This window comes from Bos javanicus, chromosome 11, assembly GCF_032452875.1.
Source record: "Bos javanicus breed banteng chromosome 11, ARS-OSU_banteng_1.0, whole genome shotgun sequence".
NCBI classification, from domain to species: Eukaryota; Metazoa; Chordata; class Mammalia; order Artiodactyla; family Bovidae; genus Bos; species Bos javanicus.
Genome location: NC_083878.1, coordinates 83,640,660 through 83,784,838, shown reverse-complemented (window position 1 = coordinate 83,784,838; position 144,179 = coordinate 83,640,660).

Below are 144,179 nucleotides of genomic sequence, written 5' to 3'. Positions count from 1 at the left end.
ATTGAGTGCAGCACTTTCACAGCACCATCCTTCAGGATTGAAATACCTCAACTGGAATTCCATCACCACCACTAGCTTTGTTCATAGTGATACTTTCTTAGGCCCACTTGACTTCACCTTCCAGGATATCTGGCTCTAGATGAGTGATCACACCATCGTGATTATCTGGGTCATGAAGATCTTTTTGTACAGTTTTTCTGTGTATTCTTGCCACCTCTTCTTAATATCTTCTGCTTCTGTTAGGTCCATACCATTTCTGTCCTTTATCGAGCCCATCTTTGCATGAAATGTTCCCTTGGTATATCTAATTTTCTTGAAGAGATCTCCAGTCTTTCTCATTCTGTTGTTTTCGTCTGTTTCTTTGCATTGATCACTGAGGAAGGCTTTCTTATCTCTCCTTGCTTTTCTTTGGAACTCTGCATTCAGATGCTTATATCTTTCCTTTTCTCCTTTGCTTTTCACTTCTCTTCTCTTCACAGCTATTTGTAAGTTCCCCTCAGACATCCATTTTGCTTTTTTGCATTTCTTTTCCATGGGGTTGATCTTGATCCCTGTCTCCTCTACAATGTCACGAACCTCCATCCGTAGTTCATCAGGCACTCTATCAGATCTAGTCCCTTAAATCTATTTCTCACTTACACTGTATAATCATAAGGGATTTGATTTAAGTCATACCTGAATGGTCTAGTGGTTTTCCCTACTTTCTTCCATTTTAGTTGAATTTGGAAACAAGGAGTTCATGATCCGAGCCACAGTCAGCTCCCAGTCTTGTTTTTGCTGACCGTATAGCGCTTCTCCATCTTTGGCTGCAAAGAATATAATCAGTCAGATTCTGGTGTTGACCATCTGGTGATGTCCATGTGTAGAGTCTTCTCTTGTGTTGCTGGAAGAGGGTGTAGCTATGACCAGTGTGTTCTCTTGGCAAAACTCTATTAGCCTTTGCCATGCTTCATTCCATACTCCAAGGCCAAATTTGCCTGTTACCCCAGGTGTTTCTTGACTTCCTACTTTTGCATTCCAATCCCCTATAATAAAAAGAACATCTTTTTTGGGTGTTAGTTCTAAAAGGTCTTGTAGGTCTTCATAGAACCATTCAACTTCAGCTTCTTCAGCGTTACTGGTTGGGGCATAGGGTTGGATCACAGTGATAATGAATGGTTTGCCTTGGAAACGAACAGAGATCATTCTGTCGTTTTTGAGATTGCATCCAAGTACTGCATTTCGGACTCTTTTGTTGACCGTAATGGCTACTCCATTTCTTCTAAGGGATTCCTGTCCACAGTAGTAGATATAATGGTCATCTGAGTTAAATTCACCCATTCCAGTCCATTTCAGTTCACTGATTCCTAGAATGTCGACGTTCACTCTTGCCGTCTCCCGTTTGACCACTTAATTTGCCTTGATTCATGGACCTAACATTCCAGGTTCCTATGCAATATTGCTCTTTACAGCATCGGACCTTGCTTCTATCACCAGTCACATCCACAGCTGGGTATTGTTTTTGCTTTGGCTCCGTCCCTTCATTCTTTCTGCAGTTATTTCTCCACTGATCTCCTGTAGTATATTGGGCACCTACTCTCATGGAGAGTTCCTCTTTCAGTATCCTATCATTTTGCTTTTTTATACTGTTCATGGGGTCCTCAAGTCAAGAATACTGAAGTGGTTTGCCATTCCCTTCATTACCGAATTTTTAAAAATTTTTTGGCAAACAAACTTTTGAGATTTACTGTGTTTCAGATAACTAGTTTTGAACACCTTTGCTATTTACTAACAGTACTAATAAGCCCCTCTTAAATGAGCCAATTCCATTAATAGTAAAATGTAGATTACCTATGCACATTGTACTGGAAGGAAAAACTGAAAAGACAAAGTCAAGTGAGCATTGTGTGGATGCTAATAAACCAAATTATATCAAGAATTAGTAATAACTGATCTTTTTTTTTTTTTTTAATGCTCCAGTAACAAAAAAGATACAGGACTGCTGAACAGTGGCTGTGTTTGTAGCCATAAAAGAATTCAGTGGAAAAATGGATAAAGAATCCTGAAGTATAATTCACAAGAGGGAAAAAAAAAGAGGTAAACAGACAAATGGAAAAATATTCAACCACACTGTAAGTAGTTAAATATATTTTGTTGTTGTTTTCAAAAAATGAAGATACATTTTCACCTGCTTAATTAGCAAAAGTTTTGAAAAACTAATACTATTTTTTTCTGGCCTTCCATGAAATGGATCCTTTTATATGTTGCTTCTTTGTTGGAAGATTAATTGGAAAACATCAAGAACTTCAAAAATGTGCACTTTTCTAATCCAAAAATTAGATTAAACATGTATATTCTAAGTACATAATCTATAATCGTACAAAAGACTTTTGCACACAGGTGCTTTTCCCATAATTTTTGTCAGTACAGGAAATTATAGAATTTGATAGTGTATCCACTATTTAGGATGTTATACTTTGCCCACAAAGGTCCGTCTAGTCAAGGCTATGGTTTTTCCTGTGGTCATGTATGGATGTGAGAGTTGAACTGTGAAGAAAGCTGAGCGCCGAAGAATTGATGCTTTTGAACTGTGGTGTTGGAGAAGACTCTTGAGAGTCCCTTGGACTGCAAGGAGATCCAACCAGTCCATTCTGAAGGAGATCAGCCCTGGGATATCTTTGGAAAGAATGATGCTAAAGCTGAAACTCCAGTACTTTGGCCACCTCATGCGAAGAGTTGACTCATTGGAAAAGACTCTGATGCTGGGAGGGATTGGGGGCAGGAGGAAAAGGGGACGACAGAGGATGAGATGGCATCACCAACTCGATGGACATGAGTTTGAGTGAACTCCGGGAGATGGTGATGAACAGGGAGGCCTGGCGTGCTGCAATTCATGGGGTCACAAAGAGTCAGACATGACTGAGTGACTGAACTGAACTGAACTATGATTTAAAATAGTGGGTAGAAACAACAGAAGAATGGTCAAAAGATCTGAACAGAAATTTACCCCCAAAATGAATAATACATATATGAAAAGATGCTCAAGCTATGTATTGTTCAATGAAAGAAAATGAAAGCATAGAGTACTATTTTTTAAATACCATATTTCAAAGACCAAGAAGCAGTGTAATATATATTGTTCTTAGGGCTACAGGGAATGTGGTATTCTCATATATTATAGATTGCAGTATAAATTGGTACAACATTTTCAGAGAGCAACTTGTCAGTACCAGTCAAATAAAAAATATATAAAACTGCTGATCAGCAAATTCTACTTTTAAGTTAACTCTCATACTGAAAAACTCAGAGTTGACAAGGATGTTTACTACAGCCTTGGAATATCAGAATTCTGGTGAGAACTTTAGTGTCCATCAATATGTCAATTATGTTACAACCATATTGAGGAATATTGTACAGTCATTGAATGGAATGAGCTCAGTTTTACCTACTAACATGTAAGAATATCCTTGATGAGCTATTGAGTTAAAAAGCAAATTGTAAGTTCATGCATAGAGCAAGATCCAATATTTGTGCTTTTTTTTGTCTCTGTCTCTTGGTCTTTCTTATCTATCACTCTACTCTATATATCTCTAAATATTATCTATCTATTATCTGTTTCTATCCATCCATTACTATCTGGAAACTTACACTAGAACCAGGAAGGTGAAAAGTTAAGGGATTTCACATTGCATTCTTATCTATATAATTTTATTAAAAATAATTTGAAATGATATTCTAAGGAGAAATGTATAATGCAATGCTTAAAGATTATATTATTAAATGTAAATTAAGATGTCAAACTGTTAAGTACATACAGAAGGACACACTATTTCACACTGTATTAAGGCTGCAACTACATAAAAGTAACAAAATTATAAACATAAAAAGCTGCACATATACCTGAGTACTAAACATGCTTATTTCTGCATCATGGATATAGAAAATTATGGGTATTTTTTCTTTCTGTATTTTCCAAATATCAAATAATGAGCCAGCAAATACAACATTTTATGGTGATTAAAAAAAAACCACTTACAACAGTGTTCACAAAGGATTTATTTAATTTGTAGAATGCCTTGGTTTATTCGGGCTGCTATAACAAAAGCTACAGATTAGGTGACTGATAAGTACTGGAAATGTTTTGCTTAGAGTTCTGACCTCTGGAAAGGTCAGAAAGCTAGAAATCTGACCTCTGGATGCCAGCAGTATCAAATGAGAGCTCTCTTCTGGGTCCTGGACTTCTTGTATCCTCACACATCAGAAGAGGCCAGGGACCTCTCCGGAGCCTCTTTTTAAAGAGATAATCCTATTCAAGATGACTCTACCCTCCTGATTTAAGTACTCCTCAAAGAAGCTCCACCTCTGAAGTATCTTTCTTTCACAGGCCTCAAGAGTAAATAAGATAATGGTTGGGAAGAGAATTTTGTAAAACTTGGTCCACAAATATTAACTATACTGTTTGTTCCCATATTATTAGTAAGTATATGGAGACTCTATCATTCCCAGAAATAACGAGATAGAGTAAAAAAAAAAAAATACCAGTTATCCTTAAAAATATGGTGAGACTGAAGATCCATTCATTGTGAAAATTCAGGCTGGGAAATATAAGAAGAAACTACCACTGTTTGGAAGACCAACTTTAGACTCTTCACTGAGACAATAGACCCAGTCAGATGGCAGGTTGGGGTGAATAGTAAAATTTTATCCTAAATTAACCTGCAGGCTAGTCCAACAGAATTCTGCATGATGATAAAATCATTTATTTCTTCAATGCTTTCCTTGTTTGTTCTTTTTCTATATTTTCTTCCATGTCTTACACTTAAGGATTTTGATCTAAATGTATTCCCTCTTCTTAACAAATTCTCCAGATTTTCTTTCAACTATTTTCTTTGGCAACTCTCATCCAAGACCTCATAGCTCAGGAGGTAAAGGGCTTCCCTCGTAGCTCAGTCGGTATAGAATTTGCCTGCAATGCAGGAGACCCCTGGAGAAGGAAATGGCAACCCACTCCAGTATTCTTGCCTGGAGAATCCCATGGTCAGAGAACCCTGACAGGCTACAGTTCATGGGGTCACAAGAGTCAGACACGACTTAGGGACTACTCAACCACCATCAAAGACCTAAATGATTCACCCTGACAACTTCAGAACCAAATGACTTTCTTGTCTCAGTGGGGTGGCACTACCAACTTAAGATTCTCAGAAAATCTTCCAAAAATTATTAGAAACAACATTGTGGGTTACATACACCACTGGCTTGACTGAATAAAGCATTTATTTACCTTTGTGGATCTGAGAAGAGCAATCTCTTTCATTGCAAACTGTGGCTTGAACTTATTAAGAAGATGTTCTCTGATTCTCTTTCTGTAGCAATTAACTTTTCAACTTACCTAGAAGTGGTTCGTGAAACTCAAGGTGTAATGAAGGGCGAAGGGCAATCATTAATTTACTCTGAAGCGTCCCAAGAACCCACGTCAATATTCCTACTTTGGAGACAGGAGTTTTATGTGTTCCATTTCATCTTTTTGGCAGTGAATAATGGGAAAAGGAATCTTCTGACCTGTTAGGCTTAGACGATGGCATTTACTCTTTCTGTGATAGGAAGGAAATTGATGTTTGTGTATTGGTCAGAGGTCAAAGTCCCATTGAATTAACTCCATGAAGCCATTTTCCCAAAGACTAGGCAGAAGAATAGCTATGGTCCACAGAAAATAAACAGAGCTTTGAGTGACTTGAACTTAATGTCTCTTGGATTAAACGTTTAACCCAGACAAGTCGGTAGCCTCATAAGGCTATAAAAAAAGAGAGGGTGGGTTTTAATTCTTCACTGGGTTCCAGGTACTATGAGCAGAAGGACAAAGGAATGAAGTGTAGTGTAGATCTTGTACTCTACATTGGTGATAAACTGTTATTGGTTCTTGCAAGTTTTAATTTATCTTCATAAAAAGTTATAAAAGCTGTATTATCATCCATTTTCTGAAATTATAAAGTAGTCATAAAGTAGTGATCAATGGTGGTAAGGAAGAGGTAGTAACTAATATAATTTGAAACAATAAGCATCATATTTTTGTGATTATATATTTATAATATTTAGATAATACATTAACTTAATTCTGCTTATATTGGTCAAGCACTTTGCAGTCTGAAAACATTTTCAGATATATCCTGTCATTCAGTCCTCACAACAGTCCATGACGAAAGCAGTAGTGCAATAAATATCACCGCCGTTCAACAGATGAGCAAATTGAGAAAAAGGGATCAGTTGATCTTTCCATGTTCCTTTCACAACTTGGGTTTTAGGATCAACCCAACAACCTCCTCTTGCAGAAATGGTTGCCACAAGAAATATAACAAGTCATGGCTGATTCTCATTTCTACAGTGCTGTCTTGGCTTCTTACGCTCATCACTAACTTTTCTCTGAACAGCAGACAGTGTCATGGGAGGGAAAAAGTCATGATGCCAAATAAGATTTCTAATGTGTGTAAGTTTCATAAAGCAAAGGGAAGTCTGGGCATGTAGAACATAGCCGAAGATGAAATGGGACACTTACTGAGATGGATGTCTTTTTAAATACAACAGAGGCACTCTGTGTGTTTCTATTCTTATATGTGGGTGTATATAGCAGTGTAAAAAATACGATCCTGAGGATGACGAACTCCCAAGTCTCATTAAATGCAAGTTTCTGAAATATACTGATGTGCCATGAAACACAAAATATTCATGTATCTCTTATGGAAAGTATCATTCTTTTGAGTGTGTTGGGTAAACATGATGCTACAAATCCAGGGTTCCCCAAGTAAGATTTTTCCAGTGGGTTAGTAGACAGGAGGGGAATCTGGTCCATTGTGATTTTATTTGCCCTTGGAAATGGGAAAAAAAAAAAAGTTTATATTGCTCAAAGCTCTTGGGCACATAAATGAACAAAAAAAAAAAAATGAATTACACCATTAGCAGCCCATGTAGCAAACTCACAGGTTAATAAAAGAGAAATACTAGCAGTGACCAAAGAATAGACATTTGATTAGGAAGGTGGGAGGTAGGTTGTTAAGGGCTAGGAGGGGAATAAAGTTGCCTTGGTGGGCTTACGAGCTTGAGATGTGTGGGTTAGGAGACTGTGGTTGTATTTTCCTCCAGTGTACCGCCAGCTGCAATTCTTAATGAGTTATTACCTCTTGGGCCGAGTAGGCAACATGGCACATTAGGAAACATGTTAAAGAAAAATTCACTGTCTTGTAGAGTTTACATTCTGAAGAGGCTAGAAAAAGCCCGAAAGACCTTTCTTGAGAGGTTAAAATAGAGAGACTTCCTAGGAAAAACCAAAGTGATTTTTATCAATGATCTAAAAGCTGAATTGGTTTGCCAGTATGGAAGGAACAGTTACAAGTTCTTCCCTCCCTCAGAAGGTTATTGTAGCAATGGATGCAATGAATAAGTAAGCACTGTTGAAAGGAGGAACTCCATGTCCAAAAACAAGCTGTGTGTCATTCTGATTGTTAATTAATTTTTTTAATCAGTAGTTTTTTTTTTTAGTGAAGTATCATTAATTTATAATGTATTAATTTCTGTTGTATAGCAAAGTGACTCAGTTATACATATATGCATTTTTTTAAAATACTCTTTTCTATTATGGTTTATCATAGCATACTGAATACAGTTCTCTGGGCTATGACAGTAGGGCCATTTTTATCTGTTCTTACATCTGCTAACCCCAACCTCCCATTCATCCCACCCTTCCACCCTCCCCCTTGGCAACCTTCAGTCTGTTCTCTATGACCCTGATTCTGTTTCATAGATAGGTTCATTTGCATTATCTTTTAGATTCCACATGTAAGGGATGTCTCTTGGTATTTGTCTCTTTTTCGGACAACTTCACTTAGTATGATCATCCCTAATTGTATCCATGTTACTGCAAATGGCATTATTTAATTCATTTTTATGGTTGAGCAGTATTCCACTATATTTATGTACCACATCTTCTGTATCCATTCATCGGTTGTGGGACATTTGGATTGTTTCCATGTCTCAACTACTGTAAATAATGTTGCTATGAACATACAACACTATGTATCTTTTTGAATCATTGTTTTGTTTGGATAGATGCCCAAGAGTGGGATTGCTGGATCATATGATAATTCTATTATTAATTTTATGAGATACCTCTATACTGTTTTCCCACAATGGCTGTACCAATTTATATTCCCACCAGACTATTCATCAATTTTAATATTTTTAGCATTGATGGCAGAAGATGCTCCCAACAGGTGTGCATTAATAAAAAATATTGAAAAGGTGAAATAAAGTCTGGCTTTTGAAGTATCTCAACTTCCTGGATTAATGTTGTACCTCTGATTTAGCAGGAAGCTAGAGAAAGAAAGTAGCACTTTGAAACAACTATTAAGTGGGAAGTAGTATCATTGCTTTTTTAGATCTTAGCCATTTCCTCTTCTCAAGACTCCTCAAATATGCAATTTTAAAGTCTATTCTAAAGCAAGAATTTGAAGCAGAGATCATTGAAGCAATCCAGATCTCTGTGACTAAAAATTGCTATGTTCCTTCTGTCTCACCATCATTCTAATGTTTATATACTTTCTACAAAGCTTTTTTTCTTCTTTTTGTTTTTCTTCTGCTAAATATCTATTTGATTTCAACAGTCATATGTTTAGATTATAGTGAAGTCAAATCTTTGAGTGTTAGGAAACACTCCGGGAAGACATCCAGGAAGTCACTCATGCTTACATGTATCCTGAGCATCAGAGCTCCATCCATGCTCTCCAATTGCGCCTCTCGTCCTCCTCCCCTTTTTCCTCCTCCTTTTCTCTCTCAATGGGGAAAGTGAAATCGTGTCGCTTAGTCGTGTTCAACTCTTTGTGACCCCATGGACAATAGCCTTCCAGGCTCCTCTGTCCGTGGGATTCTCCAGGCAAGAATACTGAAGTGAGTTGCCATTTCTTTTTCTAGGGGATCTTTCCAACCCAGAGAGCAAACCCACATCTTTGTCATCTCCTGCATTAGCAGGTGAATTCTTTACATGCTGAGCCATCAGAGAAGCTCAAAAATGAAAGTGTTTAGTTGCTCAGTTCTGTCCAACTCTTTGCAACCCCATGGACTGTAGCCTGTTAGGCTCCTCTGTCCATAGAACTCTCTGGGCCAGTATACTGGAGTGGGTTGCCATTCCCTTCTCCAGAGGATCTTCCCAACCCAAGGATAAAACGTAGGTCTCCTGCATTGCAGGCAGATTCTCTACCAACTGAACACCTACTTAATGAAATTGTTTGCAAAGTGTAATGCCTTAGTATATGAAAAGTACCTGTAAGTATACCTAATCTATATTTTGAGAGTAAAAAGCTAACTGGGGCACTTCATCAGTGTGGCCCCTGTGCTCAAATGCACTGTCCTCCTCTGAGTTTAAATGCCCAGAAGAGTTTGCTGTGGGAAAGGACTGACAACCCAACTGGTTCACAAGCTGCTCCTTAATTAATCAATTTGGGAAACACTCAGGAAGCCAGCTCAGCCCACTGTGTCTTGGCTTCAGGTTTCCTGCAGCTGCGGGACCTTCCTCTGTGCGTGCACGGAGCTGGGTTTTCCTCCAGGTTTTGTTTTAGCAGTCTATACTTGATGCTATTTACTTCATCAGCATATATTCCAGGATGTGTTTACACTTGTCTTTCTCTGATGATACTTTATTTATTTATGTATTTATTTATTTTTTGGCCATCCCTGTTTCTCTCTCTCTCTCTCTTTTTTTTTTTTTTCCTTTTTTCATTTTGGGATAATTTTACTCTTACAGCATGGTTGAAAGTAAATATGAAGAAAACATTCATCTCACTTAATTTTTCCATATTCACTTACAATTTTCTCTATTCTGTCATATTTTCTGAACCATTGGAATATAGGTTGCATCCATCTTTATAGCTATTCTCATTGTGTTACCTCAGGGAATTACTTCTCAGTACGTTCTAACATTCAGAAAATACAACATTTACAGAATTTTTAATCTGAAGTACACCTTTCAGTGTGTTGAATTTTTCCACTAATGCCTTTTATAGCATTTCCCCCACTCCAAATCATATAGGGCACTTAGTATTCATATTTTTGAGCTTTCTTTAATCTGTAACAGTTATCGGCCTTTCTTTGTCTTTTATGACTTTGACATTTTTGAAAAAACACAGCAGTGATCATGTCAGCTGTTTCACAATTTGAGCTGTCTGATGCTTCTTGATTGGATTGAATATCCAGCTTATTTGGCAAAACTGCTCTATAGTGATGATGTGTCCTCAGAACATCACATCAGGAGGTACCTGATCATGTTTTGCATCTTGATGGTGAGACATGTCATCCATTTTCTTCAGTGTACAGTTGCTATTCTTTCTTTGGTTACATAATTTGCAGAAATCTATAATGAGACTATATGTAAACCTAAAAATCATCCATAGGTTTGTCATCTATTGGTTATTAATTCATAATTCAGTTCTACTATGATGATTGAAAAATAGTAATTTTCTAATTTCATCATCCTTGTGTGTTTGTTAATTGGCATTCTGACTATAAAAAAGGATTTTTCTTGTCCTGTGTTATCTCACATTTTTATTTATTTGATTTTTCTTTAAATCAATGAACTGTGTTTCTCTGCTGTTTTATTTTCCCAGAATCAGCCAGAATGAGATGCTTCAAGGTGACTTCACTATCTTCTTGATAAATACTCATCTTTTTTAAATTTTCTTTTTTTACTGTTCTGGGTCTTAGTTGCTGACTGTGGCTTTCTCTAATTGTGGTGCGCAGGGCCTACTCTCTGGTTGCAGTGCTCAGGCTTCTCATTGTGGTGGCTTCTCTTGTTGCAGAGCATGGGATCTAGGGCACTCGGGCTTCAGTAGTTTCAGATCCAGGACTCCGGAGCACAGGCTCAATAGTTGTGGTGCATGGGCTTAGTTGCTTGTGGGGTTTTCCTGGACCAGGGATTCAAACCAGTGTCTCTTGCGTTGCAAGGTGGACTCTTAACCATTGGACCACCAGGAAAGTCCCATCCTCATTTTTCCCCCGCTTGGAGCACTCTTACTTTCTAGTGAAACAAGATGTTTCATGTTCATCCTGTACTTTCTGTTCCCCAAACCTGGAGAAGGCCACTTCTTCAAAGACGCCTGACTTGTCTTAATGGCCAAAGCATTTAGAAACTGAACTCTGAGCAGCAGTTGCTCTCATTAATCGTGGAATGTTGTGCATCTAGTTCTGCTCAGTAAACAGACCTGAGAGAACTTCCTCCCATTCTATTTCAACCCAAAAGAGTTCTGTACTTTGCGTCATTTCATATTTGTGCCTGTCTCCTTTCATAGAGAAAAACTTGATTGTCTGCAACACCAGTATATCCCTTCTTCAGTCACCTAATACACTGAAAATCATTTCAGAATTGCTTTCCTCACACCAGTGCGAAAAGCAAAACTGCTAACAAGAATTCAGGGTTTGTTTGCTTTTCCTGAACTTTTACTTCTGAGTGTGAATAATCGAAGGATTGAATTCTGAAGCTTTTGAGCTATGTCCCCCCCACCAACCTCAGAGTGTGATACTGTATATACACAGTATACATATTTAGTACTATCACTCATGAGGGAATCAACTCTTTAATTAATTAAATGTATTCCAAGGGGAGGTCTCAGAGTCACTGGTGTAGATTCCAGCATGGAACACACCTTTCTTCCTCTTGATACGTCCCAGAGAGCTTCCTGGTTTTATACTTTAAGGATGTGATTCTCCCACATGAATTTGTTCTCATCTCTGTATCCTCGAATCATTCTTGGACTTCTCTCCTAGTACAATCATCTGGCTTAGTATTCTCTGCGGATGTTGTGAGCAATTCTCACGCTAGGATTGCCAGGTCTGAAATGACTTTGCTTCTCCAGATGTGTAAAGGAGAGATAAGGTAGTTCTCAGGGCAGCTCAGACAAGTGGGGTGTTCAACACTCCAAGAGACTCCTGAAATAGCCTTTGTGGGTTAGGCTCTTCTTTGTACTGCATGTCTTACTCTTATAAACTGTTTATAGATATGATGAGAGAGAGGGAGGGAAAGAGAATGTTTCTTTCTATGCAATCTCATGCTGTATATTAACTTGCTTTCAATGTTTGTAAAATTCCCAAATCCTTAAACAAACCTTGCCTGTCACTACAGAACTTGAAAATGTTCTAGTTCTAGAACATTTTCTAGATGTCATCTAGTCATCTCCGCAGCCTTTCTTTCAGCTTTGCTTGCAACCCTGATTTATGACCCAGATTGTGCCAAACAGATTTGACTGATCCAGATTTTGAATCACCAGCTTTAGATGAAAAGAACTAGAAATTAGAAAGAATTTGTTTCAGTGAGGATGAGGGTGGTTGCCACGCATCAGATTTCTAGGGATGGTAAGGGCTGTGGTTCTAGAAGGACCTGTCCACAGTCCAGCAGGCAGAATTGCCAATACAAACTAGGTCACAGTGGCCCAGCAGAGGAGACAGCAGTATTTCCAGTGGACCAGTTCTATGACACAATTTTGGATATTGCCCCTGATTATTTATCTCAAATATGGCTTTTGACTTGTCCAGAGAGCTTCTCAATACCCCTTTGCACAAATTAATTAATTTGAACAAGTTTTTCTTATTGGCTTCTGTTGCTTTCAACTAAGAATGTTGATTCATATATGGGATGAGTCCCTTTATATCTTTAAGACTCAGTTTCCCCTTCTGTGAACTGGGGTGGTTTGTGTGTATATTTCAGTAAGTCAGTCCAGCAAAATAAGACAATTTATCAAAGACTTATTATGCTTGAAGTTAAATAAATAATAAGAGTTTCTGAAGTAGAGATAATGAACCAAAGAATGACTTATTTAGACTTTTCAGAAACTAAATAACACTCATTAGTTGTTTTCTAGTCCCCAAATGATTAATGACCTGGCAGTGAAATTTTCATTTCATAGCGTGAATTCCTGCTTGTGGAAGAAATGTGTTGATCACAGAAGGAAAACACTTATGTTCTTAAAAAGTATTGAACTACAGTTATTTAAAGGGGATTTTGTTTTTTTTAAGGGATGTGCAATTTGCATTGTGAACAGAATACCGTCTTCCATGGGAACTGCAATATACAGACAGAAGAGATAATAAAAAGAACCTAGATGTTTTCTGGGAATGAAAAGAGCTCCAGGGGAAAAGGGACTGCTAGTCAGAATATATAAACTGAACATTCAGTTATTTTCCAGGGGAGGGAGAATTAACTTTTTTTTTTTTTTTTTAAGAACAAAATACTTTTATAAGACCATTGGTTTTGGGGGAGGGAAGATATTTCAAAGTATTTGACATGAATAAACCTTTATGGGCAGTGTGAAGTATTTTTTAGGTTGCCAGAACATAAACATATTTCAAACAGTGAAAGCAGTTGAGCTATCTTAAACTTCGACATAGATTTTATAATGTATAAAACATGTCATTGTTTTGAAAACATTCAGATTTAGAAGAAGCAAATGAGTTTGTGCAGAGAGCACCAATAAAAGCTCTTTAGAGGCTGGGAGAAACTGAATGTTCTTTTTAGAACAACATGAAATTTAAAAGGTTAATTCCCCTTGGGTGATTTCAGGATGCTTCGTGACAAGACAGAACAAAAAAAGGCAAAAGCAAGCTCTTCCAGTCACCGGAAAAATTGCTCTGACATTTTTATGATGAACTGGTTTGATGTTACCATGTCCATGTTCTTTCTTAGTAACCTGAAAATGTTGATAGGAAATGAGAACATTTTCCATCCACTCACCTTAAACATTCATTGGAATGGTGAATGCACATGAATTTTCTGGTGTTTGTGACTGATGGGTCCTTCTTTGGATTTGCTGTTGGTCTGGATAGTGTTTTATCTCTGATTAAAAGCCCCTCAAAGCCAAGGACTATGCTTTTTGCCTCTTTTCAATAGTGATGTTGAGAACCCTGGGTCTACATTAGCTATTTGATGATGTCTTTCATGTACTTTAAAATGTATTTGCATTTCAAAATCTATGAACACAAGCACTGGTAGCAAAATTGTATGGAATTGGAGATCTAATTATTGAACTTTTGGTAGGCAGAACAATTTTTCAGAAATACACCCATTTACTTAACATTAAATTTACTGGGTACCTACTGGTATCAGGCAAGGAGATGAGATACAGTGGCGAGCAAACAGATCTTGACTCTAGTTTCATGTCTAGTGAGAAACATATATTAATCGCAAATTATGCCAAGACCAGTAAAATGGGAACTGTGGGAAAATAAAATTGGAGATGTTCAAGACATGTTTTATGTCCTAGTCACCTTTATATACTCAAGGACAATCAATTGACTGGCAAATATTCCTTCATGAATGGTCAGTTTAATTATTTCCACCATCCATCAAGACCTACTGTATGAATTTATAACAGTGTGGATAACCTGGTTAAAGAGACTGGAGACGATTTCCCTAAGAAGCAACTTTTGAACTGAGAGCTGAAGAATGAGTCTGCAAGAACTAAGTAAATAGCAGAAGGACAAATGCCTCAGCACTTATATGACTTCTGTAAACATGCAGGCTCGCTGACTCCTGGTGTTGTGATGCTGATTGCAAGTGGCTGTAACGTACTACTCACACATAGTATCCCACCCCTCCCAAGATCCAATGACTACACATTCATTTCACAGTATCAACATCCAGCCCTTCAACATAAAATTTAAGAGAATCAAATGGAAACAGTGCCTAGGTAAATGAAGAGTAAATTTTAAAAATTCCTTTTGCAGTGTTCTTGGGGAAAGAGATGGCTCAGAAAAAGCAGTCTGTTTCATAATGAATAACAGACAAAGATGATTCATCTATTAATAAAAGAGTATACCAAACAGGCCACTGCCTACAGTAAAGAAAGTGAAAGTGAAGTTGCTCAGTCATGTCCCATTCTTTGTGACTCCATGGACTGTACCCCACCAGGCTCCTCCATCCATGGGATTTTCCAGGCAAGAGTACTGGAAAGGGCTGCCATTTCCTTCTACAGGGGATCTTCCCAACCCAGGGACCGAACCCGGGTCTCCTTCATTGCAGACAGATGCTTTACTGTCTGAGCGACCAGGGAAGCCTACCTTAAAGGAAGACAAAATTCATAATGAAGATGAAAACTAAAGTTGTTAATGGAAATAATCAAAGAGACAAAGAACATATTCAATAGATATGACTGAGCCAAACTGTCAAACAAAATAAATCTTAATTTACAATAATAATTGGAGAATGAATAAGAGTGGACTCAGAGGTCTGCCCCACCCCCAGTTTTTCCCCAGAAAGGACTTGCTGCTGGAGCTGGTCAGGAGGGTTGACAGCAAAGTGCTGACAGCGTGGGATTGCCTCAGCTACAGGGAGACCACCTGACTCTAATTTAAATCCTCCCCAACATCCAGTGACTAACCAAGGTAAGGTTATGAAGGCCTGGCCATTTTGGCCTCACCACCAACATCGCTAATGAGTCATTTAAGCTTCAGAACTCCCACTGAGATTGGCTGAAATGCTATCAATTGGAACTGCCCCAGAGTTTGATCTCTCCTTCTGCCCAATCCCAGTTTATTCCTCTACTCTTCCCACATGTTGGTCCCAAGACCACTTCCTAATAAACATCCTTCACACTAAACTCCATATAAGACTCTTTTTGCCAAGGAATCCAACCTGAGACAAAAGGCAAGCTATCCCATCAGTTCAGTTGAGTTCAGTTCAGTTGCTCAGTCATGTCTGACTCTTTGCGACCCCATAAATCGCAGCATGCCAGGCCTCCCTGTCCATCACCAACTCCTGAAGTTCACTCAAACTCATGTCCGTTGAGTCGGTGATGCCATCTCATCCTCTATAATCCGCTTTTCCTCCTGCCCCCAATCCCTCCCAGCATCAGAGTCTTTTCCAATGAGTCAACTCTTTGCATGAGGTGGACAAAGTACTGGAGTTTCAGCTTTAGCATCATTCCTTCCAAAGAAAGCCCAGGGCTGATCTCCTTCAGAGTGGACTGGTTGGATCTCCTTGCAGTCCAAGTCACTCTCAAGAGTCTTCTCCAAAACCATAGTTCAAAAGCATCAGTTTTTTGGTGCTCAGCCTTCTTCACAGTCCAACTCTCACATCCATACATGACCACAGGAAAAACCATAGCTTTGACTAGATGGACTTTGTTGGCAAAGTAATGTCTCTGCTTTTGAATATGCTATCTAGGTTGGTCATAACATTCCTTCCAAGGAGTAAGCGTCTTTTAATTTCATGGCTGCAGTCACCATCTGTAGTGATTTTGGAGCCCCCAAAAATAAAGTCTGACACTGTTTCCACTGTTTCCCCATGAAGTGGGATGATGCCATGATCTTAGTTTTCTGAATGTTGAGCTTTAAGCCAACTTTTTCACTCTCCTCTTTCACTTTCATCAAGAGGCTTTTTAGTTCCTCTTCACTTTCTGCCTTAAGGGTGGTGTCATCTGCATATCTGAGGTTATTGATATTTCTCCTGGCAATCTTGATTCCAGCTTGTGCTTCTTCCAGCCCAGCGTTTCTCATGATGTACTCTGCATATAAGTTAAATAAGTAGGGTGACAGCATACAGCCTTGAAATACTCCTTTTCCTATTTGGAACCAGCTATCCCATCAGTTCAGTTCAGTTCAGTCGCCTAGTCATGTCAGACTCTTTGCGACCCTATGAATTGCAGCATGCCAGGCCTCCCTGTCCATCACCAACTCCCGGAGTTCACTGAGACTCACATCCATCAAGTCAGTGATGCCATCCAGCCATCTCATCCTCTGTCATCCCCTTCTCCTCCTGCCCCCAATCCCTCCCAGCATCAGAGTCTTTTCCAATAAGTCAGCTCTTCGCATGAGGTGGCCAAAGTATTGGAGTTTCAGCTTTAGCATCAGTCCTTCCAAAGAAATCCCAGGGCTGATTTCCGTCAGGATGGACTGGTTGGATCTCCTTGCAATCCAAGGGACTCTCAGGAGTCTTCTCCAACACCACAGTTCAAGAGCATCAATTCTTCAGCGCTCAGCTTTCTTCACAGTCCAACTCTCACATCCATACATGACCACAGGAAAAACCATAGCCTTGACTAGATGGACTTTGTTGGCAAAGTAATGTCTCTGCTTTTGAATATGCTATCTAGGTTGGTCATAACATTCCTTCCAAGGAGTAAGCGTCTTTTAATTTCATGGCTGCAGTCACTATCTGCAGTGAATTTGGAGCCCCCCAAAAATAAAGTCTGACACTGTTTCCAGTGTTTCCCCATCTATTTCCTATGAAGTGATGGGACCAGATGACATGATCTTCGTTTTCTGAATGTTGAGTTTTAAGGCAACTTTTTCTCTCTCCACTTTCACTTTCATCAAGAGGCTTTTCAGTTCCTCTTCACTTTCTGCCATAAGGGTGGTGTAATCCTCATGTCTGAGGTTATTGATATTTTTCCCAGCAATCTTAATTCCAGCTTGTGCTTCTTCCAGTCCACCGTTTCTCATGATGTACTCTGCATATAAGTTAAATAAACAGGGTGACAATATACAGCCTTGACGTACTCCTTTTTCTATTTGGAACCAATCTGTTGTTCCATGTTCAGTTCTAACTGTTGCTTCCTGACCTGCATACAAATTTCTCATTCTATGAAGACCTACAAGACCTTTTAGTACTAACACCCAAAAAAGATGTCCTTTTCATTATAGGGGACTGGAATGCAAAAGTAGGAAGTCAAGAAACACCTGGAGTAACAGGTAAATTTGGCCTTGGAATATGGAATGAAGCAGGGCAAAGACTAATAGAGTTTTGCCAAGAAAATGCACTGGTCTTAGCAAACACCCTCTTTCAACAACACAAGAGAAGACTCTACACATGGACATCACCAGATGGTCAACACCAAAATCAGATTGATTTTATTCTTTGCAGCCAAAGATGGAGAAGCTCTATACAGTCAGCAAAAACAAGACCAGGAGCTGACTGTGGCTCAGATCATGAACTCCTTATTACCAAATTCAGACTTAAATTGAAGAAAGTAGGGAAAACCACTAGACCATTCAGGTATGACCTAAATTAAATCCTTTATGATTATACAGTGGAAGTGAGAAATAGATTTCAGGGACTAGATCTGATAGATAGAGTGCCTGATGAACTATGGACTGAGGTTCGTGACATTGTACAGGAGACAGGGATCAAGACCATCCCCATGGAAAAGAAATGAAAAAAGCAAAATGTCTGTCTGGGGAGGCCTTATAAATAGCTGTGAAAAGAAGAGAAGCGAAAAGCAAAGGATAAAAGGAAAGATATAAGCATCTGAATGCAGAGTTCCAAAGAATAGCAAGAAGAGATAACAAAGCTATCCCATAGGAGGTACTAAATTAAGAGCATGTGATGAAGTGGAAAATGGCTTCACTAAAGAAAGAAATGAAAATATATTATGCTAGAGCATATAAAAGCACATCAAATGCCACGTGCATAGAATAGAATTGTATTCTAGAATTATAAAATTCTAATAGAATTATAAATTTATAATAGAATTATAAAATAGAGTCATCTATAAGAATAGATTTGAAAACAACAACATAAAATGCACTGGAAATGGGCCAAGGGAAAAAACAACTAAAGAGAAATGAACTGTATGGAAGTTAGATGCTTACAAGAAGATTGGGGTTATTAAATAAAATAGCCCAGATCATTATGAAATAGGAAAATCTAAAATAGAATTTTTTTCTTAAATAGAAGAATATATAAATCTTTAAGTGTGTAGCATGTTGACTTAATTTAAGACAAATTTTGGTGTACATACTTTATTGGAGAGTTGATCTCAGGGGATGAGAGAGGAAGAGGAGAAAGTGGGACACAAAAGGGGATAATCTAGTATGTTTATGAGTTTTATTTTTTATTATGAATCCCTGGATCAAAGACACAAGGTACAATACAGCTTAGAATGACCCTACCAGTAAACAAGGGGCTGAGGCACTTAGCTACTGCTCCCATCCTTCATTGTTGAGATCGTCTGATGTGGACTCTTCTCTGCCAGGCAACAATGGTGGGCAACCAAGAAAAATCTTAAATGGAAGAAAATCTTGAGAAAAAGCAAATTCAGGTTTTTGTAGTGGGGAATGACAAACATTCTGGGAACTGTCTGCATCTATGGATAAACTCAGGTGGATCAAAAGGATACTGGGCAATGTATCATTGACTTTTTTGAAAAAACAATGAAAAGTGGTGAAGATTGAGACAATTTAGTGAGATGATTGAAATTCAAGAATGAAGACAATTTCATGACCACACTGAGGAAAAATGTCACCATAGAGAGGATAAACAGATCTCTACGTACACATTAAATGACAAAAAACAGAGGAATAAGGTATGCAGTGTGTTCATTGCAGGACAATGGAACTGTCCAGTCAATAGCACGGTGAACAAAATCAACCTACTCAAACCAAGTGACTCTCACTGATGTGGAATCTGTGGCATGAAAGGACTCCCAGTGGCCAATGGGTCCAGTTCGCTCATTGCACTTATCTTGTGCACCTTGCACATTGAAGGCACCCAGTTAGTACTGGCTGAAGGAATTCACATGCGAGTGAAGACTTTTCCTGTGAAATAATGATGGTAATTGTATAGGCAAAGAAAAGGTAATTCCAGTAATTCTTTTCAGAAAAATATTTTAGATATTATGCAAAATAGTATATCCTCTAATTAAAGAAGTAATAGCTCTGCATAAGGGCATGTGGTTAAAAGAAAGCAAAACCATCCTCTGTTTGACTCCCTGAACATAATCTTTACATTTTGTTTCACTTGCCTATTTGCATACACACATACATAGTCACTTTCACAAGCATGTGTATGTGTGTGTGAGTACATATGAGGAGGATGTTAATATATATTTAATCCTTAAAAATCCCAGTTAGATAAAAAAAATGAACAAAACTATAGAACAAAACATAAAATTTCAAAGTTAGGTTTAAAAGATATACTAAATTAAAATAAACACAAGTATATATATATGTATATATACATACATACTACCAACTTAAAATCTTATGATAAGCTCTAATGTCAAAGAGGAAATTAAAACTGCCATAGATCAGTATCTAGATAATAGCAATAATAAAAACACTCTAAATCCTATAAGGTGGAGCTGAAGCTATATTCAGAGGAAAACTATATTGCAAAACATGTTAATTTCAAACTAAATAATAAAAATAAATTAATTGAACATCCAATAAAAATTTTATAGGAGAAAAAAGGACTATGTATGGAAAACAAAATGGAGAAACCAATAAATATCAAAGCATAAATTAATGTGTAATGAAATTATAAAATAATAGATGTGATAAATGAATCTCATAAATACTAAAACTAGCAAACAATAAGCAATAAAAGGGAAAAGCAAAAAAATCCATAAAAGTAAAAATTAATTAAGAAAATAACCACAGATATATAGAATCTCATGAAAATGTAAAACTTATGTGTAATACAAAATTTTCTTTAAAAATACAACAATCAAAATTATTGATTGCTCCCCAAAAATGAAGAAACAGACATAACACATAAACAGTGCCAGACATTTTCAGAGGTAAATTATTTCAAGAAGCAGGTGATTTTAATGGCACTTAAGCTACTGTACTCTCTACAAATATGCAAATACATGAGTTATAATCAGGTTCATTGCAGATTTATTTTAATAGGAAAAGCATAAACACTATGTAGAGGTCCTTTGAAAAAGCACAGGTAAGTAAAATAAGATTTATCTACATAGAGGGGGCAAGGGGGACCAGGAAGTTGACTCATTATTCCAAAACAGTACATCAAGGAAAAGTTTTCAGGGAAAATGATATTGTAATAAATGAGCTCTATTACACAGGATGAATGGGAGTTAGTCACACGAAGAATAAGTTAGTGTAGGCATTTTAGGGAGGAAATAACATGTACAAAGCTGTGTGGGCATAATCCAAGTAAGACTGATTTAAAAACCTACCTGTAGACTGGTGAGCTTGAGGCAACTGATGCAGGCAAAAGAATGGAAGAGAACATTTTAGTTGGTTTGGAACTCTATAATCATAATTAAAGAATGATTTATGCATTATCATGAAAGAAGCTGCATTGTGGAATGTGTTACACTTAGTTTAAATGCAAAATAGATAAAATACGTATGCATAAACATGTTGATTGCAACCTTTAATTCCCCAACCCTAGAAACTAGCTAAATCATTTGTCAAGGGAAGCTATTGGAAAACTAGCTTTCTTTTCATGACCTTGTTTGATGTTGCTGTTTCAAATCTAAATCCAGTTCTGGTCCCCATGCCACACGTCACTGTGTCCTGAAATTGTTTCTTTGTATAGGCCTGGAAAATTACTGCAAAAATCCATATTCCTTCTGTTTATACTTGTTTAGCTCCCCATTTCTGTTCTAGCCTTTATTATTTATTTTTCTATGTACACCTTTACACGGAATTTGGTGAAAGTTAATATTTAAGGAGGCTCAATCTTTTCTAAATGTGTATTTTTCAGAACCATGTGCTGTCACATTGTATTAGCACTGGAAGTGGTTACAGAAACTTCCCTGAAGTATGGACAAAAGAGAAAAAAGTCCTAGGTTAAATTCTCCCTGAAAAGTCTCCCTTACCATTCAAGTGCCATTGACCCCTTCACTTCCCACATGCACCATCAAAGAAAGATTTCTGTATGAACCTCTTCTACTCTTATTCGCCTTTTCTGTCCCTCCAGGAGGCTCAGCAGTAAAGAATCCACCTGCCAATGGAGATGAGGGTTTGATCCCTGGGTCAGAATGACCCCCTGGAGAAGGAAATGGCCACCCACTCCAGTATTTTTGCCTGGAGAATCACATGGACAGAGGAGACTGGCAGGCTGCAGTCCATGGGGTCGCAAGAGTCAGACATGCCTGAGCCACCGAGCACATACGCACTCTGTTTTAAGCATCAGTATTTTGCTGCTTTAGTTTCTAGCTCAGTCTGGATAGTATAATATTAATTGTAAGGACTAGAAATTGGAATCATACCAGGATCTATCCCATGGAATACATTCTATTCAGACTCATTGGCCGTCTACCATTCTCCAAGAAAGGAACTAAGTTCAGTCTTTTCCTTCATTAAATTAATCAACAAGTATTTATTAAAATTTATTTATTTATCAAGCACTGGATAGATGTTGGTGATAATAGATACAAACAAGACATAGCTGTTGCTATAAGTGATCCCACATAAGAAAGATAATTAAACAGATAAAGGTAATAGATCTTAATGAATGCAATAAAAAGTATTTTATAGGATAAAGATGAAAGGAACTTAGTAAAGTGAGGAGGGGTCTGCGAGAGGAAGGCTTTCTTGGGTAGGTCACGTATCAGTTATGTCTTGAATTGGAGAAAGATTTAGCCAGAGGGAGATGGGTGTGTGTGTGTGTGTGTGTGTGTATACACATACGTGCGAACATGGTGTATGCTGAGCTGATGGTTAGCAATGTACAAGTTGTGGGGAAAGCGGTGAAAAGATAGCCCAAGACTTTCTGTACCAAAAGATAATGGAAGGAATAGGTGCTTTCACTATCTGTATTACAAGGCATTCATTGAACTTGCTGAATTCTTAAGCCTTTGAATTTCTAAAACTCAGTTTTGCACTTTCAGTAACTCAGAAGCAGTTCATACATAATAATACAGCAGAAAAACAAAGACCGTGCCTTGGAAATGATTTTTTCCCACTTGTTTTTTCACAATTCAAATGATCAACTTAATTTCCACTTTTAAAACAGTTTAGACAGAAGAAGCTTGTCAGCATACGGAAAAGAGACGAAAGTAAATATTTATTGGTACAATTCATTTTCTGTTAAGCTTTTAGCCATGCTTTGGATCAAATAGAGCTAAAAGACTTCGGGGATCAAAGGGCTAAATATCATGAAGTGGCTATGTAAACTCCAAAGCTATCTTTCATTTGGGGAATATATTAAGAGTGTCTTTGGTGACCTATAGAAAATGATTTTATGCTCTTGCTCTCAATTTGAAATAAACTCTTTCAGCACACAAGAGACATTCATAATTTGTTTAATGCCTTCCTTGTGTTGAAGGAAAAAATAAAACCTAACAAATTTCAGAGGAAAAAGAATTCTTTAAAATGCCTACACTTTGGAGGTATTCATTTATTTATTCATTAATTCAGCAATTTGTTTTGTGCCTGTATTGTCACTGTGCAAAGCACTGCAGACACAGGTAGACAAGACAGGCTTGATTCCTGTGCCTGGAGCCTACATTTTTATAGGGAGACATACAACAGTCAGTAAACCTCTGAACAAATGCAGATTCTAACAAATGCTGCGAGGCAAGTAAACAGTGATTTGATATGGGATAACTTAGCGGCACCACGTCAGATATAATGTCTGGGAAAGCCTGTTTTAGCATGGCATTAAACTTAATGCTTGAATCCTGGCTTTAAGTCAGTTTGCTGCTTCTGCATCGCTTCAGTCGTGTCCAACTCTGTGCAACCCCATAGACGGCAGCCCACCAGGCTCCCCCGTCCCTGGGATTCTCCAGGCAAGAACACTGGAGTGGGTTGCCATTTCCTTCTCCAATGCAGGAAAGTGAAAAGTGAAAGTGAAGTCGCTCAGTTGTGTCCGACTCTTAGCAACCCCATGGACTGCAGCCTACCAGGCTCCTCTGTCCATGGGATTTTCCAGGCAAGAGTACTGGAGGGGTGCCATTGCCTTCTTACAGATATGTAAAATGGGATAATAATAGACGTCCTCTGATAGGACTCTTGAAAGCATCAAATGAGATAATGTAAAGAACCAAGCGTAGTGCCTGACAGTTCTCAATAAATGTTATGATTATGAAAATAGGTATTTCTGTTTATAGAACGTAGCCATATACATTTTATGTAATAAAATCGCTAAAGGTCACAAAAGTATACCCATACCGTGAAGTGAAGCTGTGCATTTAAAATATCTGTTTCTTCTGGGAACTTTAAGACACTAAAATCAAATTAAGAAATAACTCACTGCTTCTTTAAAAATTGCAAATTAATTTGTATCAGCTCATTCCAAACCAAGATCTACATGAGAGAAAGTGAGACACAGAGTGTGAGACAGACAGCAAGAAAGCTGAAGTCAGGGGCAGGGTTTGTGTGGCCATTCTGAATGTCATCCACCCAGCGGCATCTTCTATGACCAAAGCTCCATCTGCAAAATATTCCTTGCTGTCAAAAAACTGACTTAGCAGAGGCCCTGCGTCTCTTCACAGAACAGGAAGCTGAAGGCTTAGGTGAAATATTCAAATTGAGATTTGCTAGAGTCCAGACTTCTGAAGTGTGTTGAGAACACATTAAAATTAGGAGTGCTTGAGAAAACTTGGCTCAGACGACCAGGGATATTGGTGTTGCATGTCTCGGTTTCCCTTCTGATCTTCCCCACACACACATTTCAGTAAACACAGCTGTCACAATAATGGCAAGCGGTATCTGTATAAAACGTTCCCACGCATAGTGTACTACTTGGTACATTGTCATAATGGGTCTGATAATGATCCATTGAATTATTATTATTATTCAATATTTTTGAAATGAAGGGTGATTTTTCCTAAGAACTCCCTGGTAGTAAAGACAGAAGAAGGGACCTGATTCGTATCAAATTGCTATCACTTTGGGAACACACATGCCCGTTTTTGGCATTTATTTTTACTTAGAGAATGCATTTACTTATCACTGTCATCTTCTAAACAGAACACTAGAGACAAGATTGACAACCCAAATTTCCTTTCGTGCAGTACATGATGGACAGCCTGTTAGAGCAGATTATGATTAATACTCTACAGAATGAGTTTCATACAGCTAGTTACTATAGAATCAATTCTCTTTCCCTTTTTATCTTGGCTTCTGGGGAGTCCTGAATAAATTTCAGATTGGTTCCTAACACAGCTAACATCTCTTTTCTCCATAAATTTTCTTCTTCTCCTGTATTTTTAATTTTAACTTTTCTGTGGAGATATATATATATACATAGATATATATGTATATATCTATGTATATATATATGCATTGATATCTACAGATCTGTTTCTACAACTATATTTACACTTATATCTTTGTGGCAAGCTGCCTCTAGTCTAGTCTGGAAGCAGTGAAGGCATAAATTACAAATATATAATAGAACTCAGAGCAATTGAGCAACTTGTGAATATAGAGAGAGTATTCTGGCATGACAAAGTAAAGGCAATTTTTAAAGTGTCTTGCCTGGAGAATCCCATGGATGGAGGAGCCTGGTAGGCTGTGGTCCATGGAGTCACACAGAGTCGGACACGACTGAAGTGACTTAGCAGCAGCAGCAGCCTAATAAAGATACAGAGTTAAATCTGTTTGGATTTATATTAATATTATTAGGATTTCCTTTATTTTAGTCTATTTCCTCATTCCCAGACTTAAAAAAAAATGCTACTCCTCTGTGAGAGCTCCTGTAATGTTACTACAGAGAAACAAGGGGATGTAAGAGGATAAAGTCTCTAGTTGTTAGTAAAAAAACAAGAAAGCTCCTTTTATAAAAAACTTGGATGATTCATTATTAATTTATTTGTTCAAATATAATTTCAGTGTACACAAATTACTCTTACTTTTGACTGACACACTTCGATGACAAAGTGGGAAATACATTGTTTTCTTTTCCAGTCAATTATAAATATGCAAATCAAGGATTTTAATAAAGCTTTTCCTTTTGATATATAAACAGTAAAACATTTGAGCACTCAGTTTTGAAGTGATGATGTAGAAAGGATTCTTCTATTTTAGCATTGAGGTTTGTGTGTGTGTGTGAGAGCGAGAGAGAAACGGAGAGAGAGTTTTAGAAACTGTGCTTGTAGCATGGCATGTCAATTGCATTATTAGAGGAAACTTGCTGAGTTAGAAGAAATATCACATTTATAGAAATTATAGCTCACTGAAAAAAAAAAAAAAACACTTTCCCCAGGTGACAAGCTCTTTGTTGATTTTGTCTCTACTTCACCCCAACTTTTTCTTTCCCAAATGATTAATTTAAATGTCATAGTATGCTCATCTAATTTTTAAATTCATTTAACAAAAATCTGTTTACCACTTATCCTTAAAAATCATCAAGACTAGCATAGTTTATTGTCTAAACTGGAACACCTTTGAGAGAAATGCAAATATTATTAATAATCAAGCTAAAACAGATAGAATTTGGAGATTCAGTTACTTTTCTCAAGATCACACAGATAGTAAATTGCTAGACAGATACTCTGGGTTCACGTTGAATGTCCTTCCCAGGACTTTACTTTAAAGGCAGTGTTCTGCACAGAATAAATGTTCAAAAAAATTTCTAATGACTTAATGAAGAAATAAATCATTATGCTAAATGAAATCAGTCAGGCATAGAAAAAATAAATACCACATCATCTCATTTATATGTGGAATTAAAAAAAACTCAAACTCATAGTAACAGAGAGTAGAATGGTTGTTACCAGGAAGTGGAGGAAAAGGGAGCTATTGATCAAGCGTATAAGCTTTCATTTATAGGATGAGTACGTTCTGGAGACCTGATGCAAAGGATAGTGACTATAGTTAATAATAAAGTATTGTATACCAGACATTAGCTGAGTAGACCTCAAGTGTTCTCTACACACACACACACAATGGTCACTGTGTGAAGCAATAGATGTGTTAATCAACTTGATTGTGGTAATCCTGTCACCATATATGCATGTATCAAAACATCACATTGCACACCTTAAATATATATTTAACTTTAGTCAATCATATCTCAATACAGCTGGAAAAAATTAATTAATGTGAAGAAAAAGAAAAGAAAAATAATGTGCTTTTGCAAAAAGAAATGTTAAAAACTAGACTTGGGGAAAATGTAACAACAAAATAAAGAGACACAAAAAGAAATTAAGCAGCATCTTAGGATCACCATGGTACTTAAACTTCTGGGAAGTGGGATGGAGTGTAAACCAGGATAATCAGGGGTGGTCTGGGATGTATGTTCCTCCACCTAGAGAGAGAGTATATAGATATTAATTTCCTCCATATTTTACAAGTTTAGTTTCTCCATAGGTTATTTTGTTAGTCATGCCATGAAACTGACATGCTTTATAATGTAAGAAAGCATGGTGTCATGGCAACAAAAATGGATTTGCCCTGGTCCTGAGTTACATGTTAATAATTGCCTAAGTTAGTATCTTGGATATCTTTTCACATTTTGAAATTGAGCCTCTTCTTCCGTAAAATAGAGCTGGAGGAATCAGAGTTCTTATTTTCAAACAACATTTGCAATTTGAAGCAGGAAATACATCTCTTAAGAAAAGATATTGAATAGTTTGTAGAATCACTGGGAAACTGCCTAGTTGGAATAAACAGAGCTTCCACAATCAAAATTCAGTTTCCCAACCCGGTCTGGTGAGGGAACCACTAGTTACACTGAGAATTCAGGTTCATACTTTGCGCTACTCCCAGGAACCTCTCCAAAACCATTTTTCTATACCAGAAGCACCTCTTTCATCTACTGCATGAAAATGCAGTCCTGACTGGGTCCTCCTACTTATGGGCATCTTGGTCCCATGTTTAAATTCAAGCTTCATGGGTGAGTGGTGGGGTGCATACAGGGAGAACTCTCCAAATAATGGAAGAATATTCCAAGTTGTGAAGCAACTAGAAAATAAAGCCAATGCTCACTATAGAGAATGAGAAGATACATATGGGGTTGATGTGTTGGTCAAGTTAACAGATGAGAAAGTCCTTTGTAAAATGTAAATTTACGTGTTAATATTTATCATCCCCTGCTCTAATCTCATTTCCATTGAATTTAGTCACTTACAAATCATTTATCTTTATTGCATTATTCACTGAAGACAAAAAACTCACAGCTTTTATATTCCCAGTGCCTGTTTAACAGCCTGATATATATACAGAGGTTCAGAGAATGGTTATTAAATAGATATAGCTAACTAAATAGGAAGCATATTTCCCCTAGCTTTCCACTAGGAAAAGATTGTTTACTGTGAGATACACACATTCTAAAAATTAAACATGGTAGTGAGTTCAGAAGAATCTGCTTGCTCAGGATATCCACACCTGTGAGTTTTTCTTGATCCACACCTTTCCATTTTCACTAATGTGATCTGTGTATCCATTCCAAACTAATAACTTTGACCTCTCCCCCAAATGTGGAGACGAAAATGATCTGAACTGTTATGTCACTCAGTGATGAGGAATTGCTCCTGCTTGTTGCCAGCTCCACTTTTTTCTTGCACCTCTTCCCCTGATAACTGTACATTCGTATTCACTGTAATAAACCCTCTCCATGGGGAAAACGATTAGGCAGTGACCTCATCATCAAAAGACCGTATGGCAGACACTTCCAGCAACTCATCCCACTGTCCTCTTTGAAGGGGAGGTCACAAAATTAAATAGGCCCAATTAATACTGGTTCAGCCCTCGAATCATGTATGTGACCCCAATTTATATTCATAATAATCCTTTGTGTGAAGCATAATTAAAACTCTTGACTTTTTTTCCTGAGGAAATGGTCCAAGTTCACATAGGTTTCAAGAGGTAAACCAAGGTATAGATTGTGTCCCTCTAAATACCGTTAGAAAAATTGAACTCTAGTGTCTCCTTCTACTTATATCATTAGAGATGCCCACATCTGCAAGTGTGTGGACACACACACACACACATACACACACACATACATTAGGTTAGAAATTTGGCAGTCTGATCTTGGTTCAAGGGAAAAACAAAACAAAACAGTTCTCTAATGGCCCATGAAATAATTTGTGGCCTGTGGTATATTTGAATGAATGTTCCCAAAGACATTTTAGTTCTATTTGAGAATAAGACACACGCCATAAATGTTAGTTGCTCAGCTGTGTCTGACTCTTTGTGACCCCATGGACTGTAGCCCACAAGGCTCCTCTGTCCATGGGATTTTCCAGGCAGAAATATTGGAGTGGGTTGCCATTTCCTTCTCCATTTAAGAATACTAGGTGTCAAAAAAAAAAAAAAAAAAGAATGCTAGGTGTCATTTTTGTGTGACAGGACTCTGAAAGAGACAAATGGGAGAATATGTCCCCCCTATAGATATTATATTGCCAAGGTTCCAAGGACTGGAATTTTAGAGGTTTTTAGGGACAGTGATAAGTAACTCTTGGTTGAGAAAATTACACTTAGGCAAAGAAAAAAAAATATTAGAAATAGGTAACTAAAGATCTTGTGTTTTTAACTATTTTAACATGGCTGTGGGTAGGACTTATATGTGTCAATAGTTAGGCTTATTTGTGTCAGTTCACTAAGACTCACACATAATATGTGTGGAAACACTTATTAAATGAAAGGAAGGTATCAATCAGACCTATGGGGAGGAAGAGGTCCTCTAATGAGCGTCAGTGATGAAACATTTCCAACTCCTCAGAAACATACCCACACTAATCCCTAACCTCCTCTTGCGCATGTGTGCTCAGTCCCTTAATCGTGTCTGATCTGTGACCCCATGGACTGTAGCCCACCAGGCTCCTCTGCCCATGAGATTTTCCAGGCAAGGAAACTGGAGTTGGTTGCCATTTCTTTCTCCAGGGGATCTTCCCAACCCAGGGATTGACACTTATTTCTCAAGAAGGGGGTTTTGAGGAGTAAACATACTGATAATTTGGATATCCTTTTAAATTTTAATTATGTAGGTGTCAACCTGAAAAAGGAGATGCAACATATCCTATTTTTAACTGCCCCCCCCAACACACACACACAATATTTTGGCCACCTGATGCGAAGAGCTGACTCATGTGAAAAGACCCTGATGTTGGGAAAAATTGAAGGCAGGAGGAGAAGGGGATGACAGAGGATGAGATGGTTAGATGGCATCACCGACTCAATGGACATGAGTTTGGGTAAACTCCAGGAGTTGGTGATGGACAGGGAGGCCTGGCGTGCTGCAGTTCATGGGGTCGCAGAGTCGGACATGACTGAGTGACTGAACTGAACTGACACATGCACACTGCATATGAAATGAAAATGTAAAACAAAACCATGTCAAAAAATAAAATACCACAGGGACCAAAAAAAAAAAAAAGCAATTAGAGATTCAGGATGTAGCTGGAAAACAACTATTAATACTTAGCTATTATTTAAACTTTTTATCTCTGTACTATAAGCTACACAGGAATTAAACTACTCTGATAATATGCTTTTATTTTTCCTATTTAGGGATTAAATTTCCATATGAAACATTTTTGTTTCCCCAGACTGAATATTCTGTTTCCCCAGGCTGAATGCTCTCCAATCTTAGAGGTTTCCCTGAGGTTCCAGAAATGTGCCTGGGTTTGTATGGACATGAAGGAGGTAAAAGGGAGGTAGAAGAAGGGGTCAACCAAGTCCCACTAGGGAAGCTTTGGGTCCCTCAACCCCACTGTCATGGAAACCACTGTATTTTGAACCAGTGTCATCATTGAGCTTTCTCTTAAGATTAGGGAATGACGACTAGGGTGAGATGACTGAGGCGTTCACCTTGGACAGGAAGTTGAAGATGCTGGAAATCTCAGTATTTGAGATGATTAATATTTAATGCAGTCCAAAAAAAAACAAACTGTGGCCCACAAGCTGGCCACCTATTTTGTGAACAAAGTTTCTCTGGAGCTGTGGTTGGCATTAAGGTAAGGCTAGGGAGCTAAGATCCTGCAAATGCAAGGTTTTTGTTTAAAATTTTAATAATTTATTCATCATGGATTGTGGAGTTTTTCATTATGTTTTATAGTTTAAAATATTGCATTAAATATTATGTACTGAATTTTTGTCATCGCCTCACTTGCCTTACCTTAATTTTGGGTTTCCAATATTTGGATCCCAGAGTAAATTTTGAACAAAATATATGCTCAAAAAATTGTAAATCATTGCCCTAGAATATGAACTGTGAAATTGTGTTAGGAAGGAAGGAATGGAGAGAGGGAGACAGGGACAAAGACATTCAGGGAGGGAGGGAAACATTTTATTCAAAGACTGGAGCAGAATCCCACCTTTTCCAACAGCCAATTATGTTACCCTGTTCTTTCTATTTCCAAAAACCGTTGGTAGAATGGTTAAGGGTATGAAGCGGGGTTTAATTTCAGATATGACTTATGATAGCCATAGGTTTTTGTCATTGTTGTTTAGTCACTCACTCATGTCCAACACTTTGCCATCCCATGGTCTGTAGCCCACCAGGCACCCCTGTCCATGGGATTTCCCAGGCAAAAATACTGGGGTGGGTTGCCAGTCCCTTCTCCAATAGGTTTTAGAGTTGCATTTTTAATTCCCTGATCTTCAATATATTCATCTGTAAAATGGGGAGAATGTTTATTTCATAGCTTTTTGGTGATAACAAATGAAGATAGTATATACTATTCTCAAGCTCAATTTCTGGTATACACTAAGGTCTTAAAAAATGTTAGCAATTGATTTTCTTGTTTTTATGTTATTGACATTATTGTTGATTTTTTAACTAATATTTCACTCAAATGACAGCATTCAATGATATAAGATGAAACATATTTTGTATACTACATATATTAGTAATATGTTAATATATGTTATAGTATTCAGTGTATATCTATGTGTATATATATGTATATATGTGTATATATATATATATCAGATCAGATCAGTCACTCAGTCGTGTCCAACTCTTTGCAACACCATGAATTGCAGCACGCCAGGCCTCCCTATCCATCATCAATTCCCGGAGTTCACTGAGATCAACGTCCATCGAGTCAATGATGCCATCCAGCCATCTCATTCTCTGTCGTCCCCTTCTCCTCCTGCCCCCAATCCCTCCCAGCATCAGAGTCTTTTCCAATGAGTCAACTCTTCACATGAGGTGACCAAAGTACTGGAGTTTCGGCCTTAGCATCATTCCTTCAAAGAAGTCCCAGGGCTGATCTCCTTCAGAATGGACTGGTTGGATCTCCTTGCAGTCCAAGGGACTCTCAAGAGTCTTCTCCAACACCACAGTTCAAAAGCATCAATTCTTCGGTGCTCAGCTTTCTTCACAGTCCAACTCTCACATCCATACATGACCACAGGAAAAACCATAGCCTTGACTAGATGGACCTTTGTTGGCAAAGTAATGTCTCTGCTTTTGAATATGCTATCTAGGTTGATCATAACCTTCCTTCCAAGGAGTAAGCGTCTTTTAATTTCATGGCTGCAGTCACCATCTGCAGTGATTTTGGAGCCCAGAAAAATAAAGTCTGACACTGTTTCCACTGTTTCCCCATCTATTTCCCATGAAGTGGTGGGACCGGATGCCATGATCTTCATTTTCTGAATGTTGAGCTTTAAGCCAACTTTTTCACTCTCCACTTTCACTTTCATCAAGAGGCTTTTTAGTTCCTCTTCACTTTCTGCCATAAGGGTGGTGTCATCTGCATATCTGAGGTTATTGATATTTCTCCCGGCAATCTTGATTCCAGTTTGTGTATCTTCCAGTCCAGCGTGTCTCATGATGTACTCTGCATATAAGTTAAATAAACAGGGTGACAATATACAGCCTTGATGTACTCCTTTTCCTATTTGGAACCAGTCTGTTGTTCCATGTCCAGTTCTAACTGTTGCTTCCTGACCTGCATACAGATTTCTCAAGAGGCAGATCAGCTGGTCTGGGATTCCCATCTCTTTCAGAATTTTCCACAGTTGATTGTGATCCACACAGTCAAAGGCTTTGGCATTGTCAATAAAGCAGAAATAGATGTTTTTCTGGAACTCTCTTGCTTTTTCCATGATCCAGTGGATGTTGGCAATTTGATTTCTGGTTCCTCTGCCTTTTCTAAAACGAGCTTGAATGTCAGGAAGTTCACGGTTCACATATTGCTGAAGCCTGGCTTGGAGAATTTTGAGCATTACTTTACTAGAGTGTGAGATGAGTGCAATTGTGAGGTCCTTTGAGCATACTTTGGCATTGCCTTTCTTTGGGATTGGAATGAAAACTGACCTTTTCCAGTCCCGTGGCCACTGCTGAGTTTTCCAACTTTGCTGGCATATTATGTGCAGGGCTTTCACTGCATCATCTTTCAGGATTTGAAAGAGCTCAACTGGAATTCCATCACCTCCACTAGCTTTGTTCGTAGTGATGCTTTCTAAGGCCCACTTGACTTCACATTCCAGGATGTCTGGCTCTAGGTCAGTTATCACACCATTGTGATTATCTGGGTCATGAAGATCTTTTTTTGTAGTTCTTCTGTGTATTCTTGCCATCTCGTCCTTTATCGAGCTCATCTTTGCATGAAATGTTCCTTTGGTAGCTCTGATTTTCTTGAAGAGATCCCTAGTCTTTCCCATTCTGTTGTTTTCCTCTGTTTCTTTGCACTGATTGCTGAAGAAGGCTTTCTTATCTCTTCTTGCTATTCTTTGGAACTCTGCATTCAGATGTTTATATCTTTCCTTTTCTCCTTTGCTTTTTGCTTCTCTTCTTTTCACAGCTATTTGTAAGGCCTCCCCAGACAGCCATTTTGCTTTTTTGCATTTCTTTTTTATGGGAATGGTCTTGACCCCTGTCTCCTGTACAATGTCACGAACCTCATTCCATAGTTCATCAGGCACTCTATCTATCAGATCTAGGCCCTTAAATCTATTTCTCACTTGTACTGTATAATCATAAGGGATTGATTTAGGTCATACCTGAATGGTCTAGTGGTTTCCCCTACTTTTTCAATTTCAGTCTGAATTTGGCAATAAGGAGTTCATGGTCTAAGCCACAGTCATCTCCTGGTCTTGTTTTTGCTGACTGTATAGAGCTTCTCCATCTTTGGCTGCAAAGAATATAATCAAGCTGATTTTGGTGTTGACCATCTGGTGATGTCCATGTATAGAGTCTTCTCTTGTGTTGTTGGAAGAGGGTGTTTGTTATGACCAGTGAATTTTCTTGGTAAAACTCTGTTAGTCTTTGCCCTGCTTCATTCCGTATTCCAAGGCCAAATTTGCCTGTTACTCCAGGTGTTTCTTGACTTCCTACTTTTGCATTCCAGTCCCCTATAATGAAAAGGACATCTTTTTTGGGTGTTAGTTCTAAAAGGTCTTGTAGGTCTTCATAGAACCATTCAACTTCAGCTTCTTCAGTATTACTGGTTGGGGCATAGGCTTGGATTACTGTAATATTGAATGGTTTGCCTTGGAAATGAACAGAGATCATTCTGTCGTTTTTGAGATTGCATCCAAGTACTGCATTTCAGACTCTTTTGTTGACCATGATGGTCACTCCATTTCTTCTGAGGGATTCCTGCCCGCAGTAGTAGATATAATGGTCATCTGAATTAAATTCACCCATTCCAGTCCTTTTCAGTTCACTGATTCCTAGAATGTCGACATTCACTCTTGCCCTCTCTTGTTTGATCACTTCCAATTTGCCTTGGTTCATGGACCTGACATTCCAGGTTCCCATGCAATATTGCTCTTTACAGCATCGAACCTTGCTTCTATCACCAGTCACATCCACAGCTGGGTATTGTTTTTGTTTTGGCTCCATCCCTTCATTCTTTCTGGAGTTATTTCTCCACTGATCTCCAGTAGCATATTGGGCACCTACTGACCTGGGGAGTTTCTCTTTCAGTATCCTATCATTTTGCCTTTTCATACTGTTGATGGGGTTCTCAAGGCAAGAATACTGAAGTGGTTTGCCATTCCCTTCTCCAGTGGACCACATTCTGTTAAATCTCTCCACCATGACCCACCCATCTTGGGTTGCCCCACGGGCATGGCTTAGTTTCATTGAGTTAGACAAGGCTGTGGTCCTAGTGTGATTATATTGACTAGTTTTCTGTGAGTATGGTTTCAGTGTGTTTGCCCTCTGATGCCCTCTTGCAACACCTACCGTCTTACTTGGGTTTCTCTTACCTTGGGCGTGGGGTATCTCTTCACGGCTGCTCCAGCAAAGCACAGCCATTGCTCCTTACCTTGGACGAGGGTTATCTATCTATCTATCTATCTATATGTATATATGTATATATATTGTTAGATAGGCTTCCCTGGCTGCCCAGTGGTAAAGAATCTGCCTGCCAATGCAGGAGACCTGGGTTCAATTCTTGGGTCTGAAAGATGCCCTGAGAAGGAAATGGCAACCTACTCCAGTATTCTTGCCTGGGAAATCCCATGGACAGCAAAACCCAGCAGACTATAGTCCACAGGGTCACAAAAGAGTCAGACATGACTGAGTAACTAAAAAACAATATTTTAGATATACTATATTCCCAAATATATATTATACTATTTTATGTCATATTATATATTATAGCTGAAGCCTAGTATCAAGTTGTATTACACATATTATATATCAAATATACTTACATTGCATTTATGCATTACATGATATATTTTATATATTTTTATTATATTGGTATATATGGGTATATGTATCTTTTGAACTATCCTATGTACGTAGAGAAAGAACTCATGTCTTATCCATCTCTCATGTCTTGCATTTTGCTTACATGATTCAGATTAAAAAGATCTTATTCACTTGGTGCCATATTTCAAGAGAAGTAATTTTGCTAGCCATCTTTACTTTTGCAATTTTTTTCAAGCATCCAACAACCTCATGAGAAATATACTATTATCTACATTTACCTGTTAAAGAAACAAGGGCTCAGAGAGTTTGTATGACTTGCTCAAGCACATGGCAGTTACTAGTGTTCTGTCTGAATACAGTTTAATAGCTTTTGGTCCAGTTGTGATTTTTTTAAATTGTATTTTGTTTTGTTTTAATTCTACAACTGAATCACACTGTCTCTGGGTATGAGTATATTATGTGGACCTACTTATGGCTCAATTATCGTCACTTTCTTTCCCTCAAGACTTAGCTAGTCATCAACTCTTCTTAGAAGACTACTAATATACTCAAGCTGGATTAGATGCTGCTGTTATAGCAACTACTTTTTGCTATTTCAGCACTTACCAGGTACTATGTGAACACCTTTTGATATGCTTGTCTGAAGAAGTGAAAGTCACTCAGTAGTGTCTGACTCTTTGCAACCCCATGGATTGTACAGTCCATGGAATTCTCCAGGCCAGAATATTGGAGTGGGTAGCCTTTCCCTTCTCCAGGGGATATTCCCAACCCAGGGATTGAACCCAGGTCTTCCACATTGCAGGCGGATTCTTTACCAGCTGAGCCACAAGGGAAGCCCTATAATATGCTTATCTGCTGCCAAAATACCCTGGCCTTCTCAAGGATTATTAAGTGTGCTTGATTCATTTCCATGTCTCCAGCACCACATGCAATCTTTGGTACCTAGTAAGGGCTTTGCTGCTGCTGCTGCTGCTGCTAAGTCGCTTCAGTTGTGTCCGACTCTGTGCGACCCCATAGATGGCAGCCCACCAGGCTCCCCCATCCCTGGGATTCTCCAGGCAAGAACACTGGAGTGGGCTTCCATTTCCTTCTCCAATGCATGAAAGTGAAAAGTGAAAGTGAAGTCGCTCAGTTGTGTCCGACTCTTCGCGACCCCATGGACTGCAGCCCACCAGGCCCTTCTGTCCATGGGATTTTCCAGGCAAGAGTACTGGAGTGGGTGCCATTGCCTTCTCTGAGTAAGGGCTCAGTTAACATTAATTGAATAAATGAGAGTGTCCATGTATTAATATGACTATTAATTTAATAAGGAATTACATTGAGATTCTCCAGACAAGATGAGAATAGCTAGGCTTTTTGCCCACTTGGACTCAATCTATTGATTTATCTGTAACATTTTTCTGGAATTGTTCTGCATTTTATCTTGCAAGCCAATTGTTTATATGAAAAGCATGAAATATTTTTATATTAATTAAAAAAAACTATTCCTCTCCAATTTTTAAACATTGAAACTTCACCTATTTTTAATATATGAAGAAATTTCAATGAGTTTTTGGTGAAAAGAGTCAAACTAAGCTATGAATTTCTGCTTTAATTACTTTTTTTCCTTACGAAGGAAGACAATGCAGCCATTAAGATGGCACCAAAGGGAACTGTTTTGTGTAAGATTATACACACCAGTATTTCAAAGTGACTTTAGTAGTGTTCTATGAGCAGCCAGCTTGTAATATTTTTCTGTTACATTCACATACAGTATCTTGTAACTTTTTCTTAGAATAAAAAGCAATTGCTTTTGTAAAAGTAATACAATATATGCTATTATACTACTTTACATTTGCTGTAACCCAGGAAGTTATATTCAACTTTGAGAAAGTCTCATATCTAAGTAGAGACTTAATAACTCCTTCTAGGTAGGGGCCAAGTGGGATGTTCAGCCTTAGGGACATACGGATGAATGTGGCAAAGTCCTTTCTGAGATGCTCCTGTATCTATTGTGGAAGACAAGCATGTCACCAAGTCACATCTCAGTACAATTCATTTAGTGTTTCTTTCCATGCACACACACTGAGGTGATGAGACAAGCTCAGCTGTGGAATTACTTTCCGTCCTGGAATTCTTTATGACTGTGATTATGATTAATGTTACTGAACATAACTATAAAAGTATGTAACATGTACTTTATAACAAAAACATGATGAAGAAATGAGATCATTTATTAGAGGAAAATAAAACTTTCTGATGATCTAGACAGGACACAATTGATAAATGTGGAGGAGAGATTTAAAGGAGAATTTAGAGCTTTTGAAGTTCCACCTTGGTGTCTTCATTCTCTACTGAAGAAATGCATTTTTGGAAAAAATGACTTCTGTCACTAACAAGGTTGTCTCTGGCCTATCACTGGGAGAAATGTAATTTAACCAAATTAAATTTCTTCCACTTTTAAATTGAACAAGCCAGGATCCTGAACTCTCTCTCTCTCTCTTATTCCCACACTGGAGTAAAATGAAGACCAAACTATAATTGTCAATTAATAACCTCAGATTCTATTAAAGAAGCCTTGTGAAATTTATCTGCAGAGGAATTTCTCAAGAAAAGCACAGGGCTAGGTCACTGTGAGCAGAAACTGCTCTCACCCACAGAACTGGAAATGTCCAAAGGACATGGAGACTGTAGGCTTTGCAGTGTGTATTGTCTGTCCCTAGATGGTAAATGCTGGGCTGCTTCACTGTGTCTCACGCTCAAACCAACCCCAAGATGAGCGAGGTGGTTAGTCCATGAGCTCTCAGCTATACATGGCATAGGCTGGTAGGTCAGCGACCCAAACAGATAAATTAGATTTCCGCTATACAGACTTCTTCACTGAGTGTTTTTTTTTTAAGCTACAGAGTCCTTTATTTCCACATATAATTAGAAAATTTGAAAACAAGAAAGGTAAATGGAAAATAGATCTGATGAACATATAATTAACCTGATTAATCAGAAAATTTCAAATTACTATAATTATCAGTTTTCTCCATGCATTGCCAATATTTTTTTTTAAAGATGGTAATACCCTATTTGGGCAAGGACCTAGGAATGTGCATGCTCTCATACACCTCTGTAGTTAATAGTCTGGAAGTATGTATCAAGAGTTATAAAAATGTGTATATCCTTAGAGATAGTAATCCCATACTTTGGGAATTAAAGGTAAGAAAGTTCATATTTAAGGATATGAACATAGATTTAAATAGACGCTTCATTTTCAACATTTTCATTTCTAATAGTTAAAAGTAAGAAACCACATAAATAAAATTGGAAACATGCTTTTCTGAATGAATACAAAATGAAAGACAATGCACCATTAAAATGACACCACAAGTGAATTTTTACCAGCACTACCAGATAATAGAAACAAACATTTCAAGATGATTTCAGTGTTTTTCTTTGAGATGATACTCTTTTATGAACATATTGTGGGCATTTTGTAATGTTTCATGATGAAAATTAGTCACTATAGTAAAATGAATAATTTGGATGCTAAAGGCAAATACATACTAAATATCCCCCACTGTCAGCAACAATGAAAATTATAAAGATATCTAATCTTGAAAGATCTGAACAGACACTTTCTGAGGAAAACTACAAAAATTTAGACTGAGTCATATCAAAATGTTGGATGGCAGTTGCAAAGGTATCAATTTTCCCAAATTCATGTCCAAATGATTAAACATCCGAAACCCACGTCCATCAAGTTGGTGATGCATCCAGCCATCTCATCCTCTGTCATCCCCTTTTCCTCCTGCCCCCAGCCCCTCCAAGCATCAGAGTCTCTTAGCATGAGGTGGTCAAAGTACTGGAGTTTCAGCTTTAGCATCAGTCCTTCCAAAGAATGCCCAGGGCTGATCTCCTTTAGAATGGACTGGTTGGATCTCCTTGCAGTCCATGGGACTCTCAAGAGTCTTCTCCAACACCACAGTTCAAAAGCATCAATTCTTCAGCACTCAGCTTTCTTCACAGTCCAACTCTCACATCCATACATGACTACTGGAAAAACATAGCCTTGACTTGACGGACCTTTGTTGGCAAAGCAATGTCTCTGCTTTGTAATATGCTATCTAGGTTGGTCATAACTTTCCAGGAGTTGGTGATGGACAGGGAGGCCTGGCATGCTGCAATTCATGGGGTTGCAAAGAGTCGGACATGACTGAGCGACTGAACTGAACTGAAAAACAGTCATCATTGCTGAAGGTGAATGTAGGGAGGGCTATAACCTTGAAAACAGAAATCTCTCATAGGTTTATTTTTTTTTCCCTTGTGAAAAAACAATGCCTATACCTTTTAAAATACAGAAGTATTGGGGAAGGATCATTTACTTAGTATCGATGACACCATAAACAGCAGCTCATGCAGGATGATAATAATAAAAGAATCGTCAGACCAGTGGATGGCACAAAATAGGATAGACATGTAAGATACAGACCTTTAGCAGGAGAAGGACTCAGAGTATTCTCTCTTTGGAATCCAGTTCCTCCTCTTTTCACTGCAGCCACAGTCTTAATTCAGGTCCTAATGGTCTATCTCCCACACGATGACAGTTCATGCCATGTAGTAATTTGCAATTATTCTGAGATATGAATTTGAATAAAGCTTTGTGGGGCTGCTGATCATTTACAAATTGAGTCTCATTTGAAAAGTGCTTTGTTGCTGTCTATTCATTGACTAGGAAATGTTCTAAATGTTGGCGCTTTGTGGGAAAATGCCCATCTTGTGAGAAAACAAAACATTAATGTAATTTTATAAGGTTCATAACTTCAGTTTGTTGTAAAACGTGTACAGAAACAATGTAAATTGTTACAACTCTGATTTCTGAGAAGGCCAGCTTCTAAATCAGTGATTCCATACTGTTGAATTCGCTTAATGTTAAATCAGTAAGGAAAGGAAATTACCTATGGAACAAAAATATGAATATTTAGGTCTATCACACAGTTTATACCAAATAAAATTTACAGTCTCCAGTTAAATTCTGAAAAAATACATATGATAAGGAAATAGCTCAGAAAAATTAAGGGAATATTGAATTGATTTTAGTTTGAATATGAATTGACTTTGTCTTTTCAATACAAATGAAGCTTTAAGGGGAAAATGGATAAGTAAGTAAAATTTCTACAAAGCATTAAAATCCTAATTTTGTAAGAGGCTAAATATATGAAAGAACTTAAAAAAAGAAAAGTTCAATCTTGTTATTCAAAATTATCTTCAAAAATCTTAGTTTGACCTTGTCTATGGTGGGGCTTATTTCATTGCTCCTGATCACCCCTTGGCCTTCTAGGTCCCAATGGGCAATTTAATCCTTACCCAGCACAGACTACTACTGATTCCTCTGTACAGGTTCAATATTTTGTTTGCTCAATATTTGTTTTTGAGATTGATTCATGATGGCAAATGTAGCTCACAGTTCGTTGTATAAATATACCCTTAAAACCATGGTACCATGAACAGTTTTCTATGTTTTCCTCACATATATATGGCTATTTTCTAAGATTCAAAATCTCCATGTAGCATAAGCAGATCTTTACTTTTAATTGATATTGCCAGATAAGTCTCCCAAAGGCTTGTAACCCATTATTCATCCCCAGAAGTATATATATGCTAAGTCACTTCAGTCGTTTCTGACTTTGTGCGACCACATAGACGGCAGCCCACCAGGCTCCGCCGTCCCGGGGATTCTCCAGGCAAGAACACTGGAGTGGGCTGCCATTTCCTTCTCCAATGCATGAAAGTGAAAAGTGAAAGTGAAGTCGCTCAGTCGTGTCTGACTCTTAGCGACCCCATGGATTGCAGCCTAACAGGCTCCTCCGTCCATGGGATTTTCCAAGCAAGAGTACTGGAGTGGGGTGCCATTGCCTTCTCCGAGAAGTGTATGTATGTATATATATATGTGTATACATAACCTCACTACTCTGAATCCGTGATAATATTTAGCATCATCAGATACTATGTTTGTCGCTCCGTCGTGTCCAGCTCTTTGTGACTCCAGGACTGTAACCCACCAGGCTCCTCTGTTCATGGAATTCTCCCACTGGAGTGGGGAGCCATTCCCTTCTTCAGGCGATCTTCCCAACCCAGGGATCGGACCTGCGTCTCTTGCATTGGCCAATGGGTTCTTTAGCACTGAGCCGCCTGAGAAGCCTGGTGGTGTTAGTATTGTGCATTGCAAGTATTTTGCCCCAGTCTGTGACTTATCTTCTCAACTCTGGTGATTTTTTGAGGCAACGACAGTTTTTATTTTAATTAGATTAAATATATTAGTCTTTTCTTTTTTTGACTTATGCTCTTACTGTCTTGTTTAAGAAATCATAAACTTATTTGTGTGTGTAATTTTCAAAAGTTTTACACATTTAATTTTTCTTTTGAACCTCAGTCCACCTAGCACTGAGTTTTTGGATAAGGTATGAGTTAGGGTTGAAATTTTATTCTCTTTCATGACATTTTATTCATCTTTCATTTAGATAACCAATCGTTCCAACATTGTGCTAATCCTTTCCCAATGATCTGCAACACTTCCTATTTTTAAATCTCCTTCTATAGATAAGCTTGTTTGGGGCTCTTTATTCTGCCTCATCAGTTAATTTGTCTGTCTCTTTCCTACTACTGTGCTGGCTTAGTAGTTTTGTTATAAATATTTACATCTGACTTGAAAAACTCAACATTATTTGCTGCAAAATTGTCTCATTTACTCTCACCCAGTGCTATTTATATATGAGAATGCTTGAATTAACTTTTCTAGCTTCATAAGAATTCCTATTTGAATTTTGAGTGTAATTGCATTGAAATTATAGATAAATTTTGGGAAAAACTTTATAAATTTAGGCAGAATTCTGTATGCAATAGTGTGATGCTTACTATTTCATACATTTATATTTATATTATCATTTTATAGATCCTTTGTATCAAGTTGAAGAAATTCCCTTCTATTCCTAGTTTATTTGGAGTGTTTTATTTTTTTTATATCAGTAATGTGTGTTGGTTTTTTCAATCCTTTATCTTAACTACTGATATGACCATGTGCTTTTCTAGCCTGTTGGTTGAGGATTACACTCATAATTTTCAGATTTTGAACAAACCTTGCATAAGTTTTGTTTATAAGTTTTGAGATGTCTCACTGGGTTGTATAATTCTTTTAATTGTGGTTATGATTTAGTTGCTATGTCGTGTCTGACTCTTGCAGCCCCATGAACTGTAGCATGCCAGGCTCCTCTGTCCATGGGATCCTCCAGGGAATTTCATATGTTGTTTAATTCTATTTTATTTTGTTGAGGATGTCTGCATCTATATTCATGAGAGATATGGATCTATAGTTTTCTTTCAATGTGTTTCGTTTTGATGTTAGGGTAATGCTGGCATTAAAGGATGAGTTAGGGAATATTCCTTCTACTCCTATTCTCTGAAAGAGATGACAGAGTACTGATATAATTTCTTCATTAAATATTTGGTAGAATTCATCTGTGAATGCATATGAACATGGTGCTGTGTACAGTTGGAGTTAAGTAATTATTGATTCAATTTCTTTAATAGACATAGGTCTATTCAGATTGTCTATTTTTGTGGGTGAGTTTTGGCAAGTTATGTCTTTCAAGAAATTGGTCAATTTCATCTTAGTCAACAAATTTCTTGTTACTATTTTTGTTCAGTCTCTAAGTCATATCCAACCTTTTGCAACCCCGTGAGCTATAGCAAGCCAGGCCTCTCTGTCCTTCACTTTCTCAAACAGTTTGCTCAAATTCATGTCCACCGAGTCAGTGATGTCATCCATCTTGTTCTCTGTCACCCCCTTCTCCTTTGCTTTCAATCTTTCCCAGCATCAGGGTCTTTTCAAATGAGTCAGCTCTTCGCATCAGGTGGTCAAAATATTGGAGCTTCTGCTTCAGCATCAGTCCTTCCAATGAATGTTCAGGGTTGATTTCCTTTAGGATTGACTGTTTTGATCTTGCAGCCCAAGGGACTCTCAAGAGTCTTCTTCAGCACCACAGTTTGAAAGCATCAATTCTGTTGATCTAGACTTGTTCATGGAATTCCCTTATTATTCTTTTAATTTCCACAAGATCTCTAGTGATGCCCCCTCTTTTATTCCTGACATTAGCAATTAGTTAGCCTGGCTGTAGGCTTATCAATTTTACTTATCTTTTTAAAAAGAAACAACTTTTATTTTCATTGATTTTCTGTATTGATTTTCTGTTTTCAGTTTTATTGATTTCTGCTCTAATGCTTCTAATTTATTTTATTCTGCTTATTTGGATTTAATTTTCCCTTCTTGTTCTAGCTTCCTAAGTTGGAAACTTAGATTATTCATTTTAGGTCATTGTCCTTCTCTTCTACATGCATTCGATATCTTTCTCTCTTAGCACTATTTTGGTTGGATCCCCCAAATTTGGGGAAATCATGCTTTAATTTTTATTTAGTTCAAAATCTTATAAACATTTTCTTGAGATTTCTTCTTTGACCCATGCATTCTATGTCATTTCAGTCATTACTTTCACTTATGTATAATATTGCATTCATATGTTTTTATTTTGATTATATTTATTTGTATATTTACCCTAATATAGTTACCTATTTGTTTATATATATATATATATATACATATATATACACACATACATATACACATATTTATTAATACACATGATATCTTCACAGGCATATATAATCAAATATATACTCATTATTATTATTATCTTGGAGCAATCTGTAATCTGGCAGATCAATTAAGAACAAGAAAAAAAATGTTTTCATTTTGCCTGCACATACTCTTTCTTCATTGCATATTCTTTCTTTTTAAATTTAGATCCCAGATTATCAAGCATATTGTTCCCATTTCCCTTTCCCTTTGATTTTCTATATTTTGAAAATATAAAATAATATACGTAGGTTTAATATTTGGCATTTTTCTTGCTTGGCATTCTCTATGATTTGGTATCTGACATTTGGAGAAATTATCAGTCCTTATTGTTTCAAATATTGTTTCAAAGTCCTTGGAAGGAAAGTTATGACCAACCTAGATAGCATATTAAAAAGCAGAGACATTACTTTGCCAACAAAGGTTCGTCTAGTGAAGGCTATGGTTTTTCCTGTGGTCATGTATGGATGTGAGAGCTGGACTGTGAAGAAGGCTGAGCGCCGAAGAATTGATGCTTTTGAACTGTGGTGTTGGAGAAGACTCTTGAGAGTGACTTGGACTGCAAGGAGATCCAACCAGTCCATTCTGAAGGAGATCAGCCCTGGGATTTCTTTGGAAGGAATGATGCTAAAGCTGAAACCCCAGTACTTTGGCCACCTCATGCGAAGAGTTGACTCATTGGAAAAGACTCATGCTGGGAGGGATTGGGGGCAAGAGGAGAAGGGGACGACAGAGGATGAGATGGCTGGATGGCATCACTGACTCGATGGATGTGAGTCTGAGTGAACTCCGGGAGTTGGTGATAGACAGGGGGGCCTGGCGTGCTGCGATTCATGGGGTCGCAAAGAGTCGGACACGACTGAGCGACTGATCTGATCTCATCTGATTGTTTCAAATGTCTGTCTGGTTCCTTTCTTCTTTCAACTCCTGGTATTCCTGTTATGCATACATTTCAACTTTCATAGCTGTCCCATAGTGCTTGGAGATCCCTTTTGTTTTTCTTTTTATCAATCTTTATTCGCTTTGCTCTTCAGCTTTGGAGGTTTCTGTTGATATATTCTCAGGCTCAGAGTTTCTTTATTTAGCTATCTAATCTCCTAACAAATGCTTGGAAGTTATCCTTCATTTCTGTGACAGTGTTTTTAAGCTCTAGCATTTTTTTCTCCTGAGACAGTTATCCACATATCTGATGACATTGCCTGTCTATTTTTACATGCTGACTGACTGCCCTGAAGCTTCCTGCTTCAACTCCCACTTGTCTTTGGGGCTATGAAGAGGGTATTTCACGCCCACATGTTAGGGCATCACCACAATCCCTGAGAGGCCTCCCAGACAACGCACTGCACTTGAACTACCATTTGCTCTCTGGTATCCTCTGCCTCTAAAAACACACTCTCCAGTCTGACTTTGCCCGCTTTCTGGTCCTCACCAGTTCAGTTCAGTCACTCACTTGTGCCTGACTCTTTTCAACACCATGGACTGCAGCACTTCAGGCCTCTCTGTCCATCACCAACTCCCAGAGTTTACTCAAACTCATGTTCATTGAGTTGGTGATGCCATCCAACCATCTCATCCTCTGTCATCCCCTTCTCCTCCCACCTTCAATCTTTTCCAGCATCAGAGTTTTTTCTAATGAGTCAGTTCTTCACATCAGGTTGCCAAAGTATTGAAGTTTCAGTTTCAGCATCAGTCCTTCCAGTGAATATTCAGGACTGATCTCCTTTAGGATGGACTGCTTGGATCTCCTTGCTGTCCAAGGGATTCTCAAGAGTCTGCTTCAACAACACAGTTCAAAAGCATCAGTTCTTTGGCACTCAGCTTTCTTTATAGTCCAACTCTCACATCCATATATGACTACTGGAAAAACCATAGCTTTGACTAGACGGACCTTTGTTGGCAAAGTGATGTCTCTGCTTTATAATATATTGTCTAGGTTTGTCATAACTTTTCTTCCAAGGAGCAAGCGTCATTTAATTTCATGGTTGCAGTCACCATAGGCAGTGATTTTGGAGCACAAAAAAATAGAGTCTATTACTGTTTCCACTGTTTCCCCGTCTATTTGCCAGGAAGTGATGGGACCAGATGCCATGATCTTAGTTTTCTGAATGTGGTCCTCACCAGGGCAGAGGTAAATCCAGATTCAGTTGTGTGCTGGTAAATAGACTTTCAGGAAAAGTCTGAAATGCTCAGTTTGAAGCATTTGCAGGGTTTATAGTATAGAGACTCCCATTATGGCCTATTTCAAGTGACCACAACAGAACTGGGAAGAGAGAAATACATTCAGGGTGTTCAGTCCTGAGCAGCAAACCCTTGCCCTCCAGAAATCTGTCCTGCACACATATAGTCATTAGTCTTGTTTGGCCTTTACCTACCAAGTCAGATGGCACACAGAGTTATACCCTGAAGAAAATATCTTCATTGAATTTTTTTTTTTTTTTGAGAGTATGAAACTATATAGCTTATTTCTGCTTAAGGAGAAGATGATGGGACTCAGTTGTACCTGAGCAGAGGTTTTATGGTCCAGGCAGTATGTAAACCAAATGTTTCTTTAAGCCTTTACCATTTTTCTTGTTAAACTGGTGGTACAGTTGTGCTGATGTTCATAGCAGCGACATGGGTTTGGAAACCCTGAAGAAGACCTTAAACCTCGGGTTCCCTGTTACTCAAAACTCCAGGTGCTGTGAGAGAGAGACTCAGTCCTGATGAGAGGCAGGAAGTAAGGACACAATATTCACTGGACATTCCCTTTGAAAAGTCCTCCAGGGGAAATTAAGGATAGTTTCATCATTGGGTCAAGTGTGTCCTTGATGCTATAAATAGCTGATTTGTTACTCAGATGTGATCAGTTTGAGTTTATGTTAAAATGAAGGCACTTCTCAGACAGGCATTAAAGCAAATGCATAAAGACAGAACACTGGAGGAAACATTGCTGGGGGAACCTGTTCATTATAGTTTCAAAGTATCGCCCACAGACTACTTCATGTTCCCAAAGGAAGTTTGTGCCTTTGCAATGGAAAAGTCACACAGATCCCATTTACTGCGTAATGAAACATCACTAAGAGTGAAACCTCTGACTCAGCTGCCTCTCTCTCTCCATATACACACAGCCGTAATCAAGCTCAGTGGGTCTCTGAGTTCCCGACAGATCTGATGGCCCTTTTAGTGGGGCCTTGCTCTGATTGGACTTCAGATAGAACCTAAAATGTAACATTGCAATTACTAGTTCTTCTCTTACCTGTTGTCTTTGGAAGGAATTAAATTCTGGATGTATACTGTCTACATTGATTTTGCACCTGATGTAGACAAATTCAAGGCTCTAGATGTCAAATCTGAGCTTGTTTACAACAAGCAATTCTCATTATGAACTCTTGACACTGTCAGGATACTTTTCTGAGAGTTTCACAAATCCTTTGTTACACCACCTCACACAAGCTGGTAAAACTGGGTTTAGGTGTGTGCTACGTGATAGGTTAGATGAGGCAGTAAAGTCACAGTATATATTTCTGAGTTTCAAAAGCATTTTATTCATTTATTAAGAGCTGGTTATTGTATATAACAAGATTTGTTAAGTTTTAGAAGATAATGTTTTTTTAATCCAACTTTTAAGATATTCCTGCATTTTTAGTCATCATGACATAATTTTCTAGTGAAAAATGTTTTAAACAGATAAATAATTTAAAAATTTTTCAGTAAATCAAACTTAAACATCAGTGTATAAGCTTCATTTACCAAAATACACAAAAATGTTTGATTTCTAACTCTTGCTTGCATATCTTCCAGGAGCAGAGTTTAGGATTGAGTTTATCTACCTTGGAGAATGTGGTTTATGTACACAGCTAAGGAGAACATTATTAAGCTGAATACCACCAGCTTCTGCTTTATAGACTATGCCAAAGCCTTTGACTGTGTGGATCACAAAAACCTGTGGAAAATTCTGAAAGAGACAGGAATACCAGACCACCTGACCTGTGTCCTGAGAAATCTGTGTGCAGGTCAGGAAGCAACAGTTAGAACTGGACACGGAAAAACAGACTGGCTCCGAATAGGGAAAGTAGTATGTCAAGGCTGTATATTGTCACCCTGCTTATTTAACTTATGCAGAACACATCATGAGAAATGCTGGACTGGATGAAGCACAAGCTGGAATCAAGATTGCCGGGAGAAATATCAATAACCTCAGATATGAGGATGATACCACCCTTATGGCAGAAAGTGAAGAAGAACTAAAGAGCCTCTTGATGAAAGTGAAAGAAGAGAGTGAAAAAGTTGGCTTAAAGCTCAACATTCAGAAAACGAAGATCATGGCATCCTGTACCATCACTTCACAGCAAATAGATGGGGAAACAGTGGAAACAGTGGCTGACTTTATTTTTCTGGGCTCCAAAATCACTGCAGATGGTGACTGCAGCCATAAAATTAAAAGACGCTTACTCCTTGGAAGGAAAGATATGATCGACCTAGATAGCGTATTTAAAAGCAGAGACATTACTTTGCCAACAAATGTCCATCTAGTCAAGGCTATGGCTTTTCCAGTAGTCATGTATGGATGTGAGAATTGGACGGTGAAGAAAGCTGAGCACCGAAGAATTGATGCTTTTGAACTGTGGTGTTGGAGAAGACCCTTGAGAGTCCCTTGGACTGCAAGAAGATCCAACTAGTCCATCCTAAAGGAGATCAGTCCTGGGTGTTCATTGGAAGGACTGATGTTGAAGCTGAAACTCTAATACTTCGGCCACCTCATGTCAAGAGTTGACTCATTGGAAAAGACCCTAATACTGGGAAGGATTGGGGGCAGGAGGAGAAGGGGATGACAGAGGATGAGATGGCTGGATGGCATCACCGACTCGATGGACATGGGTTTGGGTAGACTCCAGGAGTTGGTGATGGACAGGGAGGCCTGGCGTGCTGCAATTCATGGGGTCACAAAGGGTCGGACACAACTGAGCGACTGAACTGAACTGAACTGAGGCTCCTTTCTTCCTGATACTTAAGCCATCAGTGTTCCTTCAGGAACATGGAGGTTTCTGAAATAAAGCAGGAGAGAAGGAGTTTTAATGATCTACATGATACCCAGTCCTTGGACTACTTTCAAATACCCACTTCCAGGGTTATCTGTTCCCCTGTGAAAGCCCACTCCCCAAACCATGTCTCTCCAGGTTCAGGGAAACCTCCTACTCTTAATAAAGGACAGTTTCAGAGATTTGGATGTAACAGTGAGGATAACTGCAACTAGCAGATTTGCTGTCTTCTCTGGCCTGCCTTCCAGTAACTGGCCACCCACCTCTCCTCTGTGCCCTTCTTCCCCGTGTCTGCCTTTTCTTTGGGGCTTGGGCCCCTGCCTTGAAAGTCTCTCTTCATCTCTCCCTTGGCAGGAACTTCTGTCTTTTCAGCCCGTCCGTCTCCTAGCCCAGAAACTGAGATGCTGCTAAATGTGGCTGCTCACTATTCTCTGTGCCTGCTTGACTTCAACTTTCCTCTATGTTCCTCTGAGTTCCAGCTGTCTTCTACAACCCTATCTGTCACTTCTACCTGACTTTCTCAAATCCTGTATTTTCCTTTCAACAAAAAACTCAAGGACTTTCCTACTCCATTGTCTACTGCATCCCACCAGCCCCAGGATTCCAGGTTCAGGGTATCAGGTGGTCAGCACCCAGCACGTACAACGAAGGCTCAGGGCAAGAGAAGACAGAAAGCAGATGGTCATGAGACCAGCTAAGCAGAACAGGGCAACCACTTTTGTCTCTGCCATGAATACATTTATACACACCGTTTCTCTTTGTGAAAGAGATACCTTAAGGAGAAGACATGAACCAGCAGATGTTTGGGGTGAGAAGTTCTGATATGATTGATGTAGGCACATACTTTGCATTTGGCTTTTATCCCCAGAATTAACATGCCCTGGTAAAAATAGATTTTCTTTTGAGAACTTTACCTTGATGACATATGTTCATCTTTAGAGCTTAGAAACATGAGATTTTATTTCTCTGCTCTAATAGCAGAAAACAGACCAAAGTTCAAACTCAGTGAAATAAATGTATTTTAGATTTATCTTAAAAAAAATCATCTACTTTTCAAATTAATTATCAAAACTGGACTCTGGACTCCAGACATCTGGACTCCTTGTTCATTTGTCTCAGCAAAGAGAACAACAGGCAGTAGAGAACTTCAGCCTGAAGTCTTGGTGTTGGCAAATTCCGTAGCAAAATTGGCTCTAGCCTATTTTCAGACAACTCAAACCCACCAGCAGAGCTAGTCTGGAATTAGTACTGCTACTTGAGGTTTGATGACATGGCTGGGTGAGCCTTTGGGCACCTCTGTGCAACTTCACTCACCATGGTTCTGCCCTTACCTCCTCCAGGTTTCTTCTGTAATGAGCCCCCACCCTGAATCCCACTTCCTTTCTCTGTGTCCTGGATACAAATCCTGTTTTTTGCTAGGTCCTTCTCCTGGAGCTGGAATCTTCCCCTTGCTTGTCCTTCACCAGCTCTCATAGGACGCTTTCTTCAACCCTTCTAGGTTCTTCTGGCTGCTCTAAAATTTAAATTGGCATGAGACAGATTAATAGGAGAAAGTCAAAAGCTTAATAACATGTATATGTGAGTGAGATCCAGGGAAACTGAATAACTCACCACAATGGCTGGAACCCTCACTTTAAGCACATCATCAGCTAAAGACAAAAGAGGATGCTGGGGGCAGGAGTTTGGGACTTCCAAGGGGAAGAAGGTTAAGTCACATGGAGGAGGAAAAGCAAATGTTAAGTAAGTAAATACTGGCCAGGCAAAGACAATGAGTCACAGAGAGGAATTTAATAGACTTTGTTAGGTCCCTCCCTACCTGTCAATACACCAAGTTCATATTATGTTATCAGTGGTCACAGCTTTCTTCCTGGAACCCATCCTCTAGCTGCATTCTTCAGGCAGTTAGTTAGCAGGTCAATTTCTTCCTGAGTCTTTGGGCCCTGATTGTTTTCAGCTTGAAGCAACCCACATGCCAAAGAGACATTTTGGGGTGGCAAATTTTACTCCCCTACACCCCACCAAATCCCTTTCATCATTCCTCTCCCTCTCTCTCATACACATTGGTTTATGTACTCTCTCTCTCACCCTTTCTCTCACTCTTTCTCTCCCCACCACACACATCTAGATGCTGTCTAGGGTGCTAATAAAAAGGTAGCAAATGAAAAAACAGTGCAGGTGAAACCCAGCAGGACCCTGTGGGGATCCTGGGCACCTGGAGGCCCTTTCAACCAGTTGCTAATCAGAGAAGGGAGGGGCAGCCAGGAAACTATAGTGCTGCCTTGGGATAGGACCCGGGTTCTGCCTCAAGAGACACACATACTATCTGTCTTCTGCAGAATTAAAACCCCCCACTGAACAGAAAATGTTCCAGAGGGAAGGTCACAGTTTAATAACCATGAGAAGCTCATCAGGAGATCGCCTGAGATCAGATTAAAGGAGTGTAGGCTCTGCATACACCCTAATCTTTGTCAGCAACCCTTCCCTGAACCATTGCTATAAAACTCCTCACCAATCCCCCTCAGGTTGGGACTCAGAGTTTTTTAGAGCAGGAACTTGCTGTGTTCCCACTTTATCTGGCAATGCCACAATGCTATTCTTTTCTGCTTCGCCCCAGGTAGAAAGCTCTGTGTCTGAGAGTCAGTTCGGCACTGGTGCACAGAGTCCGAAATTTCAGCATCACAGGCATCCAGCCATGCAAAGTCCATGAGTATCTTCACTTCCTGGAGGTCCTCGGCTCTGGGCACAATTCTTGACTCATGTCTCTGGAACCTAAGCTCAAAGCACACTCAACCTCTGTGCTTCTTTGCTGCTGCTGCTGCTAAGTCGCTTCAGTCGTGTCTGACTCTGTGCGACCCCAGAGACAGCAGCCCACTAGGCCCGTCTGTCCCTGGGATTCTCCAGGCAAGAACAAGCCATTTCCTTCTCCAATGCCGGAAAAGGAAAAGTGAAAGTGAAGTCGCTCAGTCGTGTCCAACTCTTCGCGACCCCTTTGGATACTGTAATTGTGACTGTAGGTACCACTCATCAGCCAGTCCTAGAACCAGACCAGTTCCTTTAGCTCACTTCTGACTCCAGCCTCTTCCCATCAGTTGCTAATGAGATTCCAGAATGCCTTATGGATGAACCCACGTGCATTAGAGCTGCAGCTTTCCTATCATTCAATTCCTCCCAAGAGCTCAATAGGACATAAGAGAAACGTTCTTACCTGTTTTACAGACAGTAAAACCAAGGTACAAGGGAACAGTTCATGATGCCCAAGGCCATCCATTGGGAATACGTGACCACAAACTGGTGCTGGAAAAATAAATCACTTACAGCCATCTCTTTTTTTCTTTTTCCCAGAGCCACCTGGGAAAGTCAGTAAGAATAAAAAGTATTCCCTCCAGCAAAACTCAGAGACCACCAATTTCTATTAAGTATTTATGGATGAAATAAAGTCTGCCCAGAAGCAGGCAGCCACTTCATATGCAGAACCAATTTAATTTAAGTTGGTTTATATCTTCTTGCCCATCCACTTTGCTATTTCTAGGAAATATAAATCCATGTATCGGCAATGACTTGTGTTCATTTCTAATGGCAAGTTGGAGAAAAATAGCTGAAAAGGGCTCTATTTCACTTTTTAATTATGAAGCAAAAGTGACAGTTCATCTGGAATGTTGTCAAGCCAAGATTAAAAGATGATCAAGATTTGGTTTCTAAAAATCATTTCTGGGAAAAAAAAAAAAATTACTCTGAAACACACAAAGTCCACATTAAAGGCAAGAGTTGTGTAGCAATTTCCCTCAGGTGGATCAGAAAACAAATTTTTTTTTTTTGGTATATCGTTTTGTTTTTTGGCTTTCTTGTATCTTTGCATGATGCAAAAATGTGATGAAAACCTCAGTTGCTTCCTGATCCAAGAATTTAGAGCCTAATAACCTAGCACTATATGAAGGGGTAATGGTTATGAAATACAGAAGCTGAGTGGAGACACATCTTATACCTAACTTTGCTCCTTATACTCAGATAAAATCTCTTTGTCACAGTGCAGAACACAATCTCTGTTACTGCTGATAGATAAAAACTGTCTAAAAAGGATGCTTGCCTGTGGTAGGTACAGTGCTCTAGTCTTTGTTAACAGATGGGGGAAAAAATACTTGCCTTCAAGAAATTCAGAGCTTAGGAAAAGAGAAAATAAGCAGCCTCATGGATCACTGGGCAATGTTAGGAGCTCTGTAATGGGTGTGAGCCCAGAGCATTGAGGGCTTCAAAGAAAATGCACACCCAGCCACAGGGGCCAGGCCCCATGATTTTCTACTTTGCTTTACTGTCTTTGTCTATAAATGCAGGTTGCAAGAAATACTTTTGCTTCCAGCTATGAGCTGGCATTGACACCAAGATTTGACCATGGCATCACAACAGCTCAATCTGAAAAGACTAGGCTCAATAAAAATATGAATGTACCACGTTTAGATTTTAATTCTTACAAATTCAAGCAAATACTCCTTAGTCAGAAGGAAGGAGGCAGAGAAAAATGACACACAAATGAAGGATGAGTGATATGTAGATAGATTTTTCTATGATATCTGTTGAAGGAGAGGCTGTGAGTTTTCATTTACCCGACTCCTAGGGGAAAAAAGTCCCTGTAAATTTTGAAATTAAGTTTATAATTTAGAGTTAAGAATATAGAAAGGGGTTAAGGAGGAAGGTGAAAGAGTTACATTGCTAAGGAGGATTTGTCTCCCCTATAAGAATACAAGTGTGCCCCTTTAAAAAGTCCTTCTATTACTTTATGTATAAATATCAGTAAGCCCCAATGAGAGGACTTATTGTGTTTCCTAAACACATACCACACTGTAAAGTTCCAGAAATGGTACAAGACTTGCTGGCTCTAAGAAATAAAGTCTATTAATTAAAAAAAATACATCATCAAACAAGTCTTTAAAGAAACCAACTTATCAAGTCCTTTGTTTTCACTCACATTTCTTTTTCCATTAACACTGGTGATTACATTTGTTTCTTGGTGCTCAACATTGCTTTGGATCTTTGGTCTAATTTATTTCCACATGTGGTTTAGCAAACCAGGAATGGCATAAAGTCCAGTATAGTCTTAGACTATTTGTATAATCTAATACAACCTTCTCTTGCTTCAATAAAGCATTGTGGCCCACAGTTATCAAGTAATTTTCACAAGATAGCCAGAATTGCTACAAAAATTCAGAGCTTCTACTTCCTAGACCAAGTCTTTGGATGAATTTCTTTTTTTTTAATTTTGTTAAAGTATGGTTGATTTGCAATGTGTTTAATTTCTTCTCTGCAACAAAGTGATGCAGTTTTATATATATATATATATGTATGTGTGTATACATATTTTTTTTTCATTATGGTTTATCACAAGATATTGAATATATTTGTGCTATACAGTAGGACCTATTGTTTATCCATTCAGGAAATATTCCCTGATTTAACTGTTTAATTTCCACATGCAGGGACTTTCTGATTCAAGCTAACTTCTACCCATTCATCTTAGTTTTGTTGGCTAAACTACATGGAAGAGGTCTAACCTGTTTTACCATAAGAGACTTTAAAATAGGTCATAACAACTAAATTAACCTCCGGGTGTCTTTTTATCTAAGTTTTACTAAGCAGCTCAATCATTCAAAAGTGCTTATGAAAAATTCTTAGCCATTAAAAAGAATACATTTGAATCAGTTCTAATGAGGTGGATGAAACTGGAGCCTATTATACAGAGTGAAGTAAGCCAGAAAGAAAAACACCAATACAGTATACTAATGCATATATATGGAATTTAGAAAGATGGTAACAATAACCCTGTATACGAGACAGCAAAAGAGACACTGATGTATAGAACAGTCTTTTGGACTCTGTGGGAGAGGGAGAGGGTGGGATGATCTGGGAGAATGGAATTGAAATATGTATAATATCATATATGAAACGAGTCACCAGTCCAGGTTTGATGCACAATACTGGATGCTTGGGGCTGGTGCACTGGGACGACCCAGAGGGATGGTATGGGGAGGGAGGAGGGAGGAGGGTTCAGGATGGGGAACACATGTATACCTGTGGCAGATTCATTTTGATATATGGCAAAACCAATACAAAATTGTAAAGTTAAATAAAATAAAATTTAAAAAAATATAAATAAAAAAAAAGAAAAATTCTTCACAATATTGACTTTCAAATTCCCTATAATCACTTTCGTGTTTACATTGGGTAGCTAAGAGCATTCTCTTTTTTTTTCACATGCTCTGGGACTTCTATAAATAGAACTTCATGTGTAGAGTTCTCCCACTCAGTGTTATTTTATGTATTCCTTCCACAAGTGGACCATGCATATTTCTACACAATTTGTGAATGCAAGTAGTGTAAAGGAGACGCTGTTAGAGCATATCATTAAGTGTCTCCGTGGGATGGCAACTGTCCATTTTCTGCCTTCACTGGATCAGTTTTAACCAACTTGGAATCCACTGTCTCCTCCCAGTCAATAGACACATATTGAAGAATCTCATCAAAGTCTTTTCCTTGTTAATACTGTGATTCACCAAGTTTATGGTATTTCTGTTTTATGAGAGAGAGAAGAAGAAGATTAAAAACTGTACAGATGAAGTTATACATTTTATCCCTCTTGCAATGACTATGACAGATGCTTCTGTGACTCTCTTTTTCTCCACTTTTCAAAATTTCAATCCCTCAAGTTTATATAGGTTCTTTCTTCAGACCTTTAGGGTATTTCCCAAAAGCCACTTAATAGTCTCTGTCACTGGGAAAAAATATTGATCCTAGGAAGGGTGCTGATTTAAGTGTCTGTAGCCAACTGCATAGAAATATAACTAAATTCCATTCACTTCAGTTTAAATTTCTTCATGTTAGACAAGTTAGCTTTCCTTTCTTTAAGAAGAGATGACTATATCTGTCTGTTATATGGAGAAGAAACATGTGAAATCACCTATATGGATAAATTTCTCCATCAGAAATGGCTCTCCTCCTATCACTGAGATATAGAAGGCTCTTTTAGGGCTTTCTGGAAACCGATATATATAGTCTGAAAGTTGAAAAGAGTTCATAAAATTGCTAGCTGCTCTAATCATGTTCTACTAGTATAGAGATGTTACAGAAGTAATAAGGTTTGTCAAAGATCATTATACCTAAATGTATCTACCCATGCATTCTAGCAATTATAAAAACACATTCAGCTCATTCTGTGAAAGATATAGAGATGAGCCAGACACTGATTGTATCCTTGAAAAGACCATAGTCAATTACAGAAGACAAGAGAATGGATCTACACGTGAATAAGATGATACATACAAGGAAGACCCTACCCAAGCTTGGAGGCATGGTCGCATGCAAGTGTCAAAATTACCTCTGAAAGTAAAATAGTATTTAATTAAAACACAGGGAAGTACTCCAGAAGTGAGAACAGTGAGACAAGACTTTTGGGCAAGAAATCAAGGCACTCACAATAGGAATATCCAGTTCATTCCATTTATAGTGAAAGAACTGCATGATGTTGTGTAATTGGCATGTGATGCTATCATGCATCAATAGTGTCTGCATGCCAGCATGGGGAAGAGAAGCATAGGAAATGGACTTCCAATGAGGGTATTTGAGTCAAAAAATGGCATGGCAGGGTCTTCCCTGGTAGTCCAGTGGTTACGACTTTGCTTTCCAGTGCAGAGCGTGTAGGTTTGATCCCTCGTCAGGGAGCTAAGATGCCACAGGCATCATGACGAAAAAACCAAAGCATAAAACAGAAGAAATATTGTATCAAATTCAATAAAGACTTTTAAAGTGGTTCACAGCAAAGAAATAATATCTTGAAATGGCATGGAAAAGTCATGAGAAATTATCAGTGTTCATTCCCATAATTTCTAATGAGTAATGCCAGCAAAATATCAAATTCTTTAAAGGCTGCATTATTTGAAAGCAGATTGGAACTTTTTGTGGGTGCCTTAGATGGCCTGCAGTAATTTTTTTTAAACTGTGGTGCCTTAAAGAAAAAAAAAAGAATTAAATGCTCTCGTTGTTTAAAAAAAAAAAAAGAAAAGAAACTTCCTAATGGGAAATGGATGTGAGATGTGAGAGTTGGAAGAGGGTGTTTGCTATGACCATTGCATTCTCTTGGCAGAGAAATCCAAACCAGCTGACTGGTATAAGATACATGACATGCAGAAAATCTTGGGAGAAGTCAGCAATTTTTTCTATCCAAGTTCTCTTTCTAGAGATGCTTAGAAAGGAAATGAAATGGCATGTATAGATTAATTATTTCAGTTCACTTCTTATGACATTTCCTTCCATAAACAAATTACTGGAATGTTTACTACTTATTTACACATGGTTATATATGGCAATCTCAAAAAATAAAATTCCTCACCTGTCTTAGGCTTTCCCACCTTCCTCCTCCATTGGATTAGCACCCTTTCAGGAGCAGAAGGAGAAATTGATGATATGGTGACAGGATTGTCAAAAGAGGCAGCCTGTCAATTCTGTTTAAAGAGAGACGGAACAGCTCTCCAGAGCCAGAGGACTTCTTTACAGAGGCTGATTTAGTCGTTCTAAACTAGATTTCTGTGGGTTTTATGGTTCTACTTGCTTTCTTTCTAGCAAAGTAAGTCCCTCTTTATCTTCAGAATTTATTTAAGAGTAGGACGTTTTATACCAATCAAGTCCACCCTCTCTGAACCAGAAGACAATTTACCTTGAGGCTAATGAGCTCAGAGCCCTTCACTTTCACCAATATGTACTTAATTTTCTGTCAGTATAAAGTACAAGCATAAAACACTCTTTAACTGCAATATTGCATAGGAACCTGGAATGTTAGGTCCATGAATCAAGGCAAATTGGAAGTGGTCAAACAGGAGATGGCCAGAGTGAACATCGACATTCTAGGAATCAGCGAACGAAGATGGACTGGAATGGGTGAATTTAACTCAGATGACCATTATATCTACTACTGTGAGGAGAAATCCCTTAGAAGAAATAAGAGTAGCCATCATAGTCAACAAAAGAGTCTGAAATGCAGTACTTGGATTTGGATGCAATCTCAAAAATGACAGAATGATCTCTTTTCGTTTCCAAAGCAAACCATTCATTATCACAGGAATCTAAGTCTATGTCCCAACCAGTAACGCTGAAGAAGCTGAAGTTGAACGAATCTATGAAGACCTACAAGACCTTCTAGAACTAACACCCAAAAAAGATGTCCTTTTCATTATAGGGGACTGGAATGCAAAAGTAGGAATTCAAGAAATACCTGGAGTAACAGGCAAATTTGGCCCTGGAGTACAGAAGGAAGCAGGGCAAAGGTTAGAGTCCTGCCGAGAGAAAGCACTGGTCATAGCAAACATCCTCTTCCAACAACACAAGAGAAGACTTTACACATGGGCATCACCAGATGGTCAACACCAAATCCAGCCAAAGTTGGAAAAGCTCTATACAGTCAGCAAAAACAAGACTGGGAGCTGACTGTGGCTTGGATCATGAACTCCTTATTGCCAAATTTAGACTAAAATGGAAGAAAGTGGGGAAAACCAGTAAAACATTCAGGTATTACCTAAATCAAATCCCTTATGATTATACATTGGAAATGAGAAATAGCTTTAAGGGACTAGATCTGATAGACAGAGTGCCTGATGAACTATGAATGGAGGTTCCTGACATTGCACAGAAGACAGAAATCAAGGAATCTTTTCCCATCCCCAAGAAAAAGAAATGCAAAAAAGCAAAATGGCTGCCTAAGGAGGCCTTACAAAGAGCTGTGAAAAGAAGAGAAGTGAAAAGCAAAGGAGAAAAGGAAAGATATAAGCATCTGAATGCAGAGTTCAAAAGAAAAGCAAGGAGAGATAAGAAAGCCTTGCTCAGCAAACAGTGAAAAGAAATAAAGGAAAACAATAGAATAGGAAAGACTAGAGATCTCTTCAAGAAAATTAGAGATAACAAGGGAACATTTCATGCAAAGATGGACTCAATAAAGGACAGAAATGATAGGGAACTAACAGAAGCAGAAGATATTACGAACAGGTGGCAAGAATACACAGAAGAACTGAACAAAAAAAAATCTTCATGACCCAGATAATCACCATGGTGTGATCACTCACCTATAGCCATACATCCTGGAATGCACAGTCAAGTGGGCCTTAGGAAGCATCGCTACAAACAAAGCAAGTGGAGGTGATGGAATTCCAGTTGAGCTATTTCAAATTCTGAAAGATGATGATGTGAAAGTGCTGCACTCAATAAGCCAGCAAATTTGGAAAACTCAGCAGTGGCCACAGGACTGGAAAAGGTCAGTTTTCATTCTAATCCTGAAGAAAGGCAATGCCAAAGAATGCTCAAACTACCACACAATTGCACTCATCTCACACGCTAGTAAAGTAATGCTCAAAATTCTCCAAGCCAGGCTTCAGCAATACATGAACCGTGAACTTTCAGATGTTCAAGCTGGTTTTAGAAAAGGCAGAGGAACCAGACATCAAATTGCCAACATCCGCTGTATCATTGAGAAAGCAAGAGAGTTCCAGAAAAATATCTATTTCTTCTTTATTGACTATGCCAAAGCCTTTGACTGTGTGGATCACAATAAACTGTGGAAAATCCTGAAAGAGACAGGAATACCAGACCACCTGACCTGCCTCTTGAGAAACCTATATGCAGGTCAGGAAGCAACAGTTAGAACTGGACATGGAACAACTGGTTCCAAATAGGAAAAGGAGTATGTCAAGGCTGCATATTATCACCCTGCTTATTTAACTTATATGCAGAGTACATCTTGAGAAATGCTGGGCTCGAAGAAGTACAAGCTGGAATCAAGATTGCCAGGAGAAATCTCAATAACCTCAGATATGCAGATGACACCACCCTTATGGCAGAAAGTGAAGAAGAACTAAAGAGCCTCATGATGACAGTGAAAGAGGAGAGTGAAAAAGTTGGCGTAAAGCTCAACAATCAGAAAACTAACATCATGGCATCTGGTCCCATCACTTCATGGCAAATAGATGAGGAAACAGTGGAAACTGGCTGACTTTATTTTTCTGGGCTCCTAAATCACTGTAGATGGTGATTGCAGCCATGAAATTAAAAGACACTTACTCCTTGGAAGGAGAGTTATGACCAACCTAGATAGCATATTCAAAAGCAGAGACATCACTTTGTCAACAAATGTCCATCTAATCAAGGCTATGGTTTTTCCAGTGGTCATGTATGGATGTGAGAGTTAGACTATAAAGAAAGCTGAGCGCTGAAGAGTTGATGCTTTTGAACTGTGGTGTTGGAGAAGACTCTTGAGAGTCCCTTGGACTGCAAGGAGATCCAACCAGTCTATCCTAAAGGAGATCAGTCCTGAGTATTCATTGGAAGGACTGATGCTGAAGCTGAAGCTGAAACTCCAATACTTTGGCCACCTGATGCAAAGAGCTGACTCATTGGCAAAGACCCTGATTCTGGGAACCATTGAGGGCAGGAGGGGAAGGGGATGACAGAGGATGAGATGGTTGGATGGCATCACTGACTCAATGGACATAGGTCTGTGTGGACTCTGGGAGTTGGTGATGGACAGGGAGCCCTGGTGTGCTGCAGTTCATGGGCTTGCAGAGAGTCGGACATGACTGTGTGACTGAATTGAACTGAATTTATAGATAATTTCTCAAATTATACAGGCTTCAAACTTTATGAAGCCCCTGAATGTACAGTGTATGTGGGGTCAAGTCAAGCCCTCTCTCAGCTCCTCCACTGGTTCCTGGATCTCTGCTCATGAATTACTCTACCTATCATCCTCCTCAGACTCCTTTGTCACCATTGCCTGTTGCATCAGTCCTTGACCACGTCACTTCACACACTGGGAAGTTTAGAAAAACTCTTCTCTCCAGCCGGAATGCTATTTTCCCTGAATGGCCCTTCCACTTTCAACTCAAATGTCACCCCTGCAAAGCTCTCCCACGGTCTCTATGACAACAACTTTCATCCGTAATCTACATCCATTCTCTAGTCTAGTACTCTCTACATTGCACATAACAACCTATTTTGTGTCCCTGCTCCACGTCACACCAGGAGCAGAGAGCTTCTCTTCAGTATTTCTTTATTCTGGGAGCCTAGCATGGTGCCTGTCCCAGGATGGTGCTCATAGCTGGTGGAATGGCAAGACCCCTCTAAAGACCATCATTTTACCTTTTCATTCTGTTCTAATGTCACTGAGGTTATAGGCAGGAGGAGAAGCACTCACTGAACCTGCTCTCCACCTACAATTTTCATTTTCTTTCTGTTACCAACATTATCAACCCTCTTTTTCCTATACTGATTGCAGTCACAAAAAGCTATTTCGGAGTAATTTTGCAACCTCATCTCCCTGTCCACAAGATAAGGGCATATGCAAATCTGAGTTTAAAAAAGTAAATGCTTTTAATGAATGTTTTCTACAGCATAAAGACCCATAGAATTAGCTTGGCATGTATCTGATTGCAAAGCAACTGCGCAGTTTCATTGCTTTTTCATGACTACCTTCATCTCTGTATCCTAATGAGGCACTCATTGTTCCTTAGGTGGACATGAACAAACACTCTGAACCCAGCAGGAAGGAAAGCAATGGTGATGCTGACCTCTATTTCCACCGTTAACTGATTCACACATCCATTCATTTAGCACACAATCAGTACACATCCAGTAAGTGCCAGACACTATTCTGTCTTTGGGGATACAGAGATTAACTAGACTCAGTCTTTGCCTAGACAAGGTGTGTAAAATTCAGAGAGGTGAGAGTGGCTCATGATAAATCATTACAATCTAATTTAAGAAATGTTGTGTTAGAAATTGCTTGAGGGTAGAGTAAATTGAGACAGACAAACAGAGAGGAAGTTTATGTAAGATTTTGAAAGGTGAATACAATTTGAAATATAGGTAAGATAACTATCATAAGAGCTTCAGACTTTATCTTGAAAACATGGGTATCCTTTGAAAGGTTTAAAAAGGAGGAGCATAGTCTTTAGAAAGATCACCCTGCTGGAAAGGGAGAAGATAGAATAGCAGGATGTTATTTTTAGAGATGCAGAGGGAAGTTACATCCTAACCTAGATGATAAGTGATGAGGGTCTAGAACAGGGAAGTAGAAAAGGTAATGGAGGGAAAGGTAAGAACTTCAAAGATATTTAGAAATAAGAATCCACAGGACACGGTTCTCCATGAATACCAATAGTGAGAGTCATTCAGGTGCTTATGAGACTTCTAGTTGGTGATGAACTAAAAGGTAGGGGGAGACCAAAGTGAGAGATAGTTCAGGTGAGCTGACTACAGTATGGCCAGAGACAAAGTGACTGACGAAGGAACTCACAGTCACCTTTGAGAAGCCAGGGGGAAGTGGGGTTAAAAGTAAAAATGAATTCATGAAGCAACAAGCTTATAAACTTATAAAATCAGATCAACATTAATGGGACAAAGAAATAGATCAGGAAAATCAGTTCATAACCAAGAATAATGAGGAGATGCAAAGAGTCCATTTTACGTGATGCTGGCTATGTGATAGATAAGACCTCAGTTCCCATAAGCTTGCACATCTTCCCTGTCTCCCAAATGAATTCAAGGGGATTCTCCTGGTGAAGTCAGAGGATCAGATGTGGTACTAATTAGTGGATCAATCTCAGCAGTGAAGAACCTGGAGTAGACAATTCTCAGAGTCAGGGGTTTAAGTAAGCTTTATTTTAGATGGTTATTCATAGGAAGCAGACCCCAAAGAGTAGAGAACAAATATTCTTGGGAAATCAGCTTCATCTCCAGAAAAAAGTTGCAGATAGGAATGTGCCCGGGGAGCCCATTGTTCATGGGGCTGAGGATTCCAAGTCAGAAAGGATGGCTATTTTTAACACCCATGGCTATGTTGTTTAGGACATTGTAAAAAAGAGCTGTACAATCAGAGGTTGTGTAGCTAGTTATTTCATGACTCACTTATTTTCACTGACTCAGTTTTTGTCTGTAAATTGGGAATAATAATGCATATAATTTGAACTGCAACCAGAATTAAATGTGATCTAAAGGGTCTAATATGGGCTTCTCTGGTGGCTCAGTAGTAAAGAATCAGCCTGCAGTGCAGGAGACCCAGGTTTGATCACTGGCTTGGGAAGATCCCCTGAAGAAGAAAATGGCAACCCACTGCAATATTCTTGCCTAGGAAATTCCATGGATGGAGGAGCCTGGCGGGCTATAGTCCATGGGGTTGCAAAGAGGCGGACATAACTTAGTGGCTAAACAACATCAAAGGGCCTCATACATAATGAGTATTCAATGATGGTGACTACTATTCCTCTTTATCAATGGTTCATTTTATTTTGTTATGATTTGTTTGCTCATGAATTGGTCCAGGCTGGGGTATGTGAAGAATTTATGGAACTATCTGAAAAAAAAAAAAAAAGAGACTTGGAGGACAAAGGTGAGGGCATTAGGTCATGAGGCTGACCTAATGAGAATTTACGAAAAAACATTTTTGATAACTGAATACAATTTCCTTGAAAGAGAACAATGCCAAGGCTGGAAATGCACTTGTTGATCCTGCCATGTGTCCTACTGATGCAGAATCTCTGAAACCTGGGACAGTGCCAGCAGAGGAGACTAGGAATGGCCAAGACTGGCCCGTGGGCATGATCGACATACCAACCATTCAGAGATAGGGCAATTACTCACAGTTTTATGGAGAGCTAATTGCTCAAGTAGCAGCTTGCTTGAAAGACAGAAACATCCTTTTGGATACAAGCTGTGTAATGAGGGAATTGCTTGACTAAGCAAATTTTGGGTTAATGGAAAACAGACCCTTCTGTCACCAAGAGCAGCGTCTGCCTGTGTTAAGATTAAATTGTGTATATTGCTGACTGCCCTACATTTTTGCATCAAAAAGAGCGCAGAGAGAGATGACATTTGCAGTAATTTGGCTAAGGGCTATAGCAACCTAATTAGAAATGTTCAGTGCTACAAGTTCACAGAATTGTATTGTGGCAATTGCTCTTGAAAAATTCAATTCTGAAAATGCAATAAGCAAAACCCGAAACTGGTAGATAACTTAGCACATGTTCTGAGAATAAGTTCTGTATTAGAAGCAATAACACAAAAATCTCCAGGCCCTCAAGGCAACTGAGATTGAAGCCCTTGTGTTCTTTGAGCCAGATCATCCTGTCAAGGTCTGGTTCCTGGCCTTCTTGAGGCCCAGCTACACTCAGGTTTTTCTCCTCTCCCTACCCCATCTCTCCCTACCCCTTTCCCACACTGTCTCTAGAACAGTGGGTCCTAAACCCCAATTGGAATAACCTAGAAGACTTGCTTTCAATACTCAAACTCTTTGGACATATGTCTCTTAATTAATCCACTCAACTGATGACTTTGAATGCTTACCCTGTGCCAGGTACTATCTTCCTATCAGATTTCAATATTTTGACCTCATTTTTAAAAAGACCATCCTTAGTTTGATTACTCCAGCCACAACAGTGTCCTGAATGTTATCTCCATGATACACATCCTGAATATGCAGTAGCTATGAACTGATATTTTTCTCTATACCAATGATTCTCAAACTGAGTCTGGATCAAAATAAATTTAGGAAACTTCTAAAACATGCCAGTGCTTGAACTCTATATCAGATCAGTCAAGAAAGACCTCCATGTCAAGATGCAGTCATGTTATATCTTATAAGCTGCCCAGATGATTCAATGTGAAGCTGGGTCTGAGACCCACTGAACTGCATCCCTGGGGCTCAGACTTGAATGCAGAGTCACAAGGAGGGTCCATTTTGCATATTCTAAGGTTTCAGGTGTAGAAACCTTGATTTGTCAGACTTGGGGACACGATCTGTGAGTTTTATGAAGCTGTTTCTGGCACAGGTGGTTTGTGAAGCTACTTTAAGGAACTGCTCATGGACCAATCTTGAGTAGACAAGAGAGACTTAAGGAATTTGGGCCAATCCTTATGCTTCCATGGAGTTATGCCTGCTAGTCCCTCAATCCACTCATCTACCATTCTTCCAGACCCAGTGTCCTCTCAAGAAACTTCATGATGTACCCTCCTCACCATGAGTACCTGAGCTCTGCCTTCTTAGTTGTCTCTGAATCTTTAGCTCATGATTTGACTCCTGATATAAAGGAGAAGGCAATGGCACCCCACTCCAGTACTCTTGCCTGGAAAATCCCTTGGATGGAGAAGTCTGGTGGCTGCAGTCCATGGGGTCGCTAAGAGTCGGACACGACTGAGTGACTTCCCTTTCACTTTTCACTTTGAAGCAATGGAGAAGGAAATGGCAACCCCTTCCAGTGTTCTTGCCTGGAGAATCCCAGGGATGGCGGAGCCTGGTGGGCTGCCGTCTCTGGGGTCACACAGAGTCGGACACAACTGAAGCTACTTAGCAGCAGCAGCATAAAATGAGAAACTCTTAATATACATAGATTTGAATGACTTGGCTTGGGTTAAGGTCATTGCTGCTAGCCCTAACTTTGTGGCTCAGGGAAGACAAACTAGTTCGTAAATCTAAATCCCTGTCCCGACATCCTGTCCAGTATCCTGGGGCCAGGGCTGCTAGACAGCATGTCCTGCCTTACCTCATCATCGTGGGAGTGAGTCCTGGCCTTAACCCTTAGCCTGGTATCTGGTTTTCATGTCTAGTAACAGATTTCACTCATGGAAGCTTCTTTTCTGCTTTTCTAAATTTTACCTTGTATCAGTCAGCTCTGTTGCATAACAAATGGCTTCAAAAACCTCTGTGGCTTATAAAAACTGAGTTTCTTTTTTTGTTGTTTTGTTTTTTAAATTAATTTATTTAATTGGAGGCTAATTGCTTTACAATATGTGAGACCCAAACTCATAAAAGTTAAAATAATAAAAATTAATAGAATCTGCTTAACTTGAAAACAAACAAACAAACTGAGTTTTACCTCTCAGTTGCAATGACATTTGGCCTGAGTGACAACATAGCTCTGCAGCTGCTCCAAAATCCAAGTACATATGAAAAGTACATATGTTTTCTTGGCAAAATTGAACTGGGAGTTACCAAAGAAATCATGGCGTGGTTCATAAACCTAGAGTTACATCACCAGTTCTTAAAAACATCATTAATCAAATCAAATCATGTAGATAACCTGATGAGATAGGAGTAATACTTCCGCAGAAAATTCCTATGAATCATACAACAATTGATAGAAATATAAAAATAAGCCTTTTATAGGGAAGAGGAAGCAGTAAGCCACATGGATTTCTGAGATCCCATCATTGTAAAACCCCTGCCTACGACACTAGCCTCCACCTTCCTGGTAATGCCCACATCGTCAATTCCTTTACACACTTACATCTTCCAAATTCAGCCTCTCAGACTATCATCATCTGAGATGATGCTTCAGCACCAGTCCTTCCAGTGAATATTCAGGACTGATTTCCTTTAGGATGGACTGGTTGGATCTCCTTGCAGTCCAAAGGACTCTCAAGAGTCTTCTCCAACGACCACAGTTCAAAAGCATCAATTCTTCTGCATTCAGCTTTCTTTATAGTCCAACTCTCACATCCATACATAACTACTGGAAAAACCATACCTTTAACTAGATGGACATTTGTTGGCAAAGTAATGTCTCTGCTTTTTAATATGCCATCTAGGTTGGTCATAGCTTTTCTTCCAAAGAGTAAGTGTCTTTTAATTTCAGGGCTACAGTCACCATCTGGGGTGATTTTGGAGCCCCAAAAGTAAAGTCTGCCACTGGTGGCTCAGAGGGTAAAGCGTCTGCCTGCAATGTGGGAAACTGGGGTTCGATTCCTGTGTCAGGCAAGAGCCCCTGGAGAAGGAAATGGCAACCCACTCCAGTACTCTTTCCTGGAAAATCCCATGGATGGAAAAGCCTGGTAGGCTTCATGGGATCACAGAGTCAGACACGACTGAACAACTTCAGCTTCACTTTCACTGTTTCCCCATCTACTTACCCTGAAGTGATGGGACCAGATGCCATGATCTTAGTTTTCTGAATGTTGAGCTTTACGCCAACTTTTTCACTCTCCTCTTTCACTTGCATCAAGAGGCTCTTTAGTTCTTCTTCGCTTTCTGCCATTAGGGTGTCATCTGTATATCTGAGGTTATTGATATTTCTCCCAGTAATCTTGATTCCAGCTTGTGCTTCTTCCAGCCCAGCATTTCTCATGATGTACTCTGCATATAAGTTAAATGAGCAGGGTGACAATATACAGCCTTGACGTACTCCTTTTCCTATTTGGAACCAGTCTGTTTTTCCATGTCCAGTTCTAACTGTTGCTTCCTGACTTGCATACAGGTTTCTCAAGAGGCAGTTCAAATGGTCTGGTGTTCCCATCTCTTTCAGAATTTTCCACAGTTTGTGGTGATCCACACAGTCAAAGGCTTTGTCATAGTCAATAAATCAGAAGTAGATGTTTTTCTCGAACTCTTGCTTTTTGGATGATCCAATGGATGTTGGCAATTTAATTTCTGTTTTTTCTTTTCTAAAACCAGCTTGAATATCTAGAAGTTCACGGTTCATGTATTGTTAAAGCCTCGCTTGGAGAATTTTGAGCATTACTTGACTAGCATATGAGATGAGTGCAATTGTGCAGTAGTTTGAGCATTCTTTGGCATTGCCTTTCTTTGGGATTGGAATGAAAACTAATATTATCAAGAAGTGGCAAGAATACACAGAAGAACTATACAAAAAAGATCTTCACAATCCAGATAATCACGATGGTGTGATCACTGACCTAGAGCCAGACATCCTGGCATGTGAAGTCAAGTGGGCCTTAGGAAGCATCACTACGAACAAAGCTAGTGGAGGTGATGGAATTCCAGTTGAACTATTTCAAAACCTAAAAGATGATGCTGTGAAAGTGCTGCACTCAATATGACAGCAAATTTGGAAAACTCAGCAGTGGTCCCAGGACTGGAAAAGGTCAGTTTTCACGCCATGTCATGTTCATCCCTCTCCTAAAACAGTGGCTGCCTGTGGCACTGATGTAACAGATTGGCAGTTTGAGTCATGAAAAGCATGCCAGAGTTCTTTGCACTCCAGTTCCCCTTTCTACCCCTGGATGTCTCTCAATTGGCCACACCGTGCACTAATTGCCACCTGCATGTTGAGGTCTCTGCTCTTCGGTTGCTGCTTGCACTAGGTGGTGAAAACTCAGTCTGGAAAATAAGAGAAGACTGAAATCTCAATGAGTAACCCCAGCCACCTTCCTTGGTTAAGAAGGCCAGGCTCTTTGGAAGGAAAAGAAAGCATCTGAATCTAGGGGTCAAATCATAATAAAAAGTGAGGGACCACTTCCCCTGACACAGCCTGACTCTCTTCCCTTTACTCAGGGATCCTCTGAAGGATCTGTCAAGACCTGAGCCCAAAGCATGCTTACCACCCCATTTGACCTTGGACCACCCCAGGCAAATTGAGCTTTTTTCTCTTGTCTCTCTTGTTATATCACATCCGTTTGGACCTTTAGCTTCCAAAGTCTAAAATATTTACCATCTCTTTCTTTAGAGAAAAAGTTTGCCAAACACTGCTCTAAAATAAATCATCTCCTTTTAAAACTGAGCTTCAAAACCTCTTTTGAAAATGATCCCAAAGACTTACCCTGTTTCATTACTCTACCCGATGCAACTGTTATAAAACAAATACAAAACTGATTCCATCCAGGACCGCGGATTTCTTTTTCAATTTCAGTGTGTCCTGGCAGAATAGCTCCAGGCTCAGGGAGGCTGTGTCTTTCTTTTTCTAAGTACTGATTGAGACATAAGGCAAAAAAAAAAAAAAAAAATGAAGTGCTAAGGAAACAACAGAGCCTTTATTTGTGGTTATTAGCATTGGCCAAGAGCTATTTCCCCTGATTTGTTTGGGGCCAACAGTGTAGCTGCCCCTACAAGCAAATAATCACAGCCAGTTGTCCAAGGTGCCCTCCATTTTCACCTTCACCTGGCTGGTGCCTTGCCCCTCAGTGCTAAAGATTCATCCTGTGCCCTGGTAAAAACACACCACCAGGTCCTTCTTGTTTCCTTACTTTCTGGTGGAGGAAATGGGTTTATAAGGCATAAAGGAGACTGGACTTGGCGTAGCTCATAAATTTCCTTCACGAAGTACATGGAGTGGGACAGTATAGCCTAGTGGTTACAAGACTAGATTCTTGTCACTTAACTGTTATGTAACTTTGGGCAATTTACTTAACCTCTCTGTTCCTCAGTCTCCTTGTCTATTGCCCATTATATTAAGTGAATATAATAATACTTCCAACCTTGCAGCTCTCCAAAAGTGTTCACTTCTTTCTTTCGCTGTACTGTTCTTGGGCCAAGAGACTCTCCGTTGAATGTGGGAGGCTCACAGTTCCACAAGATGAAGTTATGTAGAGAGAACTAAAAGGGAGGAAGTGAGACATGAGGAAGTACAGATAATACGCCACAACCACTCAGAGCAAGAAGCAGCATCATCGCTCCTCCTGGATCCCAAGGCTGATGTCTGGAGCCCTGCCATCTGCATAGTAATTATGCAGGCAGAGTTGGTGGTCAATGGAATAACATATAACAAACAACAGAAAGAAAAGCCATAGAATGTCAGTGCTAAATCCCAGTGGTCACCCATTTTATAGAGGAGAAAGCCCTGAAATGGAAAGAGGAAGCATGCATTGGTGGAGAATTAGCCAGACAGAAGACTACTGATGAGTTAATACTTAACACAAACTATAAAAACTTACAAGGCATTGAACAGTTAACTTATATAGATATTTATCTAGACAAAATATCCAAACCTTAGACAAAAAAAGTACATTTAAGAGAAACATATCAGTCATGCTCTTCTAGCCTAGCTATAGGGTAATCACTAAAAGTCTTTTGGTTGATACAGGTCACAGGAATCATTCTGTGTGTGTGTCTGTGTTTTACATGTGTGTGTGTGTTTGGGTGTGTACACACGTTTCTCTATTATTGCCTAATCAGTGACAGCCTAATCTGAGTCAGAAGACCTGAGTTTGGTTCCTAGTAGAAGTGGTTCAGTCCTCGCAGGTATCGTTAGTGGCAAATAAAAAATCCACCTGCCAGAGAAGGAGACACAAGAGACACAGTTTTAATCCCTGGATCCAGAAGATCCCCTGGGGGAGGAAGTGGCAACCCACTCCAGTATTCTTGCCTGGAAAGTTCCTTATGGAACTGGAATCTGGCAGGCTACAGTTCTGGCTACAGTTCATGGGGCCCCAAAGAGTCAGACGTGACTGAGTAACTGAGCACGCACACACACACACACACACACACACAGAAGTGGTTCATTGGAACAATTTCTAGCCTGTGCAATCTTAGAAGGATTATGAAACCTCTTTGGGGTTCAGCTTCCTTATCTACCTAAACAAATGACCCAGCCCTGCCTATTTCACTGAGGTGTTGCAAGGATTAGAACAGAAAGGTCAAAGGTTGTTGTTTTTTCCCTGTAGAGGTCTGCTCAAGACTGAAATAGCATGATTACTAGGACTCACCCACCTGCACGTTCCTGTACAGCTTCTAGTCTGCTGCCTGCTTTCGAAAGGCAGTCTATATGTGGGACAGGCCCTCATAACGTGCAGGCAGCAGGACCACTAGCAGGGGTATTGCAATGCTGAGAAGTTCACCTGTTAAAGGTCAAAATTTAGTATAATCTTGGAATAAGTGATAAAAAATGATCAACTTAACATGTTTAAGAAGGCTAAATTTTTCAGTGCTTTTCATAATTTGACAAAAAGGAAAAAAAGCAGTTATCAAACTGGTGAGACGTTAGCATCATTAAGAGAAATTTTTGAAGCCCCACCAAATACTGATTAATAAAGTCTTGGATGGCTTGGGACTTCCCTGGCGGTGCATTGAAAAGATCCCATGCTTCCACTGCAGGGGGCAGGGACTGGATCCCTGCTCAGGGAACTAAAGATCCCTGATGCCATGTGACAGCGACCAAACAAATAAACAAAACCAAAAGTTTTGGATGGCTCATTAGAATCTCTGTTTTTATTTATCCCAGTGTGTCTTACATGTAGCCAGTTTAAGAGTAGCCAGACTATTCATGCGGTGTGTTTTGTCCAATAAAGAAGTGGTGGCCTTTACACAGATGACTGTTGGTTATAAACTCTCCCTCCTAAAAATATTTTTCTCAATGGATCAAGAAAATACCCTAACAGGATGTTTTAAATAGTTCAAAGAATGCTATTTCTATATATTATGTAGGCCGCCTTTTCATTCTAAGCTGAGGGAATAAGCGATGCTTGTGCATCTTGCCTGAGTGATTTGTTTCAACAGTAGATTTGGATCCTTTTCCCAAAGGATCTGCAAGGTGTCCTTGAATCCAGAAACTTCATTACCAGATAAGTAATCAGCCAACGAATAAGTAAAGTTGTGTTTATGACTGTGGGCCCAATTTGTTTGTGTGATCTATCATGATATATTTGAGTGGGGGTGGAGAGGTCTATATAAGATGTGTGATGACTTCAGAGGAAAGAAGAGGGAGTGATGTCAGAGAGAGGCTCCATTCTGCCCCTGATCCAGCAATGTCCATCTCCACTCAGTTTGATAATGACCACTTGCTTTATGTGGTTAATGTGTCCCTGAAGAAAACATTTGTTGGGATAGATAGAGTATACACTCGTGTCATCTCACCTACCCTAGGGACTGCTGAGACCAACACTGCGTACTCAGTCGCGTACAACTCTGTGTGACCTCATAGACTGTAGCCTGTCAGGCTTCTCTGTCCATGGAATTCTCCAGGCAAGAATACTGGAGTGAGTTGTCTTCCCTACTCCAGGGAATCTTCCTGAACCAGGGATCAAATCCACGTCTCTTGTGTCTCCTGCATCAGCAGGTGGATTTTCTACCTACTGGACCACCTGGAAAGTCCAGGGGGCTTGCCTTATTAAAGTGAGAAAATGCAGACAATCCACCTGTCTCCTAATACTTTGGTATTATTATGTTCACATATTATTATTATGTTTGCATATTATTGTTAAGTTTAGATATTATTATTAGTTTGCATACTATTATTATTATCATGTTGCAGCATTTGTATAATACATACCCTGAGAGGATGCATTCAGTTGATTCCTAATAACTTTAAAGCATCAGCGTTTACATTTTCCATGTGTTTCCTGGATGATTCAGTGGCTCCCTTTTTTCCAATGTACAAAATAACGATACATATCTGGTGCCTGAGTTCAAAGTGAAAATTGAATTCCATAAATATCCTTAAATGTCTCTACTGCAAACTTTGTATGATGCGAGGTCTTGGGCTTTCAAGTTTAAAAATTAAGTTTTCACCTTTAAGTCACAGCAGGATTCATTGGATGAAGTGCACAATTTTGGACTCAGAAAGCTTTGGTTGTAACCCTTTTTCCAGCGCAGACTGACTTTATCGTGCGGGTCACCACTCCTTCCTTCTCCTTGTCAATGAGATAGAGACGACAGCACACCCTGTCTTGCTTAATTGTTGTGAGGTATAACGACAATATTTGGCTTCTCTGATGATTCAGTGGTAAAGAATCTGCCTGCCAATACAGGAGATTTGATCTCTGGGTTTGATCTCTGGGTCAGGGAAGACCCCTAGAGAAGTATGACAACCCACTCCAGTATTCTTGCCTAGGAAATCCCATGAACAAAGGAACCTGGTGGACTATAGTCCATGGGGTCGCAAAGAGTTGGACATGACTTAGCGACTAAACAGCAAATAATGATAATATACATCTGATACACCAATTTGACAATTTCATTTGATAAGAACCTGATAAATATTAGCTGCTATTGTTATCAGTTGTTCTATTAGTAATATCATAGTAATGATAGATATTATTTCAGTTTTACAGAGGTATTTACTGAAAGTAATAATGTTTCAAAGAAACATATAGGTAAAATGTAAAATTCTCACCTCTCAGAAGGGGAGTTATTTTGAGATTAAAAAAAAAAAATACACACAATATCCCAGGAGGGTTAGCACAATTAACTCCTACCAGGTAAAATAGCGTCCAATTTCCTACAGCTTTCACACCTGTCTCTCACAATAGCAAAGAGATTAAGAAAGTTCAACCATTTGTCAGGAGATACAGGTACTCAGTAGAAAAGCCAAAAAATCAACTAGACCCATTATAACCTCTGAATTACATGTGCGAAGTGCTTTTTGTTTGGAAGCTGTGAAGTTGGGGTGTGTGGTGGGGGGAAGGGTTGTTTTGGTCTAGGAGCCAGGAGGATCTGAGTTCTCCAAGCAAGTCCTTTCGCTGTGCCCACGGGCAAAGCATTTCTTTCTTGAGGCACGTTTTTGGATTCCTCTGTTCCCCACCCTCCACCTACAAGGACCTGAGAGATAGTGTAAGGAAAGGGCTAGCAGCACTGCCTTGATTCCTAGACAGAGTGTTTCTCCTGATTCCTCAGTCTCCCTACATAGGGGACCAGACACAAGCCTGAAGCTGCCTTCCTGTCTTTGGTAAAGTTAGACCCAGTCCTGCTTCTTTTTCATGAGTCTGGCTGCAGCCCCTTAAGACTTCTTTTGTCAAAGGGGCCTCCCACTCAGAGCCCACTCTCCTGTCCAGTGTCTACTTCTATGATGACTCTGAAGTCTTTTGTACATGCATCCATAGAAAACCATAATGCAAAAAGACACCCACTCCAGTTCAGCACTGTTTACAATAGTCAAGACATGGAAGCAACCTAAATGTCCATCAGGAGAGACATGGATAAAGAAGATGTGCTACAGATGTACATAATGGAATACTACTCAGCCATAAACAGAATAAAATAAAGTTAATTGCAGCAACATGAAGGGACCTAAAGATTGTCATACAAAATGCATTCAGACAGAGAAAGACAAATACCGTATGATATCGCTCGTGTAGAATTTAAAATACAACACAAGTGAACTTATTTATGAAATAAAAGCAGACTCACACTCATGGGAAAAGACCCTATGGTTACTAAGGGGTAAATGGGAAGTGGCAGGGAGGGATAAATTAGGAATTTTGGAGTAATGTGTATATGTGTGTGCATTGGGTTGGCCAAAAAGTTCAACTTTTTCCATAAAATGTTATGGATATATATATATATGTGTGTGTGTGTGTGTGTGTGTGTATCACTTTGCTGTACATCTGACACTAACACAACTTTGTAGATCAACTATATTTCAATTTTAAAAATTGATATAAAAATAATCCAAATATTCCAAAAATAGGAGAAAAAAGATCAAGTGTATATCTCAGAATCCCTCATTGGACTTAAACTAAAAAAATGCAGTGAACAGTACTGGAAACTGCTTTGGCTCTCAACAAGTGTGTGTGAATGGCTTAATCAAAAACAAAAGGGAGGTTAAATGAAGAAACTATTTTTCTGTTTAATAAGTGTGTAAAATTGAGTCTGGGCTTCCCTGGTGGCTCAGTGGTAAAGAATCTACCTGCCAAGCAGGAGACACGAGCTCAATCCCTGGGTCGGGAAGATTCCCCGGAGAAGGAAATGGCAGCTCACTTCAGTATTACTGCCTAGGAAACTCAATGAACAGGGGAGCCGGGTAGGCTACAGTCTGATGGGGTTACAATCAGACATGATTTAGTGACTAAATAACAACAACAAAATGGAGTCACCAAATCCTGTGTTTTTTTTTCATTTAATCCTTAAAATGTACCAATCTCCCCAAAGGACCCTATTATCCTATAGATGTTATCCTATAGATGATGCAGTGAATTACTATAAACTTAGTAATTTAAAACAACACGAATATGTTCTCTCCTAGTTCTGCAAGTCAGAAGACTAAAATTAAGGCATCATCATGGTTGCATTCCTCCCATGTTTCTAGGGGAGAGTTGACTTCCCTGCCTTTTCCTGCTTCTGGAGTTTACCTCTATCCCTAGCTTCTCACCCCTTCTGCTATCTTCCAAGAGCATCTGTCTAACCTCTGATTCCATTGTCACATTTTTTTTTCTGACAAATTTTACCATCTTGCCTCCTTCTTACGAAGACACTTGCAACTACATTGTGTCCACTCTGATAATCCAGAACAATATCCCTGTCTCAAGACCCTTCAGCACATTGGCAAAGTCCCATTGGCCATGAAAAGTACAGTATTTCCATGTTGCAGAGATCAGGATATAGACATTGGAGAGGGTTCATTACTCTGCCTACCAGAGTCCCCAGCTTCATAGACTTCTGTGGCAGTTATAGAAATATAAGTGTGTGCTCAGTTGCTCAGTGATGTCTGACTCTTTGTGGCCCCATGGACTGTAGCCCACCAGGCTCCTCTGCCGAGGGAATTTTCCAGGCAAGAATACAGAAGTGGGTTGCCATTTCCTCCTTCAGGGGATCTTCCCAGCCCAGGGATCGAACCTGCATCTCTGGCGTCTCCTGCATTGGCAGGTGGATTCTTTACCACTAGCACCACTTGGGAAGCTTTAATGATATTAAGAAATTTTAATCAAAATCGTTAAGGTGTGATCAAGGTCTTGTGGTTATTTTTTTAATCTTTCAGAGATATACACTGAAATATTTATAGCCACATTTATAATGGCTAAGTCTAAGGGACAATGATAATTCATTAATATCGATTTTTATGCCTATAGCCAGAATAGAAAAAGGACAAAGTATTAATTTTCTCGAACTCACCTGAGTCTGCAAGTCGCCTGTCCCTTCCTGGTCAGCTGGTTTTATAATCACCTCTATCTCCCTCTGACTTGTAGATGTGGGGCAGGGAGAACAGAGAAAGAATTGTTAGGCTCCTTTTTGCCCCAGTGTAGAGAACAGTCTCCTCTCACAATACCATTTTTTAATTTATAGCATTAACTCTGTTTGACATTTCCAGTTCCCTTGTCCCATTACTCAGTTCAGTAGACCTCGAATGTTTGCAACAGGGAACCATTCAAAACTAGGAGCTGAACTCAGTCATCTCTGCCTGACTTTCAGTCTCTCAGATCCCAATTCTGTCCTCAAAATCTCTTAATTGCACTTGCTTCCCATGGTGGTGTCAGGTGTAAAGTTAGACAGCATCTTTTCTATCCACATACTGCAAGTTTTCTATCAGCTGGAGTTTAAAAGGGACAAGACATTTCTTCTGAACAAAGATCTGACAGTTTCTCTCATTTGTGCACAATTGCTTAAAAATCTCCTATAGCTATTTGTAGTAGTCTGGGGACTCCATTCTGTGATTTTTATTAACCTCCTAGAAATCCAGTTTGATTTTCATAAGTACAGAAATCAGTATCATAGGAAGAGCCTTGATTTTTTACCAGCAATATTCAAATCATCTGAATGCTGAAATCACTGAGAATAAACTGAAACTTTTCTCATGAGTACTCATTACAGGTTGAATTGAGTCCCCAAAAAGATATGTCGAAGTCCTAACTGTTAGTATCTCAGAATGTGACCTCATTTAGAAATAAGGTTATTACTGGTGCAATTAGTTATGAGGTCATTGGCCCCAATCCAATATGACTGGTGTCTTAAGAGGGTATATTTGACCACAGAAATAGACACACAAAGAGGGAAGACAATATGAAGACACAGTGAGAAGAAGGTCATTTGACAAGAAATGCAAGGACTGGAGTCACATATCTACAAGAAATACCTGCCAACACCAGAAGTTGGAAGAGGCAAAGAGAGAGTCTCCCCTCAAGCCACTGATAATCATAGCCAACATCTTAATTTCAGACTTCCAGCCTCCTGAACTGAGAAACCTCACATTTCTATTGTTTTACGCCACATAGTTTGGGGTCCTTTGTATACCATCCCTGGGAAACGAATGCAATGCTTAATGTGCTGATAATGTTTGAAACAAATGCTCCTTCTGTCTATTGAAAACTATCATGACAGCTTTAGTGATGATGAAATATTAGCAGTGGTAGTTGCAGTAATAGTACTAGCCATCATTTATAAAATGTATACGGTTCTTGTTTGGGTCAAGCTAAATAATTTAATATATTTTTATTACAAGGAAATGAAGTCTCCTGTTAAGCAGGTCTTGCAAAATTACAAAATTAAGTGCCAGGGACAGGATTTTAGCCCAAAGCCTTCTCTTTTGATGAGCTCACTCAATTTCTCTCCCTCCAAATTAAATGTGAACTTATCTCAAAGGCATATTAGGAGATGTGTGTATATATATATATATATATATATCCTAAATTCATTACAGCTTTTACCTATGAACAAAGCGAAAACTGTGATCTTTTAACTTCATGAGCAAGCAGTTAGAGGAACGAAGTTAACTTTTGATGAGCACCTGCTATTTGAAACCCATGCAGATCTGCATATATTATATCATTTAATCCTCTACAACTGTTATCTCACAAAGTAGTATTTCAATCTTTACCTTTTATGAGAAAACTCAGGCTCAGAGGGACCTGAATTGCTATTTCCTTAACTACAACGTGAACAAAAAGTGTTTCCTGCACTACTGCTAAGCAATGCTCTTTTTAAGCAGGAAAGACACTAAACCATGAGCTAGAAGATTCATGTTCATAATTCTGTCTACATATAAACATATAGGATCTCTATTTTCTAAATTATAAAACAGGGACAGTATCAATTTCTCTGCACATTTTATAGAACTGTTAATGAGAATTCAGTGCAGTAATTCTTGGGAACTTCTTATATACTTCATAACATATATTAATTTAGGATAATTTTATATATAATGAAAAAGAGAGAATGGAAAAGAAGTATTCAGTAGTGCTATGTAAGTTATCACAACAATCATGTCTCAATTTTTATTTTTAGGAAGCATAGCTTCAGGCGAGGCCAGTGCCTGGACCAACCTCATATGGCAAATAAGTATTGGAAACAGATGGGATATAATAAAGAGAAAAGGCAGCTACAACCCCTAGCTTTCAGGCTAATTGTATAGAGGAACATTAATCACAAAATCAAATGTAAAATTGCAGTGGAAAGGAAGGCCAAAAAAGGGAAGCACACAGGATTTTGTTCTTTGGGGAGCTATACCTTTACGGCAGAATTGAGAACACACTCCACTCTCAAAAAACTGTCTCATTGGTTCATCTACCCAATTAGAAGAGTGTTGTCATTCAGCTCTTTCGACCAAAGTAGGCTTGAAATACCAAAAGCCTAATCTAATATGCATCTGCCCATTTGGGCTACTCTTTCTGTTGTTTTTGGCTAGCTCATGGTTCCATGATGGTGTTGAGAAGACCATTGAAAATATACTTTGCTGCCTCTGGGATAATAGGGTTTTGCAATCATCCTTTCTGCCCCCAGCCCTGGGTACTGTTGGTCATTTGGTCATTTGGTCATTTTTGTTTACCCCTCTGGGCCTCCCATTTCATGACTGGTCCCTCCCTGGGACATAATCTTCCACTAGTCCCTTCTCACTCACAAAGAAAGCATCTGTGGCATCTTGATGAAGTTCTTGGATGACTCAGAGCCTCAAGTCAGTGCCAAGGGCTTGAATATAGTAAATGTAATTAGGGATCAATTTATAGTAACTTTCTTAGTCTGAGGAGGTCTGACTTCTGTAATTAGAAAGAGGAGTGGAGAATTTATTAATAAGAAGTATGAGGTGATGATTGTAAGAATAAAAAAGTGATGACATCAACAATCACAACCACAACAAGCACAGCAGTCGCTTGTTTACAGCCTGCTCTCAGTTGATGCTTTTTGTACATAATCTGTAACCCTCAGAACAGTTTTATAGGACAGCATATTCAGTTTAGAGATGAGAAAAATGGAGGCCTTGGTCGTAGACATAGCAAATGGCAATGTAAGAGTCTGAAGACTTGTAGTAGTCACCCTTATACCTCTGAAATTGATCTCACAGCTACAAATTTTGAGTCCATGCCCTTTTGCTGCTACTGTTGCTAAGTCACTTCAGTCATGTGTGACTCTGTGCGACCCCATAGACGGCAGCCCACCAGGCTCCCCCGTCCCTGGGATTCTCTAGGCAAGAACACTGGAGTGGGTTGCCATTTTCTTCTCCAATGCATGAAAGTGAAAAGTCAAAGTGAAGTCGCTCAGTCGTGTCCAACTCTTAGCGACCCCATGGACTGCAGCCCACCAGGCTCCTTCATCCATGGGATTCTCCAGGCAAGAGTACTGGAGTGGGGTGCCATTGCCTTCTCTGCCATGCCCTGACTGTAGCTCATTTATCAGGATCCTATCACATTGTCTATCTCACGCTATTCTTATCCCCTAAATGTCTAGATATTATTCCTATCCCTCCAGTCATTCAACAGAGAGACTGTCTGGAACTGAACCCTTTTGCTCTCCCTGACTTTCCACACCACTGCTTTCTAGACACTCTCAGCACCAGTGCCTTGAGAATCCCCTCACTACACACCGCTCAGGACTCTGGAGAACATCACCTGATAGGATCAGGATCGAAGTGAACACAGTTCTGTGGACAATACGTTTGTAACTATGAAACTTACTTCTTGAGTGGAATGTCTTCTCTCACTTCTTGGCTCTCCCTGTTTTGTCTTCATTTCTCTTTCTATTTAACATGTACTTCTGAGGTGGCTCAGATGGTAAAGAATCTGCCTGCAGTGTGGGAGACCTAGGTTTGATCCCTAGGTCAGGAAGATCCTCTGGAGAAGGGAATGGGAACCCACTCCAGTATTCTTGCCTGGAGAATTCCATGGACAGAGGAGCCTGGAGGACTATGAGCCATGGGATCGCAAAAAGTCAGAGTCCGCTAACACTTTCACTTCACTTTCTTTCTTTCTGAGGTTCCAAGGTAACTTGTCACAATTTTACACTAGTTATGGATACTTATAAGGGGATTGTAGTCAACTTGGCTTTTCAGTAATTGTTGCAGGGACATAAGTCTAAATTCTTTTTCTTAAATATAATACCTTGAGTTAACAAGAATGTAAATTATCTTTCAATAAGTGGGAGAAAGTACTAATTTACTAATCACTATAAGAGCTCTAATTGGAGAAGGAAATGGCAACCTGCTCCAGTGTTCTTGCCTGGAGAATCCCAGGGACGGGGGAGCCTGATGGGCTGCCGTCTATGGGGTCGCACAGAGTCGGACATGACTGAAGCGACTTAGCAGCAGCAGCAGCATAAGAGCTCTAAAACCTTTATGCCATGGCTTCCCAGTAAAAGATGAATTAGGAAACATGGCTTGGGCCAGGGGATGGTTAACTTTTCACTTCTCCCACACACTGACGATAACCAGTACATTAAGTGCTTTCAAAATATGGAGACAGAATGTATTTGAACATTGACACTCAAAGCAAAAGGACAAAGGTGAAGAGATAGATTAAAGCATTTAGAAAAATGCTATTGATCCATTGAAAAGTACTCCAGTAAATTTTAAGGTGTTATTTTCTAAGCATCACTCCTCCTCCCTTGGATAGAAGCACAAAAGTAGTTGCGTATGAGTCTGAACTCCCTATTTATGGGCTGAGAATAGAAAGTAGGAAAAGGAATATTGATTTTTCCTCTGTTAATAATATCCTCAGGAAAAAAATTATTTTAGCCCATAATAATTTCTAGCAAAATCTGTTTTCAACCAAGTTGTGTCTGTTTATACTCTCCTTGGAGAACAGGTCAATTTGGTCTTCGTGAGGTCAGCATTCCGACATACGTCTCTGATCCTTATGTATCCAGAAATGGGCAAACCAGCCCACTAATAATTATACAAGAGGGAATTAAGAAAAAAAAAAGGTGAAAAGAGAATTTCATTGGAAATTCTCTCTTCTGTGGGATGTCAGGAGAACTTAAACACAACACACTCCTCAGTACCAAGTGAAGAAGACTTACGTATGCCTGGCCCAGGTACAAGATATTGAATGATAAATGGATGCATAATAACACAGAAACTTCTGCTTGAAATGAGAGAAATCTATTAGATAATGGTAAAACTCATAAATAATGAGTTAAAGTATCTGGGCCTTGTGTCATCCTGACACTCAATACAGCCCTGGGGAAATTATTTAATGCAAGTAATTTTCATATTTTTCACTTATAAAGTCATATTTCCTTTGGCTACTTCAATATATGATTGTTCTTCAAGTTGCATAAGAGAGTAAACAAAATATTTCATAAATTGAAATAGTTTGACAGGCATCCCCTTAGTCATGGCAGCATAAGATTCGGAGCCCTTTTTCCTTGATGGCCTCTCTCTCAGAACCTGGGGAGGGTTCCTGGGGCTCTGATCCACTGATATCTCATGCTGTCAACCCAGTCTTTCTAGACCTGGAGGAAATATGAGCTTTCTGGAATGAGTAGGTGAATCAGCAATCCACTGCTTATACATCACAGCTTGAATGTGGTTGGAGAGGCTGTGGATAAGAGCCTTTTCTATTCTTCATAGGAGTGGTAACTCCTTTTTCTTCCTTCTTTGCTTAGCCATAATGCTGCAGGATTTGTGCTGCATTGAAAGTGATTTCCAATCTGACTTGGAAAAGCTCTCCTCCCATTCGAGTTTGCCTTCCTTTTCACTTTTTATAATACCTGTTAAGCACCTAATATTAACATGCCATGGCTTGGTGTGGTCTTCAATAATCTATGCTCAGTTAATCTATGACTGTGGTCTTACTTTACATATTCTATTTATGGAATTAATGATCTTTTATGAGTTATTAATTAATAACTTCTTATGATCATCTTCTTCAAAATATTAGAAAGAAGTTGGAGCAAGCCATGGCTGTTCTGTTTTCTAAAGAATCCTGTCAAGCAGAGGTGACTAAGCACACAACAACCATTTCCCATGAGTGTGATAATCTGGTGAATTGATGAAATTTCAGTTAGGTCATGGAGCGGGGCCAAACCCTTTCTTTCCCTTACGAAATCAAACAACTTGTGACATATACAAGACTCTTAACTTCTATCACTAGAATTGCCCCAGACTCCCTTCCTTACCTATCATTCAGCTAACAAATATGGAAAGAAACCTACAAATGTATTTGGGCTTTGGCTTCAGTGTTTTAAGATCAGATCCCTTCTAAAATCATTTTTGTCTCTCACTCTTAATAATAATTTTCTTAGAAAGAGGAACAATGTGATGGAAAATGGTTAAAAATACCTTAGGACCAAATATTTTATTCTTTTTTTATAATAAAAATTAAAAGTCTAAGGCAGATCAATGAATAGAAATAACACTGGTTTGATGGAGAAAGTCTTGATTCCCTTCATGACTTTGTTAACATTCATCTTTTCAACGTAAAACAAGATGTTTATAATGGTCTTGCCTTCCTCACTGGCTGGTGATGCTTATGAAACTAAGTATTATGCAAAAAAAGTGCTTTGCAACTTTAAAATATCATACAAATGTAAGAGTGATTATTAATAAAGAATTTCCAATACTGTAGGATTGACTTTCTTCCCTTCTCTAATCAGAAAAATATTTTAGGACCTCAAATTTCACATCTATTAAAAGATGCTTGTAGAAAGTACAGCTCAAGTCCCTTCTAGCTCTAACATTAGATCATTCTAAGTGGGTTGGACACTTCATCCAAGATATTTTAAAGGAATAAACCACTTTCCTAATGAAAGAAATTTTCAAAATAGAACACTTTGAACCTTCCTTATGAGTCATTTCACAGCTGGGGTACACTTTCTAATTTTATTTTCAACCATTACCAATCAATCACTGGAGGAAGGAAAATAACCTGAGTTAGAACCTTTTAAATTGCCTTAACAATTCAGCCTAGCAGAAAAATTGTCTATGGTTAAGGAAATCACTCATTTTCATAAAATTTGGATGTTCAAACTGTCTACTAAGTTGATAGCATTTAAGAGGCAAATACAGCTAAATAATTTGCCAGAAAGGTATATAAATGGGATATTATGACTGCATTCTTTAAGAAAATATAATCAGCCCTGGTTACAATAGAACTGGCCTCATTCTTGTTGCAAGACAGCTTTAAAGAAGCTATAGGCTCCTAAAAATACATTTTAATAGCACCTACCCTTAGTTTTATAGATAAAAAATGAGACTTATAAAGGTGAAGTGACTTATTCAAGGTCATATGGCAAAAATATTAGATATATGCTACAACTCTAATTATAGTGTTATTTTCCTATAGAATTTTTTTTTTACTATATAGAGTGTCAGTGTGACTGATTGATGTTAAGCAATAAATGAAAGCAGGGAAAAGAGATAGACATGTGAACTGAGAGTGTTGTAGGTGTTGTTGTTGTTTTAATTGGCCTCTCAGCATGTGGGATCCTAGTTCCCTAACCAGGGATTGAACTTGTGTCCCCTGCATTGGAAGTGTGGCGTCTTAACAACTGGACTGCCAGGGAAGTCCCATCATAGAAAACATTTTTAATAGGAAACTGGCTTTCTGGAGATTCATATCCCTCATACATCAGGAATTGAAAAGTGTCAAAAAACTCAGCACCTTAGTGTATAAAAACAATGTTTTTCAATAGTGTGATTTCTATTAAAAATGCTATAATAATATCTCTTTATATGAATTTGTGAATAATCATAAATTATAATTCATTGATTAACAGATAACTGTATTTACCAAAAAAAAAAACCTAAAGAGAGCTGTTGTCTTTGGAAGCTGGGCAATCAACAGAAGACTTAGGCTTTGCCTTGGACCAGCTATGACAGCTTATATAAATCAAAAACTGTACCATTTATGGCTCTCACAATGAGTCATCTATGATCAATATCAAAAGGCTAAATACTAGAAAAGACCCCAGAATTTTCTATCAGTTGGTTGATTCATGAGCCTCTACCCTTGTCTTTTAAATCATATAATTATATTGATATCAGTTGTCTCTGACTACAAGAACCTTGAGAAACTCAATTTAGGGCACTGCTCACATTCTAACACCTTTCAATAACTATAGTGAGATGATGATTTCTAGTTACTCCCTCCCATAGTCTTTTCCCAAAATATTTGACCTGAGAAATGAGGGGATTACACTCAACCAAAGGGATATCAACCTTGTTAAAAGCAAAAGACCCTTTGTTAGTTGTGTGTGTGTATGTTGTTTTTTTTTTTTTGGGGGGGGGTAATCATTTTTAGAAACAAGTGTCTACTAAATAATTTACATTTATAATATAATGATTAGCTCTTTGTTGTTGTTGTTATTGGGCAAGGAAATATATAACTGACAATAATAGCTTCCAATCAGCATGTGCTTTCCAGTCATAATCATTTCAGCGAACTTGACAGTCCAGTAAATCTGTGTAATCTTGTTGAAAGGTAATGCATCCTACCTGTTCTAGTACTAGACCTATGGAAAAGTTCTGTAGCACCTCTGATATTGCCATTAACAAGTTTGGAAAATTCCTGCTCAAAATTATCCTGATGGCCCCCTAAAATTGAGAATACTCAGTACTTGTTGTAAAGTCCTAAGTAGATAACTGAACTAGACTTAGAATAGAAGCAAATGTAAATATCAGGAAGGAACTGAAATATTCCAGTTTTATTCATTTTTAATTAGACTGCACAGCCCTAGGTGAAATGCATTTTCTTGGTTATATTTTGTGGGGGTGTTAAAGCATTCTTAACTCATGATGAGTAAGCGTATATTTCAGAGAACTGTTGAAATTTTCCCCAGTAAAACTTGAAAACTTAAGAGAACCCTGTGGTCTGAACAGTTTTCTTTTAGAACTCCTGACTCTAACCATATGGGTTGCTGAGTAATATGTATTTTTAGGAGGATAGTACATACCATATACCATCATTGCAATCCTGATAAAAAAGAACTAGCCCTTCACAGTCATACATCAACAGTAATTAAAATCTCTGTGCTCTTGCTCTGAGAGGGGGTTCTGTGACCTCAGGAAGCCCTGGGCTTTCTCAGGACTCAATTTCTGCCTTGACCAATTGGAAAGGTTGAACCAGATTCATTCAAACACTTTAAGGCATCTCTTGAGTTCCTTCCTAGGTCAAAAGTTCTAAAAACTGTAGGTCTATATAATACCTTGTCTAGATTTGGTTTTTCCGACATTACAACCCTTGTTTTCTGAAGCAGAGAATTCTTTGACAGACATTACCAAGTCTACACTCTGTTTCATTTTTACATATTTATTTATTCTTCCCTTCAACCATTCAGCAGAGTTTTATTAGATTCCTACTTTGTACCAAGCACAAAACAAGCAACTACAGAGACAGGAGTTATAAAGAAACAGGGTCTGGCTTCAAAATGCTTAGGAGTAGTGATTAAAAACTCAAGTAATTGGGTGATTGTAATTGAATGTGGTTTAAGTGTTGTGGTGGAGAAGCACTGGAATAATGAACACATACAGGGACTCAGAGCAAGAAGGGGCTCCCAGGAAAAAAATGACTCTCAGAGGGTACATACAACTCAGTTAGATGAACAAAGAATATGGTGACATGGGCACAACCATGTCAACATTTAAAAACATGGTAAGGAGTTTATCAAAGCTGAAGGCTACTGTGTGCGATGGGCAGGGTGGGAAGTGAAAGTGAAAGTCACTCAGTTCTGTCTGACTCTTTGTGACCCCATGGACGTAGTCCATGGAATTCTCCAGGCCAGAATACTGGGGTGGATAGCCTTTTGTGTGACAGTCAGGGTGGGAAGCCTTGGCTTAACACTGAGCTAAAGAATCAGGCAAGGCATCACATGAGACAAGTTTTATGAGTCTGGCCATGAACTTGGATTTCAGCTTATATGTAATGAGAGGTCATTGAAGAATTTAAGCAGTGGGGTGACATTGTCAGATTTGCATTTTAGAAGGATCACTTGGGCGGTAGAAGAAAGAGAAAAGATGGGAGGAGAAAGAGAGAGGAAAAAAAGAGCCTGGCAGCAGAGAAACCAGCTAGGGGTCTTTTGCTAAAATTCAGGAGAAAGCCTGAATGTAAAAAAAAAAAAAAAAAAAAAGAAAGAAATAAAAAGCTGCAGGAAAACTAAGGCCTTGAAGAAATTTGAGAGATAGGAAAGAAAATGATGACTGGACATGAGGACACTAAGGGGTGAATGTTCTGGTTAAATTCTTTGGATCTAAAATTCAGTCTCAAATCACCTTACAAATTAGAGCAAATATGATTGACCACATGGTAAGCCTGTGGATATCCACAGTTGCACTTTGCATCTTTCCCTGTAGACCCTCTACTGAGGTTTCAATGATTGGAGAAAAGCAGCGTGACAAAAATCTTTTACCAAACAAAAATATCCCCAAACCCCATTAGACAGTGTGTAATGAAATGTTACAAATGGAGGATTACAAGGGAAAAAATATAAATGACCATAAATCCAGGGGGAATCAACTCTTCTTTCCAGATTATGTTCAACTTTAATAAAGAAACTTAATAAGCTCACGCATTCCTGCCAGCTTTCAATATGACCACTGCTGATCAATAGCATTTATTTCTGGAGAGAAAGAGGGGCCAGGGAGGGATGTCAGAGCAGCATGTTGGTACTAAAGCTTGTGAGTAATGACACAGTGTGGAGGGTAATGAAGATTTGATAGAGGAAACAGCCCAGCAAGCCCATCTTTGTCTCTGAATATCAAACTGTGTCTCTCCTCCAAATTCTATTAACACCTCTTATTCTACAACTGGCTTTTGGGCTTCATGTCATCTCAAAGGAAAACAAAAAAGAAAACGCTGTTTATTTTTCCCTGTGTTTATAAATCTAAATAAAACTCAACACTTTGAAATTGGAAATGAAATTTTGATCAGAGGCCAGTTTCACCTAGGGAAGGATGAACTTAACAGATAATCAAAGCTTTTCCACTGTGGTATGGATTGTCTTGGGAAGAATGTGGCTATGATTGTTTATAAAAATATAGAAGATGAATATTACTTAAGACATTGGTAAGAAGATTCCTACATGGGGAGAAATTTAGGTGAAATTAATTCTGAAAGTCCTTACAACCCTCAAATCTCTCTTCTTTCTTTATTACCTTCCTTTCTCTATCTTTATTTTTCCTCCCCCTCACTCATTCTTTTAAATGTATACCCCGTAGGACTTTTTTCAGAAAAATACTTAAAGATAACTATAGAGATGTTGATAATAAAACACATATAAAGAAAATAAAGAAATGGAGGCAAAATAAAAATAAGAATCTAAGATGAAGTGGCTCAGTGTTAAAGACCCTGCCTGCAATGCAGGAGCAACAAGAGACATGGGTTCAACCCCTGGGTCAGGAAGATCCCATGGAGAAGGAAATGGCAACCCACTCCAGTATTCTTGCCTGCAGAATCCCATGGCCAGAGAAGGATGCCAGGCTACAGTCCATAAGGTCACAGAGTCCCACAAGACTATAGTGATTTAGCATGCACAAGAAGTGGATTAGTATTCAAAATATAAACCTTAAAATGGTGTGTATTTCCTAGCCATGAGGTTATATTTTGTTTGTTGCTTGTTAGTAGAGAAGGAAATGGCAACCCACTCCAGTGTTCTTGCCCGGAAATCCAGGGACAGGGGAGCCTGGTGGGCTGCCATCTATGGGGTCACACAGAGTCGGGCATGACTGAAGCGACTTAGCAGCAGCAGTAACAGCAGTGACAAAAGTAACTTAACTGTTAGACAAATAAAGGGAGAATTATAAACACAGTGGCAAATTCAGTCTGATAATGAAAAGAATATTTTCTTAGAAGAAACAACATATTTTCTTGGTTCTGACCTCTAAATTTCTCTTAGGGGTTCTCATAAATAGAAGACTTTATGATTTTGGTGGGTTACATCTTCAAAGTTTTGTTTTAATAATTCCAACATTACAAATAACTGTGAAAAGAAGAGAAGTGAAAAGCAAAGGAGAAAAGGAAAGATATACCCATTTGAATGCAGAGTTCCAAAGAATAGCAAGGAGAGACAGGAAAGCCTTCCTCGGTGATCAATGCAAAGAAATAGAGGAAAACAGAATGGGAAAGACTAGAGATCTCTTCAAGAAAATTAGAGATACCAAGGGAACATTTCATGCAAAGATGGGCTCAATAAGGACAGAAATGGCATAGACCTAACAGAAGCAGAAGATATTAAGATGAGGTGGCAAGAACACACAGAAGAACTGTGCAAAAAAGATCTTCACTACCCAGATAATCACAACGTTGTGATCACTTACCTAGAGCCAGACATCCTGGAATGTGAAGTCAAGTGGGCCTTAGAGGCATAACTACAAACAAAGCTAGTGGAGGTGATGGAGTTCCAGATGAGCTATTTCAAATCCTAAAAGATGATGCTGTGAAAGTGCTGCACTCAATATACCAGCAAATTTGGAAAACTCAGCAGTGTTTTCCAAAACTCACAGGACTCATAAGGTTAGTTTCCATTCTAATCCCAAAGAAAGGCAGTGTGAAAGAATGCTCAAACTACTACACAATTGCACTTATCTCACACGCTAGTCAAGTAATACTCAAAAATCTCCAACCCAGGCTTCCACAATACATGAACTGTGAACTTCCAGATGTTCAAGCTGGCTTCAGAAATAGCAGAGGAACCAGAGAGCAAACTGCCAACATCTGCTGGATTATTGAAAAAGCAAGAGAGTTGCAAAAACCTCTATTTCTGCTTTATTGACAATGCCAAAGCCTTTGACTGTGTGGATCACAATAAACTATGGAAAATTCTGAAAGAGATGGGAATACCAGACCACCTGACCTGCCTCATGAGAAATCTGTATGCAGGTCAGGAAGCAACAGTTAGAACTGGACATGGAACAACAGACTGGTTCAAAATAGGAAAAGGAATATGTCAAGGCTGTATATTGTCACCTTGCTTGTTTAACTTAAATACGGAGTACATCATGAGAAACACTGGGCTGGATGAAGCACAAGCTGGAATCAAGATTTCTGGGAGAAATATCAATAACCTCAGATATGCAGATGATACCACCCTTATGGCAGAAAGAGAAGAACTAAAGGGCTTCTTGATGAAAGTGAAAGTGGAGAGTGAAAAAGTTGGCTTAAAGCTCAACATTCAGAAAATGAAGATCATGACATCTGGTCTCATCACTTCAAGGCAAACAGATGGGGAAACAGTGGCAGACTTTATTTTTGGGGGCTCCAAAATCACTGCAGATGGTGACTGCAGCCATGAAATTAAAAGATGCTTACTCCTTGGAAGAAAAGTTATGACCAACCTAGACAGCATATTTAAAAGCAAAGACATTACTTTGCCAACAAAAGTCCATCTAGTCAAAGCTATGGTTTTTCCAGTGATCATGTTTGGATGTAGAAGTTGGACTATAAAGAAAGCTGAGCGCCGAAAAATTGATGCTTTTGAACAGTGGTGAGAGTCCCCTGGTTTGCAAGGAGATCCAACCAGTCCATCCTAAAGGAAATCAGTCCTGAATATTCATTGGAAGGATTGATGCTGAAGCTGAAACTCCAATACTTTGGCCACCCGATGTGAAGAACTGACTCATTTGAAAAGACACTGATGCTGGGAAAGATTGAAGGCAGGAGGAGAAGGGGACGACAGAGGATGAGATGGCTTGATGGCATCACTGACTCAATAGACATGACTTTGAGTAAACTCTGGGAGTTGGTGATGGACCGGGAGGCCTAGGCACGCTGCAGTCAATGGGGTCTCAAAGAGTCAGACACAACTGAGTGACTGAACTGAACTGACTGAAACAATGAACACTCCCTAACAAGGATATTTCTGTATGTTTGTTCTTTGCTGTTGTTCTATTTTTTCTAAAGTTTGACACCAATGAAAACACTTAAAAAAAAAATCTCCTTCTAAGCTTTACCACCATGTGATCTTAAGAGTGCTGCAGTCCATGGGGTCGCAAAGAGTTGGACATGATTGAGCGACTGAAATGAACTGAACTGAATAATGTTTGTATGATAGAAGATTCTAAATTAAGTTCAACATGTCAAGATATAATTAACTTCTCATAGCAGGGTTCTTTATAAAGTTAGTGTTCTAGCGTATTCAGAGTCAACACCTATCTGGCTCATTGGTTTTTTTGTACAATTTGTTTCTTGTATAATGATTGAATTAATTAATAAGTATTCATGGTGGATCTATTTTGTGTGCTGTAGTGAAGAATATTTTCCTCTTGTCTTATTAGTAGGAATTTTTTTAAAAGTTTAATCAAAAGTATTTATTGCTTTTTATTGTATTTTATCATATTTTGATGCTAGAGCAAAAATCTAAATTATCAGTATTTTAAATGTTTGTTGTATAAATTTTCAGGTACTGTAAAACTGGTTCAAAATAAGCTGAGATATCCTGATTTTTAAATTACTGATGATAAGCTGAGATACAAGGGTCCTATGGGAGAAGACAAATAAGAGGAGGATAAAGAGAGAACCAATATGAAGAAAATATTAAGTGAAAAAGGTCTGAATTCAATGTCAGTATTAGTCTTTGCTACTTTTGTATCGTGGAGAAACAAAATCAATCTGAGCTCCAGTCTCCTCATCTCTATAAAGAAAACATCAATACTACTTCCCAGTTTTATTGTGAGGCTTAAATAAAGTAATGAAAACCAAAATGCAAACTATTATGCCTTTTGCAATGATAAATAATTATTACTGCTATAGGTTTTATATAAAAAAGTAATTAGAATTTTCATAAGCAAGCTAACAACTGAATTTCCAAGGCCACAATGCCTTTAGAATATAGACAGATTTTTGCTTATTCAGAAGTTCTCTGTAATATTTTAGGGATGCAGTGGATAATATAGAAAAGTACAAGGGAATTACTTTTTCTCTACCTTTATGAGGATCTTCCCATCCCAAAGCAGTATTTTATAGCAATAAATAATCACTGAGAAAAGCAATGGGAATTCTGCTTTCAGATACAAGTCAAGTTTTTCTAGTATCAAAGGCTAGAGAAGACATGTCTAATGGAAAGAGGGAACTATCTAGGGCAATGGGATAGAGAAGTTTTATTGTTCATGATCAGGAAAATCATGCTTGTACAAACAGGGAAATTTCCATTAGCCAGAAATATTTTTCTTCACAATATATAAAATAATTTCAGAACAGAAAGGATTCTCAACTCTGGTCTGGGTTACACGTCACCCTCATTCTAGGTTCCTGTGTCTTCTACAGATCTGAAGCAGTTGCGTTTCTTTCATAAAGTCTTTCAAGATGTAAAAAATTGCATTTTCTCTTGTTTCTGAAATGTGGGACATCCTTATCCCTCTGCAATAATTTCTATTAAATCCTGTCTTTTTTTTTTTTTGGTATTTGTAAATTTCACTTATTTTATCACTGACTCAACAAACTTTTATTATACATCTTCCATTATGTTCTAGGCATCATGCTTAGGTGATGATGAAAATATACAGAACTCAGGAGAAGATTAAGGCATTAACACATTTTTTTCAATCAACATGATAGGTGCACTGATAAATACACAGGTTGCGATGAGGAAACAAGATCAGTTTCCAGCTGAAGTGGTAAGATCATTAAATGTGATACAGAAGAGATGACATAAAAGCAGTATAAAGTGTCTTGAAAGTTGAGGGTTAGCCAAGAGGATTGGTATAAGAGTAGGGTGTCTCTGATACAAAACAGCAACATTAGCACAGATATTAAGTGAGACATTCATGTGTAATAAGAAACTGCAACTAATTAGATGGGAACAATGATGCAAGAAGCTTCAAATAGGGCATGGGCTACATTAAGGGGTACTTTGAATGAATGTCATGCTGAGAATTAGGGTTTGTATATAAGCAATGAGACACCTGAATGAAATTAACTAGGAGCATGATAGATTTGTATTATGAAGGTCAAGCTATGCCACAGCAGGAGTGATGTCTATGAGTAGCAGAGAGACAGAGGAAGGGAGGGAGGGAGGGAGATTAGTTAGAAAGCTATTATATTAGGAAAGCAAGAGATGGTCATACCTGTATACAAGAATCCCCAGGTTTAGCAAACTGCTTGGATTGGTTATAGAGGAATGTAAGAGAGAGAGAATTCCAGGACAACTCCTGAGTCTCGGGTGAGATGTCTAGTTGCTTCTTAGTGACAGTCACCACAGATAGGGGACACAGAGGAACAGCAGACTTGAGGAACAGTGGGCATTTCATCTGGATAAGCAGATTTGGGATTCAATGCAGTTCCTAAATTGAAGTATATCCTGCTGCTGCTGCTGCTAAGTCACTTCAGTCGTGTTCAACTCTTAGTGACCCCATGGACTGCAGCCTACCAGGCTCCTCCATCCATGGGATTTTCCAGGCAAGAGTACTGGTGTGGGGTGCCATTGCCTTCTCCGGAAGCATATCCTAGGCAGCTGGATATTTAGGTCTGGAGTTCAAGGAGTCTGGGCTGAGAAAACAGATTTGAGAATCTTCAGCATTTGTCTGAATTTCCAACTATAGTAGAGGGGTCAGTCAAGAGACTGAAGGGGAAAAATATGCCAAAACAGAGCCCTATATAATATCAAAATTAGAAGAAGACTCAGCAAATAAGCTTACAAACAATGCCAGAGAAAACAGTAGACTCAATCAGAAGATTTGTAAGCCATGAAAAAAATTAATCAGGAAGAGTAGCCAATGGAGAAGAAAGGGGATAAAAACTGACAAGAACCCCATGGATTCAGCAATTACAAACCACTGATGGAATTTTTAGAATGATGTTTCTGTGGAGGCAAATTCAAACCACAGATGAACAAAAATCAGTGGGAGTTCAGGAAGTAGATACAGTGGTTTGGTGGAGCAGCTGGTCTATAAATGGAGGGACAGAATGTACTAGTGTTTCCAACAGAATAGAATGTTAAGGGATCCTTTAAGAGAGATTTGCAATTGTTCATAGTCCACAAATAAAGAGCGAGCCAATAGAGTGTAAAATAAGGGAGAGAAATGTGACAACTCAGGTCAGTCAATATTCTGAAGGAATGCAGTCTAAAAGTAGTTGTAGCCTTTAACAGTGTCTTTGTCTTATTTTAGGATTTGGACTTTAGAACTGATTTCAAGATTTTGGAAGTAAAATCATTCATCTCCTTTTAACTTCAGGAACTTCTTCACCCGGAGTATGTATTCAGATGACAATTGAATATTTCATGAGAATTAAACTAAAGATGTGAAATGTTGGGCTGGATGAAGCACAAGCTGGAATCAAGATTGCTGGAAGAAATATCAATAACCTCAGATACACAGATGACATCACCCTTATGGCAGAAAGCAAAGAACTGAAGAGCCTCTTGATGAACGTGAAAGAGGAGAGTGAATAAGCTGGGTTAAAGCTCAACATTCAGAAAACTAAGATCATGGCATCTGGTTCCATCACTTCACGGGAAATAGATTGGAAAACAATGGAAACAGTGACAGACTTTATTTTTGGAGGCTCCAAAATCACTGCAGATGCTGACAGCAGCCATGCAATTAAAAGATACTTGCTCCTTGGAAGAAAAGCTATGACCAACCTAGACAGCATATTAAAAAGTAGAGACATTACTTTGCCAAAAAAAGGTACATCTAGTCAAAGCTATGGTTTTTCCAGTAGTCATGTATGGATGTGAGAGTTGAACTATAAAGAAAGCTGAGCACTGAAGAATTGATGTTTTTGAACTGTGGTGTCAGAGAAGACTCTTGAGAGTCCCTTGGACTGCAAGGAGATTCAACCAGTCCATCCTAAAGGAGATCAGTCCTGGATGTTCATTGGAAGGACTGATGTTGCAGCTGAAACTCCAAAACTTTGACCACCTGATTCGAAGAACTGACTCATTGGAAAAGACTCTGATGCTGGGAAAGATTGAAGGCAGGAGGAGAAGGGGACAACAGAGGATGAGATTGTTGGATGGCATCACCAATTCGATGGGCATGAGTTTGAGTAAGCTCCAGGAGTTGCTGATGGACAGAGAAGCCTGTCATCCTGCTGTCCATGGGTCACAAAGAGCTGGACATGACTGAGTGACTGAACTGAACTGAAACTAAAAAATAAGTACAAGTGAGACTAACAGGAACATAAACCAGTTATCTTTTTGAGCGAGCTTCCCTGGTGGCTCAAATGGTAAAGAACCGTCCTGCAATGTGGGAGACCAGAGTTCAATCCCCGCGTCAGAAAAATCCTGGAGAAGGGCATGGCACCCCACTTCAGTATTCTTGCCTGGAGAATTCCATGGACACAGGAGCCTGGTGGACTACAGTCCATGAGGTCGCAAGAGTCGGACACGACTGAGTGAATAACATTACCTTATTGAGTGGGATAGGGAAATATATCTACAATTTTTAGAAAGCTCCCATTCTCATATAAGTTTCTTTAATGACAGCTCCATTGTCAGAGGAACCTGGCGGACTATGGTCCATGAGTTCACAAAAGCGTCAGACACAACTTAGAAATTAAACAACAACAATTGTAGTATTGTAGCAACAGCAACTCTACAAATCTAAAGTTTGTCTACAGATGAAATTGTATCATTGATCAAATATGTGGACCTTCTTGTAGAGAAATTCCACCTGTCTGAAAGGTACGAGGGTAGATGACTATATAGCCAGCACATTCACAGTTAATGCCTTCATAGCTGTTTGTATTTGGGAACAGTGTTGCCCTTTTATTAAATTTGAACAGTTTCAGGGGAATAACGTCCGTCCTCATTGTGAAACATGTGATAATTAAATGAAAGGAAAAATTAAAAGCATATTATTTGAATAGCCTGTTTTAGTGTTTTCTAGTCTCCTCTTTTCCCCACACTTCAGTAAATTACTAGGTTAGCTCCTCTGGTGCACACAATGTCTCATTTACTCTCTTTGGAAGCAGAATCACCTAGGGCAGGCATCTGGATAGAAATGTGACAGCAGAGAGTGATGGGATGAAGTAGATGTGATGCAGATTTAGGACTCCTAGAAGCTAGTTACCTGAGAAAACGAAGCAGGTAATTGAAAAGTCAAGGGTAGAGATCTGGATGTTGAAAGAGTCAGCACTTTGCAGGAATCTTAGGTCCAAAAATTTTCTTTTCCTATACCAGGATGAACTTTGATAGCAGGAACCCATCGGGAGTCAGAAGATTGTTATTTAGCCCTCATGTGGTTACTCATGTGACCTTGGCCATGGTCTCTTTTCTTTTTTTTTTTTAATATAAATTTATTTATTTTAATTTGAGGCTAATTACTTTACAATATAATTCTACATAGTGGGATGATTGGTGTAGGATAAAAACATACAAAGAGATTGTATCAGCTCAGTTCAGTCACTCAGTCATGTCCGACTCTTTGAGACCCCATGAACTGCAGCACGCCGGGCCTCCCTGTCCATCACCAACTCCCAGAGTTCACTCAAACTCATGTCCATCGAGTCGGTGATGCCATCCAACCATCTCATACTCTGTTGTCCCCTTCTCCTCGTGCCCCCAATCCCTCCCAGCATCAGAGTCTTTTCCAGTGAGTCAGCTCTTCGCACAAGGTGGCCAAATTACTGGAGTTTCAGCTTTAGCATCATTCCTTCCAAAGAAATCCCAGGGCTGATTCCTTTAGGATGGACTGGTTGGATCTCCTTGCAGTCCAAGGGACTCTCAAGAGTCTTCTCCAACACCACAGTTCAAAAGCATCAACTCTTCAGTGCTCAGCTTTCTTCACAATCCAACTCTCACATCCATATATGACCACTGGAAAAGCCATAGCTTTGACTAGACGGACCTTTGTTGGCAAAGTAATGTCTCTGCTTTTCAATATACTATCTAGGTTGGTCATGACTTTCCTTCCAAGGAGTAAGCGTCTTTTAATTTCATGGCTTCAGTCACCATCTGCAGTGATTTTGGAGCCCAGAAAAATAAAGTCTGACACTGTTTCCACTGTTTTCCCATCTATTTCCCATGAAGAGATGGGACCAGATGTCATGATCTTAGTTTTCTGAATGTTGAGCTTTAAGCCAACTTTTTCACTCTCTTCTTTTCTTTCATCAAGAGGATTTTTAGTTCCTCTTCACTTTCTGCCACAAGGGTTGTGTCATCTGCATATCTGAGGTTATTGATATGTCTGCCGGCAATCTTGATTCCAGCTTGTGCTTCATCCAGCCCAGCATTTCTCATGATGTACTCTGTATATAATTTATTTAAGCAGGGTGACAATATACAGCCTTGACATACTCCTTTTCCTATTTGGAACCAGTCTGCTGCTCCACGTCCAGTTCTAACTGTTGCTTCCTGACCTGCATATAGGTTTCTCAAGAGGCAGGTCAGGTGGTCTGGTATTCGCATCTCTTGAAGAATTTTCCACAGTTTATTGTGATCCACACAGTCAAAGGCTTTGGCATAGTCAATAAAGCAGAAATAGATGTTTTTCTGGAACTCTCTTGCTTTTTTGATGATCCAGCAGATGTTGACAATTTGATCTCTGGTTCCTCTGCCTTTTCTAAAACCAGCTTGAACATCTGGAAGTTCACAGTTCACGTATTGCTGAAGCCTGGCTTGGAGAATTTTGAGCATTACTTTACTAGAGTGTGAGATGGGTGCAATTGTGCAGTAATTTGAGCATTCTTTGGCATTGCCTTTCTTTGGGATTGGAATGAAAACTGACCTTTTCCAGTCCTGTGGCCACTGCTGAGTTTTCCAAGTGTGCTGGCATATTGAGTGCAGTGCTTTCACAGCATCATCTTTCAGGATTTGAAATAGCTCAACTGGAATTCCATCACCTCCACTTGCTTTGTTCTTAGTGATGCTTTCTAAGGCCCACATTGACTTCACATGCAGTACTTGGATGCAATCTCAAAAACGCCAGAATGATCTCTGTTCATTTCCAAGACAAACTATTCAATATGACAGTAATCCAAGTCAATGCCCCAATCAGTAACACTGAAGAAGCTGAAGTTGAACAGTTCTGTGAAGACCTACAAGACCTTTTAGAACCAACACCCAAAAAAGATGTCCTTTTCATTATAGGGGACTGGAATGCAAAAGTAGAAAGTCAAGAAACACTGGGGGTAACAGGCAAATTTGGCCTTGGAATACAGAATGAAGCAGGGCAAAGGCTAATACAGTTTTGCCAAGAGAACACACTGGTCATAGAAAGAGATTGTATATCCATGTTTTATTATCACCCTAAATTATAGCACCTAATGTAGATCATCACAGACCACGTAGTGTTCCAAAATAATTACATCAACTATACATGTCCTCTGGACTTGCATATTGTATGGACAGTATATCTGTGTTGAAGCCCTAACTGTCAGTGTGCATGCCCAATCATTCAGTCATGTCTGACTATTTGGGACCCCATGGACTGTAGCCCACAGTAGGCTACAGTACTAGGTTTAGGACAGAGGAGTGTAGGTTCCTCTGTTTATGGAATTTTCCAGACAGGAATACCTGAGTGGGTGGCAATTTCCTCCTCCAGGGGATCATCACAACCCAGAGATCAAACCCATGTCTGTTGGGTCTCCTGTACTGGGAGGCAGATTCTTTACAACTAGCGCTAGCTGGGAAACCTGAACTCGCAGAATGACTGCATTTGGAAAGAGGGCCTTTATGGAGGTAATTAAGGTTAAATGAGGTCATAGGGATGGGGCCCTAACCCAGTAAGATTAGGCCCTTATAAATAAAGAAGGAAGAGACATCAGAGATTCCCTATATCTCTCTCCACATATACATAGAAAAGGTCATGTGAATACACAGAAATAAAAGTGGCTATCTCCAAGCCAAAAGAGAGGTCTCACCAGAAAGTGAATTTTTTAGCACTTTCATTTTGGACTTGTTGTCTCCAGAAATGTGAAAAATTCATTTCTGTTCCACCACCCAGCCTGTTGTATTCTGTGTCACTTGAGCAGACTAAGACAAATATTAGAATAAGATGCCATTCAATCGATTTAGACATTGGTCTATGATTTACAAGTTGATCATTTTCGCATGTTTGAAAAGACCATTCATGAACTCAACCCATTCCTGTCTAGTTTCCTAGCCTCATCTCTCACCATTGCTTATCATCTTTATAATTTTTGACCCTTAATGCCAAATTGCTTGCTTTTATGCTAAATTGTTCCATGTTTCTATGCCTTGCTACAACAATGTTCTTAAATCTCGACTATATACCTTGAAGAACATACAATATAGCACAACTTGTTTTAAGTCATATATCTCCCTTCTTACTAAATGTGTGGTTGGGAAAGTTACAGCTCCTCTCTGTCTTAATTTTGTCTTCTGAAAATAGAGATTACAATAGACTGTACTTCATAGGATTCTGTGTTAGTAAATTTTTTACAAAATACATTTCTCTATAAAATTTCAGTGGCTTAAGGCAACAAAAATTTACCTCTTGGTTATATCACACTTCTGTCTGTGGGGTCAGCTGCAGTTGTGCATGGCTCTGTTCCATGTGTCTTCTCATTTGATACCCAGTCTGAAGGGAAGATACCCTGTTGGACACACCCATTCTCATTGCCGAGAAGAAACAAACTGAAATACACAATTGTTCTTCAAGAGTTTGCTTGGATGGGCATAGTCACATCTGTTTATATCCCACTGGCCAAGGCAAGTCATGTGGCTAAGCCTAAAGTGAATGGGATGGGGAAACCGGTTCCAGAAGGAGTAGACAAGATACACAATAACTGGGAGGGTTGTGGAGCCCTCTTACTAGGAAAGGGAGAAGTGCATATCTGAATAATAATACAATCTAACAGAGATCTTATAAGGATAATTAGATATGATACTTGCTCACTATAAATTCTAAATTATTGTAATTATTTTAAAGTCCAGATTAGAGATTATGCCTTCTCAGAAGTCCTCTGGACACACCTCCATCTACCTAGTACTCCTAAGATGGTCAGTTATCTCCTCTAAAACTTTGCATCATACACATGCTGCTCTGCAATTCTTTTCTGTCCATGTTTTATTGCTTTTTATGACTAACAGACCCTGTCATCGTTCACTGATGTAATCAATACTTGTTGAAGGGCCACTACTGGGCTAAGCATGGTGAGGTGAAATAAAGAAAGAGGCAGTCTCCAGTGATAAACCTCGGAGTCGCATGAGAGCAATAGACAAGTACACACACATTCCAAATATAACATAACAAGTACAGTAATAAGGCAGACACTTGATAATCAATATTGATTTAACCTAAATTAATTATATTCCCTCTGTGTTGAACCAATTCAACTTAAGCTTCCAGAATCAAGAGCCCCTCTTTAAGACTCTTTATATATTGTCTTGTTCTTGATGCAAGCAAATGGCTCCTCATTACTTTTTGATGTCAAATATAGGCAAGAGAATCTCTTGAGACTGAAGCCAGAAGTAGAAAACCAGAATGTAAACAAGAAGCAATACAAAAATATAAGCATCTAGCTCAGAAGGCTTACTGTGAATTCAGTGGTGCTGCAGGTGCTTATACAGACAAGAGAAGGAAGGAACATTTCCAGGAATTTCTTAGTGGCAGGTGTGGCAGAGAAAGCAGGATGAATGCTACAGAGGAATATCAGCGATTTTTCAAATGTACTTTTGGGAGCAAAAGCCTTTAAAAAATTGATTGGAGTATAGTTGATTTAAAATGTGTTAGTTTTAGGTGTAGCAAAAGCCTTTTTGAATGAATAAAATAGTAAATGAATTAGTTCAGTTCAGTTCAGTCACTCAGTTGTGTCTGACTCTTTGCGACCCCATGAACTGCAGCACGCCAGGCCTCCCTGTCCATCACCAACTCTCAGAGTCCACCCAAACCCATGTCCATTGAGTCAGTGATGCCATCCAACCATCTCATCTTCTGTCATCCCCTTCTCCTCCTGCCCTCAATTTTTCCCAGCATCTGGGTCTTTTCCAATGAGTCAGTTCTTCGTATCCAGTGGCCAAAGTATTGGAGTTTCAGCTTCAACATCAGTCATTCCAGTGAACACCTAGGACTGATCTCCTTTAGGATGGACTGGTTGGATCTCCTTGAAGTCCAAGGAACGCTCAAGAGTCTTCAACAACACAGTTCAAAAGCATCAATTCTTCTGCGCTCAGCTTTCTTGATAGTCCAACTTTCACATCCATTCATGACCACTGGAAAAACCATAGCCTTGACTAGACCAACCTTTGTTGGCAAAGTAATGTCTCTGCTTTTTAATATGCTGTCTAGGTTGTCTAACTTTCCTTCCAAGCAGTAAGCCTTCCCTTATTGGGCCTAAAGACTAAACTAAGAACATCATCCACCCTTCCATGTGGCAGCTGATGAATGACAACTGTTGAACATCTACTAACTTTACATTTACCTCCATCACAACCACCCTATGGATTAAATCACTGATGTTTGATATTTACACCTTATTGATGAGGAGAGAAGGCTCACAAATGCTTAACTAGCCCAAGTTCACATAGCAAAGAAATAGGCCAAAGCAGTACAGAGCAGTCATAATTCAGAGTATGTACCCCTTGTCATTTCATGCCTTCCATGAGCATAGCTTGAAACCACCATTTGATAAGGAAACACGTTGAACCTGGATCAGGACCGAGGAAACATCAGTTCACTTCCAGCTCCATCAACCACATACAATATAACTCAAAAAATGTAAAGTTTAAAAAAAAAAAAAAAGTATACCCACACCCTGGGCTTCCACACTCTCATCTACCAAAGGAGATTAGATCAGACCTAAGGTTCTTCACTTTTTTCTCACCTTAATATAGCAAATGAGTAAGACACGCTCATGAACAGCAGTGTCACACTATGACAGTGATGCCAGGAGAGTCAAGAGCACAAGGCTAGATCAGTCATGTGATGGGGAGTTGGAAAACATACTGTTTATTATTGTAGTAAGGTTTGTTGTTCAGGAATCACTGGGCTAGAATTTCTCTAAGGCCTTCTCAGCTCTAACATTTCACAATTCTGCCATATTTTTTCAGAGTGCTTAAACTTTCAGGAAATTATAGGTGACATTACAGAGAAATTATTTCACTCTTTTCAACATTCCTTCTCTTAAACATGGATTCTCCTTGCAAGAATAATGGAGTGGGTAGCCATCCCCTTCTCTAGGGGATCTTCCCAACGCAAGGATCGAACCCAGGTTTCCTGCATTGGCAAGCAGAGTCTTTACCATATGAGCCACTAGGGAAGCCCAAACACTGATAACAATAAAAATTATATTATCATGTTCTAAGTGAGCTGAGAAGATATAGTACAAGCAAAATAAATGTTTTTGAATAGACAAGTTATAAAAATATCCCAGCAAGATTGACAGACAATGGCTACTGAGAGATTTTTTTCTTAAAAACCAGGTTGAAATATACCATCTCTAGGGATTAAGCAGTTTACTAAATAGGCATAATTTCATTTTTTAGATAATAGTAATATAGCAATATTAATTTTTATTGAAGTATAGTTAAATATTAGTTTCAGATGTATAGCATAGTGATTCAGTATTTTTACAGATTATATTTCATTAAAGTTTTTACAAGATAATGGCAACAATTCCTTGTGGTATATAATATATCCTTGTTGCTTATCTATTTTATATGTGATAGTTTGTTATCTGTTAGTCTTGTATTCTAATTTGCCCTCCCTCTTTCCTCTGCTGTTTGGTAACCAATAGTTTGTTTTCTATATCTGTGAGTCTGCTTCTGTTTTGCAAGTACACTCATTTGTATTTTTTTTCAAGATTCCACATATAAGTGATATCATACAGTAATAGTATTTTTCTATCTGATATTTCACTAAGCATAATATACTTTAGGTCCACCCACTTCACTGCAAATGGCAGAATTTTATTCTTAATCCATTCACCTATTGATGGATACTTGTTGATTTCATGTCTAGGCTATTGTAAATAGTGCTGGCATAATCATCAGGATGCATGAATCTTTTAGAATTAGTGTTTTCATTTTTTATCTGGATATACACCCAGGAACGGAACTGTTGGATCATATGGTAGTTCTATTGTCAGTTTTTAAAAAGAACTTCTATTGTGTTTTCCACACTAGCTGTGCCAATTTATACAGTGTACAGGGTTCTCTTTTCTCCACATTCTCTTCAACATTTGTTATTTGTGGACTTTTTGATGATAGTCAACCTGATAGGTGTTAGGTGATAGCTCATTGTTTTTATTTTCATTTCTCTAATAATTAGCATTAGTGACCATCTTTTCATGTGTCTGTTAGCCATCTTCATGTCTCTGGAAAAATGTCTATTCAGGTCTTCTGCCTGTTTTTGGTTTGGTGTTTTTTTTTTTTTTTTTGGTATATTGATATTGATTTGTATGTACTGTTTCTATATTTTGGATATTAACCCATTGTCAGTCACATAATTTGCAAATATATTATCCCATTCTGTAGATTATCTTTTTTGTTTTGTCCATGGTTTCCTTTGCTGTGCAAAAGCTTTTAAGTTTAGTTAGGGCCCATTTGTTTATTACTGTTTTAATTTCCTTGGCCTTGGGAGACAGATCCAAAAAAATGTTGCATGGCACTGACACAAAAAAAGACACAGATCAACGGAACAGAATAGAAAGCCCAGAAATAAACCCACACACCTCCAGTCTATTAGTCTACAACAATGAAGGCAAGAATGTACCATGGAGAAAAGACAGTCTCTTCAACAATGATGCCAAGAAAACTCCAGCTTAGCATATAAAATAGTTACATATAAAACAATGAGATTAAAATATTTCCCTACACCACGTATAAAAATAAACTCGAAATGGATTAAAGACCTGAAACAGCAGCCTGGAAGAGAACACAGGCAGAACTCTCTTTGACATAAATCATAAATTAGCATAATTTAGACCCAGACACTTGGGAGTTAAGCTACCAGGTAGCTTGAGAATCATTCTTAATCTTTATGGAAAAACCCCAGGTAGTTGATACATTCACATCCATTTAATCTTTCCTGAGGGTTTTCCAACTGTGCTAGGAGTGAAACAGATGTGCTGTTTATTTTTGCTTTGTTTTTAAATAAACTTCTTTATTCGGCATAATTTTAGATTTACAGAAAAATTGCAGTTAGAACAAAGACCTTTCGTATATCCTTTACTCAGTCTCCCTTAATGTTAGTATCTTTCATAACCTTGGTACATATTACCAAAACTATTAAATTAACATGGGTACATTACTATTGGAGAAGGCAATGGCACCCCACTCCAGTACTCATGCCTGGAAAACCCCACGGACAGAGGAGCCTGGTAGGCTGCAGTCCATGGGGTCGACAGACCTTCTTCAGATTTAACCAAATTTCATTTTGACTTCAAAATACTGTTCTAACATATCAAGATATCCAATTTATTATTTTTGTTTATTTTTATTAACTAAAGTTTATACTTTATTCAGATTTCCTTATATTTTCCCTAATGTCCTTCTTCTTTTCTAAAATCCCAATTAGGATATCACCCTACATTTAGTTATCACATCTCTTTAGGCTTCTTTTGGCTATGAGTTTCTTAGACTTTCCTTGTTTTTAATGACCTTGAAAAATTTCAGGAGTATGGTCAGGTACTTTACAGAATGCCCTTCAATTGAAATTTGTATAATGTTTTCTCAAGATTAGACTGGGACCATGAGATTTTTGAGAGGAAAACTATAGTGGTAAAATATTATTTTTATCACATTGTGTCAAAGGTACATAGTATCCACATGGCTTATCACTGCTGATGTTGACCTTGAACTCCATTTGTCAGTTTCTCCACTACAAAGACTTCCCTTTCTAAATTGAATTCATGTAGAACATCTCTATACACTGCCCACACCTAGGAACAATGTTGCACTTCCTTGAGGGTGGAGTGTTTACATATTCTATATGGAAATCTTCTGCCATATGCCAAGTTTTCAAAGAAATAAAATAAAATGGAAATGCATACTTTTAAGAAAATGAACATCTTCTGTTTCCAGCAGAATAAAATTAAATATTGGCTCAAACAGTAAAACATCTGCCTGCAATATAGGAGACCAGGGTTTAATCCCTGGGTCAGGGAGATCCCCTGAAGAAGGAAATGTCTACCCCCTCTAGGATTCTTGCCTGGGAAATCTCATGGACAGAGAAGCCTGGCAGGCTACAGTCCACGGGATCACAAATTGTTGGACATGACTGAGTGACTAACACTTTTCAAAATTAAATAAGCACTTGAAAAGATATCACCAAAATCATGGTAAGCAATAAAGATGTAACTAATCCCTTCAGTGGGGCTTCCCAGGTGGCACAAGTGATAAAGAACCTGCCTGCCAGTGCGGAAGACAGAAGTGACATGGGTTCAGTCCCTGAGTCTGCAAGATCCCCTGGAGGAGGGCACGGCAACTCACTTGAGTATTCTTGCCTAGGGAATCACATGGAGTGAGGAGCCTGGTGGGCTACAGTCCATAAGGTTGCAAAGAGTTGGAGCAAAGAGTTGGACATGACTGAAGAGACTTAGTATGAAGGCAATCCCTTCAATTTGAGTGGAGTCACGTTACATGCAGTGCAGGAGAAGAAGAAGAAAAAAAAAACGTGTACAATGGGATATGTATCTTCAAGGATATTTTAATCTGTCCTTCTTGGCTGAGAAGTATTTGATCAGTCCCAAGAGAATAGCTTATGTTGGAAGAACTCAGATTAGGAAGAAATCAATGGTACCTGGTTCTATCATAAAAGGTTTCCTGAAGGAAGAGGCTCTAAGTGATTGTGTGTGTGTATTTAAGTACAGTTCAACCAAAGTTTCCTTAACGCTGGGTATGAGGCCGTGCTGTCTACTAAGTCTTTAGAGAGAAGGAGCTGTCTTCTCTATTGCTTCTTCTTAACTTTGTAAACTATGTGTAGCTGTTTCCAGTTTTATTCTGAAATAAAAGTAATCTAGAGGCCAATAATTAAAAATACCTTCTATTATCCTCTTTGGGTTTCAAAACAACCCAGTGAAAGATACAGGGGCCCTGATTTACAGTGTGGAAATTGATGATGCTCCCTGCCACATGGAGGGTAGATGGGGGCTGGGTGGGGACCCCAGTCCAAGGCTGGCCTTTTCTGGCACCTCTCCTTCCATTTTACAATGTATCTACCAACAGAATGCAAGACACAGAGGCACTGTGCCCTCATTTGAGTTGGGCAAAGTTTATATTCCCAGGGAAAAAGAAGCCACATTTCCCAAAACCAAGAAAAAATGCACCACTACATTCCAAAAGAATTTCCAGCAACATCTGATTGGCCCAGTGTTCAACTATGCTGACACATTCCACATGGTGGGCATCTACCTCTTGAGGTTTTCTACTACAGGTATTGCTACTTGTAATATCTTGTTAGGAAGCAACAAAGGGAATAGGGAAAAATTAAATGGAAAGGCTGGAAAGCATGCAGTCCACACAGGTCTTGGAAGGAGTAAAAGAAATAATTGTAAGGCACTGAGCTTGATCCTTGGTATCAGTGTGAAACAGCGATTATTCATCTGCAAAACTCTGTTCTCATTTTGAAGTCTTACCTGAGGCCTCTGCACCTGTCCTGATACTATAGCTGAGTATTCAATACAAACTGTGCCAGGATCCTTCTCTCTGGCACACAATTTCTCCTATGTGTGTGAGGGATATGATTTCATTCGATCACTAATTCAACATTTATTGTGTATCTAGTACATCCTACCGGAGAAGGCAATGGCGACCCACTCCAGTACTCTTGCCTGGAAAATCCCATGGATGGAGGAACCTGGTAGGCTGCAGTCCATGGGGTCGCTGAGTCAGACACAACTGAGCGACTTCACTTTCACTTTTCATTTTCATGCACTGGAGAACGAAATGGCAACCCACTCCAGTGTTCTTGCCTGGAGAATCCCAGGGACGGGGGAGCCTGGTGGGCTGCCATCTATGGGGTCTCGCAGAGTCGGACACGACTGAAGCGACTCAGCAGCAGCAGTACATCCTAAGCACTGAGGAAGTACACGAGGCCTTCACAATTCTATGGGAACAACAAGTGAGTACACAGATACGTCAAATAGGAAGTCTAAGCACAGTTGTAGAGGAAAATACAGAACTCACAATGCTCTTTATGGACAGCCTTTCTCTGGTTTCTTTGACGTGGGATTAAAAGAAAGGGAAGGAAATTTGCTGAGAAATATAAACACTTCAAAATTTGTTTCTTTCATGAAAGTTCTCTTAATGTTCACATTTTCCAGGGAATATTGACCCCCCGCCTTTCAGTGCTTCCTGTTATTATCCTACATTTCCACTCCTGAATCAGCCACGCTTCACTGAATGTATAATCTACATATTTGCCTCCTTCTAATGATGGCATCCTCTCAAGAAGATACTATATTATCACTGGTACCCTGGTCATGGTCTAGAGCATCAGTAGCACTCCAGAAATAATATGTAGATGAATAATGAATGGATGGATGAATCAGTGAAGGACTTCATCTCCATTGACAGGAAATACTCAACTTTCAATCCTCAATCTGAAATTTTCTCCCTCTTCCTTCTCCTACAAAAGTCATTGGTTATTTTTGTTTTTATAATGAATGATTCAAGCTTACATTCATGTTTTCCACAGCAAAACAAAACTCTCATACATTTTATTTTTGGAAATAATTATAAATGCACATGCAGTTGTAAGAAATAGTACAGAGAGATCCTGTATAATCATCACCCATGTTTCCCCACATCTGTTGTGACTATAGCACAATGACACATCCAGGAAACTGATTTAGATACAATCCACCAGCCTCTTAAGTTTTCACCAGTTTTACATGCACTTGAATATATATTTAGTTCCCTTAAAATATATCACACTTACATGTTTGTGTGACTGCCATTGTGGTCAAGATACAGAATACTTCCATCGCAAAAACCCTCATGTCTCTGCAGACTAAATTTAGTTCTCTCCCTTAGGTGAGTCTTTTGATTCCTTCTCTTATCATGTCTCCCAACGCTCCCATAATTTAGACCCACGGGTAGCTCATCTTGGAAATTTCTCTTGTGTATTTCCCTCCATAAACCAAACACTTTAGGTAAAATTGAAAACAAGTAAAGTGTGTCATGATCCTGGATTCATACCCCTTCTTTGTCCCATAATGACATTTTTAGCACAATGATACATTTTCTGCTCTAAGAAAAGACTTTCAAATACTGATACTAAGGCATCATATCACAGAACTCAAGTCATACCTGTTTTCAACATCTGTAAGTGTTCACAGAAAATTGATGCTCATTTTTATAAAATTATAGTGCTTCATTTTTTTTCTCTGCTCTCTATTTCTAGCACTGATGTGATTTTCCAAGCTAGCTGATTAACCAATGACTTCAGTCAGATATGACAAAAAATAAAACTGACTTTACAGTATATATCTGTTCAAAATTGGACTTCACTCAAAAAACAATTGAAATTCACTAAAAAAAAAAAGTTATTCAAAACATGTATCTTTTTTGGTAAAAATGCTGAAAAGTTCACCTAGAACACTTCAGTTGCTCTATATACAAGAGTATAGATAGAAAGTGGTTTCTGAGATCATATTAAGCACCTATATATAACTTTACTTTGGAATCTTTATAAGTTGTGTCTAAGATCAGTTTTACGACTCATAAGTTGTGTATAGTTAGGAATAAAATATTTTAAGCTCCACTACAATTCCTTTCGGAGAAGGCAATGGCACCCCACTCCAGTACTCTTGCCCGGAAAATCCCATGGACGGAGGAGCCTGGTAGGCTGCAGTCCATGGGGTCTCGAAGAGTCGGACACGACTGAGCGACTTCATTTTCACTCTTCACTTTCATGCATTGGAGAAGGAAATGGCAACCCACTCCAGTATTCTTGCCTGGAGAATCCCAGGGACGGCGGAGCCTGGTGGGCTGCCATCTATGGGGTCGCACAGAGTCGGACACGACTGAAGCGACTTAGCAGCAGCAGCACAATTCCTTTAGTATAATAAAATATATCTGGAGTATATTTAGAAGCAGTCACGCATTTATGCAACAGATATTTAGTGGGTTCTACGTGCCAGTAACTGTGAAATAATTTAGGAATAAGACATAATTGAGAGGGAGTTGCTATCCTCAAGGAGTTTATAATCCAGTGAAAAAAACAGGCAGGTACCTAATAATGACAATAAACCTTTATACATGAAAACATGAAATGATACCTAGGAGAGTGGGAATGAAAAGCAAGAAGTGGGTGCATCTACTTGGTGGTTATCAGGGAAGTATTCGTTAATGTGTCACAAGTTGCTTCTTGAATTTTGCCTAGCTACATAGCAACGACAAATATATCTTTAAATGAAGGATGCATGTGTGCGTCCAAGGTTACTTCAGCCGGATCCGACTCTGTGCAGCCCTATGGACTGCAGTCCACCAGGCTTCTCTGTCCACAGAATTCTGCAGACAATACTGGAGTGGGTTTCCATGCCCTCCTGCAGGGGATCTTCCAGACCCAGAGATCAAAACTACATATCTTATGTCTCCTGCACTGGCAGGCAGGTTTTTAACCACTAATGCCACCTGGGAAGCCCAAATGAAGGATAATAATATTTAAATATTTAAATTAAATAAACATTATTAAAATCTTTATATATTATTATTTAAATTTAAATATATAATATCATTTAAATTTAAATAATATTATTTAAATTTAAATATTTAAATAATATTTAAATCCAAATTTTGGGGTTTACTTGAAGTTTCTTAAAACAGGGAAAATTGTTGGTTAAAATTGGAAAAAATAGGATTTTTAATCTCCTAGGATTATGCTTTGCAAATTAATAATAATAATAAATAAGCTAAGGCATTTATGTTTCATGATGCATTGATAATTTCCACATATTTTATCATATTTAATCATCCCAACAATTCTGTAATTTAGATGTTGCGATTCTCTTATTAAAGAAATTTTTATCCTAGCTAGAGGTCTTTCAGCAAAAGATAGAAACAGGTTCTGAAAACAGATCTGAATTTTCCTCCAGCCTGTGCTGTCTCTCCAGTCTTATATAATGCTTCTCAATCAGGACTGTCAATGAGAATTATTTAAACTTTCAAACCTTTTAAATAAGAATGAAAATGCAATTGCCCTTAGTTTCTGAGTGAGGAAAGTGAAGCAATAAATTTCAATGGATTTACAGCTAATGAGCCCTGACAGCCTCACAAACTTATCTGCATGATATTTTTAAAATGTGTATAATAACAATAAAGTTTCATTAACACTATATTAACATACAATATTTTATCATACTTTGTAGATTGTGAGTTGCCATTACTTACATTATCTTATCTGATCTTCATTTTGAAAAGTTGCAATCAAGAACACTTGTACTTTCTAGTGCTGCTAAGTCACTTTAGTCGTGTCCGACTCTATGTGACCCCATAGACGGCAGCCCACCAGGCTCCCCCATCCCTGGGATTCTCCAGGCAAGAACACTGGAGTGGGTTGCCATTTCCTTCTCCAATGCATGAAAGTGAAAAAGTGAAAGTGAAGTCACTCAGTCGTGTCCGACTCTTCGCAGTCCCATGGACTGCAGCCTACCAGGTTCCTCCATCCATGGGATTTTCCAGGCAAGAGTACTGGAGTGGGTGCAATTGCCTTCTCCATATATTTTCTAGTAAACAGATGAATAAACAAACTCAAGAGGTAAAGTGTTTTAGAGACATATATCCAGTAACTGGGCCTCACCAGTGGCTCAGTGGTAAAGAATCTACCTGTAATGCAGGAGACACTGGTTCTATCCCTAGGTCAGGAAGATACCCTGGAGGAGAGTATGGTAACCCACTCCAGTATTCTTGCCTGGAGAATGCCATGGACAGAGGAGCCTGGCAGGCTAGCAGTCCATAGAGTCTCTAAAAGTAGTGACTAAACCACCACCACCAGGGAACAATTATAAAATGAACAAAGGCATGCTTCACTTTTTCTTTTAACTAGATATAAGACGATTCCATGATATCCAGCAGGAAGGTAAGCTAAAAGTCAGTAACCCAAAGTCTGTTCATAAAAAGTAGCTCTTCAGTTCAGTTCAGTCACTCAGTCGTGTCAGACTCTTTGCAACCCCATGACTCGCAGCACGCCAGGCCTCCCTGTCCATCACCATCTCCCAGAGTTCACCCAAACTCATGTCCATCGAGCCCGTGATGCCATCCAGCCATCTCATCCTCTGTCATCCCCTTCTTCTCCTGCCCCAATCCCTCCCAGCATCAGAGTCTTTTCCAGTGAGTCAACTCTTCGCATGAGGTGGCCAAAGTATTAGTGTTTCAGCTTCAGCATCAGTCCTTCCAAAGAACACCCAGGGCTGATCTCCTTTAGAATGGACTGGTTGGATCTCCTTGCAGTCCAAGGGACTCGCAAGAGTCTTCTCCAACACCACAGTTCAAAAGCATCAATCCTTTGGCACTCAGCTTTCTTCACAGTCCAACTGTCACATCCATACATGACCACTGGAACAACCATAGCCTTGACTAGACGGACGTTTGTTGGCAAAGTAATGTCTCTGTTTTTCAATATGCTATCTAGGTTGGTCATAACTTTTCTTCCAAGTAGTAAGCGTCTTTTAATTTCATGGCTGCAGGCACCATCTGCAGTGATTTTGGAGCCCCCAAAAATAAAGTCTGCCACTGTTTCCACTGTTTCCCCATCTATCTCCCATGAAGTGGTGGGACCAGATGCCATGATCTTAGTTTTCTGAATGTTGAGCTTTAAGCTAACTTTTTCACTCTCCTCTTTCACTGTCATCAAGAGGCTTTTTAGTTCCTCTTCACTTTCTGCCATAAAGGTGATGTCATCTGCATATCTGAGGTTATTGATATTTCTCCTAGAGTAGCTCTTAGCTGGTAGCAAATCAGACACCTAAAGCACACACATACACAGACCCAAACATAAGCATGCATACTCATGCAAACACACATCCATATAATCAAGTTACTTTTACACCAAATTCTATTGTGATCAAACTCTCCAATATGCTAGGGTTCATGGTATGCTCTTGAAAACTTACCTTCTTATTTATCATGTCACTGTGAAAATAGCAGAGAAACTTGAAGTTGAGAGATTAGGTGGTAACAAAATGCTCCTACTTAATAGTTGTGTGACTTTGAAAATCTGTTATACCACCTGAACCTTACCTCAGCTGGAAAATGGTGCTTAATATCTATTTTGAAGGATTTTTGTAAAGAATCAAGACAATTTTTTAAAAGCACCTGGCACAGTGTATACCTAGAGGAGGAGCTCAGGAAATCTGGTCCTTAATATGCTACAGTTCTTAGAATAGGCTTTTTCAGGAGAAAAAAAATAGCTAACCTTTCTCTACAGAGGCATCTGGAAGCAGTATCACCCATTGCCTACACCAAAGGAATGCCAGTGTCCTGCTGAAGAGAGACCAGAGCTGGAAACCACTTGGAAGCCGAACCAGAAAGGATGCTCACTTGCTGTTGTGACATCATGCACCAAAAAAGTAAATCCCCACGGTCTTGCTGATGAGACCATTTGCAGCCACCATCGGCATCAATCTGAACACATTTCTCAGGGAGAAGATGAACAGATGGTGGTATTTCTCAATTACAATCCCACAGCCATGAAACTTGGCATATTCCGGCACCATTTTCACCCTGAAGAGAAGTGACTTTTAAGGAAATGAAATACCAGCTGTGTGAAACCCAACCAAGAGATAAAAGAGAGAGAGAAGGAACGGAGAGTGCTCGACTTGGAGAATCACTGTAGTTCCCTCCTCAGATGGGTGTTAGAGAGTCATAGTGAAAGTGAAAGTCGTTCAGTCGTGTCCAACTCTTTGCAACCCCATGGACTGTAGTCCACCAGGCTCCTCTGTTCATGGGATTCTTCAGGACAGAGAAAATACTAGTGTGGTCTTCCATTTCCTTCTTCAGGGGATCTTTCTGAACCAGGATCAAACCTGGGTCTCCCACACTGCAGATGGGTTCTTTACCCTCTGAGCCACCAGAGAGTCATATGCAGGTGATAAAGAGCAGAGTCAGGATGCTGGGAGAGGAAAGGAAACTTCAGTACTTAATACATATCAATCTAGCATTAAAAAAACACCATTTCAGACACACAATTAGAATAAACCTGCCTCCCAGGCTAGGATTAACATAAAAAATGGATTCAAAAATTAATTATTGTAAGCAACATTCAGAAAATAGAAGAAAGAAATTAGAACAAAATTATACTCCTAGTAAGTGACAAAAGCTAAGTGCTTTACAAGTAGTTGCCCATTTACTCTCCATCTGGTATTTCATCATCAATAACTGTGACTTTCTTAATTTATAAAGAGGCTCAGAAAGGTGTATACTTCCACCAAGGTTCCACTGCCTAACTCTGAATTTCTGCTATTTCAGTTGCTTGGTTCTCAAACGTGGCCATGCATCAGAATCACCTGAAAGGACTGTTAAAAGGCAGATTGCTGGGTACTACCCCAGCATTTCTGGCTCAGTAGGTCTGGAGTGAGCCCCAAAGCCTACATTTCTCACCTATTCCCCACTGGCGCTGATGCTGCTGGCTCCAGGACCACATTTCTAGAACCCCCGGGTGATACTGTAAAAGGCTGAGGTTCTTTATATAGTTGTAGGCCCTTCTTCTACCCCAGATTCAACTAGTCAACATAGGAACAGACTGGAATCATGACTGGAATGATTAATCTCAGGAGAAAAAAAAATCTGCTAGAGGGTGTTGGCAAGTTTTATGCATACACTGTGAAGTATATTAAACAGCTTGCAGTAAAATGTATTCACAGCTCTTTATGGCTCAGTAAAGACTCTGAGAAGACAAAGAAGGAAGCATTCAGAGATCTGACGAAAAAGGAAGTTAAAGGCAGAGAAATTAGAGATGAAGAATGGGAGCTGGTGAAGAGGCAACTGAGTACCAAGTACCGAGGCAGCTGGGAGTTGAGGATTCAGGTGTTACCATATAACCAAGAAGCCAGTGAAGGCCCAGGGAGGTGCCAAGAATACAGACCAGAACAGGCTGGACTTTGGACTCAGACTCAAAAGCCATCAAGAAAAATCAGGTAGGTCTCCCAGTGGGTCAAGTGGCTGGATTTCTATTGTGGAGCTAAAATGTGGTGGCAAAGCAGAAAGCATTAATATTTACTTCATATCCAGTCCCCACCTTTGTCTTGCTACCAGATCCCTGATTCTGTTCAGGTGGGACTGTACCCAGCCTCCAAGCATGCATCAGAAGGATGTCCTTTGTCTAAGGACTGATTGCTCAAGGGGTAAAAATGCATCTGAGCTCAAGCCCAAGAGACATTAAAAAAAAAGTCTACTAAGTGACTTCCAGAAGTTATTTTCCTTTGTGATGAAATAGATAGACACAAGGAAAAGATGTTCCAGCTTCAAACTCGGTGTGAGGACTGGCTGCTTAGATTGATAGCAAACATTTTGTAGGCATGAGGGGAAGATGCCAGTTCCAAGAGGGAGAGGGAGTTGGGCTGTTGAACTACTGCCCTTCAGATTTCATGTTCAATGGGATTATTCATTGCTCTGTGTGCATTTTAATGTTTAAGAAACTAATTGACACAACTGGAAAATTAGATGTGATCTTTAACAGGACTTGGAAAATCTGCGGCCAGGTCTCCCAATAACTGCAGTATTTACCTAGGAGAGTCAGACACCTTTACTGACAGAACATTTTTGGACATAGTAAGCTTTTCATATTGTTAATCTTACCATACAAATCCCCTAATTAAGCCATTGCATAACACTGGTTATAAGTAAGGACCTTCACATTCTTTCCTATCTCTCCATCTATTTCCATACCACTAGCTGTTCCCTCCTTTACGTTTTGCTGCTGCTGCTGCTGCGTCGCTTCAGTCGTGTCCGACTCTGCGAGACCCCATAGATGGCTGCCCACCAGGCTCCCGCGTCCCTGGGATTCTCAAGGCAAGAACACTGGAGTGGGTTGCCATTTCCTTCTCCAATGTGTGACAGTGAAAAGTGAAAGTGAAGTTGCACAGTCGTGTCCTACTCTTAGCGACCCGATGGACTGCCCACCAGGAGCCCACCAGGCTCCTCTGTCCATGGGATTTTCCAGGCAAGAGTACTGGAGTGGGGTGCCATCGCCTTTATGTTTTAGTCATTCCAAATATCTTGGTTTTGGAGGTCATCACCAAGTTATTGTGTTGGCCAAAAGTTTCACTCAAATCCTGCATTAACTTTTGGCCAACCTGATATTATGCAACTCAGTGCCTTGTGATGCTATACCCTCTTCCTTTCCTATATTATATCCTCCTTCCCTTTACATGCATATGTTCACCTGGATAACTTCTACTAATCACTCAAAACTCAGATCAACTATCACCTCCTCCAGGAGACCTTCCCTCACAACTTTCATGCTGACTTAGGGACCATTTCCTCTATTTCCACCATACGTCTGCTTTGCCTTTCATTGAAATTGGGTATCACACTGTATGGAGATAGTCAGGTAATAAGTACATCTCTCCTATAAGATCACAAGATCTCTAAGGGAGGGATCTGTACGTTTCCAAATTATTTTTCTTGTACCTAGACATATAATTGAACCTCATTGCAATTTTTTTACTAGAAATAAACTCAATTAATATTTCAGACACCTATCAATGAAATTATATTCTACTCTAACAACTTGCAGTAACAGACACCTTTCAAACAATAAAAACAATGAAATCCCTCTGCATACACTATCACTATTGTTACATGTCGGGCTGTCACCAAAAATGAATGTTCTCCATAAGCAGAAAGAAACCATGAGCTTGATTTAAGTTGTTTCCACTGGGAGTGGAAATCTTTTACCCTTCCAAAGTAAATGTTAATGAGAATAATATCATCTGCTACTGTAATGTGTATCATCATTTGCAAAGCACTTTGTAAGTGCTTTGTATTATACAATCTTCACATGAACCCTGGCAGATAAGTATTATCACTTTATTCTGTCGGATATGAAAGCTCTGGACCTCCCCTCTATAGTCTTAAAAATTATTGAGGACCCCTAAAAGGTTATTGTATATGGGTTAGATCTATCAACATGTCTATAATTACTATTGATAATTACTATATTAGAAACTAAACAGGAGAAAATGTGTTATTAATTATCATTTAAAGTCATCATAAATCCATTTCATGTTAACATGTTGTTTAAGGGAAATTAGTTGGCTCAGATGGTAAAAAAAATATGCCTACAATGCAGGAGACCTTAGTTCAATCCTTGGGTTGGGAAGATCCCCTGGAGGAGGGCATGGCAACCCACTCCAGTATTCTTGCCTGGAGAATCCCCAAGGACAGAGGAGCCTGGGCTACAGTTCATGGAGTCTCAAAGAATCAGACATGACTGAGCAACTAAACACAGCACAGCACAGTGTTTTATAAAACAAAAGTTTAGTGAAAAGACTACCAGATTTTGTATTTGGGTATGTCTCTCATGCCTGGCTTAATAGAAGACAGATTCTTACACTGGCTTATACAGTCAATCTTTGCAACATCATGTGTCTTGTAGAGGGTTTCCCAGGTGGCACAGTGGTAAAGAATCTGCTGGCCAATGCAAGAGATGTGTGTTCAACCCCTGGGTTGGGATGATCCCCTGGAGGAGGAAATGGCAACCCACTCCAATATTCTTTCCTGGGAAATCCCATGGACAGAAGTGCCTGATGGGCTACAGTCCATGGGATCACAAAGAGGTCCGACATAACTGAGCACACACATGTCTTGTAGACTCTGAGAAACTTCATTGTACACTCATGAAAGATGGATGTTGAAATGACAGATAATGGCAGTGTTAGTGTGAGTATAGTTTGGAATTTACTTGTGTATCCTAAAGGGAACCCAAAACCATGCTTTGAGGACTGTGGGATCAGCCTGAGAGGGATCAAGTGAGTTGATGGAGATCAAGCAACCAATCTGTTCCTCACCCAGAATTTGAGTCATTTAATATTAAGCCAGCACAGAACTGTGTTGTAGAGAGACTGGATTAAATGAGCCATAGTATTATTGTATTCAATGAAGTGTGTGCAGATATCTGAGAAGATGATTACACAATCACTAACCAATAACTAACACAAGACAAACCACAGTGCTGTGCTGCTTGACTAATCATCAGCTCAGATAATGACACGGCATGAGAATCACCTGGGGTCAGTCAGCTGTGCATTGCCTGTATTTCACAGGCACAACTAGGCAGGGATCATGGCTGTTGTTTTCTGTGAAGCTGAGGACTTTGGTGGACTATTTCCGGAAAACTAGAGCTTGGTCTATTTCTGGAGACGGTTCCTAGACTCAAACTACTATTGAAATCCAAAAGTCCTGCGTGCATCAACTATGCAGATATTTTCATTGCATTTGTTGCAAACTCAAGGAGACGATCCCAAAGTAGTAAAATTTTAAATATGAGAAGAAATCTTTAAAACACCCCCTAGGCAATTATCCTGACATGTGTGCAATGCTTTTGATGAAGCAGGAAACCCCATATTCATGCTAAGTTTGAAGGCTGATCTGGAAAATCGAAGACATGTGGAAGGCAGAAACCTTAGGGGAGGATATTTTGTTTATGGTCATATTTAATTAGACAATTATCTTAAGTCAAATATATAATTTTTTTAATTAAATGGGCTGACTAAAAGACTTAATATTCATTATTTCAATACTTGAGTGGCAAATATAGTCAGAAACAAGGACTTTCCATGTGGGTTTTAGGATAAGACAGACACAGTCCCTCTAGGAAAAACTGACAGCTATAATACGGTGAGACAACAATTTTGATAGTATTAAATACACAGAAGTAGCAGTTAACTCGAGCTGGGTGGGAGCAGCATAAGAAATAATGGATGGCTTTTGGAAAGAGGAAAGCCTCTATTAATTCCTGAAAGATAAATAGACATTATACAGATAAAGATGAATATATAAAACAATCCATATATGTCGAGGCAAGTACTAAGTGTTCAAACGAATGTGATCTCATTAAAATTTAATAACACCACAAGTTTGATATTGTTTTGCCCTATTTCTATTATATAGATGGCAAAACAATGTGGCTTATAGAATTTACCAGCATTGCTCAAGGTCATACACTTAGTAAATAGCACAATTAGTCTTTGAACATAATCTATTTGAGTTCAAGACATCTTTTACTGTTGTATAACAGGAAGCATAGCATAGACACAATGACAAGAAGATGTATAGTACATGCATTGCCATGAGGCATATTCAGGGCATGAGAGTCCCTTGGACAGCAAGGAGATCAAACCAGTGAATCCTAAAGGAAATCAACCCTGAATATTCATTGGAAGGACTGATGCTGAAGCTCCAATACTTTGGCCACCTGATTCAAAGAGCTGACTCATTAGAAAAGACCCTGATGCTGGGAAATACTGAAGGCAGGAGGAGAAGAGGGTGACAGAGGATGAGATGGTTGGATGGCATCACGGATTCAATGGACAAGAACTGGAGCAAACTCTAAGAGATGGTGAGGGACAGGGAGGTATGGTGTGCTGCAGTCCACGGGGTTGCAAAGAGTTGGACATGACTTGGCAATTGAACAGCAACAACAACAGCATTCAGAGACAGCTGTACATGGGGAATCAGTAGACGACACAACTATAAAGAGTTTTGTAGGACTTTCTCTTAAAAGAACACAGGTCAAATTCACATTCTTGAAAGAATTGCATGCAACACATTTTTAGAATACTTATTTTAAAAGGGAGAGAAGGGTAGGTATATATTGTTGTTTATTTGAAAATAAAGTTGAATGCTAATAAATGTCTAGAGATTTCAAAAGTAACATGTTAGGGTTGTAAAAATAAAAGATTATTCCAATACTCTAAGTATCAAGAACACCAAAGAGAAAGCTCTTCCTATAATCCAAGGCCATGGTTTACAAACCCTTATCTCAGTTGGTCATGATTATGGTTAAAATGAAAATATAAGAAGTTTAAAGAGATTCCACTCTCACCATTTTGTTAGAGCTTTCCCTTCAAGTAAGCTGTTTAGGGAGGGGCTCGTGATAATTAGGAATGGAGTTAAGATCAGCTATTCCAAAGGCATGCACACTGCAGGATATGTGAACACTAGTCAAAGCCTCAACCTTATCATGCTTAGGCTTATAAACCTGGCCCACGCTCGCTGTAAACTGTTACTTAACCAAACAGGTCCGCTTCACTGTGCTCAGTAAAACCAAGCTAATGACCCTGATTGTGGGGCAGGAAAGTGTCATGTTTACTTCAGGAGCCAACAACAGTTCAGGTACCTAGTGTTTAAAAGACCCAAACTCCCCGAAGACTTTCAGGGAAAGGTTTTTAAAGACAGGCTGACAGAGGCAGGGTTGTGGGATGTGTGATCAGCTCATACACATTCTCATTGGTTGGTGATGAGGCAATTGGGGGTCAACATCATCAAGCTTATGATTCCAAAAGATCTGGAGTATATGTGCTTGTGGGGCAGGATACAGTTCACTTCTTCCACCTGGTGGGGGTTTCAGTTATCTGCAAAATAACTAAGAGGACATGGCTTGGAATATTATCTACAGCCCTTGAGGAGGAACTAAAGGTCCTTGACTCTGATTAATGATCAATCTAGTATTATTTTGTCTGGCTTGTTTTCCTTTCTTTCTGTGTTTCCTCACTGGTGATTGACGGGGGTGTAGAGGGAAGGGGAGGAGTGTTATGTAGTATCTTGGATGATATCTTAGAACAGAAATGTGACTCTAGGTAAAAACTATGGTAATCTGAATAAAGTATAGACCTTTAGTTAATAGTATTGAATTAATATTGGTTTGTTAATGTCAATAATTATACCATATGTGTATAGTTCAGTTCAGTTCAGTTCAGTCGCTCAGCCATATCCAACTCTTTGCGATCCCATGAATCGCAGCACGCCAAGCTCCCCTGTCCATCACCAACTCCCGGAGTTCACTCAGACTCACTCCATCAAGTCAGTGATGCCATCTGGCCATCTCATCCTCTGTCATCCCCTTCTCCTCCTGCCCCCAATCCCTCCCAGCATCAGAGTCTTTTCCAATGAGTCAACCCTTCGCATGAGGTGGCCAAAGTACTGGAGTTTCAGCTTCAGCATCATTCCCTCCAAAGAACACCCAGGACTGATCTCCTTTAGGATGGACTGATTGGATCTCCTTGCAGTCCAAGGGACTCTCAAGAGTCTTCTCCAATACCACAGTTCAAAAGCATCAATTCTTTGGTGCTCAGCTTTCTTCACAGTCCAACTCTCACATCCATACATGACCACGGGAAAAACCATAGCCTTGACTAGCCAGACCTTTGTTGGCAAAGTAATGTCTCTGCTTTTGAATATGCTATCTAGGTTGGTCATAACTTTCCTTCCAAGGAGTAAGCGTCTTTTAATTTCATGGCTGCAGTCACCATCTGCAGTGATTTTGGAGCCCAAAAAAATAAACTCTGACACTGTTTCCACTGTTTCTCCATCTATTTCCCATGAAGTGATGGGTATCCATATGTGTATAAGATGTTAATAATTGGGGAAGCTAGCATCACAATTTTTTTTTATAAATTTGAGAATGTCTTAAAAAATAATGTCTATTTAAAAATTTTCTCACTCACATAAGACACTGATGTTTCTTTTCCTTTTTCCATTGATCTCAATTTTTGCCATATGCAGAGAGGCATTTGGTGGAGTTTATAGCTATAAAGAAAGGATGATATATTAGCAATCTCGTGCCAAGTTAATTTTATATACTGGATAATTCTTGAGCAATTAGAATTCAACTAAAACATATTATTCTTTTAATGAAAATTCAGAGTGAAGAAGAATATAAAGTTATCATAAATAGTAAAAATAAAAAACAGAAAGAGAGATAGGAAGATGCAATATGCAAGCTAACTTGGAACTGCCACTAAAGGGAAAGGAAACCTCCCACATTTTTTTTTCCTAATTAATTTCTCCCTATGTCTCATTACGTACTGCCGCTTCAACAGGATATAGCCTGCTAAATTTTATCATCAGAAGCTAAAGGATAGAACCGTTGACAATAAAGAAATCATCAAATTTGTAAAAATTTCAGGCACTCTACCTGCCCCCTACACCGAATGAGGTTAGATAGATCATGTGTTCCGGCTTCATTTATGAGGTGGAGCAAAGGGGCAAAAGCATGGGGTCCCCCAGTCTCTGCAATCACTCCCACTCTTGGAAGGAACTCTCACCAGGAGAAAAGGCACAGGGTCTATACCACAGCAGATGAAGTCTAACTGATCACTGAGCCTGGTCTTTCCACATCTTGATAAATGTGATCCAGAACAACAGTGACACAACACTCAAGAATTATGTGAAGAGAAACAAAAACTCAGAAGATAAAAAAGAAATCTGAGCTTAGAAAATGGTAAAATGCTAGACATTAAAATGTTAAAACAATTAAGCAGAAATTGATTAAAATACTATCTGGTAAGTCTGTAAAAGAATTTAGGGGGAAAGAATTTGGCCTTGGAGTACAGAAAGAAGCAGGGCAAAGGCTAATAGACTTTTGCCAAGAGAACGCACTGGTCATAGCAAACACCCTCTTCCAAAAACAGAAGAGAAGACTCTACACATGGACATCACCAGATGGTCAATACCGAAATCAGATTGATTATATTCTTTGCAGCCAAAGATGGAGAAGCGCTATACAGTCAGCAAAAACAAGACTGGGAGCTGATTGTGGCTCAGATCATGAACCCCTTATTGGCAAATTCAGACTTAAATTGAAGAAAGTAGGGAAAACCACTAGACCATTCAGGTATGTCCTAAATCAAATCCCTTACAATTATACAGTGGAAGTGACAAATAGATTCAAGGGATTAGATCTGATAGACAGAGCGCCTGATGAACTATGGACAGAAGTTTGTGTAATTGTACAGGAGGCAGTGATCAAGATCATCCCCAAGAAAAAGAAATTCAGAAGGCATAATGATTGTCTGAAGAGGCCTTACAAATAGCTGAGAAAAGAAGAGAAGTTAAAGGCAAAGGAGAAAAGGAAAGACATACCCATTTGAATGCAGAGTCCCAAAACATAGCAAGGAGATATAAGAAAGCCTTCCTTAGTGATCAATGCAAAGAAATAGAGGAAAACAATAGAATGGGAAAAACTAGAGATCTCTTCAACAAAACTGAAGATACCAAGGGAACATTTCATGCACAGAAGGGCACAATAAAGGACAAAAACAGTATGGACCTAACAGAAGCAAAAGATATTAAGAAGGGGTGACAAGAATACACAGAAGAACTATACAAAAAAGACCCTCATAACCCAGATAACCATGATGATCATTCACCTAACGCCTGACATCCTGGAATTCAAAGTCAAGTGGGCCTTAGGAAGCATCACTATGAACAAAGCTAGTGGAGGTGATGGAATTCCAGTTGAGCTATTTCAAATTCTAAATGATGATGCTGTGAAAGTGCTGCACTCAATGTGCCAGCAAATTTGGAAAACTCAGCAGTGGCCACAGGACTGGAAAATGTCAGTTTTCATTCTAATCCCGAAGAAAGGCAATGCCAAAGAATGCTCAAACTACCACACAATTGCATTCATGTCACACGCTAGTAAAGTAATGCTCAAAATTCTCCAAGACAGTCTTCAACAATACATGAACTGTGAACTTCCAGATGTTTGAGATGGATTTAGAAAAGACAGAGGAACCAGAGATCAAATTGCCATCATCTGTTGGATCATTGAAAAAGGAAGAGATTTCCAGAGAAACATCTGCTGCTGCTTTATTGACTATGCCAAAGCCTTTGACTGTATGGATCACAACAAACTCTGGAAAATTCTTCAAGAGATACCAGAGCAAATGACCTGCCTCCTCAGAAATCTGTATGCAGGTCAGGAAGCAACAGTTAGAACTGGACATGGAACAACAGACTGGTTCAAAATCAGGAAAGGAGTAAGGCAAGGCTGTATACTGTCACCCTACTTATTTAACTCATATGCAGAGTACATTATGAGAAACACTGGGCTGAATGAAGCACAAGCTGGAATCAAGAAATAGCAGTAACTTCAGATATGCAGATGACAAAACCCTATGGCAGAAAGCAAAAAAGAACTAAAGAGCCTCTTGATGAAAGTGTAAGAGGAGAGTGAAAAAGTTGGCTTAAAACTCAACATTCAGAAAACTAAGAACATGGCATCTGGTCACATCACTTCATGGCAAATAGATGGGGAAACAGTGGAAACAGTGACAAACTTTATTTTCTTGGGCTCCAAAGTCACTGCAGATTGTGACTGCAGCCATGAAATTAAAAGATGCTTGCTCCCTGAAAGAAAAGTTATGACCATCCTAGACAGCATATTAAAAAGCAGAGACATTACTTTGCCAACAAAGGTCCATCTAGTCAAAGTTATGATTTTTCCAGTAGTCATGCATGGATGTGAGGATTGGACTATAAAGAAAACCGAGTGCTGAATAATTGATGCTTTTGAAGTGTGGTGTTGGAGAAGACTCTTGAGAGTCCCTTGGATGGCCAGGAGATCCAACCAGTCCATCCTAAAGGAAATCAGTCCTGAACATTCATTGGAAGAACTGATATTGAAGCTGAAACTCCAATACTTTGACCACCTGATGCAAAGAACTGACTCATTGGGAAAAACCCCGATGCTGGGAAAGAAGATGGAAGGAGAAGGGGACAACAGAGGAATGACTGGATGGCATCACCTACTCAGTGGACATGAGTTTGGGTAAACTCTGGGTGTTGGTGATGGACAGGAAGGCCTGGCGAGCTGCAGTCCATGGGGTCACAGTCAGACGCAACTAAGCAACTGAATTGAACTGAATGGAGAAGGAGTTACTGAAAATAAGATGTATCATGGCTTACATATAACAGGGAATGAAAACTGTTGATCAATTTTGAATAGGCAAATTTATAGAGATAGAGGGCTTCCCCGGTGGCACAGTGGCTAAAGAATCTGTATGCAAAGCAAGAGACCCAGGAGATGTGGGTTTGATCCCTGGGTCGGGAAGATCCCCTGAAGGAGGGCATGACAACCCACTCCAGTATTCTTGCCTGAAGAATCCCCTAGATAGAGGAAACTGGTGGGTTATGGTCCATCAGGTTGCAAAGAGTCAGACACAACTGAGCATGCACGCATGCATAGATACAGAAAGCAGATTAGTGATTACCTTGGGAGGGGGTTATTTGGGAGAAAGATGAAATGTTATAAAATTAGTTGTGGTGATGGTTGCATCTGAATATGTCAATACTAAAATCCATTGAATTATACACTTTAAGTAGGTGAACTGTATGGTATGTGAATCATATATCTCAATAAAGTTATTATTAAGAAAGAGAGAAACTCTTTGACTGAATAATGACTGCAAAATAGATGTATGGATATAGTAATAAATCAGAATTGAGAACATGTAACAAACAGTAAAGATATAACCTTCAGAAAAACTATTTGAACAATTACTCCATAAGTTTTCCTTTGTAGATGATAAAGATAAAATCTAATGTGAAATGCCACTGCAAAAGGAAAAAAAAAAACTAATATCAAAAATCATTTGTTAAATTTAAGTAAACATTTGGAGCAGACGACTAACCTTTAAACTCCAACTTCCCCATTTGCTGATAAACAATTTTAAATAATTGATTTAAGCTCATTCAGTTTGCAAAATTTTCTTCTGCAGCTTTACAGAGCTGGCATTTAATGTATTTATAAGTAAAGGAAAAAGATTAAGTGCAAGAAAGTGTCTTAACAACTGAAAAATAATTTTCAAATGCCCCTGATATCTCTGTCAGTTATTTTCAAAGGAATTTTCAATCACAAAAGTCTTCAGCATTTTTCTGCACAAGTATATCAAAAGTTATTTGCTTAAAAATATTATTTCAGGTAATATTAGTAAAGTGAGGTTTCTATAAAGCTTTTATCAGAAACATATGCTATTGTGTATCATTGAGTTCTTAATTGTAGATAGCAAAATTCTCTCTGTCCATTTCAAATGGAAATAACAAAGCATTAAATTTGCAGGAGAGCCAAGGAACTAGGCTTCACAATCAGAAGAATGTAGGCAGGGACTTCACCTGTGGTTCAGTGGCTAAGACTCCATGCTGCCAATGCAGGGGGCCTAGGTTTGATCCCTGGTTGGGGAATTAGATCTCACATGCTGCAACTAAGAGTTCTCATGCTGCAAAGAAAACTAAGACCCAGTCTTCAGTGAAATAAATAAATAAAAATAAATATTAAAAAAGCATATACTCAATCATTCAGATATTAAAAGAAATAATAATGTAGACAGAAAAAATATATTCAGAAAAATGTCAATAACATGCGTGCATGATCAGTTGTGTCCAGACATTTGTGACCCCATGGACCGCAGCGCCCTGGGCTCATCTGTCCATGGAATATTCTAGGCAAGAATACTGGAGTAGTAGCCATTTCCTACTCCAGTGGATCTTCCCAACCCAGTGATCAAATCTGAATCTCCTGCATTGGCAGGTGGATTCTTTACCACTGGGAATGACACCACAGAACTATTTAGCAGATATATCATTTTTACCATAACCTCTCATGGCACAGCGATACCAACAGTCAACTTATTGAAGAAATCCCTGATGCTGGGAAAGACTGAGGGCAAAGAAGAATAGTTGTCAGAGGATGAGATGGCTGGATGGTATCACTGATGCAATGGTCATGAAGTTGGGCAAAGTTTGGGAGATGGGAGGGACAGAAAATCCTGGCGTGCTGCAGTCCATGGGATCAAAAAGAGTTGGACACGACTGAGTGACTGAACAACTCATGGCACAAGGATGCTAGAGCCTGGACCACAGAAGCTGTGGTCAGCAGGAGTACTGCTATCATCTTATATAGATCAATTATTTCTACCTCCATGATTTCGTAGGTATAGGTCCTTGAGAAAACAGTCACAAACATAAACTTAGCTGCAAGAGAGTCTAGAAAATAGATTTTAGCTTTCCCGCATTGCTGGTATAGGCAAGCTATCAAAAAAAAAAAAAAAAAGAAAGGGAGTGGGAGCTAATTTGTAGTGTCTACAAATGAAAAATGAGCAAATGTGACAATGACAACACAGAGAATGAGTTTCCTCTAAGCCTTTTCCTCCTTCACCCTCCCAAACACTGAGATAATAGTTATAGCATTTTAACTCCAGCAACACAACATTCTTTATTCCCTATGCACTAGCCATTCCTATTTATATCAACTGCATGACTGGAATAATAGTCATCAATTGAAAATGAGAACCATCCACACCTATATAAAAGTTCAGGTTGCCTCTGAGAGAAGCTGTCTGAAAGAAATATGCAGGCAGAGTTGTTAAGTGTAGTCACTGAGTGAACAAAGCAAAATCTGTATGTATGTGAATTCCAATCAAAAGGTATGTTACTAAAGAGGAGGGAACCAATTGTAATAAGGTATGGCATTAAGGAATGTTGAAAATGCCTGTGCTGAGGTTGAGGAAAAGATTGCAAGAACCAAAAGCATAAGAAGTAGACAGAGCCCTGCCAGTCACTGAGTATGGACTTTGGGCAATTATAGCACTTCAAGGCGCTTTTAGATCCTTATGTACAAGATGAAGCTTTCTCTCTCATGTCTTCCTCATCTAGATTAAAGGAGAATAAATAGATGCACCATTTACTGAGCTCTTTTTATGCAAGGAGCTGAGGTAGATGCACAATTATAAGAAAAGAAAATTGGCTCAAAATCCAAATCATTTTAAATAACTCCTATTTCATAGGGTATTCAAGGAATTAGAAAATCATATTATATACTAGTTATATTAAAATAAGTCGTGTTCATGAAAAATTAAAAATTATTTGAAATTTCTGATCTATATAAATTTCATTATAAAATTAACATAAATATCAATCTATACTAAAATCTCTAGCTGATATAAAATGGGATATCCTCACTAAAGAATTAGTAAAAAAAAATTTACCAATGTTGGTAAAGAATAATAACAACAGCAACAATCAAATTTCTCCTAAAACACTCTAAATTCTTCTTCCACTTTGCAAACCCAAGGCAATTCTTCAAAGTATGCACCCTATCACTCTTACTCCCTATTGGTACATGCCAAAATTCCAGTTCATAAGAGTATTCATCCTCACATGCATTAGACAAAAATTTATTTTATGAGTCCTCTGTGCTAGAGACTGGGACAGGCCCTGGGAAAACATCAGTGAACAACAGAGATCTAATCCCCCTTCTGATGGGGCTTATACACCAACAGACAAGAAAGGCAGTGGTCAAGTTTAAAGCAGGTTTATTCTGTCTGCATAGCCTCTGAACTATATGTAAAGTAAAGGGGGAGGAGATAGGAATGAATAATTGCTATAAGATATAATATTACAAATATGTAAACCACTACTATCGGCCAACAAAATGAGGAAAACTCAATTCCAAATAAAGAAAATAGGACAAACATATGGCAGTGGTGACACTCTAACTGGATCTTAATGAAGAGATTGAACTTCATACAAAATTCTAGTCACAAAGCAGATTCTTAATAAATGCATATTGAATAAATGAGTCAATAATAAGACAAATATTCTAGGAGCACAATAGTGGAAGCATAAATAATTGAGATAGGAATGAACAGCCTATATGTGAATATTTTTTGTTTTGTTAAGTGTCCTTCATGATACCCAAAGTTAGCCAATATAAAATTTTGAGAAGAAAATGAAACCAAGGCACTAATGGAAAATATACTTAAAGATAACAAATAGCCTCTATCTTATTCCAGAGAGGTTAGAGAAAGTGTCACTCATAATTAAATATTACACAAAGAAAAAATATTGTTTGCAAAAGGTGTGAAGACGCTCACCTGTTTTTCACATTTATCATTTGAGTTAATGGCAAATTAAGTCATTATTTTCACTACAAATGATGTTGATCAAACTCAAGATCTGATTTCTGCTAGTAGTAGGAGTGTTTCTCGTTCAGTTGTGTCTGACTCTTTGCGACCCCATGGGCTGTAGCCAGCCAGACTCCTCTGTCCATGGGATTCCCCAGGCAAGAATACTCTTAAGTAATCGGGTATTACATTACAAAATTGCCATTTCCTTCTTCAGAAGATCTTCCCAATCCAGGGATCAAAACCAGTTCTTCTGCATTGCAGACAGATTCTTTACTGTCTGAGCTATTTCAGCGGCATGTGATGGGTAAAAAATTGATAGGGGCCTCATGCTTTCCTACATTTCCTTGAAATCAATTATAAATGTATTTAGGAGGAATAAGTATGAGAAAATAATTTATAGTACCTTCCTTTCTCAGCTGTATTAGCTGTGTCAAATGAGAAAAAAATATATAGAATCAACAAGAAGAGATCAAATATAAGGTAAGGAAGTCATGAGGCTTATTCCCAAGCATTTATCCATTCATTATTTCTTTCAAATCATGGGCACTCAGACCCTTTAAAGGGAAATCACTAACTTGGAGAGCAAAGAATTTCATCCTCAGATACTAAATCCATTGTCACATCCAGATGAAGAACTCCCATTTGAATTGTATTATCCATGTACCATTTGGCAAGGGGAGTTACGTCTGCTAGAGCTGATTCACTCTTGGCAGGAAGCTGACTTGGATTTCTTTGTAAAAAAAGAGCTGTCCCTTCTTGGGAAGTAGATATCTTATGAATTTAGAGGCAAGCATTACATGAAAGCAAAAGTTAGAGCATGACTGTATACCACTGTAGGGCCTGTAACACCATCCCACTCACTTTCCTTCTTAATCTGTATGACATTATATACTCAAGAAAACCAAGATTTGGATGATTAATTGGGCTTCCTTGGTGGTTCAGATGGTAAAGAATCTGCCTGTAAAGTGGGGTACCCATACTCGATCCCTGGGTCAGGAAGATGCCCTGGAGCAGGAAATGGCAACCCACTCCAGTATCCTTGCCTGGAAAATTCCACAGACAGAGGAGCTTGGTGGGCTACGGTCCATGAGATCACAAAGAGCCAGACATGACTGAGCAACTAACACACACAAAGCTATGAAATCTAAAAGAAGCAGAAGTCAGACTTAAACTCAGTTCTCCTAGCTGCAAGCCCACACTTCTATCAACTCTATGGTTCCATGTCAGCATCCAATTCCATGAGCATCAGCTCTCTACCACCTCCTTTGGGCAGAAGCCATGCTGCTACTGCTAAGTCACTTCAGTCATGTCCGACTCTGTGTGACCCCATAGACGGCAGCCCACCAGGCTCCCCCGTCCCTGGGATTCTCCAGGCAAGAACACTGGAGTGGGTTGCCATTTCCTTCTCCTAGGGCAGAAGCCATAGGTCTGCTGTTACCAAAGGACCAGAGCAATATTTGAGGACATAGATACTGGGGGACTAGTGTATGTTCTTACTTTGAACACTCTAAAGATGAGAAGCTGGCCAGAGCTTCCATGACAGTAAGGTGAGCAGAGATTGCTATAATGGGATCCTAGACTTCATCTCACAAGCGGACACCCATTTGTGAGTCTTCATGAGAGCCAAGTGGATCCTACTGAAGGAAGTCAGGCTGCAGTCATATTGAACAAATTATATTCAAGTGGGCTTCCTGGCAGGAGTCAATCAGCTTTAGCAGTCTGAAGCTGGAGTTGTACCATTAGATGATGAAGCTGAGGAAAGGAAAGAGGCAAGAGGCAATCTCATCTACAGATCACATCACTGATACTCTGGAGTGTTTCACTGGAAAAGCTTCATCAAGTAGATCTCAAAGGAACCCATGAAATAAACCTTAAGTAGTTGGAATTTGTGTACCTAGCACCCAGAGGCCATCAATGCCTGATTAACACTGCCCAATTTGAGTAAAGTGCATGGTGACCTTTAACATTCTACTCTCCTGCATTTCCAATCTGGAAAATATGGATATGAGTTAAGAGGATTGGAAGAGTGAGTAAGAAAAAAATGCAAAAGCTGACCACAACCCTCTCTAAACTGAAACTATGCAGGTCTAAAATCTGAGTTGTCAGTGGGGATGAGAAGAAGATTTAAACTGAAGCAGAAATTTAAGTTTTGATCTGAAAACACGGCTGACCTGTTCTGAGATCTAGCTTGAATAAAGTATGAGAGATGTGGCAAAGCTCGATGAAAAGGCAGTGGCAGGAAGAAAACAAATTTGGCTCCTTCTCTCATTTCACCAAGTCCAAATCTTTAAATAAACTGACAAAACATGCATTTTATTGCTAAATATTAAAATCTTAAATCAAAGAAACATGATATGACTATTTTAGGAATTTTAAACAGTTATAAAAATTAGGTATTGTAGAACCTGGCAAACAGAGTACATAATAAATCAGAACTGAATTATTATATAACCCTGTTTATATTACCATACTGTGAGTTACATAGAAGGGGCAATGAGTTCCATGGTTACTTTGTACCAAAATCAAAGTTTACACAAGTTATCTTGACTTCGTGATCCATGCTTTTTTCGGAACGCTGTGCTTGTCCTACTAAGGGTCTACTTGAAGAAAATTACTGTCTTAGGCTCTGGGATAATAGCGAAGGCAATACTTTCACATCCTACTCTTTGCCATGGTAGAAGATGATACCTTATCTGAAAAGATAATTTATTAAGTCTACAGTAGTAGTCTATATTAGGAGAAAAATGAGGTCTACATTAATGTTCTTGGTCCCAAATTATGTTCAGGAGGATGGAAACCTAAGAGGGAGCAAGAGTAAGGAAACATTTTCCTTTCCTGTTATGCAGAACAGGTTTTGGAAACTCTACTAGTGAAGGGGGGCCCAAAAGATCAGGGCAGAAAGGACCATTCAAATCAGGTCTGGTTCAAGAAAGTCTCCATGGAAGAAGTGATGAAACGTTAGTGTTCAACTTATCTGCATGGGGTTTAACAGGGTTATCTATTTGAAGCAAAACCATGACCGTACATAACATCGAAGCTCTCTGCAAATAGAGGGTACCATTTTTCAAGAATTGGAAATGAATTAGCATCATAGCTCTTCTGTTATTAAAAAGTCAGTGTTAGGGATGATCAAGTTCCCAGAGCAGTCAGTGCATCAGATACAATGTAGCTTTGACCAATTAATTCCACTGCTGTGTAAGGATCTGAAAATGAATAAAAACTTCAGGTTCAAAAGTGCTCATCACAGCCTTTACATAATCATGAAATATTTGCTAGCAACCCAAGCCCAATAATAAGTGGTTAATGAAGCTATGGCAAAGCTATTGTAGGAGGCTACTGTGTAACTCACACTTTGGAATTTAGACAGCCCTCTAGGACATCACAGGCAGGACACCCAGTGAGAGGCAAGGATACTGGAGGGCACAAGCTCAAAGAGGGACAAGAGTTTCCCTCGTTGAGGTATTTGGTGCTTCCTGTGCGTGCTAAGTCACTTTAGTCACATCCAACCCATAGGTCACATCTGTGACCCTATGGACTGCAGCCTGCCAGCCTCCACTGTCCATGGGATTCTCCAGGCAAGAATACTGGAGTGGGTTGTCATTTCCTTTTCCAGGGGCTCTTCCTGACTCAGGGATCGAACCTGCGTCTCCTACATCTCCTGCATTGACGGGCATTGACAGTGGGTTCTTTACCATTAGTGCCACCTGGGCTTCCTACTAGGCCTTTAAAAAAATTATCTTGTATTGCAGTGTAGTTGATTAACAATGTTATGTTAGTTTCAGATGTACAACAAAGTGATTCAGTTATACATACACACATGCCTATTTTTTTTCAAATTCTTTTCCCAGTTAGGTTGTTATAGAATATTGAGCAGAGTTCCCTGTACTACACAGCAGGTCCTGGTTAGTTAAATCTATTTTAAATATAGTAGTATGTATACGTCAGTTCCAGACTCCCAGTGTATCTCTCCCTGCGGTCACTCCCCTTTGGTAACCATGAGCTTGTTTTCTAAGTCTGTGAGTCTGTTTCTGTTTTGTGAATAAGTTCATTTGTATTATTTTTTTTAGATTCCACATATAAGCAATATCATATGATACTTGCCTTTCTCTGACTTACTTAGTATGATAATCTCCAGGTCCATCCATATTGCAGATGAATTATATTTATTGATGGAAAAGTTCAGAGGGAAAGAAATCTAGGCAATAACAAAGTGCACAAAGATCTTCTAGAATAGAAGGAGAAGTCCGGAATACTTTCTTCCACAATTCCCTCCTTTAAAAGCTATTGATTTTATATGATATTATACATGTTTTAATGCAATTCTCCCAAATCATTCCCCCTTCCCTGTCCCACAGAGTCCAAAAGATTGTTCTATACATCTGTGTCTCTTTTGCTGTCTCGCATACAGGGTTGTCGTTACCATCTTTCTAAATTCCATATATATGTGTTAGTATACTGTATTGGTGTTTTTCTTTCTGGCTTACTTCACTCTGTATGATAGGCTCCAGCTGGGATGACCCAGAGGGATGGTATGGGAAGGGAGGGGGGTTCAGGATGGGGAACATGTATACACCCGTGGCAGATGCATGTTGATGTATGGCAAAACCAATACAATATTGTAAAGTAAAAAAAATAATAATTTTTAAAAAGCTATTGATTTTAAAGAGGAAGATGTAAAATAGAAAATAAATTTCCATCTAAAATGAAACTAGTATGTAATTGTAATCAATTTTTGTACCTTCTAGACAGTAAAACAAATAGGCTAAATAAAGTTTGAGTGAACATTCATTCAATAAATTAGCTAAGATCTGAGATGGAGGGTACCACAATAAATAGGGAAGACCTCAAATTTCATTTGGTTTATTTTTAAGCCGTAAGTTCACACATTAATAAATGAATTGTAACTTATACATAATAGAATGTCACAGGGAGACAAAAGTTTAACTTAAGAATGATTATGGGGAGAGGACACTATTTTGAATAAAACTAATCTAGGAAGTACAATCAGAAGGAGTGACATTTAGAATAGGCATGAATTTTAGGATGAGACTGCAAATGAGACTGTAATTTGCCTCTGACTTTCTGTGTGATTTAAATTCTCAGAATTTCAGAGAGAAAAGATGAGAACCATCTAAAATGGTAAACAGATGGGCATGTTGGGGACTGAATTAGGCTAATAAGATTGACTTTAGCAGGAATGAATTACTGAGGATAAAATGCAGCCCATGCCTTTGAGGAACCCTCGGGCTGGAATCCCTGCCCCTCTGATGACCATGAGTAGAGAAGAATGCAAGAGCGCTCATCAAGTACTTCAAATGTTGCTTTCCCGTTTCTTAATATGAACTCTCTGAAGTCAAGGGATGAATCTGATCCTTTTAACTGGCACATTATTGGTACCCAGTGAATAAACAAAAGAATCAGGATTAAATTTTGAAAGGAATTTTAGTATTTATATGCTATTTTGAAATAGAATATTTGCTGTCTTGTTTCTTTTTTTATTTATACAGTCTGATTAAAAAGATCAAAGAGATGAGATTATATCTGTGGTCTAGAATTGAATATATTCAAATATCTTGAATCCATGCCTTGTGAAAAGTCCTCTAACCAGAGACCTTCAATGTAGTTCCCCCATCAGGAACCATAAGGAAACTGAGACTTAGGAAGTTGAATTTCATAAAATCATATGAGAGATTTGCTAAGAATTGAAGCCTGTTCTCCTCTGCTAAGCCACTGCCTGTTCTGTAAGATGGCACATTTATTTTCACGGTTTTCCTTTAAATTGTTTTGAATTTTCTATAAACACAATCATACCATCTGTGACTATCCATTGTTACATATTTTTTCCTTTTCCAATCCTTGTAAACTATACTTTTTTTCCTTGACTTATTGCAATGTTTATGATCTTTGGTAGAATGCTGAACAGAAATGGTTACAGAAATCCTGATTTTGTCTTTGCCAATCTCTGAAACAGAGCATTTGGCATTTTACCAATGAATCCAATGTTAACTGTACAGTTTTTGTAGATAGTTTTTAATCAGAATAAGAACAATCCCTTCTATTCCTAGTTTACTAATGCTTTTTTTTTTTTTTATCATGATGGGTGTTGGATTTTATTTAAAGCTTTCTTTGTAGTCATTGATTAATCATGTTTTCTCTTCCTTTGTTTTTGTTTATATAGTGTTTTACATTAATTTTCTAGTTTTAAACTAACACTGCATATTTATAAATTGGCTTTGTGTATTGTTACTGTTGTATACTACTAGATTTTATCCACTATAGTGTAGGATTTTTTGCATCTATGTTTATAGGACTTCCCTGGTGGCTCAGATGGTAAAAACATCTGCCTACAATGCAGAAGACCTGGGTTCAATCCCTGGGTTGGGAAGATCTCCTGGAGAAGGAAATGGCAACCCACTTCAGTATTCTTGCCTGGAAAATCCCATGGATGGAGGAGCCTGGAATCCCATGGATGGAGGAGCCTGGTGGGCTGCAGTCCATGGGTCGCAAAGAGTCAGACACGATTGAATGACTTCACTTTCACTTTCTTGTTTTACAGGAGAGTTTGGGCTATAATGTATTTTTGTAAGGTCTTGGATTCTAATCAAGATTATATGATGTTCATAAGGTAATTGTGAATGAATTGTTTTCTTCTTTCCAAAACACTGGAATAGTCTATGAAAGATTTCAGTAATATCTTTATTATATGCTTGGTAAAATTCACCAGTGAATTCACTTAGACCTGGAATTTTCTTTGTGTGTGTCTGTCACATGTATTTGTCCACTTTCAAACTTTTTTTAAAAATTCAGGTATATCCTCTATATATTACAATGCATTGCATTTTATCTTTTTTTTTTTTTTTACTCTGAGTGACAGTCCTGGGCTTTTTATAAAGGAATTTAACCATTCATGTTTATTAAGATCACTGATATGTTGAAAATTACTTTGCCATTTTATTTTATAATTTTTAATTTTGGTCATTTTTTTCATTATCTGACTTCTTTCACCTTTCATTATTTTTTTACTAGATTAGTCTTCGTTCTCATTTTTGTGTCTAGTGATTTCTAAGTTAGACATAATCTATTCTTCATTGATTTCCCTTGAATTCTTAGTAGGAGTTTTCAATTTATAATTTTATGTAAATCTTATAAATTATCCTAAGTCTCTAAGCAATGTACAGAAAAAATGGTGAAGAGCACAGACTCTAGTGACCAAATTGAATTGGATATGTAGCTATAATACCTGCCAGCTATGTAATCTTATGCAACTTACCTAGGCTCTCAGTATCTCAGTTTTCTCTTCTATAAAATATGGACAATAAGATGCTGATGGTTGCTTTTAGAATTAAATAAATTACAGTTGTTTAAAATATCTGTAAGTACTATATAATCTTAGCTATCTCCAGCTATCTTTCAAATATTTAGTGGGGATTTGAGGTACAGTTTTGGGGAAAAGTTTCAAATTATTATAGAATCTTTAATAGTATATCTTTCCTTTACTAGGAGTCTATTTTATCTTTTAAAACAATTTCTTCTGAGTTGAATGATGCAATTTTGCTTTCCCACTTGTAGGAATTAAGTATAGGGATAATAATTTTTCTGAGTTTAGAATCTTAGGTTGAAAACAATTTTTTTCTCAGAAGTTTGAATAATTTATTGTTTTCTGGTATGCATTTTACAAATGAAAAATCTGATGTCAGTATGATATTCTTTATTTTCTACATAAACTGCATTTTTTCAGAAACTTTTGGGACTGAAAAAATTTTAAAAAAGACTTACCCTTAGGTTTCAAAAATAATACTAACATGTGTCTAACTGTTGTTAGACTCTTTTTTATTCCCATTGACACCAGCAAAACTTTTCAACCTAATCACTGACTGTTTCACAGTTTATGTAATGAAAATTATCTTCCATTTATTTATTCTGTTACTTCTGTTTTTTTGTTTTTTTCTTCCAATCCTGTGTCTCAATATAAGCATCTATATTTATTTGGTCATTTGTCTTAAACTAGATATCTGCTACTTGCAGATGGGTAGAGTATGAATGTGGAGAAGGCAATGGCACCCTACTCCAGTACTCTTGCCTGGAAAATCCCATGGATGGAGGAGCCTGGTAGGCTGTAGTCCATGGGGTCGCTAAGAGTCAGACACGACTGAGCGACTTCCCTTTAACTTTTCACTTTCATGCATTGGCGAAGGAAATGGCAACTCACTCCAGTGTTCTTGCCTGGAGAATCCCAGGGATGGGGGAGCCTGGTGGGCTTCCGTCTATGGGGTCGCACAGAGTTGGACACGACTGAAGTGACTTAGCAGCAGTAGCAGCAGCAGAGTATGAATGGGTGATAAGGAACAGGTGGGAATAGAGAAGAAGAGTGTATTATGGGGGTGATCATATGTATTCTTAGACACTGAAAACCCCCCACTAGTACCCGAAGGCAGGGCTACACAGCAGGATCCCTTGTTCTTCCATTCTCTATCTCTGTCTTTCTCTGTCTCCGTTCTCTGTCTGAATTTCCTACTTTTCTCTCTGCTTTCTCAGGTTGTTTCTTTGCTCCCTCCCTCATTGAGCTATCACTGAAGGATCATGCCAGTCATGTGAATAGGGGCAGGTAGGGTTTATAGTACACTTATCCTCTTAAATGTCTTATTTTTCCCTCTGCACATTCAATGACCTTTACTAGATCTTATCTGTCTTTTAGATAATGCTTTTTTATGTGGCATTAAATATTGTTTTCATTTTATTAAATGTTGTTGATGCGCCAAGTAGTTTAAGTCCATTTGCTCATTTAATTTTCATAACATTCCAGTAAAGTAAGTTTATCTCTATTTTAAAATGAAATACCTTGAGAATGGAGGAGTTAAGAAAACTGCCAAAGATCACACAGTTTAAGAGAGGCAAGATCCAAGATTGGAACCTAGGTTTTTCTGATTCCAAAGACCATTGTTTTCCCTTCATGATAATGATTCAATCCACACTGTCATCTTGTACTTCTAAGAAGCAAATATTCATTGTGTGCATAATATAGGTTATATTTTGTGGTGTGTGCTAGGTATATCAGATCAGATCAGATCAGTCTCTCAGTCGTGTCCGACTCTTTGCGACCCCATGAATCACAGCACGCCAGGCCTCCCTGTCCATCACCAACTCCCCGAGTTCACTCAGACTCTCGTCCATTGAGTCAGTGATGCCATCCAGCCATCTCATCCTCTGTCGTCCCCTTCTCCTCCTGCCCCCAATCCCGGTAGACAAAATAGACCTGGTGGTCCTTGTCCTAATGAATTTGCATTATTATGGAAGGACATGGTGGTTTTTAAAAGTAGAGAGGTGTCAAGTGTAATCAATGCAGTGAAAAAAAAGTTCAAGGTGCAGGGAGTGAAATTGAAAGGAGAATCTGTTTACTGTTGGATAGGCAAAGTAGCTTCCCATTGGTTCCATCCCCATGAGGGATGATTGTGTTAAAGGAGGCATGGATGAAAGGGAACACAGAGAAGAATATAGGGTGACTGAGCTGGCAAACTCTGACATCATTTCTTCTGTGCTAATCACCTTTGCTCTCTCCTTAGTCCTAACCTGGCTGCCTTCAGTATGGTTCTGTTCAGATCCTTTTGATTATTTAAAGACCATGCTCAACTCACACCACTGACAGAGAGGCATTCCGTATTGCTTCTAGTTAGAACTCTTCCTCTGCTCTGTCGTTGTTGTTTAGTCGCGAAGTCATGTCCAACTGTTGGCAGTCCCATGCACTGTAGCCCATCAGGCTTCTTAGCCCATGGGATTTATCAGGTGAGAATACTGGAGTGGGTTGCCATTTCCTTCTCTCAACCCAAGGATCAAACCTGCATCTCCTGCATTGGCAGGTGGATTCTTTACTCTGAGCCACCAGGCAAGCCCTCCTCTTTCCTGTATTTTGAATCTATTATGTTTTCCTGCTTGACTATATGTCATAGTTTATCTTGTCTTAAAGTTAATTACATGTTTGTCTGTTTCATGCACTAGATATTAAGTTGTTGAAAACCAAAGAATTACTTTTGCATCTATCACAGAACTTAGCACATAGTGACATAGTGGACTTTTAAAATTTATCACAATTGTCCTGAGTAAAGTATTACATATTTTGTAGCTTGAACAGACAGATATGACAAAACAAAATATATAAGGCCTTGTATACTACTGACCTTCAATAGCAGTTCTCAAACTTGAGTGTATGTCAGAATTACATTGAGGTCTTATTATAAGAGATCTGTTGGAGTCCATCCCCTAAATTCTGTTTTAGTTGGTTTGTGGGTGGAGATCATGAATTAGCATTTCTAGCAAGTTCTCACTTGATGCTGATGGTCCTTGAACTGCCAGCCACATATGGAAACTATTGCTCTGGAAAATTTTCCAAGCAGAAGGGCCACATTCTTTCCTTTCAGAAATGATAGAGCTATCTGTAAGTCTTTGAACTACGGCATGTACTTATAAAAACAATAGTTGAAAGAATGTAAGTAAGAGAGACTTGAAATTCTGTCCTTCTCATTATGCATGATCTTGGACAAAACTCACTAAGCTTTAGAATCCTTTTCTTTTAAAAACTGAATCAGTAAACCTACATAGTGGGCTGAAAATATAAGCTAAATGAATGTTACAATATGAGGCATGTTCTAAATTCTGGGTAAATTGCAGTATTGCCCAGTGAAATTGAAACCAAGGCAACACTACTCAAGAAATCTCAGCTATTTCCACATTGCATCTAATCATTTTTATTTCTGTACTGCCTTATTTTCAGTTTTCTCAGCTTCCATCCCACTGAATTTTGAATTTCCAATTTTATTCTGCGATTTATGTATTTTTTACATTTTCTTTCTTTTTCTCTTTTTAACTCTTCTGTTCTCCATTCCTTTCCTTCTTTGCAATTCCATGGACCATAGCCTGCCAGGCTCCTCTGTTCATGGCATTCTCTAGGCAAGGATACTGGAGTGGGTTGCCATGCCATCCTCCAGAGGATCTTCCTGACCCAGGGATTGAACCCACATCTCTTATGTCTCCTGCATTGGCAGGTGGGTTCTTTACCACTAGTACCACATGCACTCACTTTTTTAAAAATATGTCTCACATTTTCCATTGGAGTCTGTATTCTTTGAGATCATTACTGGTGAATACTATACAAAAACTGTATAAGTAATTAGAAGATTATTACTGTATACTAATTAGGAGAAATCTTCATGTAGATTGTTGAAAAGAACCATATACATATACATACAACCATATACCACTGACCCTTGAATGACATGGGGGTGAAAGGCACTAACCCCTCCACTCAGTTTAAAATCTAAGTATAACTTATAGTTGGCCCTCTGTAACTGCAATTCCATATCCATGGATTCAACCAACTGTGTATCATGTAGTACTGTATTATTTCCTATTTTAAGAAATTTGCATAGAAATTGACCCACAGAGGTCTAATCCCTTTATTTCAAGGGTCAAATGTATCCCAAATCTTTAAATCACTGGTGATTAAATATTTAACATTTTGATTAGGCCTGACATTTTTAGATCATTAAAAAGTATAATTGAGACATATCCTAATAGCTGCCTATTTCCTTTCTTTATTTCTCAGAATTGTTCCTATTTCCTTTTCTGATTTAAAAACATATGAATCTGTCTGAGGTCCAATGGGGTATTTCGCAAAGGATTTTTAGGTTAGAAATAGGTGTTTATTCTTTTCAGTTCTATGCGATTATTGTGTCAGTGAACATGAGAAATGTGTAAGTAGAGCATAGACTGAGAGAGAAAAAACAAAATTCTTGGTTTTATTGCTTAGTCACTCAGTCATGTCCAACTCTTTTGTGACCCCTTGGACTGTAGTCCATGAGGCTCCTCTGTTCGTGGGATTTTCTGGGCAAGAATACTGGAGTGGGTTGCCATTTCTTTCTCCAGGGCATCTCCCTGACCCAAGGATCAAACCTGAGTCTCCAAGATTCCTGTATTGCAGACAGATTCTTTACCATTGAGTCAACAGGGAATGATACAAAAGAACTTAGTCACAAAACAGAAATAGACTCATAGACATAGAAAATCAGCTTAGGGTTACCAAAGGAGGTGAGGGGGATAAATTAGCAGTTTGAGATTAACAGATACAAATATCTATACATAAAATAGATAAACAACAAGGACCTACTGTATAGTACAGGGAATTATACACAATGTCTTTTAACAAACTGTAATGGAAAGTAATCTGAAAAATGTATATACACACACATATGTGTATACATATATATATATATATACACACACACACATGAATCACTGTTATACACTTGAAACTAAAACATTGTAAATCAACTATAATAAGAATAAATAAACAAAATAAGTGGTATAAGTGAGTTCCCTGTTTAAATTTTAAACCAGAAAAGATTTTTAGATTGTGCCTTCTCCAACCCCAAATTTATTTAGATCAGAAAGTCAAAGCTGAGACAGCAATTATAAATTACACAGGTCAAATAAATTTAGGTTTCTACCCTGTTCAGTTGGTCACCAACTGCTTTGAAGTGTTAACAGGTTGTAATTTTAGCTCTGAAAGTGGTTACTTGATGTTCTGGACACAACATTTGGAAGAACAGCTTGGGTCAAGAGCGAACCCTTGGATCATTCAATCGTGGACACAATGGGGGCAGTGAGAGTTCCCAGAAGATCCATTCTGTCCTTGGAGAAGGGAGGAGGTGTTGGAAATGGAAAACAATTGATGATCTCTCTGGTTAGTGGCAAGCTTTGGCAAAAGTGATTTCTTTAGTTGGCACCAGATGGCAGTGATTAAAAGCTTACATTCTTTTAATTACTCTGTAACTCTTTTCCTAGTTAAACTCATTGAGTTGCTTGCACATTAGTACTCAGCTTGGGCTGTAAGGGTAATAAAATTCAGTGTTCATTCATTTTATTAAGACCTCAGAAGATTTTATCCTTTGAACTTAAAGACCAAATAACACTAGAACTGGTATTACATATTATATATAGATATAGATACATAAAATCATGAATAAGGCCTTTTAGAGGTAACTACTTTTATGCCCTATCCCATAAGGAGCCCATAAGCTTTTTCTTTATCCTTCTCTTTGAGGATTTAAAAAATAAATCTAAATGTATTCTTTTCCTTAAATAATTTAGAAAGGCAATGAAAGATTTATTTTGAAAATCAGTATCCAGATTATAGAGGAAATTAAATATAGCTCACTAAATTATATGTATGCGCATGCACATAAAGGCACAAGCATATATAACTATATGCCTGCAATGTTTAATTACCAATTTTTCCCCTATCAGTTCAGTCAGTTCAGTTCAGTCACTCAGTCGTGTCCGACTCTTTGCAACCCCATGAATCGCAGCACGCCAGGCCTCCCTGTCCATCACCAACTCCTGGAGTTCACCCAGACTCATGTCCATCGAGTCAGTGATGCCATCCAGCCATCTCATCCTCTGTCGTCCCCTTCTCCTCCTGCCCCCAATCCCTCCCAGCATCAGAGTCCCTTCCAATGAGTCAACTCTTCGCATGAGGTGGCCACAGTACTGGAGTTTCAGCTTTAGCATCATTCCTTCCAAAGAAATCCCAGGGCTGATCTCCTTTAGAATGGACTGGTTAGATCTCCTTGCAGTCCAAGGCTAGCTAGTATTAACAGGGTTAATAACTCTTTTCAGCTAGATATTGCTTTTGTTTACTTTCTAGCTTGTTTGGTTTTGGGTGTTTGTGTACCATCTTTCTTTTTGCTTCAGATCCCTTCCAGTCCACTCACAAAAAAATGTCCTTTTTATCCATAGTTCGTGTAGTAATTATAGGTCTCTGCACTGACTGTTACCTCTGCCTCAAAATCTCTTCTCACAGATAGGCATAAGTAACTTTTCTCAATACCTTTAAGTTTTTGTTCAAGATTCTGCTTTTAAATCTCCAGCTTGAGCAACAAGATGAAGAAGCAGTTAAACCATCACTTTTAAATTCCTTTTCATTTTCATTGCATTGTAGACTCATCCTGAAGTTCAAAGCAGTCCATAAGTAAATGAGTCAGAGAGAGTCCTGCATGCATTTTGCTTGCGTGCAATTAAGCTGTGTGACTAAACAGTATACAGAGCTGAATGATGGACGTGACAGTGGGTGTGATTTGGGAGAGGATTCAGAGTTCAATTTGTTTGCTCTTATAGTCAAAGGAATACATTTTTAGTTTGGAACAGAACATATAATGAGGAGCCAAGAACAAGTGGGCTTCCCAAGTGGCAGAGTGATAAAGAATGCAGGAGGTACAAGAGACGTGGGTTTAATCCATGGGTCAGGAAGATCCCTGGAGTAAGAAATGGCAACCCCTTCCAGTATTCGTGCCTGGAAAATTCCATGGACAAAGGAGTCTAGCAGGGTACAGTACACGCAGTTGCAAAGAGTCAAACTTGACTGAGCATAACACCCACACACAGCAGAGCACAAGAACAATCAGGTAATACATTCAGCAGAGAGTGAAAATTCATCAGCCTTTTTTTCATCTGATAAACATTTGTGGGGCCAACATTCTGTGCTTGATACCAGGGTTGATAAAATAAGGTACATATTGAAAGAGCCTAGCGCTCAGAGAGGGATTCAGACAGGAAAACAGGTAAGGCCCAGAGTAGTGTGAGCCATGGAAAATGGTGTGATAGTTTTTAACTGGGTGTTAGTTGGGAGGGTGAGAAAGTAAATGAGGTTAGAAAAGACTTCAGAGAAGAAGTAGCCTAATTTGATATAGGCTACTATATCAAGATATAGTAGGATTTCACTACTATAAAAATATACAAGGATTTTCTAAGTAGACAAGTAGAGGGAGACCTATCCAGGGAAATGAGAATCATAAACAAAGATATGAAGACTTGAGAATGTCAGTCTTACATTCAGATGGTATTTGTTAAGTTTGCAACTTATCCTCATCCCTCCTCCATCAGAAAATATAACTCAAAATGGAAGTGATCCTCCCTTTGGGGCACTGACCAATTTTACAAATTTTTAATGACTAAAAAGTCAGTCTCAAGTCATGTATAAAACTTTCAAAAGGAATTTGGACACATACACATTTTTCACCATGCATATTACTGTTCAATGCAGGAGCCCTCACTGCAAAAGGTCATCATTGTAGTTTCCTAAATATGAATATCTCTGAAGTCTTAATGAGGGCAACATTTAATTCCTTCATTTTGGTTGCTATGCACAGGATGGCAAGGAAAGCTTAACATCATCCTCAAATCATGGGAAACCATAAACAAATGTTAAAACTATGAATTTCTTGGTCTAGATTCCAGTGATATTCTCAAGGGATCTTAGAGTTCAGAAGTACATGGTTCACATTGCTCTTTATTTATCTGGAGGAACTATATTTTTACCTATTTTAAACGCTGTATCCTCATATTTGGAAAGAAGAACAGTAAGGCTATTATTGATGTGAAAGAAATGATCCCTAGGTTTTCTGTGGCTTCCATCATTCCATTAGTGACACAGAGCAAGCCCATATTGATTGAGGATTGGTGTGAGCAGACTAAATCTGTTCGAAAGTGTGTGGTCTATCTTTCCAAATTCCTAGGCTTCAAGTTGAAAATTCATTTTGCTTTACTCCCTTCCTTTACTTTTCTAAACAAAACTTGACTCTTTTTTTTTCTTTCCTGAACTGTTTATACTCAGACTACTCAATATTTAAAATATTATGTAAGATATAACAGTAAAACTGTAAGATGACAGCATTTACTCTGATTTGTCTGTCATTTTTCAACACAAATGCTAATTTAAAACACCACCCTTATCCTACTGCTAAGAAAAAAAAAAAAATGCAAGGACAGTAAAGACCTAAAGCAGTGAAGGCTTAACTATGGAGAAGTAGAAAGTACTGTTTTGGGGAATCAGATGATGTGGTTGGTCTCCCAGGATTCTTGCCCTTTTTTGAACATGTTGAGAGTCCTTAACTTCAGTTTTCTTAAGCAAAAATTATGTCTGATTATTACTCAACTAACTCTGTACTCATGAAATCAGCTAAAGCATTTATGAAAACACCAATGGCCTTTCATGTGACAGTGGAACTTGATATGTTTTGGGGTTACTTTTTTTTTTTGATAATCATTGAAAAATTTTATTTTTTTTGTTTTTTTGTTGTTTGTTTTTTATTTTATTTAAAATTTACAATATTGTATTGGTTTTGCCATATATCAAAATGAATCCACCACAGGTATACATGTGTTCCCCATCCTGGACCTTCCTCTCCCCTCCCTCCCCACACCATCCCTCTGGGTCGTCCCAGTGCACCAGCCCCAAGTATCCAGTATCGTGCATTAAACCTGGACTGGCAACTCGTTTCATATATGATATTATACGTTTCAATGCCATTCTCCCAAATCATCCTACCCTCTCCCTCTCCCACAGAGTCCAAAAGACTGTTTTAAAAGGTCTCATCAGAATATCTCTACATAGGAAAGTGCAAAATTTTTTACTGATTTCTCATCTCTCGCTTTTAGGAATTTTATCCTCTAGCATATTCATGCTGCTGCTGCTGCTAAGTCGCTTCAGTCGTGTCCGACTCTGTGAGACCCCATAGACGGCAGCGCACCAGGCTCCCCGTCCCTGGGATTCTCCAGGCAAGAACACTGGAGTGGGTTGCCATTTCCTTCTCCAATGCATGAAAGTGAAAAGTGAAAGTGAAGGCGCGCAATCGTGTCTGACTCTTAGCGACCCCACGGACTGCAGCCTACCAGGCTCCTCCGTCCATGGGATTTTCTAGGCAAGAGTACTGGAGTGGGGTGCCATTGCCTAGTTAAAATGCCTTTTCATATATAATTACCTTCTATGATGTCCACTGATCCTTATGTGTGTGTAGTCTTCTAAATAGTTGTTATGAACTGGGTTTTCCTTCCTAATTTGTGCTGTTCTTTAGGCCTGGGATAAAGCAGAATAATTTTTAAAGACCAGTCAGACAGGAAAGAAACAAGATAAAAAGTTAAGGGAATTTTATTTATGAATAGCAACATGTGAAGTAATTGGAAGTGGGTAGTATAAAAAGAATAGGCTTAGAGATAATGAAGTGCATTTTCACTCAAATATGAAAAATAATGAAGAGTGAGTACAGTGTGACTATTAGGCTGTATATAAGCTGTATTTTTTCTTTGACCTGTTTTGCTATATCCTCTATTCTTAGAATAATGCCTATGAAAAACTAAGCACTCAATAGATATTTTTTGGATAACAATAAATGAATAACATTTGAAGTTCAAAATTATAAATGCAAACATATTTTTATAAGAGCAATATTTTCATTACAAAATGCTTGCATGTACAATAAATATAAGTAAAGGAATAAAATTATCATTGGCCTTATGTATACTTGAATTTTACATTAATAGATTACAGGCTATTATCTATATTATCAATGAGTAATAAATAATTGACCATGCATAAAGCCATTACTAATATAGACTGTAAAATTTTATATGATTATTGCATTAACTGTAGTAATTACTACTAATTATAATGATTTTCTTGAAAGTCAACATTTTGTGTTAAACGAAAGTTTAGTCACAATGAAACATGTTACACAAATCCATTCACATTTTTACAATGCAATTAAATGTTAAAAAACTTCTGGAAAACTATAATATAAAAAATTAATCACAGTATTTACTAGAGAAAAGAAGAGCATTGGGAAACAAATAGAATAAAATCCGTGTCCACTTTATATTCTCTGGTATAACATTAAATTTACATTCTTGCAATTACACTACCATATAAAATTTAGGCTTATAAATAAAATCAAGGCCTGGCCATTTGCAAAATGACATTAAATAGACAGTTCCTTTGCCTGTCTGATGAAAGGGTGGAAAAAAGGAAAATATAGAGTGAAAATTGTTAGTAAGAAATAATTAAAAT